General features: G+C 45.0%; 8 protein-coding genes and 1 pseudogene across 20 annotated transcripts in view; 4 read left to right on the forward strand and 5 right to left on the reverse strand.

The window, feature by feature from the left end:
* Positions 1–18,486: 18,486 nt before the first annotated feature.
* Positions 18,487–22,166, reverse strand: MBLAC1 (metallo-beta-lactamase domain containing 1). The gene has a single exon (XM_019717638.2). The coding sequence runs from the start codon at positions 22,164–22,166 to the stop codon at positions 21,351–21,353; it is 816 nt and encodes a 271-aa protein (XP_019573197.1). The 3' UTR covers positions 18,487–21,350.
* Positions 22,167–22,877: 711 nt separating this feature from the next.
* CNPY4 (canopy FGF signaling regulator 4) lies at positions 22,878–27,162 on the reverse strand. Of its 3 annotated transcripts, none has more exons than XM_074328530.1 (7): positions 26,922–27,080; positions 26,454–26,649; positions 24,880–25,006; positions 24,688–24,784; positions 24,351–24,473; positions 23,732–23,849; positions 22,878–23,631 (listed from the first exon to the last, which is right to left on the reverse strand). In XM_074328530.1, exons 2-7 carry the CDS (start codon positions 26,584–26,586, stop codon positions 23,492–23,494), a joined length of 738 nt encoding a protein of 245 aa, XP_074184631.1. In that variant the 5' UTR covers positions 26,587–26,649; positions 26,922–27,080; the 3' UTR covers positions 22,878–23,491. The 3 variants fall into 3 exon arrangements, with proteins under 3 accessions (XP_074184631.1, XP_019573198.1, XP_019573199.1); XM_019717639.2 differs by having other exon boundaries at positions 22,878–23,642; positions 26,922–27,077; XM_019717640.2 differs by lacking the exon at positions 26,454–26,649 and having other exon boundaries at positions 22,878–23,642; positions 26,922–27,162.
* Positions 27,163–27,230: 68 nt separating this feature from the next.
* Positions 27,231–35,923, forward strand: TAF6 (TATA-box binding protein associated factor 6). 2 transcript variants are annotated; one of them, XM_019717635.2, is made up of 15 exons: positions 27,231–27,478; positions 31,015–31,238; positions 31,341–31,427; positions 31,564–31,717; positions 31,932–31,988; positions 32,090–32,209; positions 32,438–32,583; positions 32,692–32,769; positions 32,880–32,981; positions 33,086–33,268; positions 33,544–33,618; positions 33,743–33,868; positions 34,470–34,643; positions 34,873–35,070; positions 35,361–35,923. In XM_019717635.2, the coding sequence occupies exons 2-15, from the start codon at positions 31,083–31,085 to the stop codon at positions 35,739–35,741; spliced, it is 2,037 nt and encodes a 678-aa protein (XP_019573194.1). In that variant the 5' UTR covers positions 27,231–27,478; positions 31,015–31,082; the 3' UTR covers positions 35,742–35,923. The 2 variants fall into 2 exon arrangements, with proteins under 2 accessions (XP_019573194.1, XP_019573193.1); XM_019717634.2 differs by having other exon boundaries at positions 27,469–27,584.
* Positions 33,944–39,963, reverse strand: AP4M1 (adaptor related protein complex 4 subunit mu 1). 2 transcript variants are annotated; one of them, XM_074328517.1, is made up of 15 exons: positions 39,753–39,963; positions 39,555–39,643; positions 39,073–39,179; positions 38,897–38,993; positions 38,653–38,763; positions 38,487–38,567; positions 38,207–38,269; positions 38,055–38,121; positions 37,891–37,944; positions 37,635–37,741; positions 37,444–37,538; positions 37,100–37,144; positions 36,810–36,860; positions 36,537–36,648; positions 33,944–36,221 (listed from the first exon to the last, which is right to left on the reverse strand). In XM_074328517.1, exons 1-15 carry the CDS (start codon positions 39,808–39,810, stop codon positions 36,120–36,122), a joined length of 1,239 nt encoding a protein of 412 aa, XP_074184618.1. In that variant the 5' UTR covers positions 39,811–39,963; the 3' UTR covers positions 33,944–36,119. The 2 variants fall into 2 exon arrangements, with proteins under 2 accessions (XP_074184618.1, XP_019573195.1); XM_019717636.2 differs by having other exon boundaries at positions 33,944–36,344.
* A 131-nt stretch (positions 39,964–40,094) lies between these two features.
* On the forward strand, positions 40,095–47,589 carry MCM7 (minichromosome maintenance complex component 7). 4 transcript variants are annotated; one of them, XM_019717630.2, is made up of 15 exons: positions 40,095–40,251; positions 41,431–41,510; positions 41,853–42,017; positions 42,170–42,294; positions 42,370–42,550; positions 42,866–43,003; positions 43,322–43,471; positions 43,655–43,769; positions 43,865–43,996; positions 44,243–44,326; positions 44,559–44,952; positions 45,232–45,315; positions 45,957–46,125; positions 46,897–47,006; positions 47,182–47,589. In XM_019717630.2, exons 1-15 carry the CDS (start codon positions 40,221–40,223, stop codon positions 47,381–47,383), a joined length of 2,160 nt encoding a protein of 719 aa, XP_019573189.1. In that variant the 5' UTR covers positions 40,095–40,220; the 3' UTR covers positions 47,384–47,589. The 4 variants fall into 4 exon arrangements, with proteins under 4 accessions (XP_019573189.1, XP_019573190.1, XP_074184606.1 ...); XM_019717631.2 differs by lacking the exon at positions 40,095–40,251 and adding an exon at positions 40,705–40,852; XM_074328505.1 differs by lacking the exon at positions 40,095–40,251 and adding an exon at positions 40,720–40,797.
* An 866-nt stretch (positions 47,590–48,455) lies between these two features.
* COPS6 (COP9 signalosome subunit 6) lies at positions 48,456–51,211 on the reverse strand. Its single transcript, XM_019717637.2, is given in 11 exon segments — positions 48,456–48,709; positions 48,832–48,932; positions 49,030–49,122; positions 49,215–49,329; positions 49,406–49,453; positions 49,741–49,803; positions 49,904–49,992; positions 50,311–50,442; positions 50,647–50,772; positions 50,994–51,054; positions 51,057–51,211. Coding segments are annotated over 11 exon segments (1,035 nt in total). The 5' UTR covers positions 51,123–51,211; the 3' UTR covers positions 48,456–48,568.
* Positions 51,212–70,101: 18,890 nt separating this feature from the next.
* Positions 70,102–79,521, forward strand: ZNF3 (zinc finger protein 3). Of its 6 annotated transcripts, none has more exons than XM_019717649.2 (6): positions 70,102–70,223; positions 71,400–71,511; positions 73,537–73,635; positions 74,973–75,064; positions 75,350–75,476; positions 77,306–79,521. In XM_019717649.2, the coding sequence occupies exons 3-6, from the start codon at positions 73,581–73,583 to the stop codon at positions 78,373–78,375; spliced, it is 1,344 nt and encodes a 447-aa protein (XP_019573208.2). In that variant the 5' UTR covers positions 70,102–70,223; positions 71,400–71,511; positions 73,537–73,580; the 3' UTR covers positions 78,376–79,521. The 6 variants fall into 6 exon arrangements, with proteins under 6 accessions (XP_019573208.2, XP_074184625.1, XP_019573207.2 ...); XM_074328524.1 differs by having other exon boundaries at positions 71,400–71,492; positions 73,503–73,635; XM_019717648.2 differs by having other exon boundaries at positions 71,400–71,492.
* Positions 79,522–97,980: 18,459 nt separating this feature from the next.
* LOC109438060 (uncharacterized) overlaps positions 97,981–140,316 on the reverse strand; it is a 42,452-nt gene continuing 116 nt past the window's right edge. The window contains exons 1-10 of the mRNA XM_019717641.2: positions 140,279–140,316; positions 132,165–132,680; positions 131,619–131,772; positions 129,535–129,623; positions 129,132–129,258; positions 126,059–126,947; positions 102,113–102,186; positions 101,162–101,631; positions 100,681–100,873; positions 97,981–99,232 (exon numbers count right to left, since the gene is read on the reverse strand). The exon at positions 140,279–140,316 is cut by the window's right edge and continues 116 nt beyond it. Coding sequence (XP_019573200.2) covers positions 98,394–99,232; positions 100,681–100,873; positions 101,162–101,631; positions 102,113–102,186; positions 126,059–126,947; positions 129,132–129,258; positions 129,535–129,623; positions 131,619–131,772; positions 132,165–132,587 — 3,258 coding nt within the window. The 5' untranslated portion in view covers positions 132,588–132,680; positions 140,279–140,316 and the 3' untranslated portion in view covers positions 97,981–98,393. The remainder of the gene's footprint in view (positions 99,233–100,680; positions 100,874–101,161; positions 101,632–102,112; positions 102,187–126,058; positions 126,948–129,131; positions 129,259–129,534; positions 129,624–131,618; positions 131,773–132,164; positions 132,681–140,278) is intronic.
* Positions 101,661–102,634, forward strand: LOC109438064 (GTP-binding nuclear protein Ran; annotated as a pseudogene).

A 140,316-nucleotide genomic window follows, 5' to 3' on the forward strand; every position in this document is an offset into this window, starting at 1 on the left:
AAGCACTAAATATGAAAAAATAAGACTTTTAGCTTACCTATTAAATTAGGAAGAATTTTCCTGAAACATGCCAGTTAAATTGGTCTGCAACACCTTAATAAATGGAGAACATGTATCTCCTGTAACAAATAGCTTAAAACAGTGTAGACACTACCAAAATTGCTAGTGAGGATATGGAAATTTTCAAGCCACAATCCCCTGTGATAGATAAAAAACAAGTTACTTTTTAACCTGAAATCAGAAGAGCAAGATCTGTAAAAGTAACAATATTGCCATTGTTCTCAACAATCTACTTATGAGTCCTACAGATTCTGAAAATCTGTTCAATAAAATGAACAAGGATTTCTTGGCAAGCTCCTTGCCTAAGGGGCAAGTAACTTCTAAAGCTGGATTTCTCAATCTGTGGATAGATGCAAGCTTTATTGGTAGCACTGCTCCATCTTGAGAATTATCTTCAGAATGAAAGTAGAGCAACGACCTCCTTCAGTGCAACACTGCCTGTAGAGCTGCAAGTTTGCACTAGAGGTCCCTGGGCAGGTGCAACTCTTAGCCGATAAGCCAGAAATAGGTTAAAGAGAAGAAAGTAGAGGTCAAAGACTTCTGTTTGCAGATGCTATCCTGGATAAAATATCAAGAGCTTTTGGACTAGAAATGGACAATATGCACAAAGGAGATGATCGGATATCAATAATGCTGAGAAGGTAAGATGCCTGAAGACAGAGCCTTTTATATGTAGCTGCTGGAAGCTCTGCTTGGAGTCATTCTATTTAGAACTCATATCTGAGCAGCACTGCTAGACGTTCCTATTATCTAGTACTTGTGTATTTCTGAATAACCATAATAATTAACACTCAAAAATGATGACTCTGACACACTCCAAAGTTCTGTAGATTCTTCCAAATTAAAGAAAGGTCACATAGTGACTGGTACTATTTTGGTGTTAGCCTATATTATATAACAATTATTTAAAAATTGGTAATCCAGGGCCGGCCCGGTGGCTCAGGCGGTTAGAGCTCCATGCTCCTAACTCCGAAGGCTGCTGGTTCGATTCCCACGTGGACCAGTGGGCTCTCAAACAAAGGTTGCCAGTTCAATCCTTCGAGGCCTGCAAGGGATGGTGGGCTCTGCCCCCTGCAACTAAGATTGAACACGGCACCATGAGCTGAGCTGCCGCTGAGCTACCAGATGGCTCAGTTGGTTGGAATGCGTCCTCTCACCACAAGGTTGCCGGTTCGACTCCCGCAAGGGATGGTGGGCTGCGCCCCCTGCAACTAGAAAGCGGCAACTGGACCTGGAGCTGAGCTCTGCCCTCCACAACTAAGATAGAAAGGACAACAACTTGATTTGGAAAAAAAAGTTCTGGAAGTACACACTGTTCCCCAATAAAGTCCTGTTCCCCAACCCCAATAAAATAAAAAAATAAAAAAATTGGTAATCCATTGTAGGCCTAATAAGAGCTGTGTTCCCTAGGCTCTTTATCCTCCCTTACGGGGAATTCTGTTCCTGGCGTGGAACTCTGGGCTGGGGAGCCTGGTGTGGATCTGGGTCTCCACACTCCTCAGGGGGTACCTCCACAGCCAAAATATCCTTTCTGATTTTCGACGGATATGCAGGTGTGGGTCCAGCCCATTCTGCATCTCTGCCACTACTACCAGTCTTGACATTTCTTCTTCTATATATCCTTAGCTGCAGGACTTGTATTCAGCTAGACTTTAGGCAATTTTTAATGATGGTTGTTTGTAGTTTAGTTTTAATTTCAATATGGTCAGGAGAAGATGCAAGAACAGTGTTTATCTACCCCACCAATGTGACTAGAACTCAAAAAAGTAACATTTCTAATCAATGGGGAAAGGTGAGTAATTCAATACATAGCGTTGGAACAATTGTGTAACCATCTGTGAAAAAATAACGTTATCTCCATACTCCATAATTTGCACCAAAATTAATTCCATGAAGGTCAAAGATTCAAAATTGAGGGAAAAAAATAACCCTAGTACTAAAAGAAAGCATGTGAGACTGTTTTATAACCATGGAGTGGAAATGACCTCTTTAAGTAAAACATAAAACACAAAAGCCATGAATACAAATATTGATAAGTTCAACTCCATACAAATTGTTTTTTAATTCTGCAAAAAAAACAACAACACCCAAAAACAAACAAAAAAACCACCATAGTTTTCTCCTGAGAATGAGAATGAGGGTTAAAGTTGAAGAGAAAATTTGACAGTCACTGAGGAAATGGAAGATGTTATTGAATGGCTCAACTCAGATAAGAAGCCATGAATCAGCAGAGATATCTTTGCACATGATTGTGTTTTTCCCCACCAGTGTTCAACCATGTAGTTTAGTAACATTTAAGATCTGTCAATTAGGAGTTCTGTTTAGCTATTAGTACCAAGATCAGAAGCCACAATAACTTAAATAACACAGAGTTGATAATTTTTCCTTCAAATAAAAGGACGTGGAGGCAAACAGCAGAGGCCACTGTCCTAGGCATTCAAGCTCCTACCTCTCTGCTCACTCTCCTGGATACTAGCTTCTGTCTTGAAGATTGCAGCATCGTCCAAGATGGCTGCTGAGATTCTGGCCATTATTTCTGAATCTAAGCAGGAAACATAAGGAAAGAGGACAGGAAAAAAAGACTATGCCCCAGTTGTCTCTCCTCAATTTAAGGAGCTTTCAGGTCCCACCCATGTGTCCCCTTATATGGCACTGGCCAGAATTAGTCATATGTCCCACATCTATCTGTAGGGGAGCGCTTGCCACTCCAAATAAAATCAAGGTTCTGTCACTCAGTAAGAAGTGAGTGGATATTAGGAAAGCAAATAGCACTGCCTGCCATGGGAGACATGCAGGATTGGAATTTGTCAACTCAGTGTGGCAGAAGGACAAGGGCACACAGGAGGTCAAGGAGCTGGTGACAGGGTGGAGGGCTCAGCAGGGAGCTTGAATAACCTCAAAGAAAGTGGATGATCAAGGAACAAGAGTTCAGGGCGATCAAAGCACAGGTGTAGGGGGATGATGACATGAGAGAACTGGAAGGAAAGAAAGCTGTAGCATAAAAACGATACTAGCGTTTAATATTTCAGCGGTCTCAGCAGTCCCCGTGATTACAGATATAAAGTCCAGAATATGGCTGAGTGGAGTGGAGGTCGCTGGAGTTGGGATACAGGCAAGTCCAGTGCATTAGAGGTTTGTCCCGTGGATGATGAGTCCTCCCCGGAAGGTGAAGGGTGATGGAGAGGATGTGTGTGAACTGGAGCCAAATCCTTGGGAAATGCTGCAGGGACACTTGAGGGTGTAGAGGGGGGAGGGCCCGGGAGGAACAGCAGAGGTTTCAGCGGAAGACATGGAGGGGAATGGGCTGCAGGGCAAACACAGATTGCAGCCATGAGCTTAAGAGGTGGGAGAGAAAGACAGCCACCACTCAGAAGGAGAGCACAAGAAGCTGGTTTGTCAGGGCAGGAGGGAGCAGTGGTGCCTGTGACACGATGGGGGAGGAGGGGACCAGGGCTCAGCAGTGGAAGGAACAGGTTGTGGGATCATGGAAGGGTTCGAGGAAGGGAGAAGGATGCACAGGGAAAGGTGGGGGAGAGAGGGCAGGATAAAGGGACACAGGGTGCAGAGAAGAGCTGCTCCCCTCATTTGGTGTTGAGGACAATAGCAGGACAGGTGTGGGTGGCCTCGGTGCCAGCTGGGTGCCCGCTCTGAGTCTCAGGCTCTTCCCAGATGGGTGTCAGCAGAGCCGCTTTGCTGCCCAGATCTCTCCAAGGATGGTCTCAGAGTAGGACGAGCATAGAAGGCAGGGAGGAGAGATGCCACCATGGATGGCACACTGACACCCTGTTGGTCCCTCTACAGGTCTGCGGACTAATGCCAGAGCCCCAGCCAGGTGAGTGCTTGTCCTCCAAGGGGTGGGGTGGGGGTGTGTGTTTTCGGAAACAGGAAGTGTCTTTATGAGAAGAGAACTGGGGAGACTTTCTCAGCTGTTCTCATCCTCCACTTTCTTATCCACATCCTCATATGCCCCTAATAGGCCAGGCTCTTCACTTCCTGAGGCTCCTTAGAGTCAGCTGCACAGAGGGATCACCACTTCCCATAATGACCCCGGCCAGATGCAGACAACTCAGAAGCCAGCAGGGGTCGAAAATCACCAAGGACCTGAGAGAAACAGCCATCTGCTCCAATTCCCTCTACAACCTCCTGCTCTTGCCACACAATAAAAGTACCTGTAAGATTTGCCTGAATGCATCTAAGGAGAAAACTGATGTCACCTTCAACATCTGTCCTTTTCACCAAAATGAACTATAAGATCCCTCCTCTAGTCCTTCTGTCCAGTGACAGCCTCAGGCCTGGAAACACTAAGTCCCCAGACACTGGTAGGCAGCCCAGAACCCAAGGTCTTCCCCCCAATCTAACCTTTCTATTCCCCTTACAATAATAATTGGCATGTATCATGTTAAGCCTGTGTGTGTATTAACTCGTTAAACATAATGAACAACCCTGAACGGTATAGGAAGTACTCATTTCAGGCGTGAAACAAGGAGCCCGAATGGTTACAGTGTTTTTCACAAAGCAACACAGGTAGTAAGTGGTGAGCCAGGATTTGAACCCAATCGTGCCCTTCTCGATGTCCTACTCCCAGGACTCAGGTGTCATTGCTGTCCCAGATTCCTATACTGTGCAGGCCTCCCACCAGAAATGATGTCAGAAACATGGACAAGAGAGAGAAGTTAAAAGGGAGCATCTGGTTAGAGATGACCAAACCAAGCAAACCACTGAACTCTTCAACACATAAAAGCACAACTCTGACTTGACACACAATTTACCTTGTAGCCAATGACCAACCCCAACACTTATGAGCTTCATAGCGACCCTCTAAGAGACTCTCCCTCCTGCTCTCAGGGAAAGGGGGTGAGAGAACACAAGAGCACAGAACTACTCTTCAAAGAAAGCTAATGTGACCTCCTGTGCATCATCTCTATGCTGTGGCTCCACCCTCTGCTCCAATTCTTTCCCAACGTCTTCCATGAGTTGCTCCAGCTCCAGATCAGGAGTACACCGCCAGCCTCCTGAGGTGGTGGCTCCTGGGGTCCAGTCCTTCTGTCCCTACCATGGGACAAACCCCAGAGTGAGCTGTCCATTTGAAACCATCCTAGCTTCTTTTTCCTCAGACTTTGCTTGCAGATGACATGATTGTTTATACGGAAAATTCGAAGTAATTGACGAGAGAGAGAGAGAGAGAGAGAGAGAGAGAGAGAGAGAGAGAGAGAGAGAGAGAAACATTTCCTGGAACTATTAAATGATTCTAGCAAGGTTGCAAATACAAGATTAATACACCAGGGCCGGCCCAGTGGCTCAGGTGGTTGGAGCTCCATGTTCTTAACTCCGAAGGCTGCTAGTTCGATTCCCACATGGGCCAGTGGGCTCTCAACCACAAGGTTGCCGGTTCGACTCCCACAAGGGATGGTGGGCTGCGCCCCCTGCAACTAGCAATGGCGACTGGACCTGGAGCTGAGCTACGCCCTCCACAACCAAAACTGAAAGGACAACAAATTTAAGCTGAATGGCACTCTCCACGACTAAGATTGAAAGGACAACAACTTGACTTTGAAAAAAAAAGTCCTGGAAGTACACACTGTTCCCCAATAAAGTCCTGTTCCCTTTCCCCAATAAAATCTTTAAAAAAAAAAAAAAAGATTAATACACCAAGTCAATTGATTTCTTACATACCAAAATGAACAAGTAGAATTTGAAATTTAAAACACAATACCATTGATATTAGTACCCCCGAAAAATGAAATAGTTAAAATCAAACAAAATATATACAAGGTCTATAAAAGAAAAATTATAAAATTCTGATGAACAAAATAAAAGAATGAAATAAATGGCGAGCTATTTCATGTATGTGGGTAGGAAGACTCAATATTGCCAAGATGTCAGTATTTATCTATAAATTCAATGCAATCCCAATCAAAATCCCAGCAAGTTATTTTATGGACATTGACAAACTTATTCTAAAATTTATATGGATAGGCAATAGACCCAGAGTAGCCAATAGAATATTGAAGGAGAAGAAGAAAGTTGGAGGACTGACCCTAGAGACTTACTATAAAGCTACAGTAAACAAAACAGAGTGGTATCAGTGAATGAATAGACAAATAGATCAATGGAACAAAAAGGAGATGCCAGAAATATGTTTCCATAAATATAGTTAACTGAGCTTTGACAAAGGAGCAAAGGAAATACAATGGAACAAAGATAGTCTCTTCAACAAATGGTACCAGAGGAACTGGACAGTCAAATGTAAAAGAAAGAAAAGAAAACAAAGAAAGGAAAGGAAAAAAAGAATGTAGACACAGACCTTACACTCTTCACAAAATAATTAACTCATAATGGATCATAGAAGTAAATGTAAACCACAAAACTATAAAACTCTTAGAAGATAACATAGGAGAACTCCTAGATGACCTTGGGTATGATGATACCTTTTAGATACATCAAAGATATCATCCACGAAAGAAATAATTGATAAGCTGTACTTCACTAAAATTAAAAAATTCTGTTCTACAACAATGTCAAGAGAATTAGAAGATAAGTCACAGCCTGAAAGAAAATATTTGCAAAATATTTGCAGAATAATAAAGCTACTGTTATCCAAAATACACAAAGAACTCTTAAAACTCAACAATAAGAATACAATCCAGTTTTAAAAATAGGCTAAAGACCTTAACAGATACTTCACCAAAGAAGACATACAGACGGCAAATAAATATATAAAATGATGCTCCACATTACATGTCACCAGGGAAATGCAAATTAAAACAAGTTACTGTGACACATCTATGACATTGATAATTAAGTTCGTGAATTGTTGCAATGATGTTGCTAACCTTTTTTGATATCAGAGGGATTATTCATTATAAATGTGTACCAACTGGAGAAACAGTTAACCAAGTTTACTATTTGGAAGTGCTGAAAAGGCTGTGTGAAAAAGTTAGACGAACTGAAACTTTCACCAACAATTCATGGCTCTTGCATCATGACAATGTACCAGCTCACATGGCACTGTCTGTGAGAGAGTTTTAGCCAGTAAACAAATAACTGTATTGGAACACCCTCCCTACTCACCTGATCTGGCCCCCAATGACTTCTTTTTTTACCCAAGGATAAAGGAAATATTGAAAGTAAGACATTTTGGTGACACTCAGGACATCAATGGTAATACGACAGCTCTGATGGCCATTTCAGAAAGAGTTCCAAAATTGCTTTGAAGAGTGGACTAAGTAATGGCATTGGTGCATAGCTTCCCAAAGGGAGTACTTCGAAGGTGACTGCAGTGATATTCAGCAATGAGGTATGTAGCACTTTTTCTAGGATGAGTTTGGGAACTTAATATCTGACCTTGTATTAGAAAGCCAAAATCTAGAACACTAACAACACCAAATCCTGACAAGGATATGGAGCAACAGGATCTCGCACACATTGCTGGTGGGAATACAAAAAGGTACGGCTACTTTAGTAGACATTTGGTGGTGTTTACAAAACTAAACATACTCTTACCATAAGATCCAGTTATCACGCTCCTTGGCATTTATCCAAAAGAGTTGAAAACTTATGTCCATTCAGACACCTGCACGTTGATGTTTGTAGCAGCTTTATTTATAATTTCCACGATGGGGAAGCAAATACGTTGTCCTTCATGTGTAAATATTAATAAACTGTGGCACATCTGAACAATGGAATATTATTCAGCACTGAAAGAAATGAGTTATCAAGCCATGAAAAACATATGGAGCAATCTTCAATGTATGTTTAAGTGGAAGAAGCCAATCTGAAAAAGCTGTATGCAGTTTGACTCTAACTATATGACATTCTGAAAAGGCAAAACTACAGGGACAATAAAAAGAGCAATGGTTCCAGGGGCAGGAGGTGATTGTGGGCAGAAATGAATAGGCAGAGCACAGAGGATTTTTAGGGCAGTGCAAATACTCCACATGGTATTATTATATATTATATATTATTTATATTTATTATATTATATATACTACATGTATTATATATAATATATATATTATATCATTTATATTTATTATATAATATATATTTTATATATATTATATATTATATACATTATATAATATAATTAATAATATATATAATTATATTATTATATATTATATAATTATATTATTATATAATATATATGTGTGCATACACACACACACACATATATATATATATAGATATATAATCTCATTATAGATTTGTCAAAACCAATAGAATGCACAGCACCATAGTGAACCTTAGGGTAGTCTTTAGGTAATAGTGATGTGTTAATATAAATTCATCCTTGATAAAAGAAAGAAAGAAAATGTACCATTCATGGTGTCAAAAATGGAAGGATTTTCTTCTTTAGGGCTGAATGATATTCCTGTACGTGTTTGTGCTTATGTACACATACACGTACATCTCACATTTTCCTTAGCCATTCAGCTGTCAATGAACACCAAGGTTATTTCCATACCTTGGCTATTGTAAATAATGTGCAATGAACTTGGGAGTGCAGATATCTCTTTGAGATACTGGTTTCATTTCCTTTGGATATTTATCCAGAAGTGGGAATACTGGATCATATGGTAGTTCTATTGTTAATTGTTTGAGGAAACTCCGTACTGTTTTCCTAATGGCTGTACCAATTTACATCCCCACCAACAGTGCACAAGGGTTCTCTTTCATTCACTCCCTTGCCAATACCTGTTATCTCGTGGGTTTTTGTCTTGATGATAGCCATCCTGGTAGGTGTGAAGTGATAGCTCTGGTTTAATTTGTATTTCCCTGATTGTTAGTGATATTGAGCATCTTTTCATATAACTGTTGGCCATTTGTAGGTCTTCTTTGGAAAAATGCCTACTTAGGTCCTTTGCCAATTTTTTCTTTTTCTTTTCTTTTTTAATTTAATTTTATTAAATTTATTGGGGTGACAATTGTTAGTAAAATTACATAGATTTCAGGTGTACAATTCTGTATTACATCATCTATAAATCCCATTGTGTCTTCATCACCCAGAGTCAGTTCTCCTTCCATCACCATATATTCGATCCCCCTTACCCTCATCTCCCACCCACCCCCGCCCCCCTTACCCTCTGGCAACCACTAAATTATTGTCTGTGTCTATGAGTTTCTGTTTCTCATTTGTTTGTCTTGTTCTTTTGTTGTTTTTGGTTTATATACCACATATCAGTGAAATCACATGGTTCTCTGCTTTTTCTGTCTGACTTGTTTCGCTCAGCATTACTCTCTCAAGATCCATCCATGTTGTCACAAATGTTCCTATATCATCTTTTCTTACTGCCGAATAGTATTCCATTGTGTATATATACCACAACTTCTTTATCCATTCATCTATCGAAGGACATTTTGGTTGTTTCCATGTCTTGGCCAACGTAAACAAAGCTGCAATGAACATTGGAGCACACGTGTCTTTATCTCTAAATGTTTTCAGATTTTTTGGGTAGATACCCAGGAGAAGGATTGCTGGGTCATATGGCAATTCTATTCGTAATTCTTTGAGGAACCTCCACACTGCCTTCCATAACGGCTGCACCAGTCTGCATTCCCACCAACAGTGTATGAGGGTTCCTTTTTCTCCACAGCCTCTCCAACATTTGTTACTATTTGTCTTGTTGATGATAGCCATTCTGACTGGGGTGAGGTGATATCTCATTGTGGTTTTGATTTGCATTTCTCTGATGATTAGTGATGTTGAGCATTTTTTCATATGTCTATTTGCCATTTGTATGTCCTCTTTGGAGAAATGTCTCTTCAAGTCCTCTGCCCATTTTTCAATTGGGTTGTTTGTTTTTTTGTTGTTGAGTTGCATGAGTTCCTTGTATATTCTGGATACTAGCCCCTTATCGGAGGCACTGTTTGCAAAAATCTTCTCCCATTCAGTTGGTGGCCTCTTTATTTTGTCAATGGTTTCTTTTGCTGTGCAGAAGCTTTTAAGTTTCATATAGTCCCATTCGTTTATTTTAGCTTTTACTTCCATTGCCTTTGGAGTCAAGTTCATAAAATGCTCTTTGAACCCAAGGTCCATAAGTTTAGTACCTATGTTTTCTTCTATGCAGTTTATTGTGTCAGGTCTTATGCTTAAGTCTTTGATCCATTTTGAATTAACTTTGGTACATGGTGACAAATAGCAGTCCAGTTTCATTCTTTTGCACGTGGCTATCCAATTCTCCCAGCACCATTTATTGAAGAGGCTGTCTTTGCTCCATTGTATGTTTTTAGCTTCTTTGTCAAAAATTATCTGTCCATATTTATGTGCTTTTATTTCTGGGTTCTCAATTCTATTCCATTGGTCTATGTGTCTGTTTTTCTGCCAATACCATGCTGTTTTGATTATTGTAGCCCTGTAGTACAAGCCAAAGTCAGGAAGTGTGATACCTCCATTATTGTTCTTTTCTCTTAAGATTGCTTTGGCTATTCGGGGTCTTTTGTGGTTCCAAACAAATCTGATGATTTTTTGTTCTATTTCTTTAAAATATGCCATTGGGATTTTGATGGGGATTGCATTGAATCTGTATATTGCTTTGGGTAATATGGCCATTTTAACTATGTTGATTCTTCCAATCCATGAGCACGGAATGTCTTTCCATTTCTTTGTGTCTTCTTCAATTTCTTTCAAAAATGTCTTATAGTTTTCAGCATATAGGTCTTTCACATCCTTGGTTAAGTTTATTCCTAGGTATTTTATTCTTTTTGCTGCAATTGCAAAAGGAATTGTTTTTTGTATTTCTTTTTCTGAGATTTCATTGTTAGTATATAGGAAGGCAATGGACTTTTGTATGTTGATTTTGTAGCCGGCAACTTTACTGTATTTGTTGATTGTTTCTAATAGCTTTTTAGTGGAATCTTCAGGGTTTTCTATACATAGCATCATGTCATCTGCAAAGAGTGACAATTTGACTTCTTCATTCCCAATTTGGATGCCTTTTATTTCTTTCTCTTGCCTGATTGCTCTGGCAAGGACTTCCAACACTATGTTGAAAAGCAGAGGTGATAGGGGACATCCCTGTCGTGTTCCTGAACGTAGAGCAAAGGGCTTCAGTTTTTCTCCATTAATTATGAGATTAGCAGAGGGCTTGTCATATATGGCCTTTATTATGTTAAGGTATTTTCCTTCTATACCCATTTTATTAAGTGTTTTAATCATAAATGGATGTTGTATCTTGTCAAATGCTTTTTCTGCATCAATTGATATAATCATATGATTTTTGTCCTTTATTTTGTTTATGTGATGTATCACATTGATGGATTTGCGGATGTTGAACCATCCTTGTGCCCCGGGGATGAACCCCACTTGGTCGTGATGAATAATCTTTTTAATGCATTGTTGTATTCGATTTGCTAGAATTTTATTTAGGATTTTTGCATCGGTATTCATCAGAGATATTGGTCTGTAGTTTTCTTTTTTTGTGCTGTCCTTACCAGGTTTTGGTATCAGGGTAATGTTGGCCTCATAGAATGAGTTAGGGAGTACTGTCTCTTCTTCAATTTTTTTGGAAGAGTTTGTGCAGAATTGGTATTAGATCCTCTTTGAAGGTTTGGTAGAATTCACTAGTGAAGCCATCTGGTCCTGGACTTTTGCTTTTGGGAAGGTTTTGGATGACTGATTCAATTTCATTACTGGTGATCGGTCTGTTTAGATTTTCCAGTTCTTCATGGTTCAGCCTTGGAAGGCTATATGTTTCTAAGAACTTGTCCATTTCTTCTAGGTTGTTGAATTTGGTGGCATATAGTCCTTCATAGTATTCTTGGATGATCCTTTGTATTTCTGTGGTGTCCGTGATAACTTCCCTTTTACGTTTCTGATTTTGTTAATCAGTGTCTTCTCTCTTTTTATCTTAGTAAGTCTAGCCAAGGGTTTGTCAATTTTGTTAATCTTTTCAAAGAACCAGCTCTTTGTCACATTAATTTTTTCTATTGTCTTTTTGTTCTCTATTTCATTTAGTTCTGCTCTAATTTTTGTTATTTCTTTTCTTCTGCTGACCTTGGGTTTTACTTGTTCTTCTTTTTCTAGTTCTTTAAGGCGTAACATGAGGTTATTTATTTGGGAGTTTTCTTGTTTCTTGAGACAGGCCTGTAATGAGATAAATTTCCCTCTTAAAACTGCTTTCGCTGCATCCCAAAAATTTTGGTAGGACGTATTTTCATTGTCATTTGTTTCTATGTATCTTTTGATCTCTCCTCTAACTTCTTCTTTGACCCAGTCCTTCTTTAAAAGTATGTTGTTTAATCTCCATGTATGTGTGTTTTCTCCCACTTTCTTTTTACAGTTGATATCCAATTTCAAAGCCTTGTGATCAGAGAATATGCATGGTATGATTTCAATCTTCTTAAATTTGTTGAGACTGATTTTATGTCCCAATATATGGTCTATCCTTGAGAATGTTCCATGTACACTAGAAAAGAATGTGTAGTCTGATGTTTTAGGATGAAGTGCTCTATAAATGTCAATTATGTCCATTTCATCTAATGTGTCATTTAGGGCTACTATTTCGTTATTTATTTTCTGTTTGGATGATCTATCCATAGCTGTCAATGATGTATTTAAGTCCCCTAGTATAATTGTGTTTTGGTCAATTTCTCCCTTTAGTTCTGTTAGTAGTTGCTTGGTGTATTTCGGTGCTCCCTGATTGGGGGCATAAATATTGATGACTGTTATGTCTTCTTGTTGTACAGTCCCTTCACCATTATGAAATGTCCATCTTTGTCTCTTGTTATCTTTTTCACCTTGAAGTCTGTTTCATCTGATATCATTATGGCTACACCTGATTTTCTCTGGGTACCATTTGCTTGGAGTGTCAATTTCCACCCTTTCACTTTGAGTCTATGCTTGTCCTTGTAGCTGAGATGTGTCTCTTGGAGACAGCATATGGTTGGGTTTAGTTTTTGATCCAATCTGCTACTCTGTGCCTTTTTATTGGTGAGTTCAGTCCATTTACATTTAGGGTGATTATTGATATGTGAGGATTTCCTGTCATTCTATCTTTAGTTTTCTGGTAAGGCTGTGTCTCCATTGTTTCTTTGCCTTTTGTTGTTGTCTATTATTTCTGTGTGGTGGTATTCTATGATGTTTCCCACTGTTTCTTCTTTTATTACAGTATATATTTCATTTCTGGATTTTTTTTGAGTGGTTACCCTTAAGTTTATGTAAAAGAAAGTTTGATATTTAGAGTATTCCATTTTCTTCTGCACGCTTACTTTCTCCATTCCCATATTCCAGTTCAGGCCTTTACTCTCCCCTTTTTGAGTTGTGGTTGCCACAAATTGTCCCTGTTGATGGTGGTCGAATAGCCTCCTTTAGTATTTCTTGTAGTGCAGGTCGTGTATTAGAAAATTACCTCAGCTTCTGTATGTCTGGAAAGGTCTTTATTCCTCCTTCATATCTAAAGGATATCTTTGCTGGATATATTATTCTTGGCTCATGATTTCTCTCTTTCAATAGTTTGAATATTTGGTTCCACTCCTCCTGGCTTGTAGAGTTTCTGCTGAAAAATCTGATGATAATCTAATGGGCTTTCCTTTGTAAGTTACCGCCTTCTTTTCCCTGGCTGCCTTGAGGATTCTTTCTTTGTCGTTGATTTTAGACAGCTTCAATACAATGTGCCTTGGAGAAGGCCTGTTGGGATTGAGGTAACTAGGTGTTCTATTTGCTTCTTGGATTCGAGGGTCCAGTTCTGTCCACAAATTTGGGAAGTTCTCATCGACAATTTGTTTGAATATATTCTCTGTTCCCTTCTCTCTTTCTTCTCCTTCTGGTATGCCCATTATTCTTATATTGCTCTTTCTGATGGAGTCAGAAAGTTCTTGTAGAGTTCTTTCATTTCTTTTAAGTCTCAAGTCTCTTTCTTCTTCTATCTGTGTAATTTCCAGGTTTCTATCTTCGATGTCACTGATTCTTTGCTCCATCTGGTCAACTCTACTACCTAAGCTGGTTATTTCATTCTTAATTTCTTCTATTGAGTTCCAGAAATTCTATTTGGTTCTTTTTTAAGATTTCAATCTCTTTCGTAAAATGCTCATGCTGTTCTTTGATTGAGTTTCTGAGCTCATTTAACTGCCTATCTGTGTTTTCTTGTATCTCGTTGAGTTTTTTCAGAACTGCAATCTTGAATTCTCTGTCATTTAAGTCACATATTTCTGTATCTTTAAGTGCCTTCTCTGGAGATTTTTCACTTTCTTTCTGAGCTATCTTGTTGCCTTGGTTATTCATGGCGATTACTGGTTTACTATTTCTCTTCCTAGACATCTACAGGAGTGACTTCTGCAACAGGTTGATAGAAAGCGGTCTTTCTTTTGTTTGCCAGTACTTGTTGGTAGAATGTTTTATTATTTCTCCAACTGCAACTTATTTTTCTTCTCCCACACGGTAGTGCTATGTTTTCTCTGCACTATTCCAACTTCTCACACAATGGGGGTATTCCCTGGGAGACGGGCTTCTCCTCTGTTAATAGTTCGTCTAGGTCACAGGGCGCAGTGTCCCGGTGGGTATGCGGAGAGCTTTTGATGTTCCAAAGCTCTTCCAGCTCCCGATTCAGAGCCTATATGTTTCAGCAGTTTTGTTTACTCCTGCAGGGATCCGCCCAGATAGTTGGGGTCAGGGTTGGGGTGAGTTGTGAGAGGTGGCCCAGAGCAATGGCGGCGACCACCACCACAGCCGGTCCTGCTTCCACAGCTCTCTCCCCTTTGCCGGAACTAGTTGGGCTGTGAATTTGTGTTTGCGGTCCACAGTTTTCAAAACAGCAAATTTTCTGTTGTTTTGATCTGACACTGCTACTGTTTCGCTTCTAGCACCGGGCAGGTGGGGGCGGGGCGAGCTCTGGGAGGGGAGGGAGGGGGCGGCTAGTCTCAGTGCCTAAGGCTCCGTTCTCTGCTCGGCAGTGCGGGCTTAAACCACCGTTTTCAGCCTTTTTCCCTCAGTCTTTTCTCCGAGGTCTCTGCCGTGAGCGTTGGGTTCAGCCGTGTTATATGCTGTCCCCTCAGCCCTGTGGGCCATAAGCGGAGCCCTAGCAGTCCGAGTTCTTCCCTCTCCTGCAGCTGCGGTAGTTCCGGGAAGCAGCGAGCTCGGCGCACTGAGCGAGGTCTGCGTCCTGCGCCCGTGCGGCTCCGTCTCCGCGCACTTCTCCCTTTCCTCCTCCCTCCACTCGCGCGAATCTCCCACCTGTAGGTGATTTCAGTCGGTAGTGGGCCTCTTCGTCTTGCCTGTCTGCTGTGCAGGGAGTCCTTTGTGGAGTTTTTGTTGTTCGATTCTTTGTAAATTCCAGGGGAGCTTTACAGAGGCTCACCTCACGTGGCCATTTTTCCAGACCTTTGCCAATTTTTAAATTGGGTTTTTTTTCTACCTATTAAGTTATATGAGTCTCTTATATATTTTGAATATTAACTGCTTGTCAGATATACGGTTTGCAGATATTTTCTGCGGTCTTGTAGATTCCCTTTTCATTTCATTGATTGTTTTCTTTGCTGTGCAGATGCTTTTTAGTTTGATATAGTCCCACTTATTTATGTTTGCGTTTATGTCTTTCCTTTTGGTGTCATGACCCAGACGAATGTCAAGCTTTGCTTTGTCACTATGATTTCCCCTAATTTTATGGTTTCAGGTCTTCCATTTAAGTCTTTTATCCACTTCGAGTTAACTTTTGTGTACGGTATAGAGGTCCAATTTCATTCTTTTGCATGTGGATATTCAGTTTCCCCAACATTATATGGTTTTTCATAAAATTGAATACTACACATGTGAAAATGAATTACAGCTACCCACAATAAATGAATAAATCTCTGGATCATAATATTGAGTGAAAGAGAAGCAAGTTGTGTAAGAATATTTACAGTATGATTTTAGTTACATAAAGTTGAAAACATACAAAAACAATCCTTGTGTAGAAATGCAAATATGGTCAGACTACAAAAAACTTCAGGGAAATGGTAAACACCCCACTCAAGATAGTAGTTTCCTCTGAGGGGCCAGGAAAGCGATGGGACTGAAGAAAAACATGAAGGAGACTTCAAAGTAATGACAATGTATCTTTCTTAAACTGGGTGGTGACTACACAGGTGTTGGTTGCATTGTTATTCTTTGTACCTTTTATTTTTGAAATGTTTTCCTGACCAATTAGTATTTAAGAACAACAACAAAAAATTAGACTATTTAAGGTGTGTGAGTAGCAAAGGAGCGCTCAGAGCGGACTGAGAGGGAAGTGGGCAGTGGGTGGAGAACAGAGCGGTATGTAGTCAAGGGATCCAAGAGGGGAAATGCAGGTTTCAAGAAGGAATGTTCCGTGCTGCTGAGTGAGCAAGTGAAATGAGCACTAAGTGTCCATGGATTTGGCGATTATGACGTTCGTGAGCAACACCGTCCAGAGCCTTTTAGTGGAGTGGTCAATGTGGGAGCCAGACTGAAGAAGACAGTGAGCGGGACATGATGAAGAGGACTCGGTGAGGATATAAAACGTCTGGTCAGGGTGGGAGAGGGACTGCTCCTCTTCTGAAGGTGACGCTGGATACAGATGCTGAGTTTTCTGATAAGGGACTTGTAGCAGAGATAGCTGGGACAATGGTCGGCTTTCTCTGTGAAGTAAGAAGAGCTGCCCCCTTCTGGGAGTGACGAGGGAATGGTGTGGTGTGACTGACCGCTACTTCAGGGAATGGGAGAAGGCATAAGAGGATTGTGGTCAAGACTTACCTAACACAGGAAATGGTGAACTTTTAGCATCATCAGTTTATGCACACAGCTGTTGTGATATATTGCAACTGAGAAAATGAGCATAAATTCTTTACAGCTCCTTCTATCAAGAGGTGGAGGCGATTTCCTCATTCCTGAATCTGGGCTGGTTGCTTTGACCAACACAACGTGGTGTGAGTGATATTGTGCAATTTCTGAACCTAGACCTCAAGTGCAGGTGGCCTTGCGGCTTCTGCTGTAGCACTGGGAACACCTCTGGCAGCATGTGAACAAGATCGAGCCAGCCTATCGGAGATTGAGGAAACATGTAGAGAGATGCCCCAGTCAACCCTCCAATTCCAGGTAAAGCTCCTGATGGGTGAGTGAAGCCATCCTAGGCCACTCAGCTGCAGCCAAGGCAGGCCAGAAGAATCAAGGTTTGTAAGAAATAATAAATGTGGTTTTAAGCCACTAGTTTTGGGGGTCATTTGTTGTACAATAAAGCTGATTGATCCACCATTCATTCTTTGGACGATTTTTAAAGCATATTCATAACTGTCTGGTTGTTTTCAGTCATCATACTTTTGTCTGAGTATTCATCCACTCCCTGATTCTTTTCAAATGTGAACTCAAGAAAAAAATCTCTCTCCAAGCAAGCTCTTATGTTTCCTATTACTAGAACAGCAAAACTACAAAACCCACTGACTGTGTGTTGCTTGGAAGTTTAGGGCCAAATGCAGTGTTTAGTTTTTGGAAGAATCCCGAAAAAATTCTTAAGTCCTTGGTAAAACTATCTTCACCTTATACCTGGTCTCTAGTCTTCCTTTTAACTTTTATTTTAATTATGCTATATTGTATACATATATCTATGGTAGCCACTTGGAATCTTTTTTAAATATAGGCATAGTTAAAATTATGAATAATGTCTCTTACATAAACTCAAGCTTTCAGCCCCTCACCAAGTCTTCATTCCTATCAGACATTTATCTCTCTAGGAATGTGAGGGCCAAGTTCTCCTTCAGGGCCTGCTCTGATCCAGAGCCAGATGGCAGACAAGAAAAGGAGCAGCTTGAGTGAGTGCATCGTGGTGGCTCACCTGGGTTGGTGTGGGGTGGAGGGTTATGTCTATAACTGGGATTAGCCGACCTGGAGGGTTATGTCTATAACTGGGATTAGCTTCTCCATAGGGTAGTTAAGGGATTCACATGCTTGCTCTGACATTTACTAACTCATTTCACTTAATTTTCTTATCTATTTTTAAGAGGACAGTTATTGTACATGCGCCCAGCACAGGCAATAATTTTTAGCTTTTTACTATTTAGCCTATTACACTTTACTCCTTTTCTGTAGCCCTGGCACCTCGAACCCATTCCACCCTGGGTTTCTGGCCCCCAAACCCTTTGGCTTCTCCCACTGAGATATGGGGCACTTGCTGTCCCGCTCCAGCTGTTACTTCTCCACTGTTGACAACATCCTTGGCTGCCTGGTTGGCCATGTGGTCCACGTGATGCGGGACTCCATGCTATGGCAGTGGAGGAAGTATATGCATGACACTGTGCCCTGTGAGTGGCCATGGCAGGAGAGGGTAGGACACTTGGAGCCTCACAAAGAAAGAGGTGAACAGAGTGGGCTTTGGAAAACACCCCTTTGTTTGCAAAGTGGACAGGATGTTGGAACTTCTCAGAGGATGGGCAGGGACAGACACCTGAGTCCTGGACAAGGAGTCAGAACTGGGCCACAGGTAACAGAAAACTAGGTAGACCAGACACAGCATGTATTTATTTCATGGCATTTATAGACGAAACACTGAGCTCTGGAGCATTCAGAGAAGTATCTTGCATAAATTCTGCTCTCAAGGGGGACCGTGAAGAGAGGACATTTCCAGAAAAAAATGACCACCAGGCATTATCTAATGCTAAGAGACTAATACAGAGAATGCATTACAAGAATTTAAAGTAGGGTTAGACAAATCAGGGTAGGTTTTCCGTAAGTGATGAGGTGAGCTGAGCCTGGATGGTTAGGATGGAGAAGAGAGAGAAGACGGCAGGGGAGAAAAGGATGAAAGGCCTGGAGGAGAGAAGGAGGATGCTGGCTTGTGTGGAAGGCAGCAGGCGGTCCAGGCAAACTGGAGCAGACTTGACTTGAAAAGGACTAGAAGAGAAAGTTTGGGTTATTCTGCAGGCAATGTGAAGGCATCGAATATTTGCGATTAGAGGAATCTATCATATAGGTCAAGTTTTCCTGAGTTTTCAGAAAGAAAGAAAAGAAAAAAAGAAACGAACGAAAGAAAGAAAGGAAGAAAAAAGCTTGAAAGAAACTTGTAAGAGTACATTCTAGGCCCAACCTCACAGTATCTTAAGCACTGCTTTCCCTGTTATCAACCCTCTCTCCACACTGTCCTCACTGCTTCTCTCTAATGGATCATTTCCACCAGTGTTTGTATCCATTCAGGCCTCCTCCTGCTGCAAGGTGCTGAAAATACAAAATAGCTTAGGCAGGAGAGAAGTTGATGAGTTAAGCTGTAGATCTGACTTTGAAGGCTCAAACTTGTCCTCAGGTCTGTTTCTCTTAACTGCTCACTTCTGCCCCCTACTGTTTAGCTTCATTCTGTCCCCATTTGGTGGCCCCAGCTGCAGGGGGTTCCCTCCTCCCACATCAGTCTTGCAGGAAAAAAAGCTAGACTCTTTTCCACTAGCTCCAGCAAGATTACCAAGACTGGACTAGCTTGGGTGACCCGTCCAACCTGGAGATAATCAGTGGGGCCAAAGAGATGTGTTGCCCTGACCAGGCCTGAGTCATGAGCAGAACACCTATGTTGTGGAAAGTAAGTCCGGGCTGGAATTTATATTTGTATACAATCCCAGTGCATAGCTCTAAATAACCCCTGACCTCTCCTCTCTTCCTCTCCCCAGCCCTAAAGCCCATGCATCTACATGCCCCATATCAGACGGGGCCCCTGATGGCCGTGGAGACCACTTGGAACATAGTGCTGCACTGGCGGGCCCACAGCTGAGCCCTGAGCTCCGCCTGCACACCAGTGGCCTCCCTGCACTGTGGCCCCAGAGCTGGGGGGCCTGGCAGGGGACCCCCAAACCATGGCAGTGCTAGGGCCCACTTTACCACCTTTCTTGAATCCTTTTTTATCTGATGACTGACATGGATCTGGGCAGCCGCGGTTGCAATCTTGTGGTTCTCAAGCTGGTCAACACCAGCTACAAGTCTGCATATGGTAGAGAATGGTTCATCTTCCCACTGAACCAGCTCCTCAGAGCTGCCTTTGCCGACCTCTGTGTGGCCTTTGTGGAAGCCTGGGAAATGACCTCTAACCTGGCCGTGCCCAACAGCAGCCACCCAGGGCGGCTCATCATCCACAAGGTAGACTTCCTCCTCTCCTTCACCTACCCCACCTGAGTGCTTCTGTCAGTCCTGGGCTGTGTGGATAGAGGGCTTGGATACCGGGACAGTTGTGAAGAGGACCTCAGTCGTAATAGGACTTCTGGGATACGGGCAGGTGCCAGCAACTTGTCTCCCCTGGAAGACGGCAATAACTTCCTAACTATTCTTGCTCCAGTCCTACCCCTTTTCCACTCAGAACAAGTAATTATTTTGAAACATAAATGAGACCAGGTCATTAGCCTGCTCAACACCCAAAAGTTTCTAGCTCAGTAAAGATCCAAACCCCTCACCATGGTCCACGAGGCCCTGCATAAAGGCCCTGCCTAACTCTGCTCCCTCATTTACTGCCTCAACCAACCCCATGGGTTCCTGCTGCTCAAGCAGGTCAAGCTGCCCTGTGTCAGGGCTTTTATATCTGCTGTTCCTGTGTCTTGAAGGCCCCTTTCCCAGATCCTCATATGGCTGGCTTTCTTTTCATTCAGTTCTCTGACCAAACATCATCTCCAGTGGCTTTCCCTTACCACTCTCCCACCCCAGCACTCTATCCCCTTCTCAGCCTTTTTTCTCCTATCACTAAGTACAACCTGTAATTATTTGATTTACTACTATTATTATTGTTTACTTGTCTCAGTAGAATCTCTTCTCCAGGAGGGGCAGGGAGTTTGTCTAGCTTGCTCACTGCTGTTTCCCGGTTACCCAGAGCAGTGCTTGAGACCTTGCAGCTGTTAAATATTCATTGACTGAACGAATTAATGAATGAAAGTCAGAGGACTAAGGTGTTACTTCCATGCTCTGAACCTTCTCTCAGCAACACGCATCCCATGAGAAATAAGCAATGGCCAGTGCTGCAGTTGCTGATCACATTTGCATGATTGTCACTATTAACGCTTCAGGGTTACAACAGGGCAGTTATGATTTTCAATGTAGTTCCCTATTTTTTATTTGGGAGGACTCTCCCAAGAACATTCTCCCATTTTATCAATGGAGCGTGGAGAGGTGGCACATAGCAGATCCAGTCCTTGGTCCCAGTTTGGTTGCAAAAATAGTGATACTGGTGACAGCAGTAGTAGCAGCACTCTGACCTCGCTGGAAAATCGGCCTCCTGGAAAGGCTGGTAGTTGCCACCCTGACTCTCTGACTCTGGCTGACCGGTGTCCTGGACGTCGGTTCTTTGGCTGAGGGGAGGGGGGAGCTTGCCTGACAGGAGCCCGGTCTCTTCCAGGGCTTATCCGTGCACTATCAGCTCCTTGTCTACAACCACGGGATCCCGCCGGCTGTTCCCTGGACCCTTTTTCTCTGGATTCCAGGCTTCCCTGACCACCCTGAAGGGGGCTCCGTGACCAGGCACGACCACGTCAGCAGTACCTAAGACCCTCTTCCGGCTCCGCTCCTGGGCCACCGGGTCTTCACTTAGCGCCTGCCACGAGTCTTCGTCCCTATCGCGTTCAAACACATCACCCACCACCATTACGGTGCCCAGGGCCGTGCCCGCCACCACCACGCTCACGTCCCGCTGGCCGCCATGGCCCGGCGTAGCCCAAACCTCGAGTCCCGGCCCCAGCCGCAGGGGCCGTTCCTCACCCAGCCCGTGGGGGAGGTAGTGGCCTCCGGGGAGGCAGAAGTCGTGCGAGACCAATAGGGCCGCCCCGGGAAACAGCCCCAGGTTCCCGATGTGATCCGAGTGTCCATGGGTCCCCACCACCAGAGTCACGTCTGCGGGGGACACTCCCTGCCCGGCAAGGGCCCCCAGGAGCGCTTCCCGAGCCCAGGGGCCCCCAGTGTCCACGAGGATGGGGCCACGGGCTGCCTCCTCCAGGGCCGTCTTCGCCTCGCCGCCCGTGGACCGGGCCTCTCGATGGCTGGAGTCCGAGCCCCAGGTCCCAGGTAGGATAAGGGTCACAGAACCGTCGGCGTGCACCGCGTCGCCAACCCCCTCCGGCTCCGCGTAGCCCTGCAGCAGAACCACCACAGAGTAGGGGTCGCCGGACACTCGCAGAGGGAGCTCCCCGCGCAGCGGCTCGGTCCGCAGTAGATTGCTCATGGCCGGAGACAGACGTGGGGCTGTGGGCGACTGTCCAGTAACTTTGGGTTCCAACACGCCCCCGGCCTCAGCCACGTGGCACCTCCTAATCTCAGTTCTTTGCCAACCCCTTGCACCTTTAAGGTGGTATCTCCCTCTACCCTTCCGAAAATGGTACCGCCCGACCCTTTCTTCCGCGTTAATCCGCCTGTACTTCAGCGTTTTCGGCCCTCGCCCCGCTCCTTTCGCGTGGTAGGTCCACTGAGCATCCTCCAGAGGATGTACTTTTCATTTCCCTCGCTCTAATCGAAGCCACTCTACCTTAGACCTAGTTTTATCGTCTCTCTTGGGCCTTGGCTCGTTCCGAGGAAAGAACAGAAATCGGAGAGGCGGGAAGGATTTTGTCCTGTGCGAGCTGCCGTAAATCCAATTATTGCGGCAGGGGTGGCACCACGCACAGAATTTGAATCCCCCGCGCAGTCTCAGACATGCGCCGACAGGGGTTGCACTGACCCAGGCCTAAATACGGCCCTCGTCCGTGTTTTCCCTACCAGCCTCCTCCGGTAGCAGCATTACGAAGCACTACTCGCTTCTAACCGGAAGGCGGCTAACAGCCCTGGGCGCTGCCACATCGGCCCTGGGCGCTGCCACATTCTCTGGGCGCTGCCACATCGGCCAGCAAGGTATGCTGTGTCCTCGGCAGTTGTTTTGAAACTTTGGACCCAGATGATGTGTATTTTTTTAAGTTTACTAGCGATATAGAAAATTTGGCACCTGTGAAACTATGTGGTGGGCCTCGGTGAAATTAATACTTAGTACATAAAGTATCTACTCCACCTAATTTACCAACATCACCCCATCCTCATCCAATGTCCCCTCGGTTAGTTCGTTGGCATGTAACCTGGATGCAGGCGGCGTTTATGTCGTAGAGAATACTCTCTGGGTCTAAAAAACGGGCAAAGTGACCTTCCCACAGCCCACAACTCCTATACCATCCTAACCTCTAGTGGGCGGGGGGAGGGGTAGTAGTAAAGATATTTAAAGGGGAAAGCCTTCAATACTGTCACCACACACATCTACAATTAAGGAGCTAGTCAGCAAGCAGAGTGCTCATCTGTTGGGGTTGGGCTTTCCCGTACTGTACACACCTTTCTTCCCATAGCCATGCTGTACCATCAGGATCCTGCCTGAGACCAGATGGGAAAGAACAGCTACAAGCTCTTGGTTGGATCACTCACAACATCACCCTTAAAACAGGGGCAGGGAGAACTCAGCCTTCAGAGAGTTCTTCTCTGTGAGCCCTGCCCTTCCTGGGGATCAAAAGCAAGGGTCAAAGATCCTCTGGGTCATGCTTGGAGTGGCCTGGTGTGTTGGTCCTCTCTTCTTCCTCTTTCTCCTCCTCCTCCTCCTTCTCCTCTTGTTCTTGCTCCTTTCCTTCCGTCTTCTCTTGCCCATCGGTGATCTTTTCCTTTCCAGTCCAAGTTTCCTGTAGACACGCTAGGTTGGGTAATAGGAAACAATTTAGATGTGTCCTGGGGGTAAGGGATGTTGTCACCTGGCAGGAAAGGGCCAGCCCACACACTTACCAGTTTCAGCAGCTGGAAGCACATGACCTTCACAGAGAAAATGCTGTAGGGGCTGCTCCTGATGATGGAAGTACCAGTCTCCCACCACGTCTTCAAACTCCTCCAGCATCGTCTCACACTGGTCAAGTAGAAGAGACAGAAGGGTATCTGCTCAGCTGGGCTTTGGAAACCCTCCTCTTTGCTCTTCACTATTCCCTGTCTCCCCACCCCATCTTAGAGAGGCATGTAGCCAGAAGGTTAAATTTGGCTTCCTAGATGTGTGATCCTCATTCATTCAACAAACATTTACTAGCACCTACTCTGCCAGGTAGGTTATTAATAAACTCTGAGTCTCAGCTCCTTGCTTGTAAAATGGGAAATGGTAATAAGGTTATTGTGAGGGTAAAATGAGGCAGCATCTGAAATGTATGTGGCTTTGAATTTAGGACCTAGTAGGTGCTCGGTAAGTGGTAGTATATATTATTAGCATCCATTATTACTTCTTGATATGCTCCTGCAACTAATGACAGAGTCCTCACTCTCGCCCCTTCTCCCTGCTCAGGGACAGACCTCCCTAGGGTCTAGCACCCCTTTCAGGTTCCCTTCTCATCTCCTTGGTCAGTGCAGTATCCCATCTTACCTGCTTCTTGAGGAATGTGACCTCCACGCTGGGCTCATCCCACAGTTCCAGAGGGATCCCCAGATCCACCTTCACCCCCTTCTGCACCAGGCCTTTCAGCGTTGCCATGGTCTGACTTTGCCCCTGAGAGATGGGAATTTGGGATCAGCACAGCCCACTACCCACCTCTGTCCATTTCCACCATATCAGATTTGTCAACTACTGGAGACTTGGGTGAATTCTTGAGGGTGAGATGAGGGAGTCTTAACAATGGAGGGGACAGTCGAGAGCTGGGGGAGGTGGGCCCCAGAGTATACAGGTCTGAGAAGTAGGATCCTCCCCTGGGGAAGAGTCTGACCTTGGCATATCTCAGTGAGCCCTTGCGCTCAGCATGAACACTGTAATCCAGGATCCGCTCACATAAATTCTCCAAGGCCTCTTCTAGCCTTGTCTCTCTGTGGGAAGAGGAGAAACAAAGACTCCCTGAATATTGTACGAGTTCCCAGGGCTCCTTTGGGGGTTGGAAGGTGGAGGGACACCAAGGACTCACGAAACGCTATAAGGGACGTGTCTCTTCCTCTTGCCTGTGTCCAGCACCTGCCCCAGCTCCAGCACCTCTCGAGATTGGCCAGTGCGACTCAGCTCTTCCTGTAGCTCCAGGCTCAGCAGCTTACACACTAGATGTTCAAGGGGATGTGAGAAATAAACAAACATGCCAGCAACTCATTCTGCAGATGAGCAAAGGCAGTAGAGCATGATGGTTATAAGTGCAGACTCTGGAGCCAGCCCAGCTGGATTGCAATCCTGACTCAGCCACTTAGTAGCTGTGTGACAATCCTGCTGTGCTTTGGTTTCTTCACTTCTAAAATAGAGATAATAACAGTACCTCTTCATAGGGGTGTGGTCAGGATTAAACAAATCAGTCTATGGAAAGCCCTTTGAATAGTGCCAGGCACACAGTGAGCACTGTATTAGTCTTTGCTGCTGTTCTGCAGTTATTTATTGAGCTCCTTCTGGATGCACAATAGCAATACAGAGAGCAATAAAACCCATGATCTCTATCCATGGGACACTGCCAATATTGTTGGGGACAGATAATAGACAGCAATATGGTGTGAAAGACCCTACACTAGGGGTTAAGACCAAGAGACATAATCTCATTAGAAAATGCAAAATTCTTTCAGTGGTCACATACTAACTTCCTACTAACCTGCAATTTCCTTAAGGTGAGCATTGCATCTGTTCCACCTCTGTCTTTCCAGCACCTACCGTTTGACCTGGCATGTGATAGGTCCCAAGAAAGGGAGTGGCCTATACAGAAGTGTCAAGTGAACTAAACACAAAGGCAAATAACAAAAGTGCCTAAAATGTGCCAGGCACCATACTAGGATCTGGGAGACACAGGTACTCTCCTTCCCTCCAAGGGCTTACCATATGGTTGGAGGTGATAGATAAGAAAGAAGACTTCCAAAGGAGGTGACATTTAAATTGGATCTTGAAGAACCACATACAGAAGGGAGAGGGTCATTCCAGGCAAAGGGAAAAACAATGGCAAAGGTACAGAGGTTCAAAAAGATAAGGTAAGCTCAGTGACCACTACGAAGTTCAGTGTGGCTTAAGCATGGGAACTTTGGGGATGGGAGTTGGGGTACGGAAATGAAAGAAAGGTGGGGGCATACAATAAAGAGGCATACGCTCTGCCCTAAAAAATGTGGGCTGTAGTCTGAACACAGCAGGAGGCCTGCAGAGGTGTTAAACCAAGGACTGACCGAAGGACTGACAAGATTGTGTATGTGTTTAGAAAAACTGACAGAAGTAGGGGCAAAAGAGTGGGATCAAGTCTTGAGGAACACTGATATTGAAATTTAGGTTAAGGGTAAAAGAATTCAGGGAAGAAATTAATGTCAGGAAGGCAACAAACTAGAGAACCACAGCACTCAATGGTCCAGCTCTGAAGTGCCCCCTCTGAGCTGGGCCTCAAACTTCATGCAGCCACAGAAGATGCTGTCTGCTGTAAAATCCATACAGTACACAACCTTTGCAAAGCCTCAAACGTATGGGGAACCTCTCCTAGCTGTGTGGCCTCCTCTTTTATTTATGAGCTTCAAGGGCTGACTTACTCACCTCTAAACCCCCTCAGGAGAACGTGGGACCTGTAATTTGGGAGCGTCTCTGCCGGGGTGGAGCAGAGATGTCCACAAGGTATGAGCGTCACACCACGCTCCTGCAGGCTCTCCAGATTTAGGTCCAGTGGCATGGGGGAAACACACACACACACTGAAGATGCTCAGTAGAGTGGGCGGTCCTGCGCAGATAGTCCCTGAACGAGAATTCCCACAAACCATTGGGTCACAAGCCAGCCAGAAAAAGCGGGCCCTTTCTGGGTGTCTCATGGGAATTATAGTGTCATAATTTTGGGATAGCGCTATGAGTTCCCTCCCTTGATCCCATTCGATTTGCGCCAAACTCCATCAGAACCTTCCTCGGATCTTTAAGGAGGTCGAGTGACCCACCCGTCACTGTCCATCTGGTCCGGCCCAGACAAAGGACTGGGGCAGAGGGATGCAAACAGGGGCTACTCCCTTCAGATACCTTCGCATTTGCTGGGCAGGCGTTCTGTGTCATCGTCCTCCTCCTTTGGCGTCCCAGCCCAAGCACCGTACACAGCCAAGACGAAAAGCAGCATTCCCAACCGCACAGGTCCCATGACAGAAGAGCTGTCCACAACCAACCACCCTTTGCCTTCAAACCAACTTCAGGAAGGCAGCGGGCCCTTTAAATTCCAAGGCTGTCAGCGCTAACTTTAATCTAGCCTAGCACAGGGGGCGCGTGCGCAGTGCCGGCCCAAGAAGGGGTGGGGCCTCTCTGCGTTCAGGGCATCCCCACCTCAGTTTTGTGGCGCTTCGCGAAGGTCCTGGCCGCCCGATAGTGAAGGGATAAACAGAAGTAATTATAGCAGGGGGCTGTGCTCTTTACACGTAGACAGCGGAACAACGTTTTTTATATCGTTTCAGACTGTGAGCCTAGCGGACTTACTCCGATTAGGAGAAGGGGCAGTGACTTGCTCCCCATCTCTGCCAGGACCTGCTCCCGGGAGGGGGCGGGGCCAACATGGCGCCGAGCGCCGGGTGAGCGGCGCTTTGGCTGCGGTGAGAGTCTTTTCCTGAGCGGGGCGCTCGGCTTGCGGGGGTGGGTCTGAGTGGTACCTGAGAATAGACCCTATGACGGGCCTGTGTGGGGACCCGGAGGAAGACGGTTGGTTGTGTGTCCGTGCGCGTGGGTTCTGTGTATCTGCATTGGAGGGATGTTGGGGGATGAGGTGGGCTCTCTGCTGCTTCTTTCGCGCTGGACCCATTGCCTGGGGATCTTCGACCCACTTCCCTGCTGAGGGAACTACAAAGATCTAGCTCAAGTTAACCCTCCTCTGTGAAGCCTTCCTGCCGACTCCACTGACCTGAGGGGCTCCTTAGGCCGTCACGTGTTTTATGAGCCTTTACTGGCAGAGGGTACTGCAGGGTATTGAAGGATTAGTGGGAGTTCGCCAGGAAACTGGGACACGACCGCTTCTTGTATACCCGGCCCCAGGAACAGAGTGTGTGTTGAATAAATGTGTGCCCCGCAGATAAGACTTACAAAGTGGGAGAGGAGACCTGGGATGGTTTGAGAAGAACCAAATTCTCTTTCGCCTCTATCTTCTCACCCCTCCAGCACGCCACCACCTACACCCTGCAATCAGTCCTGAACACTTTTGACATTAGTCTTCCTAACGCCAGCTTCAAGCAAGCCCCTTTTCTTTTTACCGCAGAATAGATTTTAAAACTTGGGCCTGTCTCTCGTTTGTCTTAATAGTGGTACTGAGTATGTATTGAGCACATACATCTGTAAACCTCACAATTCATTCATTTATTCAACAAATATGCATTATCTAAGGTGTCTCAGGCAACAGTCTGTGGTCTTGGAATATATCAGTGGACATAACAAAGATCTATGTCCACACGGTGCAGAAGGGGATGTGTGTGGTGGTGATAAACAGTAAGAAATACAGTATATATTAGATGTTCAATGCTCCGGGGCAGGGGAAGAGCAGAGGGTGGGGGGGTGCAGTATTAAATAGGGTGGTAGGAATAGGCAGCTAAGCTGACATCTGGGGAAGAGCATTCCAGGCTGAAGGAATAGCAAAGCCCATAAATCAAGAGCATGCCTGTCAGTTTTGAACAGCAGGCAGGACAGTGGGGCTGGATCAAGGTGGAAGAAGGAAGGAAAGGAGATCAGGGATGTAATGGAGAGGACAGATCATGCAGTGCCTTGTAGACCATATGAGAATTTTGGATTTTACTCGATGACAAATGTGGACCCATTACAGGGTTTGAGCAGATAAATGACCCAATCTGATTTATAATTTGGCAGAATCACTCTGGCTGCTATATTGGGAATAGATGTAGGGAAGCAAGGGTGGAAGCAGGAAGAGCTTATCAGGAGGCTATTGAAGTTACCCAGATAATAGATGTTGGGGACCTGACCATGTAGTGGGAATGGAGGAATCAGTTTGGGTCACCTGGTGGACTTGATGTGAGGGCTCACATAGAGAGTGAGCTCCTGCATGGATGGTGGCACTACAAAGACGAGGAAAGCTGAGGCTGGAGGAGCGGGGAGGGGAGATCAGGAGTTCAGTTTTAGTGGAGATTTTAAGTAGACAGTTTGACATATAAGCCTGGAGCTAGGAAGAATGCTCTGTGCTGGGGATACATTTGGCCATCATCAGCCTATAAAGGATACTGAAAACAGAAGTTGAGGTCACCAGCGAGTAAGTATAGCTACAGAAGAAGACTAAGGATTGAGTCCATTCCAACATTAAGCAGATAAGAGGAAGAACCAGTAAAGGAAACCAAAAGGGAGTGGGGTAGAAGGAAAACCTGGAGAACGTGGTGCAGCAGCGGAGTAAAAAAAAGTGTTGTCAGAAGAGAGTAGTCAGCTATGCCATGTGCTGCTGAAAGAGTAAGGAAGATGAGAACAGAGAGTGGGCCTCAGATTTGGCAATGTGATGCATCAGTGACCTTAAGCGGTTTCAGGGACCCAGTGGGGTCAGAAACCTGATTGGAATAGGTCCAAGAGGAGAGAAATTAGAAACAGAGTTAAGACAACTCTTTTAGGAAGTTTTATTGCAAGAAGGAGCCAAAAATGGAGTATATAGCATGTAGAGAAAGTGGAATGAAGAAAGTATTTTTTTAATGTGTAATTTGGTGAAAAGACACATAAAACTTACTACCATCTTAACCACTTTTAAGTGTAATTTAGTGGCATTAAATACATTCACTTTGTTGTGCAACCATCACTATCCATCTCCAGAACTCTTTTCATGTGTAAAACTGAAAGTTTACCTATTAAACAATAACTTCCCGTCCTCCCTCCCTCCTTTTGACTCTGAGCTTGACTACTCTAAGACCCTCACACAAGTGGAATCATACCAGATTGGTCCTTTTGTGACTGGCTTATTTCACTCAGAATAATGTCCTCAGGGTTCATCCATGTTGTAGCAGGTGTCAGAATTTCCTTCCTTTTTAAGGCTGAATAAGATTCCGCTGTACATATACCACTGTTTTGTTTTTTTAAGATGGGAGAAATAACTGCATTTTGTAGGCTGATGGGAACGATCTGGTAGGTTAAGAAATTGATGTGCAGGGAGATGGGAGAAATGCTGGAGCAAAGCTTGAGTTGATGACTAGCATGAACGTTTTATACACTGTTTCCCCGAAAGTAAGACCTAGCCGGACAATCAGCTCTAATGCGTCTTTTGGAGCAAAAATTAATATAAGATCTGGTATTATATTAGACAAAACACAGTCTTATTTTACTATAAGTAAAATAAGGTCTTATATTAATTATTGCTCCAAAAGACGCATTAGAGCTGATTGTCTGGCTAGGTCTTATTTTCAGGGAACACGGTAGTAACAGGTGGGAAGGCAGAGTATGTCGGCACCACTGCTGCTGGGGGTGGACATGGTGCTGGGAGTCTGGTGGTCCCTTCTGATGGCTGAAAGTGAGGAAGGTAAAAAGGTGTCACATAGGACAGAGGAAGACTGAGTGCATAGAGGTATATGTGATTGTTTGGCAGCATTAAGGACCCACTTGAAGTTTATGACCATTAATTTAAAGCGGGAATTGGTCATGATGGTTTTATGTTTTTCACATCACATTGAATTGTACGGATATATAAGCTTAGAGTGGGAGAATTATATTTAACCAATATTGTGTTTGTGTCAAGCATGAATAATGATGCAAGAAGGGGCAAGAGAGATGAAGGTATGTGCTAAACAACCTTAGGAAAAAAGTGTTGTTCACATTTTACAGAGAAGAAACCCAAAGCCAGGACAATTTAAGTAATCTGCCCAAGTAACATAGCTAGGTAGTGCTAGGGCTGGGATTTAAATTGAGGGCCGAGATCATTCTGTACCTCACGTGCACAGTGCCTGCCAGAGCTCAATAAATTATGTTGAATTGGATTGGATTGCTAGCTCCTTCTGTTACATCCAGTGCTGACTCATGTGGAGACAGACAAGACACCCTGAGTTCCTTCCCTGGCATCCCCATTGCCCTTCATTTATTGTGACCTCTCCTGGCTAGATAGCCTCTCTTCTTTGGGTCTCACGTTTCTTTTCTCCCTTCTTTTCCCCCACCCCCCTGCCAGGGTCTCCATCTCTCCATCTCTTCACCCTGGGGGCATCATCCTTCGGGGGAGGGAGGAGGGGCTCCAGAATGGCTGAGGAAAAGAAGCTAAAGCTCAGCAATACGGTGCTGCCCTCGGAGTCAATGAAGGTGGTGGCCGAGTCAATGGGCATTGCCCAGATTCAGGAGGAAACCTGCCAGCTGCTGACGGATGAGGTCAGCTACCGCATCAAGGAGATTGCGCAGGTAATGTGGCCCCTCTACCCAGCCCTGCATTGTATTGAGGATGCTGCCCAGGCCCCCTTCTTCCTCAGGGTCTTGGGCTGACATCTGTTCTCCCACCCCCAGGATGCCTTGAAGTTCATGCACATGGGGAAGCGGCAGAAGCTCACCACCAGTGACATTGACTACGCACTGAAGCTTAAGAATGTTGAGGTGACTGAGACACCCAGGACAGAGATGAGGGGCAGGGTGGTGAGAGCAGTCCTCCCAGACGCTGCATGTGCCTTCAGCCATGCCTCCACGGGCTCCCTTCTCATCCCAGTGTCTGTCTCTCTCTCTCCTGATTTAGCCACTCTATGGCTTCCACGCTCAGGAGTTCATTCCTTTCCGGTTTGCCTCTGGTGGGGGCCGGGAGCTTTACTTTTACGAGGAGAAGGAGGTTGACCTGAGTGACATCATCAATACCCCTCTGCCCCGGGTGCCCCTGGACGTCTGCCTCAAAGGTTGGGGGAGAGGAGAGCAGGGTGGTGGGGAGAAGGAAAGGGGGGCACAATGCACATGGGTTTGAGGAAGCTCCCAAGGAAGAAACCCTCAGTGTGAGATCCCTGGTGAGTTGCAGGAAGTGGGCACAGGATTGAAAACACACATTCCTTAGTGTGGAGTGACTCCCTAGTGTCCATGTCCAGCAGTTCAACTTGACACCTTCCTTCCTTGCAGCTCATTGGTTGAGCATTGAAGGCTGCCAGCCCGCTATCCCAGAGAACCCACCCCCAGGTAACCTCCATTCCCAGAACCCACCTCTCTCTATTTCACTCTCCCCTCTTCCTTTACATCTACCACTCTCGACACTCCTGTTGTGACTGCTTTCCCACCAGCTCCCAAAGAGCAGCAGAAGGCTGAAGCCACAGAACCCCTGAAGTCAGCAAAGCCAGGCCAGGAGGAAGATGGACCCTTGAAAGGCAAAGGTCAAGGGGCTGCTCCAGCTGACGGCAAAGGTCAGCCCTGCTAGGCCAGGCCTCTCGGCTCTTGTCCCAAAGCCAGATGGTCATTTGTAAAGTGGGTGAGGTCAGGGTAAGGAGTGAGACCTCAGACCAGAGAGCCTCAGAAGGGAGCCTAATGGAAACTGGGTCTCTCTAAGTGGGGGAGTGGAGGATCAAGGTTTGTCTGGTATGAGGCCTCTTCTGGAGCTTTCTTTTTCAAATCCCTCTTCCCAATACACACAGGGAAAGAGAAGAAGGCACCACCCCTGCTGGAGGGAGGTCCTTTGCGACTAAAGCCTCGAAGTATCCATGAGTTGTCTGTGGAGCAGCAGCTGTACTATAAGGAAATCACCGAAGCCTGTGTGGGGTCATGTGAAGCCAAGAGAGCGGTGAGTCCCTACCTTCCTGCCTTTACCCCGAGACTCCTTCTCTTGGAGGCCCCACAAATTCCTTCCATGGTGTCTGTCCCCACTTCACTCATTCCCCTCCTCCCACAGGAAGCTCTTCAGAGCATTGCAACAGACCCGGGGCTGTATCAGATGCTGCCACGATTCAGCACCTTCATCTCAGAGGGGGTGAGAAGATTAAGGAAGGCCAGGACCTCGGATGAGGTTCCAGGGGTGAGGAGGTAGGAGGGATGCTCATCTGCAGGGTCTCCCTGCCCTGTCACTTCTCCCTCCCACAGGTCCGTGTGAACGTGGTGCAGAACAACCTGGCCCTGCTCATCTACCTGATGCGCATGGTGAAGGCACTGATGGACAACCCTACGCTGTATCTAGAAAAATATGTGAGTGGTCCTGCCCACCCGCCTCTCAGGCCAGGCTTCAGGGATCTGACTGCCATCAACAGGAAGCCATGTCAGAATTAGCTGACTCAGCACTTCTCCCTTAGGTGCATGAGTTGATTCCAGCTGTGATGACCTGCATCGTGAGCAGACAGCTGTGCCTGCGGCCAGATGTGGACAATCACTGGGCACTCCGGGACTTCGCTGCTCGCCTGGTAGCCCAGATCTGCAAGCATTTCAGCACAACCACGAACAACATCCAGTCCCGGATAACCAAGACCTTCACCAAGGTGAGCCAGGGGAACAAGGAGCGGAAGGAAGCCCTTTCACATCTCTACCCCGGGTTGTCACCACAACAGCTTCACCCAAACCAGTGGGAGATCAGGCGTGGCTGGGGGCAATGACTCTGAAAACAAGCAGCAGAGGCCGGGGGCGTGGGCCTGGGACTTGAGCCCAGTCCTAACGTCTTAGTGATCTACAAGGAAAGTGTTTATAAGAAATTTAGGTCCTTACCAATTAGCCTTTCAGGCCCCTTTATCTGGGTTTATTTTCCATCCCCTTACAGAGCTGGGTGGACGAGAAGACACCGTGGACCACACGCTACGGCTCCATCGCAGGCCTGGCCGAGCTGGGACATGATGTCAGACCCCAGGGGGATGCACTGGGGGAGGGAGGCATCACGAGGGCATAGTGGGTAATAGCCCTCGACACGGGAAGCCCTGTGGTGACCCCAGGCCCCTGGCTTCCCCTTTGCTTTCCCACAGGTGATTAAGACTCTGATTCTGCCCCGGCTGCAGCAGGAGGGGGAGCGGATCCGCAGTGTCCTGGATGGCCCTGTGCTGAGCAATATCGACCGCATCGGAGCTGACCACGTGCAGAGCCTTCTCCTGGTGACCAGAGCCCCCTGCCCTTCCTGCACTTCTTCCCACTAAACCCCCCCACACACACACCAACACACATACACATAGGTGCAATGTTTAGCAAGTATGTGCTATCTTTTATTCACTTATCCCATCTTTGCCTCCTTTATTCAGAGCACACCTTACAGTCCGATACTGTTTTGTAGGTGGAAAGACTGAGGCACAAAGGGGTTAAGTAAGAGATAAGAGGTTTTAACCTCAGCCTGTAACTTTTAGACACACTGCCCCCGAGGCTTCCGCATCACTATGGCCCTTTCTGTGCAAGGCAAACGCCCTATGGCCCAACTATTCCTTAGATATTACCAGGATGTTCAGCAGGTTCTCTGTTCACACCAGTTGGTGCCTGTGTTTTCTCATGAAAAAAAAAACAAAAAAACACCACAGCATTCCTTGCACACACTGCTATCCCAGCAATTTGACCTCCAAAAGAAACTTAGTGAAATAAGTTTGGTCTCCAAGAGGAACATACTGAAATGATGGGTAATATCCTTTTTCACCCCTCACCACAATTCGTCCCAGCCCTCCCTCTACCTGGTTTTTTTTTTTTTTTTTTTTTTTGCCTTCTCTGCAGAAACACTGTGCCCCTGTTCTGGCAAAGCTGCGCCCACCACCTGATAATCAGGATGCCTATCGGGGAGAATTTGGGTCCCTTGGACCCCTCCTCTGCTCCCATGTGGTCAAGGCCCGGGCCCAAGCTGCTCTGCAGGCTCAGCAGGTCAACAGGACTACTCTGACCATCACTCAGGTCAGTGACAGTGCAGGGCGGAGAAAGGGTGACCTAGTGGAGAGGAGTAAGGAGACATGAATACGGGGGTGGGTTGGGGTGGGGTGGGGTAGAGCCATGGTTCCCATCAGGGTGGGAATGAACTGTGTAAAACCCAGGGCCCTCTCAACCCCAGTGAGACTGACTGAGGAGCAAGAGCCCTTCTTTTTCTTAGATGTTGACATTTTCTTCTTGCCTCTTCTTCCTGCAGCCCCGGCCCACGCTGACCCTCTCACAGGCCCCTCAGCCTGGCCCTCGGACCCCTGGCTTGCTGAAGGTCCCTGGCTCCATCGCACTGCCTGTCCAGACGCTGGTGTCTGCACGAGCAGCTGCCCCACCTCAGCCTTCCCCTCCTCCAACTAAGTTTATTGTAATGTCATCATCCTCCAGCGCCTCATCCACTCAACAGGTACGTGGAGTGTGTGGGACCAGGGATGGTGGGGAGTATGTCACCCTGCTACCCTGAAGGACCTGGGGTTACCTCACAGCACCCCGTGGGCTCCAGAGTAGAGCCCAGTCACCTCTGGGCCCAAAGACAGGAACTAGAAGGAGCACTTCCTAGGGGTCTGCAAGGTTGTAGCTACTCCTGAGCAAGACTCAGAGTGGATTGTTGGGTTGGAGCAAGTGAAGATTCCCCCAGGCCTGGGGAATGGGGAGGGTGCGAGGCAATAGGCACTGCCTTTCCTTTCTTCCCCTTAGGTCCTGTCCCTCAGCACCTCAGCTCCTGGCTCAGGCTCTACCACTACCTCTCCCGTTACCACCACGGTCCCCAGCGTGCAGCCCATTGTCAAGCTGGTCTCCACCGCCACAGCTGCACCCCCCAGCACTGCCCCCTCTGGCCCCGGCAGTGTCCAGAAGTACATAGTGGTCTCTCTTCCCCCAACAGGGGAGGGCAAAGGGGGCCCCACCTCCCATCCTTCTCCAGTCCCTCCGCCATCCTCAGCCCCCTCCCCACTTGGGGGCAGTGCCCTCTGTGGGGGGAAACAGGAAGCTGGAGATAGCCCCCCTCCAGCTCCAGGGACTCCAAAGGCTAATGGCTCCCAACCCCCTGGATCTGGCTCCCCTCAGCCTGCACCTTGATGCTGTCAAACATCTGTCAACATTCTCTTCCTCAGATTCTCTCCCTGCCTACACACACACACACACACACACACACACACACACACACTAGGTGGAAAGAAGTAGCAACCTGCTTCCCCCACCTTAACTTTCTTTTTAGATATTGTACAGCCAGCTTTTCAGAATAAAAGATTGATTTATAAGTTCTGTTCCACGTCAGTCTTTCCTGTGACCAGTACTATGGGAGGGTCTAACCCGTTGAGCCCTCATGGTCTCTAGGACTTAGACTCTTCCAATCAGATCCATAGCCACACACCGGAAGGCTGGAATAGACAGTATCATCCTTCTCCTCAGCCACGGACCACCGCCTTTGCTGCCTATGTCCTCATTTGGGGAGCCTCAGATCCGAATGACATAGGCATCACTGTGGCTCAGGTGTCGTACCCACTTGTGGGGGTTGGCGTTGCTGCAGGGTCTGAAGGCCAGTCTGAGGAAGCGAACCTGGAGGCCAGAGCACGTGTGCCGGGGAAGTTCAAAGGAGAGGCTTGCCGGGCCCAGCCCCAGCGGAGGGGCTGAGGTGGAGTGCCCTTGACTGGGAGGCCCAGGCAGGCCTGGGACGTCCATCTGTGGGAGGCAGAGGCAGGGGGAGGGCTGCTGAAGGCACAGAGAGGGAGAGGAAGGTGGGCAGGGAAGTCAAGGGACCAGAAAGCTAACCACGCTGGCGGGAACAATGCAGCAACTGCATTAGCAGGGTTGGGTCAGGGGGCTGAAAATGGAGGTGGGAAAAGGGGGCTTTAGAAAATCAGTTGCTAATACCTGGAAAAGGCCTGAGAGCTGAGAGCCTCCTTGCACCCGAGGCAGGTCCCAGCGAAGGGCTCCATCCCCCAGCTCTGCCTTCTGTTCTGGGCTGCTCAGCTCCTGAGATAGGCTGGAATTTGGAGACAAAAGGTGCTGGGCTCAGCCCCTACCTGCCTTGGGGGCAGGCTAGTTCCACCCCACAGTGCACACTTTCCTCCCCAATGCCACCGTGTTGTCCAAGGAACTTAGTAAAGCCACCCAAGCAAACCCCCACATTAAACACACACTAACCTGAGCACCCCTCGAGGTAGGGGAAGGTGCAGCCTGACGTTGAGAGCCTGGCTGCACAGTGAAAGGAACAGTCAGCCCCAGGAAAGTAGTGACTTGTCCCACACTTCATTAATGTCACAGCTGGAATGTAGTACAAGGGCCACCCCATCCCCTTCCCAAACTCTCGAGCCTCAAACTAAACTGGATTCCGAGGCTGGTGGCTGCATCTAAAGGTGGAAGTAATAGGTATCTGGGCCCTGTCTCCTACCCCCCATAGCTGAACTAGTCTTGGCTATTACCCCCACTCGTACCTCTTTGGGGGCAGATCACATCGCAACTTCAGATAAACCTGGAGCCTAGGTGAGAGTACAAATACTGTTACTTGGGCCATATCCTACTGGCATCTCACCATCCTCCACCCAAGGCCCCCATGTATGGCTGTGTTGGTTGTGCCCCGGGAAGGAGAGAGAAAGGCTGAAATCTACCCAACTCCACTAGTCACTAGAGTTCATGGGGCTGAGTCCACTGGGGAGGGTACCTTTTTCTAACTTGTATTCTATACCACTACCACCACCACCCCTCCACAATAAGACTTGGGAACATATATATTGGCTTGAGTTCTACAGGAGTTCTAGAACAGAGGAAATGGTCTCACCTGCCAGAACCTCGGTCCCACTGCACAGAGGGAAAGAGCCGGAACGGGAGTGGGGAGGGGAGGTCATCTGAGAGTTGGTACCGCATCACAGTCAGCTGAGACCAGGGAGGAACAGAGCCAGGTTGGTCCCCTTACACCTGAGCTACCTCCCTACCCGAGTAGTTGGAACATATAAGCCAGCCCATCCTGACCTCGCCCTGAGGTGGTTGCAAGTGGAGGATTCGGTGAGACTCAAACTCATCAAGGTGCACCGAGCTGTGAAACGAGACCTCATCCACCCGAATTCCCGGCCCATAACCTGGAAAGACAGAAAGACTCCTCTCCTAACCCATATTCTGGGAGAGAAGAGCAGGGGTGGCATGGGGTGGGTATCTGTTTCTAACTTCTCTCCACAAAACCTCTGGCAGTGACCTATACCTAGGAGAGAAAGACCCACTTTCTCCTCACCTCTCAGTTCTGACTTGCCCACACAAAATTCTTCTGTCAAGCCAATGCGCATCTCTGTCAGAAGAAAGGACATCAGATCAGAAAAGGCCACCAAATACCACCACACATATCATCAAGGAGGCTGTCCCAAACCCAACCCTTGGCCCAACCTGCAAACTTCTCACCAGAGCCACTGGGAAGAAAGCTCTTGAGTCGGATCTCTCCCTGCACGTCCACCTTCAGCAGCGAGCCCTGAGAGTGGCCAGAGATTAATGCCCAGAGGCAACCTCCCCAATAGTTTCCCAGACACATCTGACCTCAGCTCCAGGGAACTTACATTAGATGCTATCAGCACAGATAGTCTCTCGACCACATCCAAAAACACTTCATTCTTTTGGCTCTGAAGAAGAGAGGAGATTTGGGTGGTTGGAGGCTGAACCACCTGTGTTCTAAAGTGGACAGGGCAGTGGAGGCTAGGGCCCTGGGGTGGGAACGCAAGGTAAGAGAAGGGGTTGGATAATCCACATCTGAGGGAGGTGGAAAGATACACTGGGAACTTAGACTCTGGGGTCCCAGAAAAAAATCAGAGGGTCTGAACCCGTTCATCCCTCTCTCACCTGGTCAGAGCGGCTGGACAGGACGGGGCGGCTGGCTGCACTGCTGGGGGCCACTTTGCTCTGTTGTGTCTCAGCCCCAAACTGGAAAGCACCCAAAGCAATCAGTCCTCAGGTCTGACACTCCCTGCCAACCCTTCCCCCTCCTGGTCCTCTTTCCTCCACTGACCAAGCCAACACTGCTGAGGTCAAAGAGGCTGAAGGGCTTGCTGACCACAGCCTCGGTCTGGATGAAGTTCCTCAGCATCTCTGTGGATGTGGTCTGTACGTAGCCATAGTCCTAGGAGCAGAGGAAGAACAGTCTTTGCGTGGCTAGCCGAGGAAAGGGGTGAAAAGGAGTGACCTTAGCCTTCCAACCGAGGAACAGATCTTCAGGGAACAGGGACAATGAGGAAAAAATCCTTGGACCTTACCAGCACTTCATCCAGGAGTTCATAGACAAGCGCCACATTGCGGGAGATGGTCCCCTCACCCAGGGAGCCACAGTAGTCGCCCAGGAGAGTGGCTAACCTGAGGGAAAGGAATGGAGTGTGCATCTTCTCCTCCTCTCAGACCCCCAAGCCCAGCTGCCCAGCCCTGCCCTCCTCACCGAGAGAGCAGCTCTAGGAGACTGAAGGGAGAAATGTTTTCTGAAGTCGTGGCCACCAAATAAAGGCCGCTGTGTCTGATGTGAATAAAATGACGGTCATCGTGGTGCTGAGGCAAAGTCGGGGTGGGGTGGGGGGAAAGCGTCAGGAAAACAAAGCTGTGCTTAAGGACCCATGAGACTTGGGCTGGTATCCTGATTCCCCTACTTCCTAGCAGTGCGACCTAGGGTGAACTATAAATCTCCCTAGGGCCCCGCTTCCCAAGAGTAAGTGAAGTTAATAATAGTTCCTACCCCAGAGATGCTGAGCATTAAGACATGTGAGGAGCTGTGCCTGCTATATAGTTAGCGCTCAGTAAATTCGTTAATATTATTTGGAGGAATGTATCCCCCAAGGGGAAGCTCTCAAGGAAGCCGTTAGGAGGAAGGAGGTGCCCCCCTACTCGAGCTTGCCTAGAGTAGCACTCCCACCCCCGTGTGGTTACCATGACAACAGGGGACTCGTCTCCGGGCAGTCCCGTCAGCTTCCGGTAGAAGAGCTCAGCCACATCCCGGCCGCCACTGTCCCCACGGACTGACGGGTTGAAGGACAGCTAAGGAGCTGGCGACACGGACTGGCTCTGGGGCACTACTCCCATCCAGCCCACCCTCCCTCCCCCCACGGACCTGTGGGTCAAGGATACAGTCCTTGTAGATGAGCGGGTCCCCCTTGGAGGACAGAATGAAGAACTGGGAAATCATTGCCGTTCTGGAGAGTAGACAAGGAGACAGCGAAAGTTGGGCCTGCCCCTCCCTGCTATCCGGGAACAAAAGGACGCTCGTGGACTGGCCCTTTAAGAGCGAGTCTCCTCCAACGCGGGAAACCCGGTGCCCACCCCGCCTTACCCAATCTGTCGCTTCAGACGGCCGCACCACCTCCCCGTCACTCAGCCCAGGCTCGCTAGGTGATTGGCGGAGGCTGGAGCCTGCGGTGAGTGGGAGGGACGGAGGGCCTCCTCTCGGATTGGCCCGCTCGCAGCGGCGCCGGTCACGTGTTGGGCGACGTTTCGCGCCAATTTCGGTTGGTCAGCCACAGTCCGCCGCGCGGACGTTCATTGCTATCGAGGTGATCCTTGAGCCCGCTAACTGCTGCCGTAGGGCTCTCGGCAGCGATGGCACTCAAGGACTACGCGCTCGAGAAAGGTGAGGGTCTGCAAGCCTGGGAGGGGCGTTCTGCGCGGGAAGCGTCCCGACCAACACCTGTTGGTGTGAGTTGGCGTCCTGGAGGGCCGGGCTCAGCGCGAGGCCAGACCCCGGGCCGGAAGCGGTGGAGCTGAGGAAGACATTGCCTGGGAGGCACGTGCAAGATTAAGGTCGGAGAAGACCTGGTGATCGTGCCCGGGAAAGAAGTGGGGCGGGGGAAAGCCGCTGGGCTTGGTGGCTCCAGTGGGGAGGGTCGCGCCCAGGAGAGACCGGGACCTCAGGAGACCCTGTCTAAGGCGCAGTGTTGAGCACTCCCTGGCTCACTTTCATCCGCACTCTTAGGCACTCCGAGTGCCCGCGTCCGGCAGAGACGCGCCGAAGCTCCGGGGGCGGGCGGGCCTGGGCCGCTGCGCGCGGGGATTGGCCATTTTAGGCCAACCTCCAAGCGGAAGTGAAGGCGGGCGGAAGTTGCGCGGCGCCTCTGGAGGGAGTGTCGTGTGTAAACAGTGTCCTTCCGCGCGGTGGCCTCGGAGAGAGCTACTGAGGGTTGGGGAGAGCCTGCAATTGGGAGTTTTAGTGGGAGGCTGAGAGGAGATAACAGGTGGGACCGAGTGGCCTTGGACGAGCTGGCCAATAGTCGGAGGAGCTCACGCCCTGAGCGGAGGAATCCCGGGCTGTGAGGCGGCGGCATCTGGGCCCATGTGCTTCTTTGTTTACTAAGAGCGGAAGCAGTGGCGGGAGAGGGGGGTGGGGTGAAGGATGGGCCTAGTGGCAGAGATTTAGGGGAACGAAAGAAAAGGGGGAATCTTCCATACGCATGGAAGAAAAGCTGAGAACCTTGAAACCTGAGTGTGTTGCTGGGAGTGGGAGGCCTTTGGGAAAGGGCACTGAGATTTCTAAGGCAGAGACTGGAATTCCCCTAGGGGAGGGTATTGGGTAGTACTCTCAACTGTCCGGGGCCCCTAATTATTCTCTAGTTAAAAACTGACTCGTGAAAAGGAGTTCTGCCCAGTTTGGAGAGGATTATGTAGGGCTATTTAAATGTTCATGTGACTAGTTTGTTTAAATGAAATGTTTTAAATGGAAGTGAGTTTCTTAGATTTCTTATCAGAGTGGTTTGTAGTAAGGTATCTGAAAGAAAGGAAGGTTGATTCTCATGATTTTACATTTACTTTATAGAAAAGGTGAAGAAGTTCTTACAAGAGTTTTACCAGGATGATGAGTTTGGCAAGAAGCAGTTCAAGTATGGGAACCAGTTGGTAAGTCTACAATTAGGTAGAGGGATGGGCTGGTTGCTTACAGGAGCTGTAAGAAGTGGCCTGACTCATTTCAGCAAGTCCGTTTGTAAGTGACGTGTGTTGACTGCCATATGGTACGCCAAGTGAATATACTACATTTGTGATAAGTAAAGTGTTTTTAGGAGTTGGGAGGCTGTCCTTTGGTAACTGAGAAGTGAGTATTGCTGTCTCACACTGTTCTTTTCTTGCCTTTGGAAGCCTGGAACCTGTATGCTGAACTCACGGTGATAATGTCTTTGCATGTAACACTGGTGAGCATGGTAAACTTGGTTCTGGGGTTTTGCTGATTCTTCCCCACCCTAGGTTCAACTGGCTCATCGGGAACAAGTGGCAATGTACATAGACCTAGATGATGTGGCTGAGGAGGACCCTGAGTTGGTGGACTCAATTTGTGAGAACACCAAGCGCTATGCAAGGCTCTTTGCTGATACCATACAAGAGCTGCTGCCTCAGTACAAAGAGAGGGAGGTGAGTGCAGGAAAATGCAGGGCAAGGAACTTAGATTTCTGTCAGGAAGCTTCTAAGGCTTTCTGAACTGAGGAAGGGGGCAGTAATTTCTGCCTGGTGTTCTTTATGCCCCATCCTGCCACTCATTTTTCCTGTCTTCTGTCTACCTGTAGGTGGTAAATAAGGATGTTCTGGATGTTTACATTGAGCACCGGCTGATGATGGAGCAGCGGAGCCGGGACCCTGCGGCTGCCCGAAGCCCCCAGAACCAGTACCCTCCTGAACTCATGCGTAGATTGTGAGTGGTCTCAGTGGGGAAGGACATGGGAATTTGTCCTTCAGGACCTTGCTAATGACTGTTTTTTTCCCTTAGTGAGCTGTACTTTGAAGGCCCAAGCAGTAACAAGCCTCGTGTGATCCGGGAAGTACGGGCTGACTCTCTGGGGAAATTGGTGACTGTGCGTGGAATCGTCACTCGTGTGTCTGAAGTCAAACCCAGAATGGTAGTGGCCACTTACACTTGTGACCAGTGTGGGGCAGAGACCTACCAGCCGGTATGTTTGGAGCAAGGAACAGGAACACACTTAACTCTGTTAGTATTTTTTGTAATAGTTTTGTGTGCTGATGCTGATCTGTTATTTTCTCTGTCGTGAAACACAGCTGTGTGTATATTTCTCATCCTTTTTCTGGTAGGTAGTAGTTTTTCCATCTGTTCTGTGTTCTTGATGCTTATCCATGTTGACCCAGAATAGTTCAAGATGTTTTTGACAATTTATGGTATCTGCTATCAAGAGGAAATGTGATTTAAGTGACTGACTCTAATTGGCTCATTTGCTTCTGACTCTCTTTGGTGTTTTCTTACACCCTAGATCCAATCTCCCACTTTCATGCCTCTGATCATGTGCCCAAGCCAGGAGTGCCAGACCAACCGCTCTGGTGGGCGGCTATATCTGCAGACACGTGGCTCCAAATTCATCAAATTCCAGGAGATGAAGATGCAAGAACATGTGAGTTTGGGATATGTTGCCCAGGGAAGGTGGAGCTTGAGAGTCCATTCAAATACTGTACTCACTCACTGGGTGGAAGAAAGAACAAAAGAAGAGCTGAGGCAGAGAAGTCACCTAGATCAGGAGGGAGGTTTGACTGAAACTTTCTGATTGAGCTAGGAAGAAGTAAAGGAAATCTCCACTTCCCTTCTCGTCTGGCTTATTTTCTGAGGCTGGGCAGGCCGAGAAATAGAAGAGTGGGATACGTTGGCAAAGGGGTTAAGTCCCTGGAGACTTCATGTTCCTTTCTCCTTGTCTGTGCACCCTTATCCCCTGTAGAGTGATCAAGTGCCCGTGGGAAATATCCCTCGTAGCATCACGGTGTTGGTAGAAGGAGAGAACACACGGATTGCCCAGCCCGGGGACCACGTCAGTGTCACTGGTATCTTCTTGCCAATCTTGTGCTCTGGGTTCCGACAGGTGGTACAGGTAAGAAAGGGAGTTTAAAATGAGGAGGAAATACTCCCTTTTCTCCCTTGCCCACATCCACAGAGAATACTATCAACAACAAAACAAAATACAACAAAGGATTTGTTAGGAACTCCTGAGGGACTCATGTGGATGGGCAAGTTAAAGAGACTTCATTCATATCCTGGTCTTTTCCTGTTCAAGGGTTTACTCTCGGAAACTTACCTGGAAGCCCATCGGATTGTGAAGATGAATAAGAGTGAGGATGATGAGTCTGGGTCTAAAGAGCTGAGCAAGGAGGAACTGAGGCAAATAGCAGGTGAGGGGCCACAGGGGAGACCGGAAATGGGAGTTTCTTCCTAGCACTTTTTCCTTCCTAGCACTTTTTCCTTCCTAACCTTCATTTTCCCACAGAGGAGGATTTCTATGAAAAGCTGGCAGCCTCCATTGCTCCGGAAATATATGGGCATGAAGATGTAAAGAAGGCGCTGCTGCTCCTGCTGGTGGGAGGTGTGGACCAGTCTCCTCGAGGCATGAAAATCAGGGGTAAGAGGAAATGAGACGGAGGCTCGGGGTAAGGGAATACATTTGGGAGAAGGAAAGGATGACAAGAATTGGTGTCCCTATACGTCACAAAATAAGAGTTGGCATCTTGGCTTCATGGGCACAGGGAGGGATCAGAAGAAACAATGCTGAGTATGGGAGTAGGGGCAGACCTCAAAAGTATTTTTCTGTTGTTGGACAACTTCCATGAAAAAATAAGTCATATGGGGGCTTCTTTTCTTTCTTCAGGCAACATCAATATCTGCCTGATGGGGGACCCTGGAGTGGCTAAATCTCAGCTGCTGTCTTACATTGATCGCCTGGCCCCCCGCAGTGAGTAATCAGATCCTGAAAGAGGTGAATGTAGCAGATAGGGATAGCACTACCCCGTGTTTATTCTCTTCCTTGGGGGTTGAGGCAGGAGATGTTGCCAGTGCCCCCCCCCGCCCCCCCCCCCCGAGCTTTCCCCAGAAGGTTTGGGTGGGTAGGTACATGAGTCCAGTGCAGGCCTCACCTCGCTGTCCCCATTCCTTGTGTCCTCTCTTTTCCTGACCCTGCCATTCAGGCCAGTACACAACAGGCCGAGGTTCCTCTGGAGTGGGGCTTACAGCAGCTGTGCTCAGAGACTCTGTGACTGGAGAACTGACCTTAGAGGGTGGTGCCCTCGTGCTGGCTGACCAGGGTGTATGCTGCATCGATGAGTTTGACAAGATGGCTGAGGCTGACCGCACAGCCATCCACGAGGTCATGGAGCAGCAGACCATCTCCATTGCCAAAGCAGGCATTCTGACTACACTCAATGCCCGCTGCTCCATCTTGGCTGCCGCCAACCCTGCCTATGGGCGCTACAACCCTCGCCGCAGCCTGGAACAGAACATACAGCTTCCTGCTGCGCTCCTCTCCCGATTTGACCTCCTTTGGTTGATCCAGGACCGGCCCGACCGAGATAATGACTTACGGTGAATGAAGCTCAACACTTGAGACATCCCTTAGGAATGATCTAAAGGGAGGGAGGGAAGAGAAATTGGAAAGCACTCCAATTCTCTGCCTGTGGATACTGGTCCACAGTTCTTAGGGAAGTGGTGGGTCAGGGCTGAAACACATGATTTCCTGGAAAAGTTCGTCCCTGCCACACTGTGAGGAGACGGTGGAACTAAGGGGAGAAGATACAGAGTTGAGGCACAGGGTGTGTGTTTATAGCACCAAAAAGTATTCCTCCTTGCCTCCACTCTTCCTAGGTTGGCCCAGCATATCACCTATGTGCACCAGCACAGTCGGCAGCCTCCCACCCAGTTTGAACCTTTGGACATGAAGCTTATGAGGTAGGAGAGCTGGGTAAGGACAGGTGTGCTCCACCGGTCACCATGTGTGTGTCCTGAAAAACTTTCAGTCTTAGGCTGTACATGTTTCACTACCACTCTGCCCTCTTGTGTCCTGGGTCTGAGAACACTTGAGTCTAGGTAACCCCCATCTTGGCCACACAACACACATCTGAACCAACCTTTCACACCATTATCCTGACCTGACTGGTGAGGCAGGTTCAGATTTGAGGCAAAGCTGGATCCTACTCCATGGATACTTGATGAGACTAATTTCTCTGCGCGGCCCCCCAGTGACCCCTCCACTTAACTATTCTCTTTAAACAATGGTCTCAAAGTGAACAAAATATATTTCTGCTGCTTTAGCTATACATGTTCAGAGGAGGGGACTTGATCATCTCTAGTAACATGAATATGTCTTATTCATGCATAGGCCATTTTCCTTAAAAGTTGGAAATAATTTGAAAAGCACCATTTAGATAAATCCATCAGTGATACTCAAGCCACGCAAATAATCACTAATTTTTTTTTCTACTTAAAAGTTCCCACCTACCCCCAAGAGTTTTCTTAAATGGGAAACTTACACAGAAAAAAGCCATATTCTCCCCATCTTCCTTTTCTGCTTTGCCATGAATCTCCTGCAGACGTTACATAGCTATGTGCCAGGAGAAGCAGCCCACAGTGCCCGAGTCTCTGGCAGACTATATCACAGCAGCGTACGTGGAGATGAGGCGAGAGGCTTGGGCTAGTAAGGATGCCACCTATACTTCCGCCCGAACCCTGCTGGCTATCCTGCGACTGTCAACGGCCCTGGTGAGTTCCCGACCCTTTGTTCTGCTGGAGGGGTGGTCTGCTTTGACTTACTGGGCAGCCTGCCTTAACATTGTCCTCTCGTTGCCGCCTGCTTCCCACTCCAGCCCTGCCGGGGCTAAAGTGCTGACAGTGCAGATAGTGGTCCTCTCCGTGCTACCGCACTGTGGGTACTTGCTGCTCCAGCAGGGCACACACAGCATCCATGGAGGGAAAGGCCTGGCTTCTCAAACCTCACTGCCGGTGTGGGAGGGGTGAATTTCATTCCCCTTGTCCTAAATCCTGTGTTAGAAACGTTCATTTCTGTCCTCACCTCTTGGACCTTAGTCCTGGGGGCTCCAAAGTGCTGTTCGTGCAGGTAGTGTGATTACCTGACCTACTGCTGAGCTAGCACTTCCCGAGCCCCAGGGACACAACCTCTCTGCCAATCACCTGCTAGGCTGAACTCCCCAAGCTCCATCTGTCATGGTGGGGAGCCCAGTGGAGTTCAGAAGGGTCTGGTCTCCCTCACAGGACAGCTGAACACCGGGACTGGCCAGTGTTGAGAGGCGGAGACTTGGGCAATTGCTGGACGCTGCCCTGGGCATTGCACTTGTCTCGGTCTGACAGTGCCGGCCCCACACTGCGGATGTTTGCAGGGGAGGGTAGGGGGCCTCCACCTGTTTTGTGCGTAGGCACCCCATGAGTTGCCCAGCCTTAAAGCTGAAACACGGGGGTCCCCTGACTATTCCACTCCCCTCCTCCGGTTCCCATCTCTCCCTACCTTCCCCTTAGGCACGTCTGCGAATGGTGGACACAGTGGAGAAGGAAGATGTGAATGAAGCCATCAGGCTAATGGAGATGTCAAAGGACTCACTTCTGAGTGACAAGGGACAAACAGCTAGGTGAGTGGTTTAATGGAGAAGGAAATCGGGAGTCACCTTGACTTTCCTGAGCAGACCACTTATCCTTGTGGCTTCTGCAATCACATGTATGATTGCCTCAGAAGTCCACTGTTCTGACATGTTGGGTGCTCTTGTCGGTAGCCTGACCTTAAACATCCACACTTGTTTCCTTCAGGACCCAGAGACCAGCAGATGTGATATTTGCCACTGTCCGTGAGTTGGTCTCAGAGGGCCGAAGTGTCCGGTTTTCTGAGGCGGAGCAGCGCTGCATATCCCGGGGCTTCACACCTGCCCAATTCCAGGCAGCTCTAGATGAGTATGAGGAGTTAAACGTCTGGCAGGTTAATACTGCCCGGACACGGATCACTTTTGTCTGATTCCAGCCCACTTGAGACACTGGGGCCTACTCTGCATACCGTGCTAAACACCCCCCTTCCTTAAAGGTCTAACGATGCCCATGAGGGGAAAGGAGGACACCTCTCGCCCTCGTTTTCCTGAGCTGCACTTGTTTTATACATTCCTTTTGCTAATAAAGTGTGTGTAGATTGCTGCCTTCTAGTAAAACTGGATATTGTACATTTTATAGATTCATTTCTTATTCCTTTTATGTTCGTCTTCATTTACTCAATAAATGTATTAAGTACCTACTCTCCGTGCCAGATACCAAGACAGACAGTGGGAATGCAGCAAGGAATGAGAACCCACTGTACAGCCTGTTGCACTGGATCTCCACTCAGATCCCTTGCCTGCTCTTACTCCCTTCTAGATTCAAATATATATTGAGTCTATTGCTGTGCTCCCTTCTAGTTCTGGGGATACAGTGGCCACCTCTTGCGTCCCCAAGTACAACTTGAAAGGCCTGGTTAGGGGATGAAAATAAAGGGAGGGAGGCACAAGTAATTGCATAGAACAATCTTCATGTTTACACTACCTGGCCTCATCTCTAAAATGACATGGACACTAGTACCTGCCTCCTAGGGCTGGCTGAGGTGCCTGCTAGGTCAGGTACATTTTCTGTAGCCAGCACTCAAACATTAGCAATAATTGGGAAATGTCCCTCTTGGCAATACTCAGTGCTCGCTATAGGATCAAGACTTTCAGTTGTTCCTCATAGAAATGTGCTTAATATCCCGCTCCCTCCCAATCTCCCTTTTTGTGTGTGAAAAACTAAGCTTAGGAAAGGGGTCATTGGTTTACAGGGAGATACTAAAGAGCAAAACCCATTGCTTAGGTGGAAACAGAGCCTTTGGCTCAATATAGACAGTCTGTCTACCTGACCAGACTTGGGGTCACTTCAAGTGGCAGTGAGTTCCCAACCACTGAAAGGTGTTGAGAACATAACTGATAATAAAATGGGACTCATGCCTCTGAGCAAGGCTGGAACCAAGGGCCTTTAAGATCCAAGTTGAGAAACCTATGTGGTGCCTAACAGAGGACAGAGCCACTGGAAGGGGTGCTGAGGGGGCACTTCCCTTTTATTAATGATAGGTTTCTCTAAGGGGAGTGTAACACCTCTCCCCTCTGGGACAGTCCTGACCTCTGCATCATCTCTTCAAGTACCCTCAGAAGAAGAGCCCCCGCATCCGCCTGCCGATGCCTTGTCGGTCATAGAGGACGTTGAACTTGTTCACGAACTGGTTCATGGTGTTGCACGTTTTGGTGATGGTGCCCAGGTAGGCCATGAGCCCCACATCATTGCATTGCTGGGAGGGAACAGAAAGATCCAGGTCCCTCACAGCATGCCCAGGGAACACCTGAGTCCTATGTCCTGCATGCAGAAATGACAGCATAAGCCCCACCCACCTTCCTGGGTTTTAACACTCACATCATAAAAGTCTGTCTTGAACTTGTCTGTGCTGAGTACCGGGAGGCAGTGACATAAAGCATAGGCCTCCCGCAGGATCTCGTGGTTAAAGGGGACCTCTCCTAAAGGTACAAAGAGAGGCTGCATTAATGTGGATGCTGTCACTTCCCCAGGAGGGAGTAGAAAAGTGGTAGGAATGCCAGGGAGAACCCGTCCTACCTGCTTCAGAGGCTTTGACATACTCCAAGATGAGCTTGACGCGACTGTGCAGCATTTTGATGGCACTGTGCTGTGCTATCAAGTGTTCAGCCACTGCAGGGGAGCAGGGACAGGCCATGGTTGAAAAGGCTTGTAGTCACACCTTCCACCCCCACTTCCAAGTATGCCCCTCCAGCCTCCATTACCCGTGGAGTTCTCTCCACTGCCTGTTGCTGTCATTCGGGCGACATGGTCTACACCAATGCGTTCAGCTTCCTCTGTAGCCAGAGTGTAGGTCAGTTCAGCAAACAGCATTGTGGCCTACAGGGCACATAGGGAGAGTCAAAAGCAGGAAACATCAGGGGCAGGATCTGAGGGTTGAAGGGTAAGGCATTACCTCTCCATTGATTATATCGATGACAGACTCAAAAACGCTGACAGGAAGCTGTAAAGAAGAGATGGAGAACAGCTCTTAAATCAAATTCACCTGAAACTGTACTATGTGCCAAAAATTGGGATTGGCACTTTCACATTGAAGAGCCAATGAAGGACAGATTATCACTGTTTTACACATAAGAAAATGCAGGTTTATCCAAAGACACAGCTGATAAATGGCAGAATGAAGATTGAATTCAACAGAGATGTCATACAGTAAAAGATAGCAGGGGATGAGTATAAAAGCATAGCGATAGACAGGTATGACCAAATGGGCATTGGGTCAGTGTTACTCACATCCGTGTGCTTGGTCATAGGGTTCAACTTAAGAAAGAGGGGGCTCTCGATGATCTCACACACCTGGAAGAGGGGGATGATGGACAAGTGTCAATGCCCATATTTCTTCTTTCCCTCATCCTCTATTCTTTATCCCAGCGTGCACATGTGTGAGCACGCATACCTGCTTATGGACGTGGATGTCAGAGGGGTCAGGTGGCCCGCCGGTGGTGTACCAACCCAAAAACTCCAGCTCCTTGAATACCTGTTTAACTGGAGAGGAAGGGGCCAGAGCACAAAGTATTTCTTTAAACCATCCTTCCTGAATTTGAAGCTCCTGGTATATTTTCACCAGCTTCTCCCCTCCCCCTCAAATCCTGGCTCATTTTAGAATGGTTATTTTCTCCTCTCATCCTTCACTTTTGTGGGGCAGAATACCTGAATATGTTCTTTTTCTGAGATTTCAGGTACTCTACTTTCCCACCTTTCTCATCCCATGTCCTGTTTATTTTTCCCCAACCCTCTCCATCTTCCCCACTCTGCTTTTGTTTTTCCTCCCACTCCTCTCTTCCACTTCTAGTCCCCTCTCACACTGCTCCTCCTTGGTGTAATAATATTCCTTGTCAATGATAATCTTCTCTTCCACGGTGTGTGACAGCAGCTCAAAGGAGTTCATCACCTCGATATTTCGGCCCTCCTGCTTCCCGATCAGAGCCCCAATCACTGGGGAAGAGAAGGACAGATAGGGGTAGGAGTAAAGAATCCCAAAACTTACCTAATCATTACAGGCAGAGGGTGTGAACCAAGTACAGGGGAAATGGTGATTTGGCAGAGGAAGAATTATCTTAAGGAAAGGAAGGAGAAAAGACCACTGTTTGGTGGAGGTGACCAACGACAGGAGGTTGCAGAATTAGGCTGAACACTCACCCTGCATAGGCCGCCCCTCCTGGGAGCGCATGCGAATCCAATGGTCTGAGATATTGAGAATGACCAGGGGATGAAGAGCAACTGAAACACTCCCAGTTACTCCGGAAGCCATCACGCTGGGGACTACTAAAGGTGGAGGAAGAGGAGAGTGAGTGAGACTCCGGGCCCACACCCTCCCCAGGAGACGGGAGTGGGAGATGGCAGAGCCGGGCCATATATCCCTCCCGCAAGTTATCCCAGGGAGCGATGTTACCGTCCGCCCTCCTGACCTCTCCTGGGATCCAGGAAGGCGGCCTTAACGCACCTCGAAGGCCGTCTCCGGGAGCCGCCCCCGCGGGGCCCGTTACCTGCTGCATCCACCTCCATCCCGCTGCTCCCCCCAGTCCCGTTCGCCGCAGCTGCCGCCGCCGCCATTTTCCCCGCGCCCGCCGGCCTCGGCCCCGCCCCCTTCCCGGCTTCCGTCCGGGGCGGCGCATGCGCAGCGTCCCCGGGGCGCGCACCTTCCCTGGCGCAAGGCAGCGGCTGTCGTACCCGCCTGGTGTCCTCCCGCAGCCCTCCGGCGGCAAAAGTCCGACGCCCGCATGGCCCTGAAGCCGACAGATTTTCGTAGACCCTGAGCCAGCTCTCGTCTGCGGCTGACCTTAAGCAAATTACTTAACCCCACACCAACCTTTCCGTCTTCGAAAGCAGAATTCGAATAAGATTGCCTAGTTCCTAAGTCTATTGCGGAATGAATGAAATGTCATGTTATTGCCCTCAGAATAAAATCCAAGCTGCTAAGCGCGGCCTGCAAGGCCCTGTATGATTCGGCCCCTGCTTGTCAATGGGCCCTGGCCTTTTCTGCCCCCTGGTCCCCATGTTTCAGCCACACTAGCTGTCACATCTGTTCCTTTAACACGCCCCACTAACTCAAGGGCCTTTTGTCATGTTCATCATTATAACCCCTAAGACAACACGGTACCTGACACGGGTACCTAAATAATTTTTGAGTAAATGGATGAATAATTTGGGCTGGAGCCTGGTCTTGAGTAGCTCTCTGCATGTCCTATCTTTCCTCCTCCCAAATAATGGTATTAACAACAGTACTAGGCGCATCCCCAGCATTTCCTAACCCCTTCCACCCTCCCTGTACTCTCCATTTCCATGAATCTCACCTCTGGCAAAGAGACCACTCCAGCCCTCTCTCCACTCTTACATGTAAGCAAATTGTGTACACTGCCTTTCCCCCTTCTGCTGCCCCAACATGTCTGGTTGGCTCTTTTAATATGTGTCTGTACCCCACCCAAAATGTAAGCTCTAGAAAGCAGGTAGAGACCTGTTTCTTGACCCCGCGAGCCTACTCTGGTGCCCAGGACTAGCAGGTACCGGAGATGTTTTCTACTGATAATAATAACTTACATGAATTAAGCAACCTCTCCACTTAGGAGCCTGGATAAAGGAAAGTTGAAGGGCCAGCAACACTCAAAGGAAGAGGCCTGAGAAATCCTGCAGGGATAGGGGTCTTCTGCCCAAGGGGAAGTTGAGAAAGAGTTTATCTCATTCTAATGTCCAGTGAAAAACATTCCAGCCAACTGAGACAGTTAAGGAACAAAAGCATATAGGCCATTTTAGGGAAAATGAGGTCAGAAAAATCTATCTCTTTTACATGATAGGCAGTGTTTAGGAGTTTCTCAGTTAGATTGAAGGCTAAAATAAAGACAATTATTCTAGGGCTAATAAAGTTAACAGTTTGTGTTGCTGTTTCACACATTAAAGTACTTCTTTGTCTTTTGGTGTTTCAAATGCTTTTGAAACTGCTCAGATAATTATACAACCCATAAAACAGTGGTTATTGTGAAATTCAAGGATGATTTTGAAATTGAATCAGTTGATTATACATGCTTTGGAAGTAAGCTCACTGAGCATTTCTTAAAAGTGCATTGTATCAAAAATCTACTACGAAAAACTCAAGTTGAAATTGTGTTAAGGCAACTTCTCCCACAGTTCTCTTTGTGCCTTCCACCAAAATTAAACAATGCATCATTTTCTTGTTTTGTTAACTTTTCCTTCCACAGAGTGGAGATAACTTGGCTGGTGGGGAATAGCTGCTCAGAGAGTCAGCAAAGAAGATACCAAGGACTGAAGTGAAGGCCCTCCAGGAAAGAACACGGACTGAGTCACCGATCACTTTGAATCTGTGGTGTTGTCAAGAAATTCTACTCTTTGGGGTCAGTGGTTATCCATCCATCCATCCATCCATCCATCCATCATTCATTCATTTACTTAACAAATATTTAGGAGTGCCTACTATGCAACAGGCACAATTCCAGGTGCTGGGGTTACAGCACTGAACACAACCAAGTTCTGATTTCATGAAGCTTACACTCTAGTTGTAAGAAACAGACAATAAGCACACATAAGGATATTAAGAGGGATTTGAGGGGTGGTGTTTTACATGGAAGGGAAGACCAGAATGGAGTAAGGGAGCAAGGTGTCAGGATACCTGGAGGAAGAGTATTCCAAACGGAACAAGTGCGAAGGTCTTCAGGCAAGAGACTGCATGATGTGTTCCAGGAATAATGAGAAAGTCAATGACTGGAGCTGAGTGAGGGGGCAAGTGGGGACTGAAGGACTGAGATGAAATGAAATCAGAGAGGTAACAGCGTCAGATCATGTGAGGCCTCATGAGCCATTATAACAACTTTGGCTTTCAGTCTGAAGAGACGCATGACTTGATTTGACTCAAGGCTGTAAAGGGTCACCCAGTCTGATGCATGGAGATTAGACGGATGGTGGGGACATAGAAGCCTGGAAAACTGGAGCTATTGTCCTAATCCAGGAGAGAGATGACCATGGTTTGGACCTGGGCAGTAGAGGCAGAGGTGAGAGATGACTCAGGCCTGCAGCTAGCCACATGCCCTGGTGTGTAGTGGAAAAAGTCTCTAGTACGGCAGCTATAGTCAGTAGTACTGTATAGCATATTTGAAAGTTGTTAAGAGAGGAAATCTTAAAAGTTATCCAAAAAAAGAAAAGAAAAGGATGTCCCTTCTAAGCTCACGCTGGGTTTCAGTCCCCACTTGCCCCTTCACCCAGCTGCCCTGGACAGGGCAACACCTGTGAGTCCTGATTGAATTCAGGATACATTTGGAAAGTAGAGTTAATAGGATTTGCTGACTCAAGGACGCTTGGGCCTCAGGAGAAGCGCATGAATTTGTAGTAGTCGGTTTGCAACAAGGTTGTGCTGGTCTGTGTGTCAGCATGCATATGGAGCGGGGAGAGGTGTTCACATGGAGGAGTTTCAGTGCTGGCAAATCCAGCCAGAGCTGCTGCCTAGCTCAGGGAGCCGTGGGATGGGCTTGCTAGGCTGCGGTGGTGCTAGATCTGGACGACAAAGAGAACGTTAAGCGATCCTCCTCCCACCTCCCTGCACCTCCTGGGTCTAAGGTGTTCCCTTTCCAGGTGCTGGGTTATTGCTCTTCTTCTATGGCCACAAAATTGGTGTGTCACATCCCAGTAGCTTTTTCTCCAATTATCCCCTATTTGCATATAGACTTTTTGTCCAGAAGGGTCAGGTGTGAGTGAAAGAGAGCATTTTTATAAAATTTGCAAAGACCATTATACCCTCCACCTTGACACATATATTAGTTTCCTGTCATCTTTTCTAGTTTCTGGAACTACATTCCTTGCATTACTTGGATCATGGCCTCTTCCTCATTTTCAAATCCAGTATTTTCAGCAGCATCTTCATATATCTTTGTCCCTCTGTTCCCATCACCACATTGCCTTCTTAGTAAAATCTCTACCTACCACTCTCTTACACTTGGGATTACATTTAGTGCCCACTAGGATAATCCAGGATAATCTCCCCATCTGAAGATCTTTAACTTAATCATACCTGTAAAATCCTCTTTGCCATATAAAGTAACATTCACAAGTTCCAAGGATTATACCTGAATATCTTTGGGGAATCTTGTTCAGCCTGCCACAGCATGTGTGGGGTCACTGTAAGGAAGCTGGAGAGCAGTGACCTCAATCAAATGATCTAGAACCATGTCAAAACAATAAGAGAATGCTGGTGGCTAGACCAGAATTAAGTTAGCATGCCCTAGGCTCCCTTGTGGCTTGGCTGTAGCCAGAGGGTCTACCAACCAGGCTGGCTTGGGGTAGCCATAAGGGGAGGCGGGGGTGGGGTGGGGTGGGGTGGTGTCATTCCAAGGAATAGGCAGGGCAGAATCTTTAATTTTCAGAATAAGTCTAGAGAGCTCCCCAGCCGTTTTATCTTCATCATTACCCAAAGGATGACTGACCAAGAGGAGACAAATGCTTTTGGGGGATGGCCACATTCAGTGACCAGCCTGCCTCACTAAGGTGTGTGGACCAGAGGAGGGGAGGGAGGTAGAGCTAATTTTGGAGGAGGCCATTCCAGTGCTTGGCAACGAGATGCTGCCCATGGTAGGGAGTGTGGAATGTTCACCCAACACCTTGACTCTTGGCTCATTGTTGGGTGGCTTTTATTGACAAAAGGTACACCAATGTCAGACTGTTGATGGTCTGCAAAGCCTAAAACATGACAGTTTAGTTTCAAGGTCCATAGTGATGTGGCCTGAGTCAGGGGATCAGACTAAAACAGAGACACCGGCACCAAGAGAACCCTTAGAGGGTGTCAAAGGTTCAATGGAGTCCATTTAAGAGGAGCAGGAGGGAGCTTTTGAGCAATGCAGGCTTGATCAGCTTGTTGCCAGTCAGTCTGATCAGAGACCACTAGGTCCCCACCTTGGGCATCCACATGAGTAATGCACCTGTCAGATAGACCCAAGGAATGTTTCCATAGTTCTCCGCCCCACAGGGTGTGTCTTTAATATTCCTTGTCTGTCATCTTCCAAGTGGTGGACCAAGTAGCCTGGCCATTGGCTAACAGCCCAAGTCTGTAAAATGTAACACGGCTCATTAAGGGGCGTGCTGGCCGGACATGATGAGAATGGCCTTGAGTTCTGCCCACTGAGCAGAGCGGGGACATCTGCTTTCAGTTTTACATAGCTGGCCCTGAGGCTGGACAGCTGCAGCCACTCAATGGAACCCATTAGGTTTTACCTTAGCTAAGCCATCAGGGAACCAAGTCCAGGCATTTAGGGGAACCTCTGAGACATGAGGGTCCCCACTGATCCACATTGCTTCAAGTGGTTTCTCCTAAGCAGCAGCTGCTACTTTTTCATGTAAAACCTCTCTTGGGCCAGGCTGACTGCGCCTTTAAAATTACCATTTCTGTTTGACTAGCAACGCCTTTTAAGCTCTTCCCATATTGTTAATGATGAGGTTCAACTCGATTCACCTCAAAAGTGGGGTATCAGGCTGGAGAATTACAAAGCCTCCTGGGTCTGGAGTTCTTCAGCAGCAAGTGTACCTGATGGATGTGTCCAGCAGGTGGCGATGTTGCACTGAGAAATGGCCTCTCTGCAAACACTGGCGGCTGGAGTTTTTAAGTGGAACTGTGATTTCCCTTTCTCTCCTCCCCATTCTTTATTGTTTCTGACGGACCATTCTGGAGAGGAAAGGGAGATGGGTTGGTGAGTGATCTGTGTGTCCCACTGTCACCCTCTACATATGGCAATCCCTGAATGGGAAATTTCTTTAATACTTAAGAGGCTGGAAAAGTGCAAGCATATAACCCATCGATTCCTACTACACATTTAGGTGTAGAAACAGCAAAGACATTGGGCTCCATACAAAATCACTTTAGCTTCATGTCTCCACTAAAAACCTTGTCCAAACCCCATCTGTTGAATTTGGGCATGTCTTCCCTTACAGGAACAAGGACCAAGAAATCTAGCAAACTTTGTCAGGGGCTACAAGCATCAGACAATGCTAATTCCCCTGGCTGAGAGTGCAGGGCAGGGGAGGGGGGGCGGGCTAGCCTGCAGAGCGTGGTAGACGCAGCAGAGGGGAAATTTAACTGTCATCCTTTTTCCTTCCTTGACCTTGCACTCCACAGTTAGCACTCACAATTTAGTACTGCTTCCTCCTTCACGGGGAGGAGCGCTACCCCTTTGATGTCCTAGGAATGCCTCAGCCCTGGGAACTCTTTCTTTCTTTGCCTGTGCATGTTGCTGCATTTTACTCTGCAGTTTTTGGCACCTCAGCCACCCTGTGCCCAGCATCCTGTCCATACTTCCAGTCAATCTGGGCTGCAGCAGGAACCAGGTACTGCAGCTGGGTGGTGAGCCCAGCCCGGAGGACATGCAGACCACTGGCTTATGCAGCACTGGCCAAAGGTGACTGTACAGACCCCTTGCCTTGCATAGACAAGCGATGTCCCACAAGGCCACCTTTGACAACTCCCTTAATGAAAACTAGTGGTCTTGTTATTGGGCAGGGGCTGGAAAGGCCTCCTGAGTCCATTGCTTTTGGCAGTGCCCCATGTGGCAGGAGGAGCAGGTCCACGGGCCAGCTGCAGCTCACAGAATCCCTGTTCCAGGTACTGGCTTCGAGCAAGTTCCTATAACCCACAAAGGACTAGTTATCTAGGGGCAGTCCACATCTTGTGGGCACTTTCTACAGCCAAACCACCATTCTCTCTCTCTCTCTCTCTCTCTCTCTCTCTCTCTCTCTCTCCAGCTCTTTATCCAGGAGGAAGTGCTGAGAGACATAAGGTATTCACTCTTCATTTAGGTCTGGAGGTGGCCAGAAGAGTTTAATTTATAAATAAACTGACATTAATTTTCTAATTGATTAAGGCTCTGTGGAGGTACAAGGATAAATCTGTCCATGTGCCTCTCCGCTAGGAGTTACAATCTAGAAAAAGAGAGTGAGCAGTGTTTGGCTGTTGTAGGAACTAGTAGACCCTGAACCCATCCCAGCTCAGTGATGGTCAAAACATAATAATCTCTTCTTATCCGCTATGTCCCTCATCCTCGATATTTAATCAGTTGCCAAGTGCTCTTGTTTTTAGCTCTATGAAATCGATAGGGTAGGTAGATAGATAGAAATGAGCAGGAGAAGGAGAAATTTAGCCCCGGTTAGAAAACCCCTTGCTGCAGCTCTTACTTGGGTCAAGACTGCTTTCAGCTGCCCAGCAGAAATCCAGGCTTACACATACACTTAAGGGATGTGTTTACACATGTCCCTAAATCAAAGAAACACATTAGAAGAGAGACAGACATCCTGCTTATCAGAGAATACATCCTGTTTGTCAGGACCACCAATACCTTACTAGCCTAGTAGGATTCCAGGTTTTCACATACCCCAAGGAATGTGTTTACACAGGCCCCTAAATCAAAGAAATGCATTGCTAAATGCCAGAGGACAGGGCACCTCAGGGGGAGAAAGAGAGATGAGAGAAGGGAGAGGAGTAGGCAATTCTACCCAGAGAAATCCAAGCCTTCACACAATGTAAGGCGAGGCTGCTTCCCACCTTTGGGTTGGTCCCCTCCGTGTCTCGGAGCATACTCACATTTTCTAATGAACTTCTTGCTATCTCATTGCTACACAAAATTCTGTCTCTTGATTGAATTCACTCCTTCAAGAAGATGAAGAGCCAAGGTTCAACATCATTTCCCGATAACAAAATCTCCCATACCTATCTCTGCCTTCCTATTTCTGATGGCAATGCCCTAAAACCTGCTGGGCCAGTGTGAGTGGGCAGCCTACTGGGCCATCGTGAATGACCAGAATGTCTCTGCTGACCTGTGACTTATCTGGGTTCCCAGGCTGGGGCACCTGGTGGGAACCCCGTTCTTCACAATCTTGACCCTTTATTTTCAGCCTGCCTCCTGCTTAACAGAAAATACAGGCTCTCTGGTATGATTTACCTCAACTTCCTGATCTCTAACCCAACCTAGAAGATATATACATCTACATCAGTCTCCTCGTCCTGTAGAGGATGAAACTTACCTGTAATTTCATTGGAACAGCTTACAGGAGCCAATCATGACTCAATGGCTACAGACCTGCTCAGTAGAATGAGCAGTAGTGGTAGAGATAAATGGATGGGCCACAGCCCAGTGGTGACCACCTGGAGATGACTGCCAGGTGCAGGTAGCCAAAGCTCATCACCCACAGGAAGCGAAGAGACTCTGGGCTCCAGCCCAGCCACAGCTGCTGTGGGGACAGAGCCCCAGAAAGCAGTTTCCAGGCTCTCGGCCTCACATAGAAATGTGTTGGCTCAGGTAGTAAATGGCCATCAACTGTGATTGGATGGCCATGAGCTGTGGCTAGTTGGCCATCAGCTGTAACCAGTGAGCCATTGGCCACTAGTATGACTGCTGTGGCTACACTAGCAAAAAATGGGGGCTAGCAAGAAGAGGGTGGCTGGCAAGCACGGATTGCAGTTAGCACGGCGGAGTGCGAGTTGCAGATTGCAGAGAGGTGGACGGCGGGTTGCGGATCGTGTGGCTCCTATTTCCTGTGTCTCCAACCCAGCCGCCAGCGAGAATATAGTGATATGACTCCCCTACCTGTGGCTCCGTGGGTGTTCCTTTTTGGCTTAGCCATATCCTGCGTTCTTATGTGGGGAGCGGGAGCAGAGACCCCGCAGGCTGCCCCACATGACAAATGGTGCAGCGAGCAGGGTCTCCTGCACGACAGCTGCTTATTCATGGGACGTGCCATCACAGGGACTTTAGCTATTTATCCAACATTGAAACTGTCGGGATGGTTTTTTTCCTGCGGGCACAGCCACTAGGAGCTTTCTGTCCCCCTCCTCCTCCGATACCTTATCGGGGTAGTTTCCTGCAAACACAGCGGTTAGAGGCTTTCTCATCAAACCAGTGTTGAGCGATCACAGCTGTTAGGGACGGACCTCCCCGGTACCCTGGCCAGATTTAACCAATCCCTAGCGTCGCAATAGCAATGGCGCGAATCCCCTCAAACCCGGAGTCCTAACCCTATAAAACAAAGCGCCCTACCCCAGTAAGTGCTCAGTCTTTGGGAACAATCCCGCTGAGCCCGCAGGCATAATAAAGCTATGTTCTCCCTGATCTCTGAGCGCTGCTTGAGTCTCTTGGTCCTCGCCACTTTTCCGCAACAAAACAATTGCATAAAACCCATATGAGTTTTGGCCACGACTGAAAATAACTATCGGACAAGTGAGTTGACCTTACCTGCCAGCCCACTCAGAGCTAAGCACCCACATCCCCTTTTTGCCCTGTGGCTACCAGTGGGAACCACTCCTGGATATAAAAGTACATTTCCTCACTTCCTCTAGCCTCAGGGAAGCCTTCATTATAGATAAGGTGTGGCGGAGCCCCTAACTGTGCCTCCAAATGTATCCTGGGGTCCTGTGTGCATGCTCAGGAGTAAGCAGGGGGGCTGTGCACAGGGAAGAGAGCAGAGGAGAAAGGTGGGTCCGATCACTTGGAGACTGGCTGCTTCCCTTGCAGTTCCATGCGCCCCAACTCTGATTGGGATCCTGCCTTTGGAGTCACAGGCTCTGGGTAGCCCTACACCTTCCCCTGCTCCACTTTTCATGAGTTAGTCTGGAGGGGCTATTACACACTAGTGAGGCACTGGATCGCAGCACTAACTCCTCGGCACCAGAACCACTGCAGGATTACTGGGCAGAGCTGCTGTTGCTGCGGGGATGTGTACTGTAAAGTGCTGATCCAAAGGAATTAGCACGGCAGTTTTGACCGAAAGGTAAGGATTAAGAGGGCCTTTTTGGGGTGGCCGGTTAGCTCATTTGATTAGAGCGTGGTGCTGATAACACCAAGGTTGCCGGTTCGATCCCAGTATGAGCCACTGTGAGCTGCAACCTCCTTATAAATAAATAAATAAATAAATAAATAAATAAATAAATAAATAAATACATAAATAATGTGTTTGTTGTTTATAAAAAAAAAGAGGCCCTTTTATTCAAATCATGCAGAGAATGCCATCCCCATACAGAATCTTAAGGCACTTGATTTAAAGGTAAAAGAGAACCATAGACTCACACATCCATTTTCAATAATAACTAAAAACAAACTAGGGTGGCCCTCTAATTCTGTTTGAGATCCAAGTGGATCCCTGATCACAATGCTTCCACCCACAGAGCTGTAATAGAAGGACTTCTGGCTGTCCTGTCTGTCCCTCTCCATAGCTTCAGCCTGCTCCCTCTCTACAAGTCTGGGATTCCCGAGCACGCAGCTGCATGTCCTATCGCGTCCTATATTGGAATGTTGGACTGGAGGGGACAGGTGATGGGAAGACACTGGCCTGGTGGTGGGGATTCCAGAGCACCAGTCTTGCTTCTGGGCTGGTCTTGGGTCTAGCATGGGGTCCAGCCCTCAGGGCCACTGCGTGTGCAGGCCAGCCACCTGCTCTCTGTGCAGTGTGTCACTCAGTAAAGGCAGCTCCCAACCAAATGGATTAAAATCAGCAGCTCTTTCTTTTTCTACATCCAGGGTGCTAGACTGCCCTGGAGTGGTGGAGATGGAGCCGCTTCCGTGTCAGTTGTCTCTTAGGCATGAGGCTGAAGCTTGGCCTAAAGTGGCTGAGATGTGGTTCAATCTCTCCCACCCAAGGCACAAACTGCATGAACAATGACCTTATTCCCAAAGTCATGCTTGGAGTCTGGTTGTTGAACCTGATAATCAGCTCCAGCAGTTACCTCTGGAGCCAAGGTGCCCTTCCCCATCTTCAAGTTGTTTGAGACAGTCATCCCAAACTAAGCTCAGGGAGAGAGCTTTACACCCTAACCCAGTGGTTCTCAACTGGGGGTGATTGTATTCTTCAGAAGATATGTGGTACTATCTGGAGACACTTTTGGTTGTCACAACTAGGAGTGGGTGCTACTGGCATCTAGTGAGTAGAGGTCAGGGATGCTGCTAAACATCCTACTATGCGCAGGATAGCTCCACAACAAAGAATTATCCAGCCCCAAATCTTAGCATCAGCCCTACACACACACACACACCCTTCCCAGGGCTCAAGCTGGCCCAGGAGGCATGGAGAGGACCAGTTCCAGTGTTTGCCACCTCAGAGTATCCTGTTCCCTCTTCTTCCTTCCTTCAATGGCCCTGTCTCTCTTCGGCCTTTCTAGGTTTATTTCGGAGATCTAGTGCTGTTTCCTGCTACTGAGACCTTGATCAGTCTCCCTAACTAGGAACCATATCAGGAAGCAGGAAAAGACAGGGGTCCACTTATTATGCAAACTGATTCACTTTCTCCCTTGCAACCAGCTCCATAAGACAGTGGAGCTTTTGCCAAACCACAGACAAAGGCAGCCACATTTATACAATTCAGGGAGACCACTCCAGGGTCTTCAATGAACAAAGACCAGTAATTCATGGGGATTTTCTCTCCCTAAGTGGTACCTCTCTTGCTAAAGAAAAATGGCAATGAAAGTTTTTTTGAATCTTTCTTTGGAAATACCCACAAAGAATTGAAAGCAGGGACTTGTACACCAGTGCTCACAGCAGCATTAATCACAGTAGTTAAAAAGTAGAAACAATCCAAGTCCATTGAAGGATGAATGGATTAAAAAAAAGTGGTTTATCCATACAGTGGAATCTTATTCAGCCTTAAAAAAAAAAAAGAAGGAAATTCTGACACCTGCTACAATGTGGATGAACCTTGAAGACATTATGCTGAGTGAAATAAGCCAGTCACAAAAGGACAGAAACTGTATGATTCCACTTATGAGTATGTGAGTAGTCAAATTGAGACAGAAAGTGGAATGGTGGTTGCCAGAGGCTGTGGGGAGAGAGGAATGGGGAGTTGTTCAGTGAGTACAGAGTTTCTGGTTGGGAAGATGAAAAAGTTATGGAGATGACGGTGGTCACGGTTGTACAACAATGTGAATGTACTTAATGCCACTGAACTGTACACTTAAAAATGGATAAAATGGGAAAATTTATGTTCTATCTATTTTACTTCAATAATAATTATTTTAAAATCTTTTAAGAGTGCACAGAAGCAGGCTGTGGATGTTGCTCCAGTGCTGGGACGGGCTGGGACCCTCAGTGGGTAGAGCAGATCATTGGGGTTACAGACATTATTGGAAATTCACCCATTTTTCACTAACATCCCTTTTCTGTCCCTTTTCTGATCTCGAATCCATGTTGCAGTTTGGAGTCTTGTCTCCTGTTTTGTCCAGCCTTTTATATTTCCTCATTCTTTATATTTCCTCATTCTTTCTTTGTCTTTCATGACCTTGATGCATGTTTACTTTTTTGTAATTCTTATGAAGAAATTTTTGTAATTCTTATGGTTTTCTCAATTAAACTATGACAATTTTTTTTGAAGATTTTATTGGGGAAGGGGAACAGCACTTTATTGGGGAACAGTGTGTATTTCCAGGACTTTTTATTGGGCAACAGTCGTGTGCTTTTCCCAGGACTCATCAGCTCCATCAAGTCAAGTTGTTGTCCTTTCAATCTTAGTTGTGAAGGGCACAGCTCAGCTCCAGGTCCAGTAGCCGTAGTTAGTTGCAGGGGGCACAGCCCACCATCCCTTGTGGGAGTTGAACTAGCAACCTTGTGGTTGAGAGCACATGCTCCAACCAACTGAGCCATCGGGCCACTCGGGAGCTCAGCAGCAGCTCGTTGACTTCATTTTAGTTGCGAAGGGCGCAGCTCACTGGCCCATGTGGGAATCGACCCGGCAGCCCTGTTGCCCAGAGCTCGCGCTCTAACCAACTGAACCACCCATCTGCCCAACTACGACAATTAAAAAAAAAACTTTCTTAGGGCCAATTAGGCAGGAAATCATGTATAATATATGATATATACAGAGGGTGCCAAAAAATGTATATGCATTTTAAGAAAGGAAAAAATGTATTAAAATTATGCTGATTTAACCACTTTGAGCATCTCTTGTAATTGCAGGAGTCAAACGTGACTTGTATGCATCTTTTATTATCAGCATATATTATTACAATTTTAATACAGTTTCTTCCTTTCTTAAAATGTGTATACATTTTTGGCCATATATATATGTGTACGTATATATGTGTATATATATACACACATATACATATACATATACATATACATATATATGCATATCTAGAACAAGGGTTCTTGTATTGTCACATAAATGAGCAGATGAGTGGTAAAAGGGCTACGGTAACAGCAATTTCAATTTTATATGCCAAAATCACATTGTGATCTATCAACAGAAATGGTTTTTGGCCTCTTCTCATTTTATTGGAGGGGAATAATAGGGAAACACTTGAATCACAAAGGATTTGTTCACCTACTCAATATTGGCAGCAGTATTTCAAATGAATCCTTTTTATTTGGTACCCCAGAGGTTTTGACACCCCAAGGCAATGCACAGCTGTAAGGTTTGGGCTGAGAAGCCTATCTTGTGATAGAGGGCACTGTGGCCAAAGGGATGTTTTCCAGGGCAGCAGTTTTAAAGGTGTACAGATAGAAAAGAAGGACCTGGAAATTGGTTCTCTCAAAACTAGCTGTCTCTGGTCTGCACAGTGGCTCAAGTCATGGGAGCACCATGCTCCTAACTCAGAGGTTGCTGGTTCGATTCCCACATGGGCCAGTGAGCTGCGCCCTCTACAGCTAAGATTGTGAACAACAGCTCTCACCTGGAGCTGGGCTGCTATAGGCTACCATGTGCTGCCATGAGCCTGGGGCAGTCAGCGTGAGCAGCTGGCCAGGTGAGAGCTGCTTGAGCACCGAAGGGCAACTGGTGACCGACTGCCCCAGCCGGGGGGAGCACAAGGCTCATAATACCAGCATGGGCCAGGGAGCTTGTGTCCTACACAACTAGACTGAGAAACAACGGCTTGAACCAGAGTGAGGGGGAGGAGGCGGAGGAAGGGGAGGAAAAAACAAAACAAAAACTAGCTGTCTCCATACAGTTTGGGAGACTCCACCCCCACACTCACCCCCACCCCACCCCACGCCCACCATCCCTACCCCCTCAGAATTTTCATACCCTTATCTTAAGTCTGAAAAGAGACCCGAGTGAGGCAACCAGCTTCCTTCCTTCTTTTGGTAAGGCTTACTTTCTTTTTTTAAACTCTATCCCCCCACCCCCCTTCTTTTAGAATAAAGCTATATGGAAGTTTAAACATTTTCTTCCCCACCTTGAGCATTCCCGGGTGACTCATGGCACTATGGAGACTATAGACTTGGAAGAATAATCATTAATAGCATGGCTTTTGAGAACTTGGCTGGGAATTAACGAGATGGCTTGGTTCAGGCACCAATGGTAAACTGCAAATTGACTTCTCAGCTCCAGAATAATAATGTTGATTGCCCTGAAGGTGCTGGGAGTCTTAAGAGCTGTTCCCTGAGGGTTGTCATTAGGAGAACTTTCTGAAACAAACATTCCTGCTCTGAGGAGCCTCCCTCTAATTCCATTCTTGCCATTGCCTCCTTCTTTATCTCTGTTCTTGTCCTGGGGGTACACGTGGAAGGATAAGGAATTGAGAAGAGAAAAAAATAAAGCCCAGTTTGAAGGGTGAATTGAGTTCATTGAGTGGCTTGGCTATTCCATGTATTTGCTCAAATTTTCACTGGGGTCTAGAAGAACTGGAAATGGGTCACACATCCACCTCTCAGGCCACCCTCAAGTTGTATGAATTACTTGTGTATTTTGTTCTCTCTTGCCTCAGGGCCTTTGCACTGGCTGGTTCCTCTGCATACCATGTTTCCCTGAAAATGAGACCTAGCCGGACCATCAGCTCTAATGCGTCTTTGGAAGCAAAAATTAATATAAGACCCGGTCTTACTTTAATATAATGTAAGACCGGGTCTTATATAAGAACTGGTCTTATGTAATATAATACAATACAATGTAATACCAGGTATAATATAATACTGAGTCATATTAATTTTTGCTCCAAAAGACACATTAGAGCTGATTGTCCAGTTAGGTCTTATTTTCGGGAAAACACGGTAGAACACTCCCCTGCCCCTCATTGGCCTTGTTGTGTATTGGTTTAGTATAATTTCAAATCCACTTGTTTATGACTTAAGTGAAGGTATTTTAATCCACTTGTTTGTGACAATGACAAACACAAAACAGATGTGTTTTAGAAGTAAAGTTGTTTTGATATAAAGAATGAAGTAAATCATGCGAGGATGTCATCATTCTTCATCTGTTGTCATCAGCCCAGCTGCTGAGGGGCCCTGCTGGGGACTTACCCATAAGAACCTGTGGAGAAGCAACTATGGAAAGGGGACATTTAGACTATAAACACTTAGAATTTGTAAGGACTATTTGAGAATTTCCATTTGGGCAGGGCGACTCTTCACTAACCTAAACAGTCTCTGAAGACCTTTGGGGCATTCGCTCCTACTGTGGCAAGGTGACTCTGGCTGTTGGTGGTGATAAACTACACAGTGGTCCCAGGAAAGGAAATTGCCTGGCAACACCAGCATCTTCATTTCCTAGCAACGTGCTCTAGCAGGGCTCGGTGGGGACCCCCATAGTAGAGGCCTTGCAAGGCCCCCTGGACTTACCTTTCCTTGACCTATAGCTTAACAGCAGATCATGCCCCTGCAGCGAAGTTCCCCTGTCCCCACTCAGTTCCCTGTTTTAGAAAATTACCCTGAAATTTATGATTAATACCCTTAGGCTTATTGATCAAAATCTCTAGGGTCTAACATTCTTTCCAGGCTACTCCCATTATTGTACCTGGGTTGCTGATGCCACCACCAGTGGATAGCCACTTTGCCAGAGGGAAGGCTCCACGCAAACCTGCTCACTGCTCATGTAGCCTCTGGAGGAACGCCCAGATTTTCCCCTAAATACCCCAAGCCAGTCTGAGAATGTTAAGGCAGTTTTTGAAAGTGTTAACCTGCTGCCTTGTCAGATCTCGGGTGCTCTGACAATAAACACTTATCCTATTGCCCAACTCCTGTGTTAGTCTATTGGGTGAGCGGTGCAGGCACAGGCACAAGCAGCACGAGCCCGGACTCGGTTGCTCTCAGGTTGCCCTCCAGTTTCAGCAACAGAGGACTTTCATCTTTGAGCTGGCAGCTGGAAATCAGCTCTTGGTTGTTTATAGACTCTCCTGAGTACTTCCTTGTATGAAAAGGTACACCTCATATGAAATTTGGACGTTATTCCTTCACCTTCCCTCGCGTGGAACAATAATGTGATTAATCTGTCACTTGTTTGGAGTATGTTATTTCTTTATTTTGCTTATTAAGAAATATCCTGTATGCTATTGACTTGTGAAATTATAATTCCCACACAAATCTGTGCTAAATAAATAGCTGGCAAAGGCAGAATCAGTCTCTGAGTGTAATTTTGCTGTCTCTGTATAACAAAAGTAAAACAGGCCAGCATCTCTTCTGGAAAGTCTAGCCTCCCCACAGAGCCCTGCTCTTTGTTTTCTAGAACATACCATGTTTTACTGGAATTGGTTATTTAAATTATTGTCCTTAGATTGAAATCACTGATATGGGAGCTCCCTCACTATAGAAAATTTAAGTCTACTTTTCCCTAGTTTCTTAGCTCCTTAGCCCCTGTGTGGGGACAGAGCCCCAGAGAGCAGTTTCTAGCCTCTCAGCCTCATATGGAAAGGTGCTTGCTCGGGTAGTGGATGGCCGTCAGCTGTGGCTGGTTGGCCATTAGCTGTAACCAATGAGCCATTGGCCACTAATATAACTGCCGCGGCTACATTGGGGAGAGGAGGAGAGAGGAGGAGAGGAGGAGAGAGGAGGAGAGAGGAGGAGAGGGGAGGAGAGGGGAGGAGAGGGGAGGAGAGGGGAGGAGAGGGGAGGAGAGTCGGTCTAATGGCAGCAAAGCGGACAGCAGGTCGCACATTGTGTGAACCCAGCCTCCAGTGAGACCATAGTGATATGACTTCCCTACCCATGGCTCCGTGGGTGTTCCTTTTTGGCCTCACCATATCCTGCGTTCTTATATGGGGAGCAGGAGCAGAGACCCCGGAGGCCGCCCCGCACAACACCTGTGTTCTTGTGCAGGGAGCAGGAGCAGAGACCCCACCTGATATGCCACACAACACCATGGCTTTGATTACTCTTCTAATCAGTTTCTGAATCCTACACTAAAGATTGCTCCTAGCCTGAATCACAGAATGTCTCTCAGATAACTACTTAAAAGCCTGTGACTTCCCAACATCCCCCAAGCCATCCCAGACCCCTCAGGCCAGTATACGTGTTGATTGTAATCATTGACACCTAATGATTCTTTCCAACCCATTCTGGGCCCAACTCCTGGACAATGATGCCACCTGAATGACTGATTGAATGGCCACAGGCTATATACAGTTAATGGATTTATTAATTAAAATCTATTTTTCCTCATGCAGGGGCTTTGGGGATGCAGAGGATATCCCAGCAAGATTGCCAGTTGCAACCAAAGAAGCCAACTCAGTATTCCAGGTAGATCTTGAGACCCCTTCCTCTCATCTAAGATCAGATACAGCGAGAGTTCCGTGAATCCCCCAATAGGTAGGGACAGCTCTAGGCCCCTGCCCAGCGGGAAGTAGATACAGAAAAACAGACCTTCTGTCCCTCAACTTCCCATAGAGATGTTATGGGGATCTCCTCTCTCAAGGGGAAAACAAGGCAGGCAGTTAGAGATAAACATCGGGTCTCTGCATTACCACCCCAAAGACCTCCCCTCTTTGTCCAAAACTTCCCTTTTTCATTGTAGACAAATGGGTACAAGATACCCAACTAGATCAAACCAGCCACTCACACCTGCGCAGTCTAAAAAGATGTAGTAATAGCCTCTTGTCAATCTCAAGTGTCAATCAAGTGGTCCCTTGCCTGGAAAGGAACAACCAATTGGAGAGAAAAAGATAAAAACTCCAAGTCCTCACAGTCAGGCCCTTTATGAGCCCCGGCCCTTGGCCCTTTGGGCCGTTTGCTTTTTGAGCCTGGTCTTTTGCTTACCCTGCTCCAAACTCTTTGGAGTGTACTTTTGCTCCTGATAATGCCACCTTGGGCCCTTGAGCTGTTCTCGACTGCTCGTGTCCACTTCTATTTCTTTGAAGTGTACTATCTCTCCTAATAAACAACTCTTTCACCACTTTATTTCTGTGTCTCGTTCAATTCTTTGCTCGAGACGCCAAGAACCTGGACATTGTGCCAGAAGGACTCACTCTCCGGTGACATCACCAGAGAGCAAGGTCTGTTGCATTCACAGAGATGAGTGGGTGCGCTGTAAATATGCAATAAAAATCGGGATCAAATGTGAGGCAGGGCTTTAAGAGGGACCCAGAGAGCCCCAGTTCCTCAGGAGATAACAGGATTTTGTTTTGTATATAATCTGTAAGGACTGGATTCCAACACTTGCAGGACTCCTCCTGTGAGGGCATAAAAGTGAGTGAACCACAAAGCCTTGACCCTCATTCCCTCAAGCATTTCCACACATTCATCACATTGATGGAGCTTCACCTGTTTTCTTGGATCAGTAACTTCCCCAACTAGTTTTTCTGTCATACCTTGTACAGGTTTGTCCTCACAATAACTGATGGGCTGGAATGTTTTCAGATTTTAGTAATTTAAAGGGGGGCATTTTTACATGAAACTGTTGGGGAGGGGGAATTCCCCCACTACCCTTCCTGAGTTCTTACAGCTGTACTAGTAAAATTGACAAAAGACTAGATTAATAGGAGGGAAAAAATTTTTTTAAAGTGGACACAGATCACAGATAGCACTGAGAAATGATGGACCAGAGCCATCTTTTAATACTTTTTGGACAAAGATAATAAATTTGTGAAGAATCTACAGGATACCTAGGTTTGGATGCTCATTAGGTAGGAATCTAAACAAAGTTTGGGCTTGGGTAGTAAATTAATAGTGTAACAAGGTTTGTTTACGTAAACTTTTCCGCTCTGGATTCCTTAACTCTAGTGATAAGGGTGTCTTTCCCTCTAGGAGCAGGGCAGCTTTCAGGTGCGAGATTGATCTGTTTTTAGGGGCCACACAAAGAGGTCAGAGTGTTCTCTTTGTATTGGCAGTTTCCTAAATAACTTTAATTCAAAATAATCAATATGCTATTGTGAACTATTTTGGGGAGTCCTGCCCTGGGCCAAGATACACACAGAAAACTTCGTTTGGAAGCATAGACTTGGTTTATTTGTAAATTTCAAATAAGGGTGAATTTTTTATATAGCTGAATCTTTCCCAAGTTTGCTATGGGTTGGCTCTGGCCCTGGCTTGGACCCTGGTCCCTCGGGCACTGGGCGCTCTCCTCAGCCCTTGGCTGCCTCTCGGGAGACCACGTGTGGAGCGCGAGCCGGTGGACCCCGTTTCCCCCATGACCCCTCTCGCACCCCTTCCGCACCCTCCCGGGCCCGCGGTGCCCGAGCACACGCCCGGAGGCGGAGGTGTGCGGCATCCCGCCCAGCCCGGCCAGCAGGGGGCGCGGCTTGGCGGGCGGCGGGAACCGGGGGCCGCAGTGCCGCGTTCGTGTTCCGGCCCTGAACCCTCGCCTCGCGAGAGAGGCCTGGAGGTTGCAAACCACCGAGAGGCAAAGACCTCCTATTTTCCTAGAGAGAACAGGTGGGCGTGGGGGCCACGGGGGTGGGGTAGGTGGCAAAATAGGACCGACCCGGAAGCGAAACGGAGGGAGCTTCCGTTCTTTGTTCTGTCCCCGGTGTGTGGGTCTGTGACAGTGTCCAGCGGGGCCTGGTCTTTGTCCGGCCCCCCAAGTCTCCCGTCCCTGTCCCCAGGGTGAGTCCGGCCGCCCCCGCGGCTCGCGGTGAGACGGAGACTGTAGTCACCGGGGAAGGGGGTGGTGTCCGTGCCGCTGAGTCCCGTGGGGTACCCAGGCCCTCCCGGAGCAGGGTGCCGGGAGGCGCCACTCCCTCCGCCGCCGCGGGTCCCGGACTCCGTTTCCCCGGGGACCTCCTCCGCTGAGAGGGACTCTGCGTGGGAGAGAAGAAAGGGGCTCTGGTGCTGGTCTTGTGACTTAGCGCACAGCTCGAGCACTTAAAAGTTCCATTACGGTTGTAGAAGCTTCTCTCTCTTTAATAAAACAACTGATGACAGCGACCTTAATTTGGTAGTTCTCCGAGACACTTTTCGTTGAGGTTTACACAGTTATTCGGCCCCTCGTCAGGAGTGGAGCTCTGTTTTTACTTAGGTGGGTCTGAGGATCAGGGAATGAGTTCTCCGAAGTGTGCACAGTTAGAATTAGGTCTGGGAGGGAATGCAAGCTCAGATTCCGGGAATAATCCGCTGGCGCCCCGTAAATCGAGTCTTTTAGGGGGAGTGGTACAACTGTGTCTGGCTCCCATTTTCAGTTGTTTTGGGTCCCTGATTTGATCCGTTTTTGAAGTGGGATTGAACACAGACCGGTGTTTACGCTCTGCAGGGCGTGTGTAAACTACTAGAGGATAAGTAACTGGATGATAAACCTGAAATCTGTGGACTAGAGAAACTAGGTGTTTATCCCCAAGGAAAGTTTGTGGCGCGTGGGCATCATTTGGTTTTAGACAGTTGTGTGGAAAAAGATTCTATAATTTAAGCTCCGTAGGGCACTAGGTCTCTATGGGGTGAAGGTCCAAGGGGATAGATTTTTCAGTTTACCTCTGAAGACCTCTGATGGCTAAATGTGCAGCAAATAGACTCCTTGCTGAAGTATTAAGAGCACGTAACAAGTTAGCTGTAGCAAGTTAGCTGACAGAACGTTGCAACTTGAGAAAGTGTTACTTACACTGGATGGGAGATTGACAGGGAGAACCTTCAGTTCCCTTTCAGCTCTAAGGGTGCAATGCAAATACCAGTTGTGGTCTTAATTGGTAGTTATTAGACAGTGTCCTTTTTTCCCCCTTATCTATAAACATCTGTATTAGAAGTGAAGTTTACCTGAATATTTCAATTTTTTTTTTTTTTTAAATCATACAGCATTGGCATCAACTAAAGTCAGAATTCCCGGGAACTTGAACACAGGCTCTCAATAATTTCTGCTCTGGCCTACTAGTGATAACTCCAAGGAAGGTAGGAAAGAATCCAGCAGGTAAAGCGTTCCATGACTCGTTTGCATCACCAGGTCATCTTTCTCAGTCCACAGAAACAGTTCCAGGGAGAGGGGTTGGCAGTGGAGCAAGCGAAGGGCTCTGCCTGCACCTGAAGCTGTGGGGACACAATAGAGATTTTTCTTTCTGTGAAACATTGTTTACTGATCCAGACACTGGGGACTTGTTCTCAACAATATGCCTTTGAGTTCCAGCTTTGGTTAACCCAGCTGTGAGAAGGGAGCGTCACTTTTTTTCTCTGGAGTCACAGCCTCTGACTTTCCTTTCTAAGGAGAGTTTGGACTGAGAGCTGATTTGTTGGGGGTGATTGCTTAGAAACAGTCCTGGAAATTGTAAAGTTGGTTGACAGGAACAACAAGATGGCTGGCTTGGACACAGAGTTAAAGGGACCCAGATGGGAGGATGATGGTGGCAAGAGGGTGTGTCACCTACCTTGATCTGGTGGGCCTGGCTCATGCTTGATTCAGTGCTTTTCACTGTAATGGCGTTGGTGGTGAGTATTTTATACCCCTTTGTTGCCCAAAGATTAGAGTTCTCTGAACTCTCAGTGGCTCTCAGACAGGGCCCCTCCCCTTTTTCTGTCTTACATGAATGCAGTAGTCTGTAACAATGAAGCAAATACCGTATGCATTCCTGATTTTCGACTCCTTTCAGTAATGCCTTGCAATATTGTTGGCATGCAATAGATGTTTGTTCTATGAGCACATAAACAGATCCGGAGAGGGAGGTGGACAAAATGGAAGGTTTTTGTTCTTTACTCTTGCCTAAGTGTAAGTATGCTTTGGTGGCTGCTGCATCTGTTCTAGGTCTGTTGATTCTTGCCACAGCATTCAAGTGTGAAATGGAAACTTCTACTTGAAATCCAAACCTCAGTCTAGGCGCTAAGGTTACATTTTATTCCCTAGAGCCACAGAGAACAAATCTCTTTGATTGCCGTTGCATCTGGCAAGTATGGACATTAGTAGGGATAGAAACAGTCATAAGTAATAATTAGTCTCTGCTCAGGGACTTAACACTCTGACCCAAGGAAATGTATTAGGAGAGAAGGGAGAAAAAACAAGAAAGTTCGCTGCTACCTTCTCAGTGAGAGGACACACAGCAACTGGCACTAGTCTTTTAGATCTGGGTGAATATATACACCCACTCCCTGTAATGAGACTCGCAAGGATCAGAAAAAAGCCCAAGTTCCTCAGTAATATCCCAGCTTTGGGACTGAAAGCAGACAACTTTTAGAAAGAAAGGAGAGGAAGAATTTATCTTATTTAATTTAATGGATTTGAGCTATTTGCCCTAGTTCTGTGAGATAGGTGGTGTTTCCCCAGCTTTTTTAAAATGAGAGACAGAGAACTCGTGGAAAGTTTCTCTGTTCTCTGTTATTTGGGTGCTATTTCATGGCCTCTTTTCCTCTAACTATAACACCTAAAACCTAATGAAGCAAGTTTTCATTTAAACCTTCATTTAAACCTTCATTTCGAAACCTAATGAAGCAAGTTTTTTTTCCCTCCTACCAATTCTAATGTTTGTGGGTTTTTTCCTCCTCTATAAACAAATAGCTTTATCAGTTATCCCGAATAGTCTTAAAAAGTTGGTATGATGCATACACAGTTTGCGATCTATGTGTACACTCTCTTTTTCTCTTTACTCTGAATTTTTCGTATTTTTGATAGTTACTCAGTATTTCCTTCTGTTAATATTATTTGGCACTGGTGTTCCCCGTTTTTTGTTGTAATAAATATTCCTCCATGTGTGGGGGGAGCCAAAGGTGAGATATTGTGGAGGAACTTGGGCCTTTTTAGTGATCCTCCTGTGGTCTCATCACAGGGAGTGGGTGTGTATATTCCACACTAGTCCCAGTTGCCGCCTTTCTTCTTGCTGTTCCTGAGTAATGAATTAAATGCTAGTTCCTCCTTTCTGTATTCAGGAGGTGGGCTGTTTTTTTAAATCTTTGAACCTTGAACTTTTGTTTCTGCAGTGCTTCCTCCTCATTCAAAACCTGCTTCTTACAGAGTCTGCAAATAGGAGAGCAGAGACGGAGCTTCTGGCCCTACCCATGGAAACTCAGGCTGATCATGTATCTCAGGAACCTCAGGCCCTGCTTGAGAGTGGTAAGGAATAGGATTCATTCATTCTTTTATTCAGTCCTTCAGCAGTCATCTATTGAAATCTCTCATTCACTATGTACTAGGCTGACTGTTAGAATCCAGACATGGATAAGACACAGTTCTTGTTGTTTAGGAAGTCACAGCTGAGTGGGGAAGGCTGACTGAAGCCAGTAATTAATGTACTGCTTGATAAGTTTTATAGCTGAGGTATTTTTTTTTAACTTTATTTATTTTAAGCGTGTTTTTTCCAGGACCCATTAGCAGCTCCAAGTCAAGTAGTTGTTTCAATCTAGTTGTGGAAGGCGCAGCTCACAGTGGCCCATGTGGGGATCGAACCAGCAACCTTGTTAAGAGCACCGCACTCTAACCAACTGAGCTAACAGGCCGCCCTATAGCTGAGGCATTTTTAAGGACTGTGGGTTCATTGTGCGGGATTAAGAAAACTGACAGTCACCGAATTCTATCTTTCAGGCCCTTTGTAATAGCCAACTTCATAGTCCTGATTTGTGCTCTTTAGCACCATTTGCTTAGAGGAGGCTCTTGGGAATTGTTTTGTAGGTCACAGGCAAAAGGAAAAAATGGATAGAAAACCACAAAAGTATTTGTATTTTGCTTTCATAGACTGCTTTCATGACTTTGGGAGTTGGAGCCAGCTTCAGTCCTAATGGGTATTATTCCCGTGCTTATCAGGGAAGCATTTAAGGACCTTTTTGTCTGGATGATTCTGCAGAATCTAGTATCTAGGGATTTAGAGTCTCTGAGAAAAATATTAACCTAAGAATTACAGAAAAAGATAGGTGACCAAGCACAGAAACAGGAAACATTTGTATTGTTTTGAGATTTGTAGATTTGTTGTGGGAGTGGAGAAGAGCTCTGAGTGTTCTGTCTTCAGTCAGAGTTGGGGTGAACCTAAAATCGGATCTTAGTTTTCCTCTGGTCCAAGAGAACTTCATGCAAGAGTTTGAGTTCAGAGATGTGGTGAATGGTGGAAGGGACATGAGCTGACAGCCTATGTTTCTGGCCAAGTGTGGGAGGATGGTCAAGAACACACTCCAACAGTAGGATGAGGCAAGTTTCATTGACAGCAGAGTGACTGGAGAGAAAGGAGGGGACCGAGTGCAGATCGGAGAGCAGGAATCAGCAGGGCTTTGGACATCTCGTGGTGGGCCCACACTGAATGTACCTGTGGCGAGCACCTTTAGTGGCTGCAGAGTACCTGAACTTCGAAATGTCAGAGGGCAGGAGGCCGAGGTTGTCCCAGAGGCCCTATGAGGTTTCTGTAGGTCGGGAGGCCCGAGAGCAGATAGACTCTCTCATGGACCCTTTTTCATTGTCCTCAGCTCTTCCTTCCTCAAAAGTGGCTGCATTTTCCAACAAGGACAGTCTGGGGGATGAGATGTTGGCAGCCGCACTCCTAAAGGCCAAGTCCCAGGTAAGCTGTGGCTCCCCTTACCTGTCTTTTCTGTCCCATTTCGTGGAACCTTTTGGTGCAGCACCATCCCATTCTGGGCCCTAACCACGATTCCCTCCATCCGGACCGTCGCCCTTTCCTGCTGTATAGCGGGTCTTTCTTTCTTGGACTCTTGGCTCTCTCCGCCCTGATCTCCTTTCCCCCGTTTCCCAAATATGCATCATTCCACCCTGTCCCGGATTGTTTATTTGGTGTCGCTAGTCCCCCCCTCACCGTGAAGTCGCATGCATGTCCATGTTGTTTCAGGAATTGGTGACGTTTGAAGACGTAGCTGTGTACTTCATCCGGAAGGAGTGGAAGCGTTTGGAGCCCGCCCAGAGGGATCTCTACAGAGATGTGATGCTGGAGAACTACAGGAATGTGTTCTTGCTGGGTAAGGAGTTACGCTTTCTTAATAAAACTCTCTTGGCATTTCTGTGCTTCTCTTTTGCTGGTAACAGTTGAGTCACTGCAAATAATTCATGAAGGATTGACTTAGTCTCAGAAAATTCTAACAATGATAATAGTAGTAACTCCTATTTGTACAGTAATTTGCAGTTTATAAAGAGCTTTTATATGTACTCTCTCATTTAATCCTCACAGAAACAAAGCAATCCGGGTAGCTAGAATTATCCTCATTTTATAGGTGAGGAAAGAGATCAGAGGTATTAAATGCTTTACATACAGTCCTATAGCTGGTGAGTATAAGAACTCAAACCCCTGGTCTTATAAGTCCAAATATGGTACTTTTTTCCACGTTATTCTTAGTATTTAACAGAGAATCCAGAGACTTTTCCAAAAGATTAGCATATTGGGATCCCTGAACATGCGAGGTACTGCTCTGTGCCCAAGTGAACATTCTGGAACTCTGTCTGTCTCCTCCCTTTCTCTGTTGAACTTCTCCTAGGGACTTGTTGCTTTGTTCAGAACCTAGTGTAACTGCTGCTCTTGTAGAAATTTCAGCTTGTTAGAGGGAGCAATTCGCTTCTTATAGTCTATGGGCTGTTACTTCCTTGTCCGTCACCCACTTTCAGTGAGAACATTTTCCTGAGCAATGCCACGGGGTCCTCCTAAATCCCATTTGAGACCTTCCTGACATTTCCTTTTGTCCTCTACAGATCCTGGGTCTGGGATTGAGCTCTGGGACTGCTCCGTATGAGCAGAATAAGCCTTGTCCCAGGTCTTTCCCCATGAGAAGGATTCCCATTTCTGAGTTTCGACATCATCTCTGGGCTGGAATAAGAGGAAGGGCCGATGGTCCTGGGTTTGCAGGGAAATGAGAACAGAGAGGTCCTGAGAGGACCTGTTTGGGTGAGGGAGAAACAGCTATTCCTATCCCTGACACTCATTGCCCAGTATTTACTTTTGAAAATACTGACAAACTAAAAATGCTAACATCTAGACCCTTTATACTTATCCTCTGTGCCTCAAGTTCCCTTTAGAAACCCTAAGGCAGTGAAAATAGAGAAGTCAAAATGGAAATTGTTTACATAGTCTCACATCAGCACAGCCTTCTAGGCCCAGGGCCCAGAGATGAATTAACTCTGTCTTTTGCCTGTTGCCATGGATTTGGCATATGTGGAACTACAGACATGAGTGTTCTTTTCACCTAGGGCTGTGGGGGTCACTAGTGGCCTCACCCTTGTTTCTCCTTCCTGCTCTGCTACTGTTTCTCATCACTGTCCCCACTTTTAAAAAATTTATTTTATTTTATTGGGGAACGGTGTGTTTCTCCAGGGCCCATCAGCTCCAAGTCGTTGTCCTTCAATCTAGTTGTGGAGGGCGCAGCTCACTGGCCCATGTAGGAATCGAACTGGCAATCCTATTCAGAGCTTGCGCTCCAACCAACTGAGCTATTGGGCCACGCCCCCACCCCCTTTTTTAAAACTTCTGGTAGTCATCACTCCCTAATCTATAGTCTCTAACTTCTCTGAGGACTTTGTCACTTCATTAAATAACATGTCCTTTCTCTTTTATTTTTGGTTCCCTGCTGTTGCCCGATGCATACCCAACTTACATACCCAACTTCTCTATACCTCCAGCTATTGTCTCAATTTTGCTTCCTGCCTTTCTCCTTCCCTGTTTCCTCTACCCATTTCTTTGATTCTGCCAAAGCTATACACCGCCTGGGCAGATAGAGAGGCATACATGTGATTTTCCTGTTCTTTGGTTTTTGATTCTTTCATAAGGAACAAATGACGTTTGTATTTTGTATTGTGCCAGATGGTGAGAGCAGAACTGAGCGTGATCAAGAAATTTCTGAAGAAACAGGATCACACGGGGTGCTATTGGGACGATTCCAAAAGGATATTTCTCAGGGTCTTAAGTTTGAAGAAGCCTATGAACAAGAAGTCAGTCTAAAGAGGCAGTTGGGAACTTCCTCTGGAGAAAGACTGAATAGGAAGATACAAGATTTTCATCAAGTGACAGTTGAGGAAAAGCTAACCCCCACGAGAGAGAGAAGTGAGAAATGTAATGATTTTGGGAACAGCTTTACTGTAAGTTCCAGTCTTATTTCACATCAGAGACTTCCTGTGGGAGACAGACCCCATAAGTGTGATGAATGTAGCAAGAGCTTTAATCGAACTTCAGACCTTATTCAACATCAGAGAATCCACACTGGGGAAAAACCCTATGAATGTAGTGAATGTGGGAAGGCCTTCAGCCAGAGCTCACATCTGATTCAGCATCAGAGGATCCACACTGGAGAGAAACCTTATGAATGTAATGATTGCGGGAAGACCTTCAGCTGTAGCTCTGCTCTCATTCTACATCGAAGAATCCACACTGGGGAGAAACCTTATGAATGTACCGAGTGTGGGAAAACCTTTAGCTGGAGCTCCACCCTTACTCACCACCAGAGAATCCACACTGGAGAGAAACCATATGCTTGTAATGAATGTGGGAAGGCCTTCAGTAGGAGCTCCACCCTTATTCATCACCAGAGAATCCACACTGGAGAGAAGCCCTATGAATGTAATGAGTGTGGGAAGGCCTTCAGCCAGAGTTCACACCTCTATCAGCACCAGAGAATCCACACTGGAGAGAAGCCCTATGAATGTATGGAATGTGGAGGGAAGTTTACCTATAGTTCAGGCCTTATTCAGCATCAAAGAATCCACACAGGGGAAAATCCCTATGAATGTAGTGAGTGTGGGAAAGCCTTTAGGTATAGCTCAGCTCTTGTTCGCCATCAGAGAATTCACACTGGAGAGAAGCCTTTGAACGTAATGGGAATGAGCAAAAGTTCTCTCAGAGTTACTGCTGAATTAAATATCAGGGAGTCGACATGAAAGAGCCACACGCCACACCTGTTTTTCTCAGTTCCTCTGAACCTAAAGAGCTCCTGCCTTACTATAAAAGTACGAACAACTTAGGATGTGTCCCTTCTGGCACAAACCTTTCACTTTAGAGAATGGGGCAAATTGGGCAAATCATCCTGGCACTGTGATTAGCAACCTAGGCAGTTTCCCCAGGAATGATACCAGACTTGAAAAATTACGAGGCAAGCAGCAATTTAAAGTGCTGTGGTTAGAGGGAAGCTCTGGGACCAATTACCTTCCGCTTTGGAAGGGAGTTTGCACTAGACCATTTTTCTCACACCAAGAGGGCCTTTCTTTCCAAGGTGTAGATGGAAGCACAGTAGGAACAAAACTAAGGATTCCTCTAAGAGTTGGAGTCAGTATAGTCAGTGCAGAAGGCAGTGGAAAGAATGTTCTGAGTCGTTACTTGCTAAGAAGGGGCAGAGGCTGTATTTGAAAGCCACTGTTCCTAATCCAGCTTTAAGTTTTGATAAGGAATGTGCTGTTTTCTTGAACGAGTTCACTAATTGTGGAAATTCAGTGCTGAGGGATTTGTTACTTTATTGAGGAGGGCAAGAGGGGATTTCTGTGGTGACTGTTCTTTAGGGCTCTTGGAGAAGCAAGACCAAGTTTCCAAAAACATTCTGGCAATTTCGTCTGAGAACCCCTCATCATTCCCTGTTGTGCTAGGACTAATGGGGAAATCTGTCTAATCAGTGAGTCTAACATGAGGGAGTGGATCAAAAGCATTTAGCATTGGACTCTGTTTCCTCGTCTCTCCCAATTCCTCTCACCACTCCTGTGATGGAAAGGGATTTAATCTAAACCCTTAGTTACTAAGGATGCTTTTAAGGAACTCAGCCAGCTTGCCCTGCCCTCTGTCACACGACCTGTGACCTCTGGCCCCAGCAGCCAGACTGCTCCTAACTCCACCTCTATAACCAACAACAAAGTATGAATTCAAACAAAACAAAGCCCAGAGAAGGAAGGCTCTGGCCTGAGCCTGACGGCTGGGTTAGGCTAGAGCCCCTGAGTTTTCCCAGCTGAAGGGATAACCTTTCATTATGTTTTCCCAATCCTGCTCATCCTGTAGCATAAATGAAATGCACTATTAAACAGAATAGTTTTTCAGAAGGAGAGATCGAGTGTGTTTTTGCGCGGGGGCCAAATTTAGTTTCAACATGAAACTGATTAAATGCAATCTTTAATAATCTTAAAATTTTTTTTTACAATTTCTCTTTAGGCCACAAACGTGACCTGTTTCCCTCAAGACTCCATCGTATTCCTCTAGATGCTGCCATAAACTATTCAGTCATTTACACAGTTGCTCCCACCTTTATATCCACACGTAGGATTTTTTTTTAATTTTTTTTTTTTTTTTTTTTTTAAGATTTTTATTGGGGAAGGGAAACAAGACTTTATTGGAGAACAGTGTGTACTTCCAGGACTTTTTTCCAAGTCAAGTTGTTGTCCTTTCAGTCTTAGTTGTGGAGGGCGCAGCTCAGCTCCAGGTCTAGTTGCCATTGCTAGTTGCAGGGGGCACAGCCCATCATCCCTTGTGGGAGTTGAACCGGCAACCTTGTGGTTGAGAGCCCACTGGCCCATGTGGGAATTGAACCGGCAGCCTTCAGAGTTAGGAGCACAGAGCTCTAACCGCGTGAGCCACCGGGCCGGCCCCACACGTAGGATTTTATGTGCTGTGTAGTATGTGTAGTCATTCTGTGTAGTATGGTACTTACAACCAGCAACCACAACTAGAAAGGTTTCTGGGCATGGGGTCGCCAACAAGAGCGTACTTGGATATTGAGTAGCCATGGGCATATTTAGATTTCCTAGTTTGGCTATTGGTGCGAGGATGTTATAGTCGGGGAGAAGGCTGAGATGAAAGTCTAGTGGAGAATACGAAATGTCTGGAATTCTGGCCTCTGAAAATTTTTGGATGACATTGTCATTGACCACCTAATACATTTTTAATTTTTTGAAGCTATAACGAAACATTTTGAATCTTTGACGTTCACTGCATACTTGCAAATGGACTGTTTTTCAAAGGGTAGACCATGAATTATTCGTATTAGAATCACTAGGCTGCTTGTTAGTAATGCAGGTTTCTGAGCCCCAAGTCAGACTTACAAAAGAATTTCTGAGGATAGAGCCTGAAAATTTGAGAAGAAAGAAATAGTAATGGAAGAGTTAGGGGAAATTTCCAGGAGGAGATAAACTGGAGCTAGGTCTTATAAGCCAGATAATACGTAGTAAATGGGGGGAGGTTCAAGGCAGGACAGTTAGGGGTAGGCCTTGAGCATGGCACTTCTGTGAACTCTGGGAGAGTCCCCTGAACAGGGAAAATACTACATGATGAACAGTCATTACACGTGAAGGACGAGCCCCTTCTCTGCCCAGAGTCTGCACTGCACCCCAGATGCTGAACCGCCCTTCGTGACTCACTCCTTCAGAGCTCAGTGGGACCTGAGACTGATGGGGCCATTTGTTTTTCACATCTTTGAAAGTACTTCCATAACATTCTATTCACCTAACTTCTGATAATTCCTATTCCCATCAGTCTCTAACAGCATCCTTAATGTCCAGTCATGGTATCAGTTGGTGCTATTATCCTTGGAACGCATTTACTTGCATGGCCTCAACTGTTACCTCTGCAAATAAGTTTCAGTCTGCAAGTGTGGCACTGATCTCTCCCAAGCTCCAGGTGTCGGTCTCCAGCAGACTACAGGGCATTTACGCTTGGACCTCTAAAAGTTTCAAGTGGTGTGTTTCAAACCAGATATATCTTTCCGATAATCTGCCCCCTCATAATTTCTGCAAATCTCTCAGGATCACAACTTCAGGGTTTTCTTGGATTGTTCTCATTCTGCATCTAACTAGTGTCAAGACCTGGGCAGTTTTGGTTAGCATGGAGTGGAAAAATAGATATTGTCAGGAAGATTTCAGCGTTGAGGTGATGGAGAAGGTGGGATTTCCAAGTGATGGTACTAGCAGATCACACATGGCATATACTCTGCCGGGCCCTTTTCCAAGTGGTTTTCATACGTTAAATCATTTAATCCTCACAACCATCTGTGTGTGAGGCAGGTGTTGGTATAACTCCATATTACAGATGAAGGACTCCAGTTGAACTGCCCACTGAGATAAGACAATGAGATCAGAGAATAGAAGACCCCCTGGCTTGCTCTACTTAGTGGGAGGCTGGACCACATCCCGTAGGTGGCTTGGATGTGAGATGGGGTGGCATGTGTGAAGAGTGAATTTCAGGCGATTGTCTTGTTAATTATGAGTCTATAATCCCCTTCATAGTTCTAGCTCCTCTTCATTTCCTTTGCTGCTAACCCTAGAATTCTTTCCAGTCCTTATTCTCCCCTGGACTATATAAAGTCTCCTAATGGATTATTGTCTTTATTTTCTCTCAAGTTAATCTCCCCAAAGCACTATACCCATCGTGTCACTTCTTTATCAAAAAGTTTCAGTGGCTTCTCCCTTCTTACAGAATAAATTCAAACTCCTTGGCTGTGTAGTACGAGGTTTTCCTTGAGCTGGTCTCTACGTATCTGCATGGCCTTAATCTTTACCTCTCCTCTTCACACATCGGAAAACCAGATGTGTGAAAAACCAGAGCTAGGGCCGGCCCGGTGGCTCAGGCGGTTGGAGCTCCATGCTCCTAACTCCGAGCGCTGCCGGTTCGATTCTCACATGGGCCAGTGAGCTCTCAACCACAAGGTTGCCAGTTCGATTCCTCGAGTCCTGCAAGGGATGGTGGGCAGCGCCCCCTGCAACTAAGATCGAACACGGCACCTTGTGCTGAGCTGCCGCTGAGCTCCCAGATGGCTCAGTTGGTTGGAGCATGTCCTCTCAACCACAAGGTTGCCGGTTCGACTCCCGCAAGGGGTGGTGGGCTGCGCCCCCTGCAACTAGTAACGGCAACTGGACCTGGAGCTGAGCTGCGCCCTCCACAACTAAGACTGAAAGGACAACAACTTGACTTGGGAAAAAAGTCCTGGAAATAAACACTGTTCCCCAATAAAGTCCTGTTCCCCTTCCCCAATAAAATCTTAAAACAAACAAAAAAAAAAACCCAAAAACCAGAGCTGGACAGTAGTCAGAGCGGTAAAAACTGATTTTATTCAGAACTATTGGTAATTGGGGGGAAAAGAGACCTCAGTATAGAATTGGGCTCAATTCTCAATACAGTATGATTCAGTGGGAATTTACAGCCAAGGAATTTACAGGCTGGGGGTCAGTGGATGGAAAATTTCTAAGAGGAAATCGGGTAAGAGGAGTTTTGGCTAAACGGACCCAACAAGGTTCTTGCTGAAGACAGGTCAGGGTGATCAGGCGGAGAATGAGGGGGTTCAGATATGGAGGATGGGGACTCTTGCTAAAGCACTGACTTAGGGGAGTTCTTGCTAAAATTAGATTTCAAAAGGAAGTGCACAGATGGGCCTAGGAGAAGGTTCAGGAGGCTGAGTAAGGTTTGGCCAAGCAAAGAATCTTTGTCACATCAAATAGCAAGAAGATAACAAGGCCCCCCACACACCCCATACATTCATGCCTATGAGTTTGTTCACCCATAATGTTCCCATGTCCTACTCCAGCTCCTCACAGCCAATCAATAAAAATCAGAGTCCAGGAAGGCCTGAACCATCTTCAACCTCCCATTCAGCGCAGAAACGTTCAATGGTACCCCTGATGATTGACTTTATTGTAGTTATCTTCAGGGATGAGAGGCTAATTGCACTGGGCAAAAGCAAGCAATTCCACGGAGGAGCCTTGTGATCGCTGGGAATTAAGTTGAGCTGAGTTCTGCCTGCCTGTGAGCTTCTGCCTTCTGTTAGCTTCTGGCTTTGCCTTGGCATCTGCAAAATGAGAGGGATGGGCAAGATAAGGTTTTCAAGGATGTTGTCAGTCACAGCAAAAGCCATTTCATTCCTGATGCTCCCTTCCCACCATGCATCCCATGTCAGGCCTGTGTTTTGAGATCCAACACAAATACTTCTAGGAAAAGATATGTAGTAAGTTTCCAAGTAAGGAAAAAGCCTGGTTTTACCTAAATGTATCAGCTGATGAGTGTAAACCATGGCGTGATGATGGAGAATATCTTAACATTAACAATTTTTAATTAAAAGATTATTTTTGAAAGCCCAAAGACAATTTTTTTTATAAATTGCTTATAGAGTTTAATTTTTTTCTACTTCAAGAAAATAAAGACTAGTCAGGTGTATTATTTTAAATATGTCAGTAATGAACTGAAGATTTTAAAATGAAGCAAAAATTACATGGACTATTTTCTGCATACAAAGATAAATATGGTCACCAGAGTGGTTTCGCCCGGAACGACAATTCTTATCTGCCTCCACAAGCGTATTTTTCCTTGTATATTCCCTTCTTTGGTTACTGATATCAACTTCCCAGTCAGCCAAGCCAGAAACCTGGGAACTTTTCTGGCTGCATTGTTTCTCTCCATCTCCTCACCCATACAGCTTGTCCATCAGTGTCCTAGCCCATCCTGTCTTGCCCATTCCTGTGACTCCTGCATGGGCCTAGACCGTCCTTAACTCGTCTGGGACTTGGGACCAGTCTTACAGGTCTTTTTGTTTCCAAAGTCTTCTCCAATCCTTGCTCATACCTATGCATGAGTTCTCTCTCTAAATGCTAATTGATGACACCGCCTCAGAAACTTTCAGTGGCCCCTTCTCATCCCCCTAGTCAAAGTCCAAATTCTTTTTCATGATGCAGGGCTTTTGATCTCCTAGTCCTGCCTACTTCCTCATCCTACCTCCTAGCTCCCCCCCCACCCCGACTTCACACCAGAGCGATGCAGAACTACAATTACAGGGGCACAGATGGTGTTTAATACCTCTGTGCCTTTACACATGCTGTTCGTTCTTCCTGAATGCCCTCCCTTCGTCCACCTAACAAACTCCTATTCATCTTTGAAAACATCACCGTGAGCTTCACCTTTCGTGTGGAGCCTTTTCAGGGCATTGTGCATGCCACCTTCCACCCCACGGAGGTCATTTCCTCCAAGCTGCCTCTGCCTCTGGTGTGTACTTTCATTGCGCTTGTCCCCCCATCTGTTACTTATTTGTTCATACATCTCATTTCCTCACTATGGTGTGGGTTTGCCTACATTTTCACACTTTAATACTACAAGTAAATATTGCTTTCATAATCAGAAAAAAATTAAGAAAAAAGTAATAAGGAACATTCATCGAGCACTTACTATGTGTCAGGCATTGTTGTAAGCACTTTATATATTAACTCATTTAATCCTCTTAACAATTCTGAGGTGTGGTCTATTATTGCTCCCATTTCTATTCCCTTCAGGAAGGAAGGAAGGAAGGAAAGGAGGGAGGGGAGTCCACCAGGAGCACAGTAAATGGTGCAGTGAGATTCAAAGGCATTTGGAGCTCAAAGCCCGGCTTAATCTACCTTATCACACCCTCCCCAGACCACCAGAGGGGTCCCAACCCCTCCTCCGACACCCCTGCCTTGTCACTGATCCTTGAAGCTCTTCAACAGCAGGTCAGTAAGTACTGTAGGTGTTACAAAGACAAGTGAACCATGGTTCTTGCCCTGTAGGGGGCTCCAGTCTAATGGGAGTGGTGAAGCCTGTATTGATAATGCAGGACAGAATGAGATGCCAGGAAACGAACCGTAATCATAATGAAGCTCAACTTTACTGTCTTCACAACAACCATATGGACTCTTAGTCCTACTAATGTCTCTATTTCACAGACGACAAAACTGCGACACAGAGTGGTTAAGTAACTTGCCCAACGTTACACTGCTAGTAAGTGGAGCAGTGATTCAAACCCAGGCAGTCTGGCTCCAGAGCTTGGGCTCTTAATTACACCACTGTACTATCTCTATGAATGAAACGGGAGAATTCAAAAAAAGCTTGCGTGTGTTCTGCTTGGGAAGGGGTGGGTCACATGGTGGTCACAAAAGGCTTCGTTGAGGAAATAGCATTCAAGCTAAATTGAGAACATGGATAGGTAGAATATAGACAACCTCTTATAGTCACAAACATGGGACTTCTCTTTCCCTCAAGACTTCATCATATCCCTCTAGATACTGCCGTAGACGGTCTCAGGCATTACACAGTCACTGCCACTTTCACACCCACATATAGGAATTCCTGTGCGTATCATTCGGTGTGGGTGATACTTAAGACCATGGGCAGGCAGGAATCATTAAGACAAAACTTGCCAGGAATGAAGTACAATTGCCACTCCTCTGTCCCGTTTCTGTCTGCTTCATCATAGTGTGGCCACCGAGATGAAAAGTTCCAGTGAAAAGAAAGTTTAGATCATCTCTTCTGTAGGAAGAAGCTGATGCACCATCAGAATCATAAAGAGTAACAAATGACCCCCCAAAATTGCTTTTAAAGCTACTTATATCATCTGTCTTATACCCTGATTTGAACATGTAATTTCTCAGTAATACTTACCTACTCTGATTACACTATAAAAAACCTTACCGGCCGGTCCAGTGGCTCAGGTGGTTGGAACGCCACGCTCCTAACACCGAGGTTGTCGGTTCGATTCCCACATGGGCCAGTGAGCTGCGCCCTCTACAGCTAAGATTGTGAACAACTGCTCTCTCTGGAGGTTGGCGTGAGCTGCCCTGAGCGGCTGACCGACGACTGATGACCTGACTGCCTCAGCGGGGCAGGGGGTGGGGGTGGTGCGGGGGGAAGCGCAAGGCTCATAATACCAGCAAGGGCCAGGGAGCTGTGTCCTATACAACTAGACTGAGAAACAATGGCTTGAACTGGAGGAGGGGGGCGGGAGGCGAAAGAAAGGGGGTAAAACATGAAAAAAACACCTTCCCACAGCAGATGCACATGATTGCCTGGGGTAGCCTATTGCCCCATTTTCTTCATGTCACACCTGTTCAGGAACTGTCATGGTGCCCTGTCAGGGATTTCCATCAGCTACTCCACAACCTACCGTTAAAGGCCCATCAACCCACCAGCCTCCCCAGGACCCACCCAGCATCTTCTCTCATGAGCTTGTCATTTACTCTCCAACACCCTGCCTTTGCTGGTACTGTTCCCTCTATTCGCAATGTCCTTCCACCTTTCCCTGATTACTAAAACCCTAGTATGTTAATATTGGGAGTGGGGAGCATGCCAAGTAGAAGGAACAGCAGCTGCAAAGGGCCCTTGAAAAGAAATGTCCTTGCCACATTCTAGGAACAGTGAGGGGCATTGCAATCTAGGAATGGTTGCATTCTCAAACTCAGATCGTCAGATGTGAAGGGGTTTTCTCATACAGAATCTGTGATTCTTAATTTAGTTGAAATTCTGATAGAAAAATCCCCTACACTTAGTACATGCAAGGGTAGTAACTGCTAGTATGAATTTTCTCATGTCAAGCCATGTCTGACCCCCGGATGCAGTTTCTCCTGCTAAGAAGCAGGATGTGGGGCCCGCCCAGTGGCTCAGGCGGTTGGAGCTCCATGCTCCTAACTCCAAAGGCTGCTGGTTCAATTCCCACATGGGCCAGTGGGCTCTCAACCACAAAGTTGCTGGTTCGACTCCAGCAAGGGATGGTGCGCTGTGCCCCTTGCAACTAGCAACGGCAACTGGACCTGGAGCTGAGCTGTGCCCTCCACAACTAAGACTGAAAGGACAACAACTTGAAGCTGAATGGCGCCCTCCACAACTAAGATTGAAAGGACAACAACTTGACTTGGAAAAAGTCCTGGAAGTACACGCTGTTCCCCAATAAAGTCCTGTCCCCTTCCCCAATAAAAATCTTAAAAAAAAAAAAAAAAAAAAAGAAAGAAAGAAAGGAAGGAAGGAAGGAAGGAAGGAAGGAAGGAAGGAAAGAAAGAGAAAGAAAGAAAGAAAGAAAGAAAGAAAGAAAGAAAGAAAGAAAGAAAGAAAGAAAGAAAGAAAGAAAGAAAGAAAGAAAGAAAGAAAGAAGGAAGCAGCATGTGTGGACATCCAGGGTTCTCCTCAGCATGAATCCTCCCCTGCTCCACCAAGGCTGGCTTCTCAGCAGAAGCTGTGCGGTGTGTGCCTTATGCTCCCAAGGTATTTGTTTGATTGAGTTTCTTTGTTATTTTTTATTGTTCATTTTTATTGGGAATATTGGGGAACAATGTGTTTTTCCAGGACCATCAGTTCCAAATCAAGTCATTTTTTTTTCAATCTAGTTGTGGAAGGCGTAGCTGACTGGCCCATGTGGGAATCGAACCGGCGATGTTATGAGCACTGTGCTCTAACCAACTGAGCCAACCGGCTGCCCCTCTTTGTGTTTTTTTAAATAACTTAATTGAGATATAATTCACACCCATTTAAAGTGTACAATTCAGTGGTTTCATTGTAGTTTTGATATGCATTTCCCTGACAGCTAATTATGTTGAGCATTTTTCCGTGTTTATTGTCCAGTTGTGCAATCACCACCACAATTTTAGAACATTTTCACCACCCTAAAAAGAAACCCGCACCCTTTAGCAGTCACACACTATTTTCTCCCAACTGCACTAGGCAGCTACCAGTCTAGTTTCTGTCTATGGATGTGCCTGTTCTGAACACTTCACATAAATGGAATCGTAATCATGCACTATGTGGTCTTTGTGTCTGGCTTCTTTCACTTAGCATAATGAAGTCCGGGTTCATCTGTGTATGTTGGAGTATGAATCTGTACTTCATCCTTCTTTGTGGCTGAATAACATTCCATTCTATGCACATACCACATTTTGTTTATTCTTTCGTCCACTGATGGACATTTGGTTTGTTTCCATTTTTTGGCTATTCTGAATAATGCATTGCAATGAATATTTGTGTACAAGTTTTTGTGTGGATATGTTTTCATTTCTCTTGGGTGTATACCTAGACTAGAAATTTCTGGGTCAAATGCTTTGACCTTTGAATGAAATGCTAGACTGTCACCCAAAGTGGTTGTCCTGTTTTATACTCTCATCAGCAGTGTATAGGCTTCTGATTTTCCTACATCCTCAACATCACTTGTTATTGTAACCATCTAGTGGGTTTGAAGTGGTTTCATTGTAGTTTTGATGTGCATTTCCCTGATGGCTAATTATGTTGAGTATCTTTCCATGTTCTTATTGTCCAGTTGCTTATCTTTTTTGGAGAAATGTCTATTCAGATCTTTTGTCCATCTTTTAATCGGTTATTTGTTTTTTTATTATTGCATTAGTTATAAGATATACCCTAGATATAAGTGCCTTATCATATATAGATAATTTGTAATTTTTTTTTGACATTCTATTGGTTGTCCTTTCACTTTCTTGATGGTGTCCTTTGAAGCCCCAAATTTTTAATATTTTATTTTTTCAAAATTTTTAATTTTGATGATATCCAATTTATCGTTTTTTCCTTTGATTCCATGTGCTTTTGGTGTCTGTATTATCTAAGAGAAACAGAAACAATAGGATATCTGTAGATATATAAAAGGAGACTTATTATGGGAATTGGCTCATGCGATGTTGGAGGTTGAGCTATGCCAGGATATACCACTTGCAAGATGGCTTGTGTTTTTAAGAGATGGTCCATATCTGTATGGAACCAACATGGTGGGATCTGGAGTCAGATGTTCTTAGCTTTGCCCCTTGACTTGCTGTGAGTGATCCTTTGGCAAAAGATTCACCCTCTCTGAGCCTCAGTTTTTATTTCTATAAACGGTATTTACTTCATAGAGTTTTATGAGGCTTAAATGAGAGCATGCCAGAAAGTACATAGAGGCTGCACATAGTATGTGCTCAGGAAACATTACTAATTATTTATAGGAGGACCTACCAGGAGAAATTCAATGGTTCAGGGAGATGCCAGACACGTCCCGTGGAGTCTTTCTAGACAGAATTGACAACCCTCAAATAATTTTAAAGAGCATTTACAAACTCTTTCAGACTAATCTCATGTTTGTTATAAGGGTAATTTCGAGTTAGCTATTCTTTTGAACTAACATAAAGCATCTTTTGTTTTTAACATACTCTAAATTTCCTCAAAAAATGGACTCCACAGTTACAGAATATGATTCAAACATCTGTTTAAGCCTCTTTTTCTGATAAAAAATGGGATTTATTGCATACATCTAGTATAACATACTTTTTATTTTTAAAATTGTGGTAAAATATGCATAAATTTTACCATTTTTGACCATGGTAAGTATATAATTCAGAGGCATTAAGTACATTCACAATGCCGGAGTCCTTTTGCTACATCAAACTCACAAGGTTTTCCTGAAATATGAATGGGTGACTGTATATGCCTGATGTAAGATACTTCCCATTTTATAATGATTATAGGTCCCCTCTCTAGTGTGGAGATCCTAAATTATAATAGCCTAATATAACATATATACTATGTATGAGATAAAATCCTAACTGTGTTTGAAGGCTCTCTCAAGGTTTGAGAAAGCTTTCCCACAATCATTGCATTTACAAAGTTTCTCTCCAGTGTGGATTCTCTGATGTATAAGGCTTGATCGCTGACAGAAAGTTTTCCCACAATTAATGTATGTATGAAGTTTCTCCCCTCTGTGCATCCTCTGGTGTGTGATCACACTTGATTTCTGATAGAAGGTTTTCCCTCAGTTGTTGTATTGATAAGGTTTCTCGCCAGTGTGGAACCTCTGATGTTTGGTGACTTCTGTGCTAAGACGAAAGGTTTTCTCCCACTGATGACTGGAGCAAGATTTCTCTCCATTGTGTTTCCTCTTTGTCAAGAAAGCTGTGAGTTGCGGTGGCCGGTTAGCTCAGTTGGTCAGAGTGCGGTGCTTGTAGCACCAAGGTTGCCGTGTTTGATCCCCGCATGGGCCACTGTGAGCTGCACCCTCCTTAAAAAGAAAAAAGAAAGAAAGCTATGAGCAATTCCTGAAGGCGTTTCCACACTCAGAACATTTATGTTTTCTCTCTAGAATGAATTCTCTGATGTATTATGAGGTGAGAGTTCTGCTTGAAGGGTTTTCCACAGTCACTGCACTTAAATGGCTTCTCCAAAGCTGAGTAAGGGTAGAGTTCCCAGTGAAGCTTTCCCACATTCGTTAACACACACAGGGCTTCTCTCCAGTATGTTTTCATCACATGCATTACAAGGTGGAATTTCTGATGGCAGGTTTTCCCACAGACACACAGGATTTCTTTGCTCCGGGGATTTTCTGGTGATTCCCCGTGGCTGAGTAATCCAAATTACATTTCTTACAAGACCTTTCTTCTTGTGGGATGTTGACATTTCTGTCAACTTTCTTATGGTTATAGGCTTTTTCTCTAAGGGGGGGTTTCTGGGGATGACTGTTGCTCTGCAAGAACATAACCTGCAGGAAGGAGTACTTTTCCTCTCTCTCTTGTGGAATTTTGCTTCTCTATTTCTAAAGAGCTCATAGATTTATAAGACTCATCAGATCTTCTGTTCATATCCACTGCTTCACCATCACCCTATTGTGGAATACTCAGCTCACTCTTGGTTGTCTACTTTTAGTCTAAGACAATAAATAGAAAAGGCAAATGTCATTAATCTCTGCGGTCAGGAAAAGAAACATTCTGCAAAGTGTCTAGAATGATCTACATGACTCCTAAGTAAATGGGAAGGCAGCCTGGGCACTGAAGGCAGACAGAGCTTTAGTGAGAATTCTAGTTCCACCAACTTAATTGCTTGGACGCCCTAAGTCTGTTTCTGCATGTGTAAAATAGGGATATAAAAAAATAGGGATATGGTAAATTTTACGTTATGTGTATTTTACAGTTTAAAAATGGAAAAAATAATTAAAATGTAAAATATATTTGTTCTGCTATCACTAGAAATGTAACACTAAGAGCCAAAATTGGTTTATTCATCTGGAATCATGTTTATGAATCGTATATGTGAACTATCTGTTAAGTCATTGTGCACAGACGAGATGGGGTGAAATTACGCCATTATACAGAATTGTGGAGACAGCTGCTTGCATTCTTTTCTATCATCTCAAGATAGATCCCACTCTTATGCCTCCTAGTAGCTGACAATCCCACCAAAGAGAATTCTGGACGTGGGCTACAAGGAAAGAGCTGCTGCCTTCTTTACTCCTCATATTTCCAGGCTAGCACTTTGAGGTTATTCTAGAAGAACTTATAAAGTCACAATGTATTTCCTGGGATGCACAAAGCTGCCACCTCATCAACAAATATACATTTTACTGGTGTAACTGAGTTTCCTCAATTCATTAGATTACGACGTGTGGGTAGACAAAGGGGTGGAGGCATTGCCACCTGCTCATGCTGTGGGTAGGATTGCCAGATAAGATACAGGATGCCCAGTTAAATTTGAATTTCAGATAAAACACTGAATAATTTTTTCGTATAAGAAGTATGTTCCAAGTATTGTTTATCTGGAATCCATATGTAAGTCTTGTGCCTTTATTTGCTAAATTTGGCCACCCTAGCTAGTGTACATGTGTGTGTGAACACGTGTGTCTGTGTGTGATATGGGGGATGTTCGCAAGCATCTTTAGGCCAAGCCAGCCTCAAAGCCCCAGGGACAGTGTCCTTCCCAGCCTACCAGGGGTCCTCACTCACTCTACCAGAGCCAAGCAGGCACCGGCCTGCTAACCATGGAAGGTGGGCACTAGGATTGGAGCAGGGCGCAGGTATACCAATGTCCCCATTTGTTACATGATTTATCTGAAGGTCTCAGCACAACTGAGCAGTAGTTGCCTAAGAAGCACCCGTTCAACAATGCACCCGTTATTGCCTTTTCCTCCTCCCATCTCTCTCCCTGCTCCCTCACTCCTGCATCCGTGAGTCACCTCCATAAACAAACTATCTGCCCCCAAATCCTTGTTCCAGACTCTATGTTATGGAAAATTCAAACTATGACAGTTGGTACAGGTAGTGGCCGTAGAAATCTAGCCCTCAGGATGGGATTCTGGAACAGGTCATTCACTGGTCAGATGGTCAGAAAGGAGCCTGGTGATAAGTGCAGTGGCGATAGCCCCTGGCATGGTATAGCACGGCAATTACTAAGACGCTCACTAGTTATGGCAAGACATGAGGCACAGGGAGAAGGGGAGCCTTAGCTTATGCACTCGTTCTGTAACTGAACACTGTTGGGGTAGCGGCAGTTATAAGGACTGCAGAGCTTCTCTCAGTCTCTCTCTAGCTCTGAAGAAACGAAATGATAGGCTCAGGCCAGCCAACTACCAGTTCCGGACACGTTGGGGAAGCCGGAAGTCCTCCATGGCAGCAGTTAAAGATCCTCATCTTGTGCTGAGAGCAGACTGGACTGAAAACCAGGTCCGGGACTGAATTGTCAAGTAAGGGTGGCAGAACCGCAAAGGTCCCTAAGTGCAAAGCCTCACCAAGTCATTTATGCCAAAATTCTGAGGCCTCATTGGGAAAGACTGGGATCCTGATATATGAGAGATGCTTGGTATGTGTGCTTGAGTACCCCAAACCCTAAATTCTTCTGAACTCTCTGGCCTAAAAGAAGCATCTTGCTATAGGAGAGCAGCCTCTTTTTGCTTGGAGACCATGCAAAGATCTCACCTGAGGCAGGTAGGTGCCTCTTGAGCTGCTTATGCTTCTCAAAATCTCTCCCTACCTCCCCAATACCTACAGACCAATAGCTGCTGCATAACCAAGTGGAAAACCAGTCATTGCTGCAAGAGAAAATTCCTTGCTGGGAGTGTTGCAGAACCTGGATAAAATTACTCGCAGGGACCAGAGAGCACATGTGGGAGCTGACTTGGAGTGGTGGCACGCTGAACATAAAGCTGGGATAGGGAGTGGATATTGACATTGAAACACCTCTGGTTTCAATGTTCTGGCAAAGACACCCAAGGACAGTCTGTGGTAGGTAGAATAATGGCCCCCAAAGAAGTCTACATCCTAAGCCCTGGAACCTGTGACTAAGGTTGCGGATGGAATTAAGGCTGCTATTCAGCTGAGCTCAAAATGGGGAGATTATCCTAGTTTTTGATAAATTTAGCATGTAACAATTTGTAAATTTAAGGTGTACAGCATGTTACGCTGATACATTTATATATTGTAATATGGGTTCCGTTGAAGCAATATCTATCACATTACATCATTATAGTACACCATTAGTGACTGTATTCATTAATCTGTGCATTAGATCTTTATGGCTTAGTTACTGCTCGAGAGATTATCTTTGATTTCCAGATGGCTCCAGTGTAACCCCAAGTGTCCTTAGAAGTATAAGAGGTAGGCAGAAGAGTCAGAGGGAAATGTGACTATTAGAATGGTTAGAGAGATGCAATGCTGGTGGCTTTGAAGATGGAGGAAGGGGGGCTATGAGTCAAGGAATGCGGGCAGCCTCTAGAGGCTGGAAAAGACAAGAAAACAGATTCTCCCCAGGAGCTCCACAAAGGGATACAGCCTTCCTACCAGCTTGGTTGTAGCTCAGTGAGACCCATGTTGGAACTCTAAGCTACAGGTAATAAAAGTATGTTGTTTTAAGCCACCAAGTTTGTGGCAATTTGTAACAGCAATAATAGTAAATTAATACAGTCCTAATACACTTCTAGGATGGCTCATTAAAACTTGGACATGAATGATGGCCTACAGTAAATGATGTAGAAATGTTAGACCTAATTAGCAGAGTATTGAGAAAGGGGTCAGCAGGCTCATGAAAAAGTGAGTTTATCACGTGAAACTGGAGAACCCAACAACTATGTTACTCAGAGGGCCCAAAGAATTCTCCATTTACTAAGACACTATGGAGTATGAATGAGGGGAGCCCAGGTGTTACTGAGAAGCTCAGTGGTGGCTGTCTCTGTAGGCTAGAATTAATAGGAGATGCTGATATGGAACTGAGTCTTTAGTGTCAAAGGGGATGACTGATTTCTAGAATAGCTACCACGATGAGCAACAAGGCTGGAATGGCAACCCACAGGAATCTGTGGTGATGGCTAACTCTTGGTGTTCCTAGGAAGGACTGAAAGCCAACAGGGTAATGCTTGACTTGTACAGTAGTACCTCAGTTTTCAAATGTCTTCGTTGACGAACATTTCAGTTTATGAATGCCGTAAACCTGGAAGTAAATGCTTCGGTTTTCAAACACGCTTTGGAAGTCGAACATGTCACACAGCTTCTGCTGAGTGCAAGATCCTGAGGTTTAGATGTCGGCTGTTTTTGAACGTTTCAGAACTCGAATGGTCTTCTGGAATGGATTATGTTCGAAAACCGAGGTACCACTGTATAAACAAACAGAAAAAATTCACAAGCTGGTGAGAAGGCTGGTATCAGCTTTGCAATGGGAAATTGCAATCCTTCATCAACTTTCCAGATCTGAGCCAGTTCGCCAATCCAGAATAATCAATTGAAGGGGAGGATTTGGGTTTCTTTGGGGAAGAACCTTACAATCCCACCACAACTATATGGAATAAATGTTTCCCCAAAGGGTTTTGTGGAGTATAGTAGGGAAAAGGAATGTCCAGACCTTTGAGGCTAATGGATACAGAGTCTGAGGTGACACAGATCTAGAGGGTCTAAAATTCCCATCATTGGCATTCAGATAGAGGTCAGCGAATGAATGGAGTCCTCACCCAAATCCATCTCAATGGGTCTGAAGACACACACTGTGATTCTGTTCTTGAGATGATAATTGGGATGGATATATTCAGCAGGGGGATGGACATTTAGCACTTTGGTTCCCTAACCTATAGCCTAAGTCATTATGGTAGAAAGGGCCAAATGGAACCCATGAAATTCCCCTCCTTTTACCTAGCTAAGATGGTAAATCAGAATACTACATCCTGTGTGGAATTGATTACTCCCACCCTCAAGGATTTAAGATGCAATTCTTCTGTATTGCTCCTGTAAAAAACTGGTAAATCATGGCTGATGATGTTGTCTGCCATAAGCTTAATCACAACTGCTGTCCCCATCTTTACTGGAACAGATCAACAGGGCCTCTGGCTCTTGGTATGCCAGCTAGTAATCTGGTGAATGTGTTCTGCCCATCTCCATCAATAAGAGGATCAAAGGCAGTTCACAATTAACCGGAAGGACAGCAGAACACGTTCAATTTTATTTATTTATTTATGTATTCCCCCCCACCAACCCTTATGCCTCCCCTCCCACACTCCAGTTCAAGCCATTGTTTCTGTCTAGTTGTGTAGGGCACAGCTCCCTGGCCCTTGCTGGTATTGAGCCTTGCGTTCCCCACAGCTAAGGCAGTCAGTCGCCAGTCACCAGTCGTCAGTTGGCTGCTCACAGCAGCCCACGGCTGCTCATGCCGACCTCTGGCTTCTTATGACAGCCCAGCTCCAGGGAGAGCTGTTGTTCACAGTCTTAGCTGTACAGGGTGCAGCTCACTGGCCCATGTGGGAATCAAACAAGCGACCTTGGCGTTAGGAGCACAGAGCTCCAACCACCCGAGCCACTGGGCCGGCCCCCACACTCAATTTCTTGACCCAGTCTTGTCAACCCTCCTGCTACTTCACACAGGGACTTTGGTTTTCTGTACAATCTGTGGAACATCATTCTAATAATGACATCATAATAATCAAACCTGGTGAAGAGAAAGTAGCAAGTGTACTTGGATTCCTCAGTAAAACACATGCATACCAGAGGATGAGAGATAAATCCTACAAAGATTCAAGGGCCTTTTATATAGTGAAGTTTTCAAGGGTCCAAAAGTCTTAGGCATACTGGAAAATTCTAAGGTAACGGACAAATTATTGCATCTTGCCTTCACTACTAAGAGGCAGTGTTTGGTGGGCTTCCTTGGATTTTGGAGGCAACACATACTTTCAAGTGTGGCCCAGTCATATAGCCCAAGTACTATATGACCTGGCAGATTCAGATGGTGTCAGAGGTACCTGTGGTAGGTACAAATGTGGTGTAGAGGTCTGCTAAGCCCCAGTGGAGCTTACCAATAGAATTCTAGAGCAAGGCCATACCTTCTGCAGGAGAGAACTGTTCAGTGTGAAAATCAGCTCCTGGGATGCTACTGACCACGGGACAGTGACCATGTAACTGGAGCTGTTAATCGCAGCTGAGGATGCTCTGACTCACAAGTCATTCGATCTGGAGCGGGTGGACACAGCAACGATCCACAATATGGAGGAAATGTCACATTTGGGATCAGGCATGAGCAGGTCTGGAAGTCACAGGGGATGTAAGCAGGAGACTCAGACCTGTGTCACCTGACGTTGCTGAGCTGATGCTTCTCCCTCTGCTCATACCTGTGGACTTATGGCAGGCTCTCTGACTTGGTGGAAGAAACACCTGGGTCTGTTTGACAGAGGGGTCAGCTCAGTATGTTAGTGTGAACCCAAAAAACATTGATTCACTATGGCCTTCCTGAGGAGTGGCCCTGAAGTCCACTGTGAGAAATCCAGTGAGTGGGAGAGCTGCAGGCAGTCTGGGCACCAACTTTGTACGGGGGGAGAAATGACTTGAGGGAAAGTCATGGCTTCCTGGGCTGAGGCAAACAACTTTTCTAGACAAGGCGCCTGCAAAAAGTAAGGTTAAAGTCTGGAGACAAGATCTGAGGAAGACATCAGCTTACAGATGGACCTATGAGCGCTGAAACGAAGTGTGTAGATCTTTGTGTCCTCCATCAATGTCCCTCAGGAAGTACCCACTGCACAGAAGGTATCAGGAAAATAACGGGCAGTACAGATGTGGGACCCATTCACCTCACCAAAGTAGGATGAGCCGCAGGCCCTCAGGCTTAGCAAGGGCTCTTCATTCCCCTTACCTGGAACAGCTCCAGCAGGAGCCCTACAGATAATCAGCGGCTACCTAATCACCAAATTCTCTGTGGGCCTCCATGTTTCACATACACAGGAGAGCTCACAGGAAAGGTACTGAGTGAAGGTGATGGCAGGACGTCCAGAAGATCGTCAGCAAGCTACTGGAACAGTGACATTTCAAATTTCAAGTACAATTGATTGTTTTTTTCCAATAATGACCCCCTCCCTAACAAATCTGACTGGTGCATAAAGACTTATTACATGTACTTTAATCTGTTTCCAGGATGGCACAAAGGCAGTTTCTAGAGATCAGAACCAGCTCTGATTTTGCAGGCCCTACTCCTGGCATTTCAGGTTTGCCTGGTCACTAGGGCTACAGTCGGAGACAAACACATATTTTAGTGACTACTAATCGGAGGTGGAAAAAACTCGTAATATGAAGATAAGCAAGTGAAGTAGTGGGGGTTCTAGGTAACAGGAGGACCAACTGGCCAAGACTTTGAGAGGGAAGTATCTTAAGAAATCAAAGAGATTGCAGCCAGAGAGAAAAGATCAGATGAATTTAAGGTAATCGGTTGTACATTATTGACTTCTGAAGTTTAGAAGGAGGAAGCTTCTCAGGGAGAGTCAGATTTTCAGAATTTGGCGGAGACAGAATATACACAACCAAAATGTACACGAGGCTGACAAAATGTTCCCAATTATTAAAAAAATGTGCTTAGTATATAGAAAAAAAAGCACAATGTAGATCAAGATACTCAACACTCTACTGCAATTTCCTAATGCACATATTCACAAGTATTAAACATTCTATTTACCCCAAATCCAAATTTTCCCAAAGCTAAACCAGTTGGAATAGTTTTCTCTCTAGAACAGTGTTCAACAAATATACCATTTATTATAATAACAGTCCTGAAGCATTACAAGATGTTGTAAGTTTATTCTGAATCAGATAGTGTTCAACATGGCTCAAGTCTTTACAAATCATAGTTCTTGTTAAACAGTTGTAATGTTGCATAATTATACTGGATACACATCAATTTAACTATACAAAAGGCAATGCCGGCATGGTTTATGGGACCTGAAGTGTGGAGGGGACCCTGCCCCAGTTAAGTTGGCAAGTGAGGAATCCACTGACACCCTCCAGGGCCTGCCTTCCTACCGTGCCACTGCTTGAGCTCTTACTCAGGCATACCTTGGAGCTGAGTAAAACAAAATCTACCACCAGAGTTTATATTGCTATTACTGGAATTCTCCCTAGCACTCATTTCTAAAAACAAAACAAAACAACAAAAACCACCACCACCAAGAGAGCATACTTGACAGTTAAAGCACTTCTCCCTCTCCAGTGTGGACTCTTTGATGTTTGGAAAGATTTGACTTACTGCAGAAGGTTTTCCCACAATGATTACACCAGTAGGGCTTTTCCCCAGTATGGATTCTATGGTGTTTATTAAAATTGGAGCTGTGGTTAAAGGCTTTCCCACACTCCTTACATTTATACGGCTTCTCTCCAGTATGGAGTCTCTGATGAGAACTAAGACCTGCGTGCTGACTAAAGCTCTTCCCACATTCATTACACTGGTAAGGTTTCTCCCCAGTGTGTATTCGATAGTGTCGAATGAGGCTGCCTTTACCACTGAAAGCTTTCCCACAATCTTTACACTGATATGGGGCCTCTTCAGTGTGCATTCGCTGGTGTTTAAGGAGGTCTGAGCTCTGACCAAAGGCTTTTCCACACTTACAGTCATAGGGCCGATCCACCAAGTGTGTTCTGTAATGAAGGGTAAGGTTTGAGCTATGGCTGAAGGCCTTCCCACACTTGGTGCATACATACGGTTTCTCCCCAGTGTGTGTTCTCCGGTGTTTAGTAAGATTTGAGCTATTACTAAAGGCTTTCCCACACTCAGCACATATGTAACGTCTCTCTCCTGGGGCAGGTTTAGTAGACATTAATTCTCTACCTTTCTTGGAACCTTTATCTAAGAAAGGGGTTTTTCTTCCTCTTTCCTTTTCAAGGTTTACCCACTGCCTGTCTAACCTGGCCTCACATTTGTTGGCAATAACCATGGGAATAACATTCTTTTTGAATTCTTCTGCATGAGACTCTTCAGAACTTTTCTGCATATCTGTTGATTCCTCATTCTGGGTGCTCGATTTACAATCTGAAACAGTAAGTAGAATAAGGACATGTCAGTTGTTTCCTGTTCTGAGAAGAAACTGTTAAAGGACAAACAGAATCATCAGGTGACACTGATGGGTTTTTAAAGGGTGACCAAATATTGCTCTATGAGAGGTCACAATATCACAATGATACAAATAAGCCATCATCAAATCTAGTTTACAGTACCAGACTTTCACACAAGCCCCCTACCAGAAATTATTATAGCATGATAAGTATTAGGTTGGTGCAAAAGTAATTGCAGTCTTTGCAATTGTTTTTAACCTTTTAAACTGCAATTACTTTTGCACCAACCTAATACATGGCTTTTTCTGCCAGGAGAAGAAATTCATACATAGAGGGCAATAAGAGAAAACCAAGCATATTGGGATAGCAGCAAAGGAGATGGGTGATACTCAGGCAGAAGGAAAAAAGAAACATTGCTTAAGGGTCAAATTTGAATAAGGAAAATAAAAAGGATAATTATGGGATAAGAGGCTAGTGGCAAACTCATGTAGAATCAATAAAAGAGTATATTCAGTCCATTTATAATCATTCTAGTCTTAGATCCTTATTAATTTGAATGAAAATACTTAACTCCCATCAGGGTTCAATTCATAGCATTTAACCTTCATTGGCTATGTCTTGTAATTCTTTTAGTTATAAAGTAACACTATTGAAATCAGATTGAAGCAATATATCTTTTTAGCATTTCACTAGGCAGTCACACCTCTACGAGTCCATCTAACTGTTAGTCCACATACATGGAAAAGGAGAGTAAAAGAAAGTCTCTCTGAAAAATGGGCTCCCCCTGAGCACGGTCACTTCCCACCAAGTACAGAAGCCCCAATCGACAAAGCACTTTCCTCCAACCCCTTTTCCTTGTCCCTCTCTCTCCCCCCACCTACCATCTATTCCTTCCTCTGCCTGCAGTCAGCACTCAGCTGCTTCCAGGCTATTCACTGTCTGCTGGGGACTGTAACAGGAGCTAAAACCCCTTTCACTCTCCACAATGAGCAATCACTCGGTTACTCATACAGCCTTCCCTTCAAGTTGCCATGAACTATGTGTGGGAAATAAGTAACTTAATAAGAGTTAATAATTTTAAATGCCTAACGAGGCAGAAGTTGAAAAAGAATTTACCAGGGACCATTTCTACATAATCCAACACTGATTATAACAGGTTCACAAAATCATTAACAAAGGAACAAGCACAGTAAGAACTGGTCCATTCAACCTGTCCATACCTCCATACACAGTCCCTTTATTCAACTCACTTCAACTGACTTTATTAGTGTGTCATCTGTTCCCATACCAGGACCCGGACTGAGACGCCCCAAACCAGTCAAGTCAATTCTGGGGATCGCCTCACAACTAGTAATTACAACTAGTCTGTTTCTTCAACTACAAGGCCTGGGGCACTGAGTGGGGGGCCTGACAGATGGTTCCTACCTTGAATCTGTCTCAGCTCTGGAGTGAAATCCTGCTCTTCACCAGTCTCTTGGATGTATAGGGGCCCCCAAGATTCATATTTGGGACTGGTCTCCACAGACTGTGGCTGTGTGCTGCTCAGGGGTTCCTCTGCTGTTCCTGAAGAGGACATCTTCTCCCACATCTGTTTCTGATCATTTGGAGGAGGTGAAACCTAGAGACAATTAGCAATGGCTGGGTTTATGCACAGCTCACTTTAAGAACTAGAATGGAAGAAAATCTCAGGAGAGCCATATAGAATCTCTAGGAAAGAGAAAAGAAACACCCTCCCATGCAATTCTCAAGGCTAAAACTAGTATAGGATAGTAGGAAAAAATAGGAGGACATCTGGTCTAACTCAGTGGAAACTCCCACTCAGCTATTATTGTACAGACAAAGCCATTCCTGCCTGGAATGCTATGCTCCTCCTCTTACAGGATAAGAAAAGGTGCCCCCAGCCCACCTCCTGTTCTGGTTCATCCAGTTCTCGCTCCAGGTCTTCCAGGAGAGTGACAGCCTCCTCCGCGCTCTCGGGACAGTGCTCCTGCACCCAGGCCTGCAGCTCCCGGGGCAGGATGGTGAGGAACTGCTCCAGCACCAGCAGCTCCAGGATCTGCTCCTTGGTGTGGATCTCCGGCCTCAGCCACTCGCAGCAGAGCACCCGGAGCTGGCTGAGTGCCTCCCGGGGTCCAGGTGTGTCATGGTACCCGAACTGCCTGAAGCGCTGGCGAAACATCTCTAGGCTAGGAAAGCACTTCTCTTTCTCCTCCTCCTCGACTTTCATAATCACCTGCTCCTGTGGAGGTCTAGAGCCCGGACCTGCAGCCATGCCCAGGACCTTGGTCATCATATGGACTCCAGAAACAGCCTCGCTAAAGACCAGGCTCTGTGAATCAGGGATATTGGCTCTTTGGGGTTTCTGGTTCTTTAGGGCTACCGGTTAAACATAAGAAAATATGGTTACCATAAAATCACCAAAAGAAAAATTATGTTTTTTTGGGGGGGTCTTTACAATTATACCTTTAGCACAAGAAATTATGGCCGTCATAAAACTATCATAAAAATTACTGTTCAAAACCTCCCTGGAGTTAGGTGAGGACATCCTGCTTTGTCTCCACGCTCCTAAAGGGCACACTACACTGTAGCACGGTTTATACATAAAACCTAGCCGTTGCCCCGCCCTCCCTCGGCACACGCTCGCGCCCATGGCCGCTGCGTCTCCCCGGTACTTGAATTGCGCTTCCTCCGTCTTTCTAGCTCTCAGACGCGCCCAGAGACGCTTCTGGAAGTAACATCACGATGGCTGCCCAAGGTGAACCCCAAGTTCAGTTCAAACTTGTATTGGTTGGTGATGGTGGGACTGGAAAAACTACATTTGTGAAACGTCACCTGACTGGCGAATTTGAGAAGCTACCCTGGGTGTTGAGGTCCATCCCCTCGTGTTCCACACCAACAGAGGACCTATTAAGTTCAATGTGTGGGATACCGCTGGTCAGGAGAAATTCGGTGGACTGAGACGGATATTACATCCAAGCCGTGTGCCATTACAGTGTTTGATGAAATTTCCAGAGTAACTTACAAGAATGTGCCTAACTGGCATAGAGATCTGGTACGAGTATGTGAAAACACCCCCATCGTGCTGTGTGGCAACAAAGTGGATATTAAGGACAGGAAAGTGAAAGCAAAATCAACTGTCTTCCACCGAAAGAAGAATCTTCAGCACTACGACATCTCTGCCAAAAGTAACTACAACTTTGTAAAACCCTTCCTCGGGCTTGCTCGAAAACTCATCGGAGACCCTAACTTGAAGTTCGCTGCCATGCCTGCCCTGGCCCCACCAGAGGTTGTCATGGATCCCGCCTTGGCAGCACAGTACGAGCGGGACCTGGAGGTTGCTCAGAAAACTGCCCTCCCGGACGAGGATGACGACCTGTGAAAGTGAAGCTGGGGCCCAGCATCAGAAGTCTAGTTTTATAGGCAACTGTCCTGTGATGTCAGCGGTGCAGCGTGTTTGCCACTTTATTACATAGCTAAGCAGAACATGTGCTTAATCTTTGGGATGCTGAAGGAGATGGATGGGCTTCTGAGTCAGTGTGGCAGTTAAAAATACCTTCCTTTTTTGGACCTGCATATTTAGCTGTTTCGCAATGCAGTGGGTTCCTTATCAAGTTTCAACTGTAAGACTGCTACAGTCATACCACAATATCCAGTGGGGAAATCTTGTTTGTTACTATCATTCCAATTCCTTTTCGTTTACAATCAAAGTAAATTTGTGTTTCAAATATAAAAAAATAATAAATTTAAATTACCTTTGCTCCATAAACTGTTTCAGAAACTCCTCTGAGACTTCAATAGGCTACATGCTGGCCAAATGCAGTCTGTTTAAACCTAAGACTTTTAGCATCAAAATTTACTAGTCAAATGACTGGGTTAGGCAGCATGACCAGGAATCAAGTTATAAGGTTGGAATTAACCAGTAAATTTGAAAATGATTGCGTATAATTAGTGATATAATTGTGAGCTTCACTTGACTCATTTTAAGTAATGTGTACTCAAGATTTTCAATGCCCTTTACCTTCAGTTTTCACAGAAAGGCAAGTGGAATGACAGAGAGATTAGACCAAAAGTAACCTATATTCTTAGAAAAGTATTTATTTTGATGACCTATGTATGGCGAGAAATTAAGGGAAAAAATGAAATCATAACAGATGATACAAACAAATAATGTTCAGAAGTATTTTCCCCTTTAAAATTTTGAATATTCTAAGTATTTTGTTCGGTTAATATATTAGAATACCAAACACATCTGTAATAAATATTAATATAATTACTTCTATTTTTTTCATTTGCCAAGAAAGTGAAGTCCTCTCATTCAACATTTACTGAATACGGGCTACGGGTTTGGAACTAGGGCTGCAGTGATGAGTAAGACAGATACACTGTTATCCTCACAGAGCTTCCCAGTCAGCGAGGGAGATGGAAAACAAACGTGTAAACACAGAGAATCAGTCCATCATAATTGGCACTCATTAAATATATTTTGAAAGAAAACTACATAAATTAGTGAATCTTACATGCTGTGACGGGCCTTCCTGAGCATGTTTTCAAACTTTAAGCAGCATCTTTCATGTCACATGGGTGAGTCTTGCCTGAATTTGGATAATCTAGAGCAGGAAAATTCCAGCAGTCTCAATAAAGAGCCCAACACATAAAAACCTACATGGATGTTTGTTATATGAAATTATATTGATGGCAAAGACAGACACCACAGAAAGAATGCACAAATGGTTTCTATAAGCTGAAAGCGAGGGACTAGGAGTTGCAGATAATCTAAGGCATTTAAAAACTTGAGTATGCTAATTTCTAACATGCACGTCAATCTCCATGGATCTGGCTTGACAGCACTTGAAATACCAAGTTTCTCTCTCACACACACACACACACACCCATAATATACACATAATCACAATGAACGAGAAAGGACAAAACAGTGCTATTTCTGAGTTATAGAGTGATGGGTTATTTCAATTTTTAAAAATTCTCTTTGATTTTTCAAATATTCTATAATGGGCATTATTGCTTTTATATCAGAAAGTCTTTAAAGGGATCATAAGCAGTCTTTTGACAAAAGTTTTACTACTAACGCTCAAATTTCATCGCCTTCAAAAAACAAAACAAAACAAAACAAAGAAAACCCCAAAACAATAAGACACCACAGCCCAGGAAAACAAAACAGCAATTCCAGTCCAGGCAGAACCCTCCCTCAACAAATGTACATTTGTGTTACAGCTTTTATATTAGGTGTTTCGAGTCACACATTTAGTGAATATATATTAAAAACATGTACTTTATATGTTATTTTCCCCCTTCATTTATTTTTGTGATCAATTTTGGTAATTTTTAAAAATATAAAGTAGGATTCTAGTAACAGAACCTCAAGACGTAACCTTGCTTTTATGAACAATTCAATAATTACCAGAACCCTAGGGATGTCAGCACTTGGACTCCCCTCCACTGTACCAGCTCCGAAGCCCCTATGAGATGCCAACAGCTGCCTGACAGAGCGAACCAAGAGCAGCACTGGCCACTCCCTCCCACACACACTCCGCTCCCGGAGCTCCCAAGCTCAGGATGATTTAAAAACTGAGCCAGGGGAGAAGTGCTGCCATCTTGCTCCTAAAAAAAGGCACTGGCACCAATGGCTAAAATAACTAAAAATAACAGATGTAGCAGTGCTGGGAGCATTCCTTAGAAATGCTTAAAAGTAGACCTCGGTGTTGGAATAACTTCAACTAACTGGTTACAAAATTTCCGACTCCAGCCAGTGGAGGGCACACCAAGAACAGTAGACATCGGAACCCATTTGGGTTGCTCAGCTTCTGGGATCCAGCCTGGGAAACTCAACAGCACGCTAGGAGTTACACAGCACAGGTGGCATTAAGTAAGGAGTGTCTTATTCACGTGGATCTGTTCCCAGAACTTGGGGAGTCCACTCTCACACATGCCACTGCATCACGATTGCCTCTGCAAAATATGTACATAGTTGCAACTAAAGAAGAAAAAGTTTCCCTAGATGTTGCTACGGTGCCCCGGGGTGAGCTAGCTCACTAGCAAAGTGACTTAGAATCTTCTAATGCACCAGTTCTGTAGTGCCTACAATTCAAATTCACCACTGAGTGATGGGCTTGGCACTTGGACCCCTTCTTCCTTGCTGCACTCAGTCTCCATGGAGATTTCCTCAAGGCATGTGGCTTTAATTATCATCTATTAATATATACTCATAATTGCCGATGTATCTCTGGCCTGGACCTCTCCTTTGAACCCTAAACTCATACGACCAACTACCCACTTGACATTGGCACTCGCCTGTCCAACAGCATCTCAAGCTTAACATGTCCCAAACTGCACTTCCCATCTTTCCCCTCAAAGTTGCTCATCTCAGTTACCCGCAACTCCACTGTTCTGTTTTCTTGGACCGAAAACCCTGGTCATCCCTGACTCCTTTCTCTTTCACATTCTACACACAATTCATAAGCAAACCCGGTTAGCTCTACATCCAAGAGACCCGGAGTTCACCACTTCTCACTCCCTTCACACTGCCATCCCACTCCATCACCGCTTGCCTGGGGTACTGAAATAGCCTCCGAATTGGTCCCACCCTTGCCCTCTCAGTCCATCTTCAACACAGCAGCGAGAGTGATCCTGTTAAAATACCAGTCAGATCACATCATTTCTCTGCTCACACCTCTCGAGGCTTTGTGTGTCACACAGAGTAAAAGCCAAAGTCACCCAATAGCCAACAAGGCCCCACAAGACCTCAGCCCGCGGCCTCTGATCTCATCTTGTTCTTCTCTCGTTCATTCTACTCCAGCCACACTGTTCCCTGGACTTGTGAGGCACACCCCCACCTCAGAGCCTCTGTCCACGCTGCTCCCTCTGCCTAACCTTCCTGCAGACTACACCTGGCTGGCTCCCTCACCTCCTCCAGGTCTGTACTCAGGTATCACCTTTGGCCGAGGCACCCCTGACCACCGTGCTTTAAACTGCACTCTACCCTCCCTCACCCCAGAACTCCTTATCCTCCTACTCTTTTCCTCCACATCATTTACTGTATTTTACCATTTTAAAAACTGTCTCCTTCCTTGACTATCAACTCTTGAGGGCAGGGACTTTTGTCTTGTTCACTGCTATATTCTGAACACCTAGAATACACCTAGTACTTTTCAGGTGTTCAAATATTCATGGAAAGAATGAATGTGATACATGGATCTTTGGGGCTACCCTTAAGGAGTAAAAAACTGTAAAACTGGGTTTTAAAAAATACCAATACAAATATAGGTTAAAAATATGGCAGTATGAACTAATATTTAGCATAAAATAATGAGAGGCTGACACAGAATTAGGGAAGTGTGTGTACAGGGGTAAATATACAGATATTTCCTAGATCTGTCTGCTGAGAAGGTCTAGAAGCAATGACATCCTGGTAGCAATCAGCATACCCAGTGCACAGATCTTGGTTTCTAAATATCATTCTCCAAGAACAGGAACTAGAAATGGAGAAATCACTGATTCTAGGTCGGGGAATATACAAGGTGAGGCTGGAGCATCTTATAATGCCAGAAAGTGTTAAATAAAATAAAACCAATGCTCCCTCCCTCAAAAAAAAACAAAAAAACAGGGAGGCATGTCAAATGGACATAGAAGACAAAATATAAAAAGCTCCCAATGGCCACAGCTGAAACAATGAGTAATGAAATAAATAATGTAGTATTGGATTATAACCCTAAGTGTGAAATAAATATCCATAAGCCCATACTGATGCAAAAAAAAAGGTGACTGAATAAATAAATAGGGGAGAAAAGACAAATCTCCCACACAAAATTATTCCAAATAATTTATGTAGATACTAAGGGTGGAGCTTAACTCCCCGCTCTTTGAGTGTAGGCTGCACTTGATGACTTGCTTCCAAAGAGAATATAGAAAGGGACTGGGGGAAAGAAACCCGACAAACACGACCTCAGCCAGCTGATCAAGATGAACAGCATCATGGTACACACATACACACACACACACAGAGGAATATTACTCGGTCGTGAAAAAGACGGAATATTGCCATCTGCAACAACATGGATGGATCTTGATGGTATTATGCTAAGTGAATTAAACGGAAAAGGATAGGAACCCTACGATTTCACTCATGTGGAGCTTAAAACGAAAATGTAACAAATAAACAAAAAACTCAGAGATAGAAACATCAGAATGGTAGTTACCAGAGGGGGAAGGGCAAAATAGATAAGTGGGGTCAAATATATGGTAATGGATGAAAACTAGGCTTTTGGTGGGGAGCATGCAATAGTGTACAGATACTGAATTATACTGTATACCTGAAATTTATATAATGTTATTAACCAATGCTACCTCAATAAAAATGAATTTTTTTAAAAAGATGAACATCATCAGTGATAAGTCATGTGCCCTGATATATGATGAGAAGAGCACTTCACTTCTGTGCTCTTCCTCCTCAAAACCCATATCCCCAGTCTAAGCATGAGAAAACCATCAGACAAACCCAGATTGAGGGACATTCTACAAAATAACTGACTGGGAAGGCTCAAAACTGTCAAGGTCATCAAAAACAAGGACAGACTGAGAAACTAACTGACCAGAGGACAGTAAGTAGACATGAAAACTAATGTAATGTAGTATCATAGATGGGATCCTGGAACAGAAAAAGGACATTAGGGAAAAACTAGTAAAATTCAAATAAACTGTGGAGCTTAGTTAAATTAATCGTAATGTACCAATGTTGGTTCCTTAGTTGTGACAAATGTACACAGTGATGTAAGATGTTAACAATAAGGGAAAATGGGTGAGAGGCAGACAGGGACTCACTGTATCATCTTTGAGTTTTTTTATAAATCTAAAACTATTCAAAATGTTTATTTAAATAAAAAAATAAGTGGTGTTGGGGCAAACAAGCAACTTTGGTAAATGGTGTTCTATTATGGAGGAGTGGTAAAGAGAAATATAGCTGTTTTCTTGAACACTAACTGTGCTGAAGCAGACCATTCTCACAGTTGACATTTAAAAAAGTTGTGAAGCCTTTTTCTTTTATGACTTTTTTTTTCAAAGGCACATGTCTTAGGAGCAATAATAGTTAATTTCTGACTCTCTTCCAATAACTGGCAGAATACTGGCCTAATGAAATAGTGTCTAGCAGATCTATTTCAAACATAACACAAAGCCTATTTTTACCAAATACTTTTAGCTTTGAACTAGTTGGCAACATCAAAACAATATCCCTTCCTCCTTTGAAATCACACAGGCCATTTTCCAGTTTGGCAATTCTATCTCCACAGGCTCAAAGGCTACTTACAGAGGTTTAAAACACAAATCTGCTCCTATCACCCAGCTGTTTAAAACCACTTAATTTCTTTGCATGGCAAATGAATCCCAGTCTGGTCTCTGTCTCCCCATTCAGTCATCACTCCTCTTTCCCGATGCTCAATCAAGGCCCAATTCTCATGGCAGGCTTCTATTTACCTTTCAAGTCTCAGCTCAGTAATTAATCCATGAAAAGATGCTTAACCTTAGTTATAATAAAAGAAATGCTTCCACCTCTCAGACTGGCGAAGATTAAAAAACAAATCACATAATGCTCTGCCTTGATTTTTTTTTTCCCCGAGTAAAGCCAGTAATTTCACATTTGGTCATGTTGAGTTTGTCTAAAGGTTCATTTAGGGATGCCCTCCAGGACTTGGCTTCTGCATTTTTGTTAATAAAGTGCTCATAAAATCAAAAAGCATGTGGATGGAAAACAGAGGTTTCTTTACAAACTCACACTGTCTTCAACCACTGTGAACTACTCTTTTAGGCTATAAGCTAAACAGCTCCATCAAACAAAAGTCATGGTCTAATAAGCAGAAGGCTTCTGTTCTGTTCCAAGTTTTTTCCCCCTCATTTATGCCAATTTCCCAAAGTTTGTATGCCCTTATAGTGCCCCAAACACATTCTGGAAGAAGATGAGGCATAAATATATCAAATTATCATAGATTCTAACAATTTAATGGGACTTACCAACTACGTAATCCTAGAATGTCCTTATCATACTCAGTCTGTACCTGAAAACTCTTAGGCAGGCAAATTTGATAATTCTTGAGGCACAGAATTCTGTTAGACAGTTCTAACCGTTAACAAGGTTTTCTTTATGTGGAACCAAATTGTGCATAACTATTTAATCTACTATCTTCACGGATCCTAGTTTAGTCCTAGTCCAATACTTACTTTGTCCGTAATATCCTCCAGTTCCTGAAAACAATCGTCTTGCCTCTTAACTCTTTTCTTTTCCACCGTTGTTCCAACTGTTCCTTATATAAACTAGGTTTCCAAGTACCTCACCCACCAGATCACCTTTCTCTTGACAAACTCTATTAACAAATGCTCCTTTTAATACTGTTTCCAAACTTGAGCAGATCTCTGTTATTTGCATGCTTTCTGACCTGAACAAAGCCCAGGGGGACTATTCCCTCCCCTGGATCAGACGCTACCCAGGACTTCTAAAGAGGTTCGGTTTCTCACAGGAGGTCCCCACCCCCTCGGGCGTGTTCCATCAATTAGCCCTGATTTCTGACCTCCCGTTGAGAGCCAGGGGAAAAGAGAAGGCAGCCCCGGTCAGGCTGACGGCTCGGCTAAGGGAGCGCGCGCACACACACACGCACAATCGCGCGCGCGCGCACACACACACACACACAATCGCGCGCGCGCACACACACACGCACAAATACTCTGAAACGCGAAACAAAGTTTCATCTGTTAAAGCCGTGGGGGGAGGAAAAAGCTTTCCAGGGAACACGCGCCTCCACCATCCGGGGCAGAGCAGAAATACGGGGCTCCTCCCCACAGCCCTTCCAGGACCGGTCTCGGGGGGGGGGGGTCCTCGGAAGCCACAGGTGGTACACCCACTCGTTCCTCCCCGAACCCTTTCGCCCAAGGCTTCCTCTTCCGCCCGCCAAGCTAACCGGGGACCAGGAGGCTCACCATGAGTCAGAGCCGCTCGGGGCGCTGGGACACCGCGATGCGCACCGTGGCCGGCGCAGCCGGAGGTGCGTCATAGCCCCGCCCGCGGGCCGTTGTGCGCGGCCGCAGCGGTCCCTCTAGGAATTCGGGAGGTCTTGGCATCTCGGTGTCTCGGGTACGCGGGAGATTTGAGGCACCTCCTGTGCGAGCGGAATCGCCCCCAACGCGAACGAGCAAGGATCTTGTCCCCCTCCCCCTTTTGTATTTTACTAAGAAAGGTCCGAGAAATGAGCAAATCGCGAGGTGTGAGGTATGAACATCATGCCATCCGACCTAAGAGAATATGGAGAATTTTTGCTTACCTTAGGTAGGAAAAGATAAGGGGGAGAATGAGGGACAAAACAGTCTTAGGTTTCAAATATGTGAAGTATTGTCATTTGAAAAAGAAATTTGCCTTATGGGACCCCAGAAGACCAATGAATGGAACTGATAGAAAAGTACAAAGCAAGGAAGGACTTTTCTCAAGAAAGAGTTGCTTAAAAGTGCCCACTTCCTGCATCGTCTTGTGGTGTTTTGAAGAAGTGGGAGAGCCCTGGGGATGAGAAGGGCAGTAATTTTGCAGAATGAATTTTTTTGTTAGACGCCCTTTGACATCCTACAGCTTGCCCCAGACTCCTGTTAGTTTTCCCCTTAACAGGAGGAAAGCTTTTTACATCTCTCCTTCATTACCACTCCACACACACCTCTTTTGAGTACTTAACTACGGGCTGGGAACTGTGTTAAATACTTGGTTTCAGTTATATGTGCTGCATACAAAACTACTCCTGAACTTAGTGCCTTAACACAACTAGTATCATTTCTCACATGATCTCACAAATCTGAACTGGCGGAGTTAGTTCTGTTTCCTGGGGTATCAACTGAGGAGCTGGGATGGCTGGCAGTTAGTGCGGGCCCACAGATGGGAGGCTCAGCTGGGATGTTGGCCTGGGGCCTCCGTATGCTCCTCCATGTGAGTCTGTCCACATGGCTGCTTGGGCCTTCTCAGGCATGACCGGGTTCCCCAAGAGGAGCATCTTAAGAGGTCAAGGTAGAATCATTGTAGATGATTAAGGGCCAGCCTTGGAAGGTATATAGCATCATTCCCACCACATTCTATTGTTAAAACAGGTCACCAAGCCAGATTCAAGGGGAAGAAAAATAGACTTTATCTCTTGGTCACATTGGAAGGGAGTATGAAGGATGGGAGATGATGTGACTATATTTAGAAACAATCTACTGCACACATTTATCATCATTATATCAATCCTGTGAAATATAACCCTGAGAATACTTAGCCCTGTGAAATAGTAAACTGTTTTATAGAGCAGGAAACTTGGGCTCAGAAAGGTGAAAAACTTTTCCAGTGCCGTACAACTGATATGTGGGAAAGTCAAGACTCACGCTTGGCTCTGTTTCTCCAAAGCCTATGCTTTTCAGCACTATACTTCCTCTGTGTTAGACTGGAGAAAGAAGAAATGGTTAGACGGAACAGAATCATTAGGGCTGAGGGGAAAACCAGGAAACCTGCATCCGTTCCACTAGCCATACATGTGTTGATGCTTTGGTAGCGCTCTATCCATCCTCTGAAGTCAAAGGATCTCTGCCTAGTGATGCAACCGGTGAATTGTGACGCTGGGCTTGAAGGAACTTTTCCCATTTCGAACTCATTATTCTTTCTAAAGCAAAGGGGCCATGAGTTGCAAAATATTATCACCAAAAGAAACCTTAAGGACAATCTGATTAAGCTCTTGTTTTCAGCTGAAGAAACCAATGCCTGAAGAAGTCAGATCTAAGGCACATTCATTGGCTAATTAGTAGCAGAGCTGAGAGTAGAAGCTAGATTATCTAATTCAATCCTGTGTCCTTAGTATATCTGAACAGGTTTTTAAAGATATCATTAGCAAGATCAAATGCTGTCCATCCAAATCATATTGTATTAAAAGAAGTTAATTTAGGATGATCCATTATTTTCCTCCAGTAACATAACCATGACCATATGACAAAACCACAAGAGAACAAAGGAAAAGTTGGCCAATGTACTGGTGGCTCACGTGATGTATCACCTGCATTTCCTCTTCACAACGACTTTTTTTTTTAGATTTTTTTTTTTATTGGGGAAGGGGAACAGGACTTTATTGGGGAACAGTGTGTACTTTCAGGACTTTTTTCCAAGTCAAGTTGTTGTCCTTCAATCTTAGTTGTGGAGGGTGCCGTTCAGCTTCAAGTTGTTGTCCTTTCAGTCTTAGTTGTGGAGGGCGCAGCTCAGCTCCAGGTCCAGTTGCTGTTGCTAGTTGCAGGAGGCACAGCCCACCATCCCTTGCAGGACTCGAGGAATTGAACTGGCAACCTTGTGGTTGAGAGTCCACTGGCCCATGTGGGAATCGAACCGGCAGCCTTCAGAGTCAGGAGCACAGGGCTCTAACCGCCTGAGCCACCAGGCCAGCCCTCTTCAGAATGATTTTGATTTCCAAGAATCTCATACTCTTCCAATGAATTCATTCAACAAACACCAAGAACCTACAAGTGTTAGGCATTGTGTTAAGACACAAGGAAAAAATGAAAAATATATGCAGTTCTTGACAGACACTGTGGACAGAAAAGGGGTTCTATAGAAGCCAACCACACAGGATGGTCTGATCATAAATTTCTAACTGGGAAGGTCATGGTGAGTAGTCACGTCCCAGGCATACAATTTCTTCAGTGAAAAAGTTTTTAAGCCAGCCCTGTTCATTGTTCGTGTGTATCTAGGTTAATACACCTTTGAAATGCCAGAAGTAATATCCTTCAAAGGTGTGTAACCACCCTCAAGAGCGCACATAATCTTAACTGTCCTGTAATCCAATCCCTGCCTTGCTTATTCCCACCTTCATGTAACCTTCCTTAAATTTCCTCCTTAATTCCAAATACATAAAAGAAACTGCAAACTATCATTCTCTGTAGAATGTGAGATCTTGCTTCCCGGCAATTGTCATCAGTTTTGGCTCACATAAACTCTTATAAAAATTCTCTACAGGTGTGGATGTTTCTTTCGCAGACAACATGTAAACACATATTTACAAATATGGTCAATAATAGAGATGAGACCAATAGGTGGTGACTGAATACTGTTTCCCCGAAAATAAGACCTAGCCAGACAATCAGCTCTAATGTGTCTTTTTTTGCAATTTTTTATTAGTTTCAGGTGTACAAAACAATGTAATAGTTAAACATTTATCATTTATGTCCCTCACACAGTTATAACCCCCCTTCCTCCATCTACTACCCATCTGACTTCGCACACGCCATTACATTTCCACTGTCTCTACTCCTAGTGCTGTACTCCGCTTCTTGTATATATGTATATATATGTGTATATATATATACATATATGTATATATATAAAATTGTAGTTGACATTGATTATTGTTCAGCTTCAGCTTCAGGTGTGCAGTGCAGTGATCAGGCTTCTACATCATCCCTGAGGTGGTCTCCCTAATAAGACAAGTGTCCATCAGATACCCTACAGAATCTTTACATTATTGATTACATTCCCCAAATTGATTTTTGTATCCCCGTGGTAATCTTGTGGTTACCAATTGTGCTTTTTAATCCCCTCACCTTCCCCCTTATCCCCACCCTCGCCCTCGTATCTAGCAACCCTCAGTTTTTCCTCTATGTCTCTGAGACTGTTTCTGATTAGTTCATTCATTTATTCTTTTCTCTAGATTCCACATATAAGTGAGATCATATAGTATTTGTCTTTCTCTGTCTGACTTATTTCACTTAACATAATGTTCTCTAGGTCCATCCATATTGATGCAAATGGTGAGATTTCATTCTTCTTTATGGCTGCGTAATACTCCATTGTATAAATGTACCACAGTTTCTTAATCCAGTCATCTACCGATGGGCATTTCGGTTGTTTCCATGTCTTGGCTATTGTGTATAGTGCTGCAATAAACACGGGTGCATACATTTTTTTTGAATTAGAGTTTTGGATTTCTCCAGATAGATACCTAGGAGTGGAATTGCTGGGTCATAAGGTAGTTCCATTTTCAGTTTTTTGAGATACCTCCATACTGTTTTCCATAGTGGCTGCGCCAATCTGCAATCCCACCAACAGTGCACAAGGGTTACCTTTTCTCCACATCCGCGCCAGCACTTGTTGTTTGTTTATTTATTGATGATAGCCATTTTGACTGGGGTGAGGTGGTATCTCATTGTGGTTTTTATTTGCATTTCTCTAATGATTAGTGAGGTTGAGCGTGTTTCATATGTCTGTTTGCCATCTGTATGTCCTCTTTAGAAAAATGTCTCTTCAGGTCCTCTGCCCATTTTTCAATTGGGTTGTTTGTTTTTCTGGAGTTGAGTTGAGTTTTTTATAAATTTTGGATATTAACCCCTTATCGGATATATCATTGGCAAATATCTTCTCCCATTCAGTAGGATCCCTTTTTGTTTTATTGATGGTTTCCTTTCCTGAAAAAACTTTTTAGTTTGATGTAATCCCACATTTATTTTTCCTCTTACTTCCCTTGCCTGAGGGGATATATCAGTAAAAATCTTACTCCAGGTAATGTCTGTAAAGTTTCTTCCTATCTTTTCTTCTAGGAGTTTTATGCTTTCAGATCTAATGCATCTTTTGGAGCAACAATTAATATAAGACCTGGCATTATATTATATATATTATATTATATTATTATTATATTATATTATACCCGACTAGGTCTTATATTAATTTTTGCTCCAAAAGACTCATTAGAGCCGATTGTCTGCCTAGGTCTTATTTTTGAGGAAACATGATATGTCATCTTGGGAATCTATAGTCTAACCTCTAGTAGCACAAATACCCTTTCTATGACAAGCCCTCTTCTTCTAACCATTTCCATGGCAGGAAACTCACTACTTTAGAGGACAGTTTCCTCCTTTTAGAGAATTCTAGTTGGTAAAAGTTCTTTAAAGCAAAAATCTGCTTTCCTATAATTTCAACTCACTGACCCTAGTCTTGATTGATCCTTTTCTCTCACAAAATGCATATAGTTGTTCCTCTTGTCTTCCTTTTAAATTATTTGAAACTATTAGATATGATTGTCCCAACGATCACCTACAGCAGTTCCATGATCATGTCTGAAAGTTGCTTCTGAATCCTGGAATGTATAATGTCTGAATTGACCTTGGGGACTCTGAGGGTCCACAGTTCCATACTTAAATGACCTCCATACTCTCCTGCTTTACTTTCTCTAAATTTTCTCTCGTCTTGAAATATTATTTGGCTTGAAAAAGAAAAAGGATTCCTCTCCCTTTTGTAGCAGAAATTGGAAGGGGAAAAGCTACCAGTGGTACTGTAGGCCCCGGCTTCCTCCCTCCTTTTCCAGCAGGGTAGTCATGGTTCTCTAAAATGGTTGCTTTCTGAATCTTCCCCGCTTCTTGCCATCACCTATTTTTTTCTGCCATCACTGTGCTTGGCCAGTAGAGGGTGATCAAAACCTTAATTTCTCTTAAACAATGCTGGCAAGCTTCTCATCTATTAGAGCTCTGAAAACGTCCCTTTTTCATTCCTGGAAGGAGTCTACATATATACCATGTTGGGAAACTGCAAGACAAGGAAAGGAAAGGAAAGGAAAAGAGAATAGGAGTAGAGTGGTGTAGTTAGACAACCCCGGCTTAGAGCTGGAACTCTGTTGCTAATGAACCTTGGGAGATTTGGATATGCAACTCGATTCTCTGGAAAATGGGTGTAATAACACCAGCTCTGACGACTTAAAAGCGTTTGGATCATGTGAGAGTGAACTAGCTTTATAACTAGCCATACCAGTAGTAAGGGATTTTTAATCTTCAAACTTGCTCCAGTATTATTTCTGATCTCCTCTTTGTTTTAAATGTCAGCTCCCCTCCATCTCCCCCCCCCCCCCATAGATGTGACTCCACCAATTACGGATCCTTTTCTCCATTCTATCTGCTTTGGAGAGAGCCACCTGCCTTCTCCTTAATGAGAGGGTAAAGTTCCCTGCCAAGACTCACATGAGCATGTTGCTGGCTTGTACCACCTTGTTTGTAGAAGAACCCAGAAAAAGTTGCATAATCTCAGAGTAAAAGCAGAGCACAAAGGCTATCTGGCCCAGTGCTCCACCATGGGAGACCCTTTCCTGCCCAAGACCCCTGAATGTCCGCCAGACATCCCTGAATGCCTGAGCTGATGCAGCCACCTGCTCTGGCTGGCTCTGCAAGGTTCTTCTCACAGTGGCTTCCACTAGGGCCACTCTTGGTTGTGCAGCTTATGTCCTGCACAACCCCCGGGGCCATCATTCATCTTATCAGGGAGTTGTGTAGTTATCACAACTTGCCAAGAGAAGGCAGTCAGGTTTCCTGAGGAAGGGGCACCTTTTTCTAATTTGCCCAAAGTCCTAGTAGCAGGTAGGCAGAGCTGGCTTTGCTTATCTGCCTTACTCATTGCTGTATCTCTTTCCTGTTTTTATTCCTAACACCCAGCACATGGCCTGACAGTAATGTTTGTTGAAAGGGACTTAGTTTTATTTCTTGGAGTCAAGCAGTACAAACTGAAATCCTCTTCTAAGATGACAGGCCTTTCTATGAGTATGTTCGAGGACAGAGACCAAGATCTCAGTGAGTTTTCTCCTCACCAAGCAAACCTCTTGATTGCACACGAGGTGTGTCATGCGGGAGACCCTGCTCGCTGCGCCATGTGTCATGCGGGGTGCCAGGCGGGGTCTCTGCTCCCGCTCCCCATACAAGAACGCAGGATATGGTGAGGCCAAAAAGGAACACCCACGGAGCCATAGATGGGGGAGTCATACCACTATATTCTCTCTGGCGGCACTATACTCTCACTGGAGGCTGGATCCACACTATCTGCAAACCGCCATCCACGCTTGCCAGCCCAGCCGCCATCTTCTTGCTAGCCCCCATTCTTTCCCTTCTCTTCCAGCGTAGCCACAGCAGTTATATTAGTGGCCAATGGCTCACTGGTTACAGCTGACGGCCAACTAGCCACAGCTGATGGCCATCCGATCATAGTTGATGGCCATTTACTACCTGAGCCAGCACCTGTCTATGTGAGGCTGAGAGCCTGGAAACTACTTTCTGGGGCTCTGCCCCCACAAGGTTGTTTTGCTTTTACCATCCTGCAGCTAGTCTGTCTTCTAAAATGTGCAATCTAGAACCAAATGCAGGTCACACGGTGACAGATAACCCAGGTAGGGTAGCGTCAGACTAGCATCTCCTTTGTTCAAGAATGTGGAGTGGATGACGTGTGAGCCTTGGAGGCAGTGGTGGTAATTTATTGGCAAAGGGACATGGGTAGTTTGGGACAAGAAAGTCCTCCTAAATCTGTGTAGTGATTTCCATTATTCCAGGGGAAATTTGATTCCTCAGAGGATTTGGGATTGCAAAAGGAATTGCATCAGCTGAAGAAGGATTGGGGCAGAGGAAAGAACTGAGCAAGAATTGGGGCGATTTGAGAGAACCACAGAGGCCATATGGAATTCTGCCCGTAACATCTGGGACTAAAATGGGCCCAGAGTCTGGGTCCTCAATTTTCACAGAGACTTGATTTCAATGATACATGTTTTAGGGTCTTATGGGATGAAGGACACTGCAGCACGTTTCACTTTAAAAAGGGAAACTTTAATGAGGGGTAAATGAATATTCAAGAAGAAGAGCTAGTGGCCCATGGAGGAAATAATAATAGCTAATATTTTTAGAACACTTATGTCAGGCATTGTTGTAGGTGTTTTACATGTAATTGCTTATTTAATGCTTATAACTCTATGCACATTTTGCAGATGGAGAAACTAAGACACAGCAAGTAAGTGGTAGATAAAGGATTTGATCCTAGGTAAACTGGCTCCAGTGCCATGTGTGCAACCATTACGCCAGGCTGCTTCATAAATAACATAGTTGTGGAATCACTTAAATGATGTATGAAGATGGGAGAATAATTGAGTTCATAAGAGGAGAAGGGACAATGAACTAGTGAAAAGAAGCTGGTTGCACACACCTGGTTTTAAAATCTAGCTATGCCTCTTAATGGGTAAGCCACTTTTTAGCCGTCAGTTTCAATATCTGTAAAATGGGGTAACTGTCTTTGCAAAGTTGATATATGGATTAGAGAAAAGTTATGGTTATTATTCATGAGTGAAGGAGAAGAGAGGAATTGAGGGCAGTGTAATGAGAAGTGACAGGGTTTCAAGGAAATGGTTAAATGTTATAGAAAATAAGGAAGAATTAAGATGGGAGAAAACGCTGTCAAGAACACCGGTGACCTTTGACTGAGCCATGTAAGTGGCTAAGAGCTCTGGTACAGGGGCTTGAAGAGGGTGGATATCAGCAGTGAAGAGATGCACATGGTGTTATGGTCTCAGCAGAGGAATTTGGTAGCTAACAGGGACAAGGTCAAACAAAAGATTTTTAAAATCTGCTTTTGCTCCTTGAAGCTACAGGTTTGTACTCATTTAAATGTGAAACAAATGTGGAGGGGTGAGGAGCCTGGAGGCACCAGAGTTACACGGTATGGCAGGCAGCTGGGCGAGGGGCTCTAGGGAGCAGGGAGGACTGGAACATGTAGCACACCTGGGAGACCTGAGGGAGGCCCTCGGGAAGGGACATTGAGGAGCATCAGCTGAGAAAGGGTGAGGTGAGGCTGTGGTAAGCACGGGAGCTCGGGGAGCAGGAGAAACCATCTGTGAAGCCAAGAAGACAGCAGCGAATAGGATTGTCTAGCAGGGGCAGGGGAACAATGAAGGCGGCTGTCGGTCCTCCCACACACACAGGAATGGGAGTCACGAGGGTTTGAACAGGACTGTATGGAGTGAAAGGTTGAGAGAAGCCCTTGGTAGGAAATCCCTGACCCTTCTTAGTGCTGGGGCTCTTGTCTGCACTGGGGACACTGTAGGGCTCTGGTCCTCTCCACACCCAAGCCTTTATTGAGACCAGAATCTCTCACAGGGTCCCTTGTCACAGCAGTGACCACGTTCACTAACCTGGAGTTCTTCCCGTGTCTGTCCACCCTGCCCCTCACTTGTTCTCTGGAGTTGTTTCCTAAAGCACATCACCTGCACACAAGCCCTCACCTCAGCTCCTGCTCTTTGGGGGCCGCAGGCTAAGGCAGACAGCATAGGGTGGAGTTCCCCTGAACCAGGCTTTGGTTGTGAAGATATCTATGTAAAAATATATTGTTTTTTCACATGTGCCACTTATTTTTCATTTACTTTTAAAAAAATCACCGAGTTTCTTGCAATATATTATGCAGTAACAAAACAAGGTTATTAGGTTAGAGGTCACAGTTTAAAAGTATAAACCATCAGATTACATGCTGAACCTGCCATTAGGATGTTCAGTTTTCTAAGTCAAACTAGACAAAGGTTATTTCAATGGTGCCATCTTCTGAGAAAATTAGGCTTTGGGGAGTCATTAAAAAGCTACTTTATGGCTTTCAATCTTGTTGCCCTAAAGTGGTGTTTCACAGGGAGCTCTGGTGAAATTACTTAGAACATGTTCATTTGTGCGAGGACTGTCTGTGAGTTGCAGTTTCAGTTTTTAACTTCGAAAATGTATTTTCTTTATCCCAAACATGTGCATTTATGCAACCAAGGATGACAAAAACCAAACGCCACAAATATTGTCACCTAGAGATAATTTATTGTTTTACCATGACCCAAGAAGAGAAACATAGAGTATTTATGACAAATCCCCACAATTTCATTCCCCAACCTCACTACTCTTGTCAGATATCACCGGCCTCCTAAAATGGACCACTGACTATAAATGTGTGTAAATTTTATTTTGCTACTATTTCTCATGATTGAAACTTCAGTCTTCAAATTATTATTATTTTCAGTGGAGTTCCCTAGCTTAAAAAACCAAACCACTTCTCCTCTAAGATTCCATTATTTACTGAGAAAGCAGCTTTTCCAGAAATGTTAACAAGGATTTTAAATGAACAAATTCAATTTAAAAATCATTTACTGAACACCTACCAAGCATCTGGACTCTTCGAAGACTAGTAAAATGAAAAGGCCAGGTTTTAACAGCAATAACTTAATTCTACAGGTATACATAGACAAGTAAGTTTCTTCTTTTGGTCTATTCTAAACTAAGAAACCAGGAACTGACAAAACAGGAAAGGGTTGTTTTATCCAGTCTACAGATAAACAAGACAATGCCTGAGTTAGCTCTATAGATTTAGGCTTATGTTGAGCTGGTTGTAATAATCTCTATTTAACTAAAAGTTAATAAAAATACATGTTCATTTTAAAATAATTGATTTTACTTGCATATCCCACACTTTACCCTTAAACTCGTATTTTTAGAACAAGATTTTCCTGCATACTTATAATCTGCTTCCTCCCACCCCCCGCCCCCATACATACATTTGTTTTCCTGTAAGAACCCGCTACTCTCAAAAGCGTCTCTACATCTAACATGCTTTGCCCTTGCCGGGCAGACCAAAGCCTTACACTGTTAAGTAGTTGAGGTGAGAGGAAGGCAAGCAAGCACTGGCCTCAATGTAGCCCCACGTTTCTCTTCTCTCCCTCCACCAGGCCGCAGCTGGGAGTTTGGGGCTGTTACAAGCCTTCTCCCCACTCTTCTAACACACCTGGCCTTGTCGGGAGACTCCATGATAGTGATTTAGGGCGATTGCAGCTGCCTAGTCCTTTTACTGGACCAAAGAACTTAAAAGCCAAATCTGAAACTGGAATGAAATCCAAAGTTTAATACCACTTTTCAATCACTCACAGATCTCTCTATATCTTAAAACACTCAGCCTCACTACTTAATGGATGCTTGCTGAAGGGAGAAAATATAATTTTAAGACCAATTAACTTTACTGATTACTGTGTACTTTAAAGTGAGTCATGATTCTTTAGTAAATGGAGACTCTCAAAAGATGTTTTTTAAAATCTGTGAAAATAACACATCGCTGTTTAGAATTTAATGCCCACTCTTTATCTTCCACTGCTTTAGGGTAAGAGAAAAACATGAGGTTTGTGGTATCTACTATTAAATATAACCAGACAATATGAAACTAAGTTCTTACGTTAAGACATCTCACGTTATGAGATGTCCAAGCACTTCCCAAACTTCTGTTTGACCTGCAGACTTGGAGATGGCTTACCTCCCTATAATTTCAAGTTTGTTTTACAAAGCTTTGAAAAGTAAAACAGATAATTTCATTTTTAGATATAATAAAAAATTAATTTGAATAGCAAAATAAGTAACTGCTTTTAAATGTACAGTAGTGTGTCCATTCTAAAAATGAAACCTAAATCTATTGTTAGGAAAACTTTTCAAATAATGCTTATTAAATTCTCCAGTAGTAGCTGAAATAAAAATCTAACTTCTGCAAAAACATCTATTTATATACCACTTAATCACCTTTTCTCTGATTCTACATTTCACTTTGCAATCTGCAAGACCTTCATTTGATTTCCCAGATGGGGAACCCCAGCCCCCTCATAACTATTTTGAGAAGTTGCGTAGAGTGGGACACACAAAACTATGGCTCCTCTGGCAAGTATTGCTGTCACTGACTACATTTTAACACTGTTACTCCAATTCACACAATGACTCTTCCATGAGGATGACCTGGGTGACCCTGGTTAGCCAGCTTCAGATGAGTACATCAGCATGACCAGACTCTGGAATACAAGGTGGGGAACTCCACCTCTAATTTTTTTTCCAAAAATCAGAAAAAGTCTTTCACAGCTATGAATCTTCATAAGCCCTCTCTCCGAACAATCATAAACCAGGGGAAGTAGGTGGGAACAGGGAAGGTACAGCCAAAAGGAGTACTGCAAAATGCTTATCAGAAAAACTCCCCGCAACACTGGAACTGGATGCATCTGTGCCTATTTTCCAGGAAAGTGCCCGTGTTGGGGTTTTCCTATCCCAAATTTTCTAAGCATAGACTTGAGTTAGTAGGGGAAGCAGAACTATGGTTTACAGAATCTGGTCAAGTTCAGTGGTCCCACTGACCTTTCCAGGACACTCTCTAGTCTCGCGTCATGGAAAAGACCCTCTTACTCCCCCTGACAAGCTCAGAGAACCCATTTTCTTTGCTTGAAATGGTGATCTGGCCACTAAGAAGTCAAATTCCTGGCTTTGAAAACTCTCAGGAAGCTGCAGATGTTGACAGGAATTGTTCCATTTTAGTGCCCTATTAACCTTTTTTCTCCTAATGAATCTACTAACCTCTCTTGCTCTGATAAGCACCAAACTAAGAAGGTTTTTTTTCTTATATTCCTCCTCCTCAGTTCTGTGAACTGATTTTTTGTCTCTAATGACATCAACTTCACTACTCATCCCCAAAACTTTGCTCTTTTGGAGTGATGTGTTTTGTCAAATAGATTAAAATACATTATCTGTTTACAGGGAATATACAGAACAAGGGCCGGAGGTACAAAACACACACACTGACGACATGGTCATACAAAATATATAGAAGTACCCAACATTGACAATTTTGTAAGAAGTTGCACATTTTGCTATTTCTTTAGCATTTCCCCACATTTTTTTCTTCTGTGGATCCTCTGGAGTTAAGATTAAGCGTCTTCTGCAGTGTTTCTCAAATTCATTGCATGACTGGATGGAATTCATTTTCTGTCCAAAGCAATGAGTGCTATACATGAACGTTTTCCTCACATATAATATTAATAATAAAGTTTATTTACAGTATAAGCTTTCTGAGGCTAAGGGCTGAGATGTGATTAAAGGCTTTGCCATACTATCACATTTAAGAGGTTCCCTCCTGAAAATGAATTCTGATGTACGTAAGATGTGAATTGCCTCACCCATCAAACATACTGACCTTTGTACATATTTAGCAGTTTCACTTTTATGCCTTTAATAAAATACTAAGTGCCTTACATATCAAGATGCCTTATACATCTCTATTCTCAGGCTTTCCCCTTGCTTGTTGGGCTGGAGTAGAAACAAATACCCTACAACTTGAAGAAATTTACTTTTCTTCCTGGCAAGGTTAAGGTATTATTTTCAAAAGCCCTTCAAAAACTTCCATTAGGTCAACTAGCATACCTACTGGTTAACTACAGTACCTCAACTGTTAACAGATTTCAGCCAGTCAAGAAAGTTTGAATGACTAGCCTGAGCACTAATTAGATGTTGTAAGCCTTTTTGACCATGACCTAATTACACTTTGCATGGAGCAGCTGATAAATTAATGCAATGCAAATGGTTTTAATCAACACCTGTAGCCTTGTTTTCATCAAAAAACGTATCTTCAAGTAGCTGCTTCAAGCCGTGCATCTGCTGAAGATGCGAAGCAACCTCAGTGGCTATCCCACAGTCAGTACGATGTCCCAGAAAATGGGAATTAAATGTGGGGGCACAGGTTGTATTTAACTTTCATTTAAAAAAACAAAAATGATGGCTGAATTACGTCAGCACATAGTTGTGGCTAAAAAAAAAAAGCCAATGTAGAACTGACCAAAGTTCTTCCCCTCTTAAGAAAAGTCAGTGCTTTGATCAGTGCCTGGAGTTAAGCACCTTACTGCTTTCAGTTGCTTCCTACGGTAGTAGCAGCAGAAGTCTTTGCTCAAAAGCACCAGCAGTTTTCTGTGCAACCATCACTGTGGCTCACTCTTTAAAGAAAATCCTAAAAGCATTTCTTCCACCTTTACTATAAAATGTTACTTAGGTATACTCTTCTGGAGGACCTCTTCTGTATCTCTTAAATTGAATGGATAGAGACATTTTGGTCACCAGGTGACTTCCTTGAAGTTTCGCCAGGCAACACTAATGAAACCGCTTAGAGACACAGGGAAGCTGTGGTTGGTCCAAGTTATGGAGAAGCGAAAGCATTACTGCTGTGCAGAATTTTCGTTTGGTCTGGAGCTGAGGCCACAGCGGCCCCCACCTCACTGGCTCCCCATAAAGCCATGCTGTCTCAACGGCTTGAGTCGTTAGTTAGGGAACAAGATGATGAATGATAGTTTTAGTTCTGTTTCTTGATGGAAAATCTCAAAATTCTATGTGAGGTTCTCCCGTCATAGGGATAGTCTTTAGGTGTGTTTAGTCTATGTGTCTAAATTCCTATAGGGCTGTCCACAATCATTTGCAAGCTCTCATGAGCGTAGTCACCTATACCTGAGTCCCTGGTGACTACCTTGTAGCCCATGATACCTGGGTGTCCTGTGTGTGTATCTGAAAACAGTCTCTGTCATTAGCTTCCAGGCAGCCAACTGCATCCTCTTGCATAGAAGATGGAAAGGATCAAAGTTTCATAACCTCACCTCAGTCTTCAGCGATGAGAGAGAAAAGACACCATGCGGTATGACTATGATACAACCAACCACATTTCAGCACGCTAGTGAACTTTTCCAAGCAACAACACATTTAGTTAGTAATTGCCAGCTAACGATGTCAAATGCTTTTGTGAAGTTTCTGGAAAGTGTGGGGAGAAAAATGCTCCCTACAACTTTACTTTTTCTGAAAAGCAACAAAAATGACATCTTCTGAACTATATTATTTAACGTTACAAATGATTCAGAAAGTGCCCAAATCATCACGTTGTTCAGCAGCTGACTGAAGAGAATTCTGGCTAAGATCTTTGCCATAGGAAGATGTCAAAAAATGGTCTTAGTAAGTTTTTGTATTTTTAAGACGACGACAATGGAGTCATTTCTGACATTCCATGGCACTTACTCATTGATCTGTATTTAGAAAGTGTACACAGGCAGCTAACTAGCGCCTTTTTTAAATGTTTAGGACAAAAACAGCATCAGAATCTATAGCTTTAGCATGCTTCAGGCTCTGAAGGTCCTCTTCAGAAGTTGGGCCAGGCTACCGTATTTCGGTACTCGTGATTCACAGGGCTTTATTATAAATGTAAAAGTCCCGTTAGAAGTCAGGCATAATGACTGCCTCTTCTGTGTTCAGCACTGAGTCCAGCGCTGTGTGGGATATGAACACATCCCTTGATGATCAAAGCATCTCTTCTGGGGGTTGATGAAAACTTTCATACACGAAACAATGAAGGACTAAAGGACAGTGTACACATATATATAATCAAGTGCTAACTTATGGAGAAATGCATTTAGGAGTGCGATAGTGCTTTAGGGATTTCTTCTAGAAGGGAGAGAAGTGTTTTGAATCACTGTTGCCATTTCAGTAGAATTTCTCTCAGTGATGAGGATAAAACCATCTACGTTTGTGGCAGTCCTTTGGAACTGTAGACTGGTGCACATACCCTCTTTCAGGAAGAGATAGAAATCTTTGGTTTGATACTGATCAGCACAGTCCTAGATTTCTATAGCTTTGGTAGGCTACCAGTGATCAGATATATTAACTTATTGTATATATAACTAGTTTGAGCAGCATGTCCCAATGTAGTTTTTGTTTTAACTGTCCCTCTTTTTTGAGAAACAAGGTACAGCAAAATGTTGGCCAAGCAGGGCTTGTTTGCAGCAAGCAGCTTTAACCTCAGTACCATTTTCACAGAGCCAATCTGAATCTTTCAATTCTATGCTGCAGTTGCTGAGAGTCCAGCAGCGCTTTTAAAGGTATTACTGACAAGCTTGACCGTTACTGTGTATGTGCTTTCATCTTGTGTGGAAATAGCATGTGGCTTATCCATATGACTAGGTTTTTCCTGCAGGGGCTGTGTGGAAGAATTACATGCCCACAGACTACGTAAAGGCAGAACACTGCTGATCTAACTATAAGGATCCTTAAGTGTGATTTAAAAAAATCAATTGAGGATGTTTTTTTCCCCTCCATGGGCACACACCTCTGAAATAATTTTAGAAACAAAAGGGGGAAATGGCTTGTCAACAAATTCTTGGTTTACACACAGCTTTTCAGGAATGCTCCAAACGCATCAAGGGAGGCTGGACTGTACTCAGAGGCTCGCTCTCTGGTATGGATTCTGTGATGCAGAGTGAGGGTCGAGCTCCGGGTAAAGGCCTTGCCGCACTTAGTGCACTTATAGGGCTTTTCTCGGGTGTGAATTCGCCTATGCAAAATAAGATATGAGTTTCGGTTGAAAGCTTTTCCACATTCGCTACATTCATAGGGTTTCTCCCCCGTGTGGATTCTCTGATGTTTTGTAAGGTCTGAGCTCTGGCTGAAGGCTTTTCCGCACTCATTACATTCATAAGGTTTCTCTCCAGAGTGGATTCGCTGATGCAGAATGAGATTTGAACTGTGACTGAAGGCTTTGCCGCACTCATTACATTCGTGAGGTTTTTCTCCTGTGTGGATTCTCTGATGCAGGACAAGGTTTGAGTTCAGACTGAAGGCTTTCCCACACTCGCTACATTCATAGGGCTTTTCTCCAGTGTGGATGATTTTATGGCGAATAAGGCTTGAACTCCTTGTGAAGCATTTACCACATTCATCACATCTATGAGACTTCGTTCCTGTTGGAACTTCTTCAGGGGTGTTAAAGTTTGAACTCAGACTGAAGCTTCTTCCCAATCCCTTACCCTTCTCCCTGGGACCTCTCTCTCCTGTGGTGGGTTTTTTTTCCTTGACTGTAGCTGGCCCCGAATCTCTCTTTTCTCGTCCAGTTTTCTCCTCAGGGGTCCTCTGCTGCCTTTCTGCTGTTCTGCCCTGCTGTTCACGTTTTTCTCCAAAATCTTTCTGGACTCTTCCTCTTGTCTCCCCATGTGATGCTGTGTCTTCTGCGATTTCTGTTTTAGAGGTTGACTCCTCATTCTCATTCCTGCTTTCACAACCTGACACAATAAATAGAAAATACAAATAGCACCTTTTTATTTTGAATCTATAGGTTAATCAAGTGACATTGTTTTCCCAGGAAGCTCCTACATGCCTGCAAAATGACCTCACAATATTAATTGAAGATAAAATAGAAGAAAAATTGGGAAAAAAATAGAGGAAACAAGGAATAGAGTTGGGAAATAAGAGGGCAGAGTGGAAAGAACAATAGAGGGAGCGTGCGGAGAGGACAGGAATTGACAGACACACACAGGGGACGAGCAGAGGGAACAGCACCAGCTAAGGAAGGAAGGAACCTAAGAGGTTACAATTCATACTTCTATTTTTTGGTCACCCAATAATTAGTTCAAAGGAACAAATATACATGTAAAAAATCATGTCTGTCTCTAATATAAGTATTTATGAGCTTAAAAAGAGAACAGTCAGGTCTTTCCTATAATATAGTAAGGGTGTTAGCAGAAATAAGAGAATATAGTTAAAGGAAAAGTGAAAACTCCTCCATTCTCTGAGATTTTTATCAACAAGGAGATGGTTAATGGGCAAAACAAGGAGCTCTGAACTTGGCAGTTTGCGTGGCTATTCAGACACAGGAAATAGTTTCTCTCCACCAGGGAGAGCAGCATAGAGCCGACAGTGCTCAAGTAACAGAGATGAGGGTGAAGAAATTGCTCAGGGCATTAGTAAACACGATTAAAACCTTCACGGAAAGACAACTGAGAATAAATGAGAACAGAAAAGAAACTGAAAACATTTCTAGAGATAGCCCATGGAGGAGATACTAGAAGAAAACAAAATTTTACAAATGCAGAGCTGATCCTCTTATTTTAGGATTTAGCATATTAAAACGTTGGAATATATTTTTATTGTAGACTGTTATATTCACTGTTTTTAAGCAGAGATTAAAAATTGTTCAATAAACATATACTATTTTATATGTTTACATTTGCCTAGAAAAGATTCCAAAAATGTCTTGTCTATTTTTTATTTATTTGGCCTTAAGAAACCTGTCCAAGGGGGCCTGCACTATGACAAACAGGCCCCTGAATGCAATTTCCCAGGGAGCTGAATAATATCTAACCCTCGACTTTAGTGACGAAATTGCCGTAAATAACGAACCAATCTTAAGGAAGAGGAAACTGATCCACTTTTTTTGAATTCCAAGTCATGGTCCTTAACTATCTGGATAGTTCCCAGACTGTCCAATTCTCTTTTTTCCCCCCCGTAAGTTATCATGGAGTAGATAACACCCAGCTCATAAACACAGATCAGTTCTTTGGCTTAATTTTCATCTAGTCCAAAGCGCAAGTACCAAGAACTCAAACTCCAGTTATCCTTATAGTTCAAAACAAAACTTGACGTTTCTTTAGTAACATCTTTTCTTCATGAAGTTTCCCTTCATGCGCCCTCCCTCTGCCGTTCCCAGGCAGAAGCCTCACTGTGCACTTCCCTATGACAAGACTTAGTTGAGAGCTTCTTTCCAGTAATGTCTCCCGGGGTTGAGATCTAGCAGAGACAAATGGCAATGTTTGTCAGCTGTGTGTCACTTTGTCTTATCTGGCTGATGCCTCTTAGAATTTGTTCTTATTACACACCCAGGAACTAGGGCTCTTCATAGACAACTATTTGGTTTGGAAACTGGGAATCCTGATCATAAGGAAAGTGCAGGTGCAAGTTCATGGAATTATGGAAACCTATCACAGAGCAGAGCTTATAGGACAGAAAAGGACGGAAAGCCCATGGAATGATGCCTGCTTGGTAGGTTCAGGAACATGGTCCCAGGTTGGATTAGACCAATGATCAATTCTTACCTGGTCTTCTACACTAGGAAATACAGATACCCCCCCACAACAGAGGCATCTAAACTGTAACCTACAGAGTGGAGCAGAAACCTCCCAGGTAACAGTGGTGGAAGAGGTGAGGATTCAGAATACAAGAGTACTTCTGATTTCAAACAGCAAAAACTACCTAGAGGTGAAAAATCCACCCGGAATCAGGAAGTCATAGTACCAGGCTTCTGGGGTTAAATGGATACAAATGTTCTCATTTTCTGTTTCGTCTGAAGAAAGGGGCTCAGTAGTCTCTAAATCCTTGTCAATACTGAACTGAATACATCAGAGATCCCACAATAAATAAAAAAAGAGGGAAAACAATCTTATCAGACAGTAATCCTGCATCAGTCTTACCCTGGGAAAACACGTTCCCATAAGTCTCCGGTCTGCTGTCCCTACTGAGATTCCTCCGAGCCAGGTTCTGACATCCCCATTCCTCCAGGATGAGGGACACGGCCATGTCCTCAATCTTCACCATTGCCTGAAATAATATGAGACCCCACACTCAGTTCCCCCAAAGCTCAGGGAAATACCCCTGCCCAAACCTGGAGTTAGGGACAGAGCTGATGCAAACCTAGAGGGCGCTGGGAAAGAAATGGTGACCATAACAGGCTCTGGTGGATGGGAGGGTGAGTGGGTGGGGCTACTCTGTGGGCAGGGACATGGAGAGTGAGTCCTGGGTGGAGACTGCTAAAAGAGCTCCAGCAAGAAGCAGATAGAGGGAGGGACTTGGAAGGGCAGAGGGGCCACCGCTTACCTGGGAATCTGCTGTGAGTAGTGCAGACGCCATCGCCTGGTCTCTGGGACCCTCGTGATGAGGGGCAGGAACGTGGGTGGCAGGCAGAGCTGGCGGAGGAGAAAGAAGCTCTGAGTTAAAAAGCAGCTCTGCTCTGGGCCTCCCCTCAAAAAGGGCCTAGAGGCACTGTTTTTCCTGCACCAGCATGTTCAATGTTTAACTACAGAATAGATAACTAGAGAGACTATAAACAAGAAAAAGCATGACCTATGTTTTCCCAAGACTTCTCTTCTTAAACAGGAGTCATAAGGAATCACGAAAGCGTCCTTAAAACCACTGGGTCCAACACTTTTGTTTCTAAGAAGGGGAAACTGAGGCCCTGAGAGGGTAAATGACTTGTCTAATGTCACAGTTAAGAATGGCAGAGCCAGATTTAGAACCCAGATTCCTACTCTCGGCTACAGAAGTGGGTAATATTCAGCCCATGATTCAAGCTTGGCTCAAAATTTAATTTTCTCCTGTCCAAGGAACAAGTACCAGGACATCAGAATCCCATTTAGTTGTTAAAAACGCAAGAACAGCTTTAAAAATCTTTAGTAGTAATATCTTGAAACACAGGTAGGAAGGGGGCCTTCTTACTTCTGGTAAGTTTTGTCATTTTGTCCCTCTACTTGTCTCCCTCACTTATCCAACTTCTTAATAATATGTATACACGGTTCAAATGTTAATGAGACATTTATAAGTGTATAAAGGTGTAAGCTGACACTCATCTAATAAAAGACATCGATATCATATAATCACACTAACTGCAATGGATAAGAACAATTAGAAAAATTTTAAACTGTGAAATTAAAATCCTCCCTTGCCAAGTAATATTAGATTTGGACATGTTAGTGGTAAATAGATGGTATTACTGAGCTGCAGAGATAGTAGAGAAATGAATTTGAAACTGAATTACTAAACTTGTAACTATTTCAGACAGTACAATAATAAGATAAGCTAAAGCAAAATGTATGAAAAAGTACCTAGCGCATTAATCTTCCGAGAGTTAGGAAACACTCTGGAAAGATGAAAAGCACAAAGAGGAAACTGAGAATAAATGTATATGATTCAATTAGATGAAGAACTATTTGCTAAGCAACAACTATATTGTTACCAGGGTCACTACACTGTTACTTTGGCAACTTGAAGCTCTAATCCAGCACTTTAAAACCATGATTATCTTCTTTGATTTCCTGATTTCACCTCTTGTGGAGTATGGAGACCTTACAAGCCCTAGTTCATAAATGGTACAGGTGGACAGTGGTGGATTAAACATCACAGTGCATAGGTTTCCACGGATTTCTCCAGCATACGAATGCTGGCTATCCTCCAGAATGCAGAGAAGAGGATGCTTCCTTAAGCACTAATATCCCTACCTTAAATGTCATCACAAAGAAACATATTGGTCAAGGAACGTGCCTCCAACAACTCTTCCTGAACTGTACTTTTAGTATGTTACTGTTTTTGCTGATATTCTATGTACTACTTTGATTTTAAAATCGGATAAAGATATAGTTAATATTTCCCCAAAAGGAAAAATAATTAAACTGATTATTTATATCACCCTGAAATGATTTTTTTCCTCATGTTCAATCAAAATAAATTTTTTTCATCCTTTCCCGTTGTTTGAAAATTCTGAAAGTAACCTAGAAAAAGTGTGATGTTATACAATATTTTTTACACATTTTAAATAAAATGAATTTAAAAAATGATCCTTTATAAGGTAATTTATGACATACTACAGTTTCAAAACCGAGGCTGAAAATATATGTCTTCCCAGCACTTTCCTGTAAAAAAGAAATGTTAGACATCCAGAATGCTAACAACTCAATAAACAATGTAAAGTCCACCCAAGTTCATTATGCACATTTCATTTACTTCCTTAGTAACGTTATTTAACTCGAGTCTATAAGTTATATTTCCCCTAACATTTAATAATAATGACAATAATGGATGATAAAAGGAAGCATGCTTCTTTATTACAGGCACTTAGCAACACAGAGAGGGCATAAAACATCCTGAATAGTTTGCTTCTTTTCCCCACAAGAAACCTTGCTTCTTACCCCGTGACTGTAAGAGGCGGGGTTTCCGAGATGAATGCTTGAAATGGGACTGGGTGGCCTCATGATGAAGGTCAAAGCTTGAGGACTCCTGTATTGGATCCAGAGGCACCATCCCCCTTGCGAGCATCTCAGGTCCATGAACTTGACCTGGGACCTGAGGACAAACAGGTTGGGCTTGTGGGTAAATCACTTTTTAACCAGCACTTTAAATGAACAAAAAGACTGTAAGTATGCCATACTTACAGGGGGAAGGCCATAATACTTTTTAATATCCAAGCAGAGCAGGGAGAATAACCACCAGACTACTAATACTAGCTTATATTAGTAGTAGCTTATATATTAGTTTATTTTACATATAACATTATACATGCACATATAATATAGCTATTACATACATTATGTAAGTAGTAGCTTATATATTAATACTATTACTACTACTACTAAACTACTAAGACTACTAATACGAACTTTAAATCAGTAATTTCCTCTGTGCTCCAGTCTCAGTCTGCGTGCTGCTTACACATAATAGGTTTCACCTCTTCTTACCTGCTGTCCTGATAAATCAAGCTCCAGGTCTTCCAGGAGGGTCACGGCCTCCTCCCCACTATCGGGCCGGTACTCCTGCAGCCAGACTTGGAGCTCCTTGGGTAGGATGGAAAGGAACTGCTCCAGCACCAGCAGCTCTAGGATCTGCTCCTTGCTGTTCACCTCTGGTCGCAGCCACTGATGACAAAGTTCCTTCAGTCGACTCAGCGCCTCTCGAGGCCCAAAAGTGTTTTGGTAACAGAAGTGCCTGAAACGTTGGCGGAAGATCTCTGGGTCGGGAGGAGGAGTGTCCTGAAGGCTGGAATCCTGCCCCCACATGTGGTCTTCCTCATCTTCCTCTTCTACCTTCACTATTACGATACCATCCTTCTCCTGGGCAGCCTGTGGGGACAGACCCGTGGCTTCCCTTGATTCAGCAGTCATCGTTCAGGCGCAGGGAACTGACTTGATCCAAATAGGGTCTGTGCTCGCCTTTCTGTCCTACGAGATGTTTCCTGATACGTTTCTGTACTATTCCTGAAGTAGCAAAAAAGTTATTAGTACCTTTATGAAAAGTTGTCACGTCCAGCATGACAAGAGCTGTGGGATTCAAGAAGGGTTAAGACAGCAGCCGAGAATAGATTGCAAGTGTGGCCAAGGGACTCAAGCCTCAAAGACTCAGCCCCGAATCAGGCCAACGCACAGCTTTTATTAGTAATCATATGAGGAAGTAAAGCTTGTTTTTTCCATGGTCTGTGAGTTTCGTGCCTGCTGGCTGTTTTCCTGAAAGTCCCCACTGTGCTCCAGCACGTACTGTGCCTTCACACACACGCACAGCCACCAGGGATGGAGTCATTGTTCTGAAACCATCCATTAAGGGGGAATGACAGGTATCGGTCCATCGGGTCTGTTTGCCGAGACACTTCCTTGTGATGTCATGGGAAAGGTGCAGGGGAACAGACGGTTCGGCAGCTGTAAGGCAACAGAAAGTGAATTGTGCTGCTAACACTTCACAAAAGGCTGCTCATCAAGGCACGAAGAATGCCTCTGAGTAGTGGGGGGAAAAAAGCCTCCAGAGCCGCAGTTCTCACCACTGTCACTTTATACACTAAGGATTGCAAACAGAAACCTCCAATGGGGGAATTCCTCCCTCATGGTGTTTGTCTGAGTCCAAGCACCTGACTTCCAGGACAGCAGGTTACGTATGACGAGCTTATAGTGCTTCACACAGGGAGGGCTGAATGTTGGCAGGGTGCAGGCAACAGGCTTCTAGCAGTACATGCAGCCTTATTTCCTCCCACAATAGCAGGAGGCACAACTGCTAGTACCATTTTACAGCTGACATGATTGAGGCTTAGATAACTTAAGTAATTTGCTCAGCAGCATGTGGCTACCTGTCCACAGTGTTTGCCCGAAAATAAGACCTAGCTGGATAATCAGCTCTAATGCACCTTTTGGAGCAAAAATTAATATAAGACCCAGTCTTACTTTACTATAAGACCCGGTATTTTATATTACATTAATTACATTATATACTATATATTAATTTTTGCTCCAAAAGACACATGAGAGCTGATTGTCTGGCTAGGCCTTATTTTCGGGTAAACATGGTAGTAGAGTCAACATTAAAGCCATATTTGAAGCCTTGGACTTGCTACTCTACCATCCAGCTATTTCTATTATTTTTATGGGTCACACAGAGGGCTCCCAAGGTACCTTCATTCACTTGCTCACTTTTAAGTACTGTGATGTTTCCCGGTTTATCTGAGACAGTTATGTGGAATAATGGATTATTTTATCCAGCTTTAAACAATCTCACCTTCATAAGAGACAAGCATGGGGACATGGGGCAGTAGGTGAAATGGGTTAAGGGGGTCAAATGATATAAACTTCTGGTTATAAGTTCTGGGGATGTAATGTACAGCATGGTGGCTATAGTTAATAATACTGTATTGCATATTTGAAAAGTTGCTGAGAATAGATCTTAAAAAATCACATCACAAGAAAACTTTTGTTTAAATATGGCAACAGATGTTAACTAGACTTATTGTGATTATTTTGCAATATATACAAATATTGAATCATTATGTGGTACACCTGAAACTAATATAATGTTATATGTCAATTACAGCTCAAATAAAAAAAGAGACCAGCAGCTTTAAAGATTTTTGCAGAGAAACTACAGTTATAGGAAATACTAATGACACAAACACACAAGAATAAGAAATTGGCACAGCTGAAGCTTCTATCTAGAACAAGGTTTTACTTAGCCAATTAGGAGGTAAAAACCAAACAAGAAGTCAACCAATAAGTGAGAAAGTAGCTGCTTTAAAAAAAAGAGTGTGAAGAAAGTATTATAAGAACAGATGTATGCTGGGAAACATTTCCACTGTTATATAATTTTAACTGCCCAAAATGACTAAGTATCCTTATTATCTACACATTTTAAAAACTTGGAATATTTTCTAATCTGTTTAAAAATCTCCCAAATGAACATTTTTAGTGGGTCTTAAGCCTGTTTATTAAAAATATAAAAAAACAAATGAACCTCTTTTGATTAGTTTGTAAGAACAGGTGATTTAAGATCATGGAAAATGGAAAAGTACTAGCTGAATTTCAACAACAAAAATTTGGTTGGTGGTAGGACCAATCATGAGTTGCTAAACACAGTTAACAGTGTGTTTCTTCCATCTGAAGTGACAAATCTTTGTGAAGTATTTTTTCACCTCTACAACCATCAAAATTAAGCATCAAATTCAAGTTTTAGAGACAGAGCATCCAACTGCTGTATCACAGTGAATTAGGCCAACTAGCAAAACATTTTTAATTCGATGGCTCTCACTAAAAAATTAATAATTTTGGTGGCAAAGAGATCATGTACATTTAAAGCATAAAAGTTATTTTTAAAAAGCAATTTAATGTACTTTTTGGTTTATTATGCGAAATACTGGTATAATACTTTTATGTAACTTTTATACATAGTTTTTACTGACAGGGGTGTGACCATAAAAGTTTGGAGATGCCTGTTTTAATCACAAAGAATATGATTTTAATCTGAGATTTATCACAGGATTAGTTTTTCTATCTTGTTTTTTGGCCTTAATGAAAAACAGAAATCCTTATTAAACTAGGAGTCCATAATAATAAAGAACATTACATTCAAGAAGGCTTTCTACATAAATATAAAGGGAATGCAGGAATTAAGTTATTTCACCAATGATTTTAAGCTGGTAAAAGTCCTATTGCAAATCATCTTCTAGCCCTTCCCATCGATTGCATCAGACCTGTTCTGCACCCCATCCTCCTTCCACTTCCTAAACATTTCTGCATATCTACAACACGCAAGGTGTCCTGTTAGACCGAGAGGAATAAAAAGATGAGAAGCCTGATTCCTATTTTTGTACAAATAATTACAGTACAAAGCTTAATTGCCAACAGTTCTAAGGAAGTTTCAACAGGAGTGCTAGAGGAGCCATGAGTTAACAAGGCAGCTTGTAGGAAGAGGCCCCCCCTGGAGCTGGGGCATCTGAACAGCCAGAACCTTTACAGGAAAAGACAGCAAGTAGGTAGTCCAAGAGATATCCCCTTTGGCTAGCTTAATCCAACTGGAGGCTAATAATTCCTATAAGCCTTAGTTTCTTTCTTTCAATTCTGAAAAGTTAAAAGAAAAACTATCTCTTCCTGCTGTGTGTCCCACAATTATTTTCCACCACCCTAATTCAAGCTCCATATCTCCTGCCCAGTTTAGTGCCACAGCCCCATACACTTTCTCTAGCTTTACTTTCTCCCTGTTCCAATACAAGCAACAGACCAAGATAAACGCAGTATTGTCAAAGTATGCTTCTGGTCACTCCCTCCTTTCCCTCAATTACTGTCAAGGAGTCCTTGATATCTACCAATTTAGTTTTCAAAGAATACACCCCACTCTACTATTCGTTCTTATCTCCCACTACTTTTCTTAGTAGTGATCCCCTATATTCCAGCCTATGGGGCCTGTGAAAGTTCTCCAACCATAAGGTATGTTTTCCATCATCTCTTTGCTGTGAACTATCTCCCAACAAATCAACTCTATTGGTCAAATTTTTACTCACGTTTCAAGATGTATAATGTGACACATAATGTCTCCTGACATTCCATATTAAATAAGGTATCTTCCTCATTTAAACACTTTGTACTTTTTTGTTTCTATCTTAAGGCACTTATATTCCCCTTGTATTTTTCATTATTTGGGTTACAGTTCCTATCTCATCTCCCCAAATTTTAAGCCCCTCAAGGACAAGGACTCTTGTCATCTTTGCACTTATCTCCTAGAGAACCTGGCAGTTTAATTCTGTTAAGCTGAATAGAAGAAACAAGAACTACTCAAACTATTACAGCTCCGCCTGCCATCTTCTTATTAACTTCAGTGGCAAATTAGTGATCAGATATTCTACTACTACCTCAATCACTCAGGTTCAGAATCTTACCTTCTTTGACTCCTCTCTTCTCATGTGCACTGTCTCCAAGAACCAGGGAGAAGTAATTCTTTGTTTATACTTATTTTTCCATCTAGTTCCATTAAGTCCAGCTTCCTCTTTGGTTCCCTGCCTTCCTTTTCTCCCAACACCCAGCCCCCTTAAACTCCCATCTTACTCTCAGATTATTCTTCCTAGAACTGAATAGCTTTGTAATCAACACCCGCCTGTACCTGGTGGTCCCAGTTTCCCCCAAGCTTCATTTCCCATCAATTCCTCTCCTTCCCCTGCATGAATCTTTCCATCCAGCAAAATCAGTCTGCTCAGTATATGCCTTGTATTTTGATTGCCATCCTTTCCTCACATCATACTCAATGTCTACTTATCCTTCAGAGCTAAGCTAAAATGCCACTTGCTCTTCATAGCTGTTCAAGCCTCTAGCAGCCATAATAAGAGCCAATGTTTACTGAGTGCTTTCTGTGCACCAGGTATTAAACATTCCACATAAAAATCTTAGAAGGTAGCTACAATTATCATCACACTTTATAACGACGAAAGTAAGATTTACTGATATTAAGTAACATCACACAGCAATTAAATGGTAGAGCCAGGATTTGAAATTAGGTCTGTGGGACTCCTCAGTTCAAGCTCTAACCATCATATCAAACTCATTGTGTCTCAACATGTGGGGTAAGGAAGGGCTTCTGTACACACAGATTCTTTGTAAGAGGAAGGCCTATGAAGGTGCCTATAAAGAATGACCACTCAGGAATAGGCCTCATCTGTCATCCACTGTTTTCACTAGAGAGCTGTGTGACTAAGGAGACACAGCAGGAGATGCATCTTTTCCATAAAAGCAAGTGGAATTATTTAAAATCCATCAGGTGGGACCTTCAAACAGGATAAGGAGAACTAGTAACTAGCGTAGCATCAGAAGTCTCTATTTTTATGAAAATTCTATCATGTCCCAGCTGCATAAAGAATAAAGGAAAGGAATCTTGATATTACTCACACCTACGCCAGAGTTGTTTTAAAGAGTAACTCCTTGGGTTAGTGCGACTTAATAGGAAGAGATACTGAGGAAGAAGTGAGACCTCAAGGGACAGAAATGAGGGCATGGGCGCATTTCCTCGTTCCCCAATTTCAACAGGTCCTCCCCCCTATCCCCCAGTATTTCCTGCTTCTACTCTGGACAAAAGTCCCAACAGCAGTGGAAGGGCTGGGTTTTGGTTTAGGTTTCCCAGAAAATGTGAGCACACAGCTTTTCTCCTCTCTAAACTTCTGGCACTAATGGTCTCCACCAAGCATATGCTATGGAAGTTCTTATGCTGTTTCTTTTTCTGTAATTTAATTTTTCATGACTTCCCTCCTCAACTGGACTATTGTTAAAGGTATGCACCTTTGTGTCTCTTAGACCCCTCAGAATAATTCCTTGCAGGCATTAGTTTTTAAAAAAAACTTTACTGAATTTACAACGTTAGTATTTTTTCCCCCCATTCATACATCATTCAATGTTGCCCTCAAATTGGCTACTTGGAAGAGTTTCATTAAGCTGCTCCACCGCATACTTACCAGCCGATTTCAGGCAAATATTCTCTATATGCATGTTTCCTCATCTGTACAATGGGGATAAAAAACAATATTTGCCTCACAGACTTGTTGTGAGGATTAAATGAGTTAACACATATAAAGCATTTAAAAGAGCATCTGGCACTTAAGTAGGCACTAAGTATTTTAACTTTTTTCAATGAACTTAAGAGATCTAACTGTACTTTCCAATTTTCAGGCTGCTTAAAAGATTAAGCAATGGGAGAAATCCTGCAATACTGAAAGCAGCACAGGGTGGAACACCCGAATTCTAGTCACTCACAAATAAGTTACACATCCCTGAGTTTTTTAACCTCTCTGGCACTCAGTATCTTTATCTGTCAAATTGGGGGGTTGGGGGGAGGGGGAGGAGGAACTGCGGAAGAGTGGAACACTACCTCTAGGGTCTCTCTGAGATGAAAAACATTCTGACATACTATCCGACTTAGATAAGATTACCCCCAGCAAATGGTTCTCACCAAAGATAAATATGAACGATTTTCTCAAAAAAGGGTTTGAAGTTACAAGCTCAGTGTATTCCAAAGGCTATTTTCTAAATAGGCCATTATCTTTTCCAGTCTTCAAAGTTTAAACAAACTGTGCCCCTCCCCATTTTTGAACAGAGCTACCATAAACTGATTTAAAATATTAAAGCTATGTTTAAAATACAGCTAGCTACACAAAGAATACTGATACTACCTCAAAATGAAAAGTTAAGATTTAACACTAATGTGAATTTAGATGCAACATAAAATTAGAAAAAAATTAAATGCTTAGATCAAGTAGAGAATAAGCAAAAGACTATGGTATTAAGTAGCTAGCTTCCCTGTTTTTAAGATGAATACGATGCCTGAAATAATGAACAAGAATCTTGCATAGTAACTCAGTCAATATAAACTTGGAGAAACAAATTATCATTATGTAATAAAGTGATTTCATTTGCCCAGCATATATAGTAACAGTGCTTTGTTGGTTGATTACAATGAATTCTCCACAATTCAATTCAACAAGTATTTATTGACCAGCTCCAATCCGCCTAGCACTGGCCTGTACAATAAATGCTTTCTTTGGTCCCAGGCCATGTAACAGCCACTCTCTATAATGAAAGTGTCTTATTGTGTACTGGAAGCACTGCAGGAAAGGGAGGGGAGGGGGGCAGTGTCAGGGTAAACTACAGCTGAATTTTTCAATTACACTAAATCAAATAATTTCAAAGTTGAAAGAACCTCTTGAGAAAACCTAGTTAATTTTACTGATGACAAAATTGAGAGTTGGTGAAGTGTCTTGTCTTATCCAAGGTCACTCAGTTTATGATTCCTAACGGCCAAGTGCAATTTCCACAAATTCCCTTCGCCCTCCACCCACAAGTCCAGCAGAGCAGCCACCCAGAACCGAAAAATCCACCTAATCTTCCTGACAGCTCATTTCTAAAAGCCTTCAAAACACTCCATACAACTGAAATAGAGAGTGGGTTGTATATAATCTCTACTAGATCCGGATCACTTTTTTATCCATTCTGACTAGGCTTCAACTACTCTTTAATCACCGGTCAGGGAGTAGGCGTGGGGGTGGAGTGAAGAGAAGCAGGTGATCTGGAAACACATATGCGGCACTTCAAAACGTGTCCATTTCTCGGCCTTCCGTATTTTTCACCTGGAGGTCCTGAAGGACCCCGAAGAAAATCTCTCACTGGAATCAAAGCAAATGGCGACGAAAGGAGAGCAGGAAAACCTGACGGGGTCGTCGGTTCGCTTGCGACCCCCTTCTCAGAAACGTCAAACGACGATGACGACACTGCGGGCAAGGGGCCCGGAAGGGGGAAGGCCCGCAGCCGGCTTCTCTGCAGTCTGAGGGCACCCCCGGCCACTAAACCCTCGCCCCCTTCCCGCCTGGACCCGGGGGTGGGGCGGAGACGTCTCCCCGGGGACGGCGCTTCCCATGGCTGGGCCTAGGAAGGGGACAGGGACAGGGACTGTCTTCACACTCCGCCCGGGCCGCCTGGAGGGGACCCCGGGGCCGCAGCTGCAGAGCCCACCCTCACGCACACCGCTCTGCGGCCCCGCCCGCCCTCCCAGAGGCCGGCCCAAGTCTCACCGTGAGCCCCGGGAGCCGCCTTGGGGCGCTGGGCGAGA

The sequence above is a fragment of the Rhinolophus sinicus genome, linkage group LG03 (genome assembly GCF_036562045.2).
Source record: "Rhinolophus sinicus isolate RSC01 linkage group LG03, ASM3656204v1, whole genome shotgun sequence".
NCBI lineage: Eukaryota > Metazoa > Chordata > Mammalia > Chiroptera > Rhinolophidae > Rhinolophus > Rhinolophus sinicus.

What these genes read in the sequence shown, in the direction of transcription:
- MBLAC1 (XM_019717638.2), bottom strand. Translation starts at nt 22,166, where the DNA reads ATGAGCAATCTACTGCGGACCGAGCCGCTGCGCGGGGAGCTCCCTCTG.
- CNPY4 (XM_019717639.2), bottom strand. Translation starts at nt 26,586, where the DNA reads ATGCCACTGGACCTAAATCTGGAGAGCCTGCAGGAGCGTGGTGTGACG. An exon ending in TCTCCTGAGGGGGTTTAGAG is followed by an intron (nt 25,007 to 26,453) that starts GTGAGTAAGTCA and finishes TTGAACATCTAG; the next exon opens with TGTGTAAGCTGCTGAGCCTG. An exon ending in CACGTCCCTTATAGCGTTTC is followed by an intron (nt 24,785 to 24,879) that starts GTGAGTCCTTGG and finishes CTCTTCCCACAG; the next exon opens with AGAGACAAGGCTAGAAGAGG.
- TAF6 (XM_019717634.2), top strand. Translation starts at nt 27,551, where the DNA reads ATGACGGGCCTGTGTGGGGACCCGGAGGAAGACG. An exon ending in TGAAGCTTAAGAATGTTGAG is followed by an intron (nt 31,428 to 31,563) that starts GTGACTGAGACA and finishes CTCCTGATTTAG; the next exon opens with CCACTCTATGGCTTCCACGC. An exon ending in TGGCCGAGCTGGGACATGAT is followed by an intron (nt 33,619 to 33,742) that starts GTCAGACCCCAG and finishes GCTTTCCCACAG; the next exon opens with GTGATTAAGACTCTGATTCT.
- AP4M1 (XM_019717636.2), bottom strand. Translation starts at nt 39,810, where the DNA reads ATGATTTCCCAGTTCTTCATTCTGTCCTCCAAGGGGGACCCGCTCATC. An exon ending in AACTCCTGGATGAAGTGCTG is followed by an intron (nt 38,764 to 38,896) that starts GTAAGGTCCAAG and finishes CTCTGCTCCTAG; the next exon opens with GACTATGGCTACGTACAGAC. An exon ending in CTACCTCGAGGGGTGCTCAG is followed by an intron (nt 36,649 to 36,809) that starts GTTAGTGTGTGT and finishes TCCAAATTCCAG; the next exon opens with CCTATCTCAGGAGCTGAGCA.
- MCM7 (XM_019717630.2), top strand. Translation starts at nt 40,221, where the DNA reads ATGGCACTCAAGGACTACGCGCTCGAGAAAG. An exon ending in CTCAGTACAAAGAGAGGGAG is followed by an intron (nt 42,018 to 42,169) that starts GTGAGTGCAGGA and finishes GTCTACCTGTAG; the next exon opens with GTGGTAAATAAGGATGTTCT. An exon ending in CCTGAACTCATGCGTAGATT is followed by an intron (nt 42,295 to 42,369) that starts GTGAGTGGTCTC and finishes TTTTTCCCTTAG; the next exon opens with TGAGCTGTACTTTGAAGGCC.
- ZNF3 (XM_019717649.2), top strand. Translation starts at nt 73,581, where the DNA reads ATGGAAACTCAGGCTGATCATGTATCTCAGGAACCTCAGGCCCTGCTT. An exon ending in TCAGGCCCTGCTTGAGAGTG is followed by an intron (nt 73,636 to 74,972) that starts GTAAGGAATAGG and finishes CATTGTCCTCAG; the next exon opens with CTCTTCCTTCCTCAAAAGTG. An exon ending in CAGGAATGTGTTCTTGCTGG is followed by an intron (nt 75,477 to 77,305) that starts GTAAGGAGTTAC and finishes GTATTGTGCCAG; the next exon opens with ATGGTGAGAGCAGAACTGAG.